Raw genomic sequence first — 139,000 nt, forward strand, 5'->3', positions numbered from 1 at the left:
AATCAGTGTTATTGGTAAGTTCAATGGTTACAGATCACCACTTCCATTTCATCCCATTATTTTGGGTTTAAGTATATGGGCTAGCAATGAGGGTCTCCCTTCATTTCCATGCAATTTCCCTTTTCTCTCCCTTTTCCAAGGAAACAAAAAGAGAAATGAATTACAGTAGATGGGGTAGAGAGAGAAGAAGGGAGGGGAGGGGAGGGAGGGTAGTACGGGATAGGAAAGGTAGCAGAATACAACAATTACTAATTGGGCATTATGTAAAATTGTGGATGTATAACCAATGTGATTCTGCAATCTGCATTTGGGGTAAAATTGGGAGTTCATAACCCACTTCAATCTAATATATGAAATATGATATGTCAAGAGCTTTGTAATGTTGTGAACAACCAATAAAAAAATAATTAAAAAAAGTATATGGGCTGCTGAATAGTGGCCTATGTACGTGGACATCTCAATACTAAATATAGTCCACCTGCTTTCTTTGTTTTGGAGCTTATCAAGCAGCATGAAATGTTGACGATCATATTTTGTCACATTTGAATCAAAGGTTTCTTTAGGAGACACTAGATAGACACTACAACTCCTCATTTAAAGTGCAATAAGTAAATACATCGATTTATGCATGCATTGATTCAAGGCCAAGGGGAGGTGTTGTACCAGGTAGAGTGTTCTGGCACACAGTCTCCTTACCCAGGAATAGCCTTAAGTGAGCAGAAGACACATAAATGGGCTCAGATAGAGCCATACCTCTGGTATTCCTGTGGAATGTCTGAAAAAAATGACACTCTGCAGAAAGGTGATTAAGGATAGATGTGGCAGAGATCTTTACAGGCAAGAAAAAGAACAGGAAAGAAAAGCTGGGAGACAATCACCAGGCATGATGGAATTTATAGTTCAGAAAATTCTTACACATGCCTGACTTCTCTCCTTGACTTTAATGGACTCTGTTTCATAGAATGAGGGTATTATCCCTGGTTCCCAGAGGTTGAAACTGAGGCTCAGTGACTGCAAATGGTTTCACAACAGCTGTGGATCACAACAAAGTAGGATAGATCAAGTTAATGTGAAGGAAGTTTGAAAAGTCTTCTGTTGCTTGTCATTTCTCAGTACTTTCCATTCCCTGACAGGGTGAACATCAGACATAGCCAGATCCATGACTGCAACAGCTAATCAATTGAGATTTAGTTTCTATTCCATAGTTATTCCCACAGCAGCTCCCCTGTGGCATTTTCAGAAGTAAGAACACCTCTCCCACCCTCCTCTCTCTCTCCCTCCCTCCCTCCCTTTCTCCCTCAGTGGGATAAAAAGGGAGACAAATCAGGGAGATACTGAAGGTATTGATGAGTAGGATCTCCCTGTATGATCCCCACCAGGGAGGTTCACAGAATGCATTCAAACAAGGTCAGAGTTTCATCTCATAACCACTGGCAACTTAACCCCAATGCCTACTTATTCTTTTTGGAAATAAATCACCTGTAGAAATTCATGTTTTCATTTTCCTCCAAAGCATATATTTACAAATACTGTGCCATTACCAAGTCCAATGTGACAGTTCCTCTGCCATTGTCATTTCAGGCCCTAAACAGGGTGCTTAGACTCCATAGCAAAAGCAATAGCTATCATTATATGGGATGAAATGTAGTCACAACTAATTCCCAACTGATGTGAATATTCTTACTCTACAGGGGATATAATAAGAGACATGTTCTTTGTGCCATTTGATTCCCCAGAAGCAATGTCTTCAAACACAAAAAGTTTGCAAACTGACAATTTATTTGAACATATACGGGAAGCACCCAAAACACCCCTTGTCTGCCATCTACTCTTTGCTGTACTGAAGCATCTCCATGTAGTTTTAGAGGTCTGCTCTAAGTTATGAGATTACAAAGATGACAAAGATTCAGATATTCTGGCCAAAAATAATGACAAATAAACATATAACTACAGCAACCATCCTAGTTTAATAAGTGTCTTTGTCAACATTGAATGTCTGAGTTTCTGTCACAGTGTTGTTCATATAATCAGTGTGGAGTCTCATATAATATTCACAAGGCATTCGGCTCAGATTCCATCACTGGATTAAGAGTATTGTAAAGATCTTCATGAATCTAATATTATCCTTTACATTCTAAGCCCAAGTCTCTCCTCCTATGGGAAACCTGTCCTGATTTCCACTGTTTAAGTGTGGGCTTTCATTGCAGGGAGGCAGTGTTGTGCTGAAATGATTTGAGTCTTAGATTCAATTTCACAATTTCTAAACTCGACTGTGCAAATAAAGAAAATAATTTTTTAAATGGAAACTAAATTTTTTTCTAATTTTGTTCTCAAGAGCCTATACTTCTCAGTAGGGGCAAATTGATTAGGCCTATTTGGGAAACCAGGTGATATCTAATTTGATTGCTGAAGGAGGGGAGCAACCAACTCTTGTAGGCCTCATGCTTGGATGTTGTAGGTAAAGTGGCAGGTCCCATGACATTTTCTCCTGGCATTAGAGGAGGTGTGTTCCTCACCTCAGTGTCACTGTGAATTGTCTCGGCTGCATGCCTGATGTGTTTGGGACATGCCCCAGCACTGCATATAAAGGTCAGAATTATTGCTCTCATGGAGTTTAACATGAAACAGGAAAAAGTTGCTAATCCTAAAAGCACAAACCAATATTGAATTAAAAATAGAACTATTATATATGATTCAGCATCCCACTTCTGGATATTTATCTAGATGAAATATAATGTGTCATAGAGGCATGTGTACTCCCATGTTTATTGCAATGTTATTCATGATAACCAAGAATAAAAAATCAACTTAAGTTTCCATGAAATAGTGAATGCATAAAATAAAAGGTGGAATGTATACAAGAGATAACACTATTCAGCCTTACAAATAATGAATTTCTATCATTTGGGACAGCATGGATATGACTGAATGGCGTCATTTCTTTACAAAATATTCTGCCTCAAATTATTCATTTTTGTAATAAAATACAGATTTATAGAGAAATTGGTAGTGAGGGTTATGGTTATTTCTGTAACTAAACTGAAAAAATGGAAGCATTTTTAGAACTGCAAAATGCCCATAGGTTGGGAGAGTTGGAAAACAGCCAGATCAAAACATACATGGAATTTCAAGAAAAAAAGAAGAGGAAATAGTAACAGTATTTAGGTGAAATAATTTTAGGAATCTAGATACCATAGACACAAATCTATCACTCACACACCTGACCATGGGAATACATCTATATTCTTTTAAGTCTAAACCTTTCAACTACTTGTTCTTAATAATAGAAAGTAAGAGGTGACTGAGATTGGCATACAGCTGGAAGATGTCACCATTCAAACAAAGTCTGCAAGGATGACATGTATCCAATAGCTTCTTACAACACTATCTCACTAGCAAAATTGAGGTTGAGTATTAAACAGCAAACTCAGGTAACCACAAAAACCTCAGAAAGTAAGTATATAAAAAACAATAAAAAATAAATATATGAACAACACTAAAATATTCTATAAAATAATTATTTTTGTTGGAATGTCTTTGCTCCTTTCTGTTATAGGTTATCATAGCTAAAGGGTAAAATAAAGATAAGTCATGTTAAGTGAAATAATCCAGTCCCAAAACATTAAAGTGCAAAAGTTCTCTCTGCTAGGGGTAAGGTAATCCAAAATAAGGCAAGTAAGGTGGAGATTAAAAAAAATACAAGAAGAAAAAGAGAGAGGGAACGAAAGAATGGAGAGAAAATTTCAATAAAAAATGGGAGTTCATAATCTGCTTGAATCAAATGTATAAAATATAATGTCAAGAGCTTTGTAATGTATTGAACAACTAATAAAAAATAGAGGAAAGTTCAGTAGAGTAGATGGAGGGGTTGAGGAGGAAGAAGAAGGGACATAAAAAGGGAAGAAGAGTGGAAAGAATCTCATTGAACATGGAATGTGCATGCATTGGTGTGGCACAGTGGGTCGCAGCATCACATGTTTCCACAGGATATTAATAAAAATGGATTTCTTATGGGATGATTTGACAATTCTGTCAGTCTGACTCAATTTTACTCAGACAATTCACCCTGAGCAGAATTGGCCCCCATTTATGCATGAGCCCATTCACACAGAATCTGAAATTGCCACCCTTACCAACTTGCTCCCTTACAACAATGTCCTTTACTATAGAACTAATGCAAGCTTGCTTCCTGACTATGCACAAAAAGGTGACAATTCTGAGAACCTGGTGCTTTCCACTGTATAAAATGAATGTACTAATGATTGTACTTGCCTCTTTTGCCTCCCTACTTTGTGCTTTTTTTGTATGTTTTTAACCTGCCACTAACCAGCACTTAATATCTTGGACTGCAGAACTGGCAGCTTTGTGCTCCCTTGGCCCTGTCCAGAATAAATGCTTTGCCTTTACTTCAAAAAGACACAGAGTTTTATTTGGGATTTAAAATAGTGCCTTAAAATTTGGAGGCCCCAGAGAGGTATTGACTGTAGTTCTAGGCCACCTGAGACCCCAATACCACAAATACAGAGAGATGATCTTCGAACAACATATACCAAGTTCTGACAAAAATTGGTGCCAATCAAAAATCTTGTATCTAGCAAAATTAAACTTTAGATTTGAAGATGAAATAAAAACCTTTCATGATAAACAAAAGTTAAAAGAATTTTTAGCTAGAAAATTGGCTCTACAAAACTTGGCAAAATATTCCATGAAAAGGAAATGAAAAACAACAATGAAAATCAGCAGAGGGAGGTATTACCCTAAAGGAAAAACTAATCAAAGAAGAAAATCAAGTCAAGTTAAATAACCAAAATAAACAAACATGGCTGGGAATACCATGTCTCAATAATAACTCTGAATTTTAATGGCCTGAACTCACCAATCAAAAGAAATAGGCTAGCACACTGTATTGAAAAAAAAGAACAATATGCTGCCTACAGGAAACTCATCTGATAGAAAAAGATATTCACCGACTGAAGGTGAAAGGTTGGGGAAAATCATACCACTCACATGGGCTAGAGAAGCAAGCAGGGGTGTCCATTCTCATGTTAAATAAAGTAGACGTCAAGCCAAAGTTAATCAAAAGGAATAAAGATGGACGTTACGTTCTGCTGAAGGGAACCATACACCAACAAGACATAACAATCATAAATATATATGCACCCAAACAATGGTGCAGCTATGTTCATCAAACAAACTCTTCTCAAGTTCAAATTGAACACAATGCAATAATTTTGGGTGACTCTATCACACCTCTCTCAGCACTGGATATATCTTCCAAACAAAAATTGAATAAGGAAACTCTAGAACTCAATAATACAATCAATAACTTAGACCTAACTGACATATATAGAATATTTTGACCTGCATCAAACAGATACACTTTCTTCACCAGTAGAACAATAAAACTTTCTTCTTTTCTCAAAACCATTCCTTATATTGAATTGACATCAGGGATAAGACTGAGCTTTCAGTAACACTATTGTTGCTTGAGGTACATTCTCTGTGTATATTGGGCACAGTGATGCACATCTGTAATCCCAGGGGCTCTGGAAGATAAGGCAGGAGGATCATTTGTTTGAAGGTTTGAAGGCAGATTCTTAGCAAGGCTGTAAGCAACATAGTGAGAGCTTGCCTCAAAATTAAAAAAAAATAAAATGTACTGAGGTTGTGACTGGATGTTTAAGCAACCTTAGGCTCAATCACTGCTACTAAAAAAAATGGTGTGTGTGTGTGTGTGTGTGTGTGTGTGTGTGTTAATGCATTTGCGTTTCTGGGCAAATATGTGTTTGTGTGCATGTGTATAATGCCCTTTACTCTGTACCTCTAGTTGAGAAACCACTTTAGAATTTCAAAGTTAGGACATCCTTGGAAGATGTCTTCTTCAAGGCCCAGTCTATTCTGCTGTCTTTGTGCTTCATCCTGCCTCAGGAGTTTTTGGTTGATGGCTGGACTTGAGCGTCTGGGGGACTCTCAGTGATATGCAAGATAAAGAGGATAATGTGGAGGTGGCATGTTTTTAAAAATACAAGAGAATCATAGAGGTAGAGAGAGGCAGGACATCCTTGGGGTCCTGTGATTTGAAGGGCATTTACTGACCCCCTTCTCCAGTCAGATGAGGAATTAGAGCTAAGCATACTCAAGTTCTCACACAACCAACCCCGCAAGTCCTGTGGATTGTGCTTTCATAATTACAAAGTAGGAGGGAGTTAAGGGATAAAGGACATATCATGATATGGTTTGGCATTGTAATGTTCCCAAAGGCTCAAGAGTTAACAGCTTGGTTGCCAATGCATCCATGTGCAGAGGTGATTTGGGGAAGGTGATGTGATCATGAGCTTCCTTAATCTCATCTGTGAATGATCCATAGATGGATTCACAATTGTATGGCATTATCAGAATGTGGTAGAGACGACAGGACCTAGGGCCTTGTTGAAGTTAGGTCACCAGGTACAGATCCTGGAAGAGCTAATCAAATACCTGGCCCCTAGCTTGCCCTCCTTATGCTTCCCAGTCAACACAAGGGGAGAAATTTTGCTCAATGGTTCACTTCTGCCATGGCAATTTGCCACACCACACCCAAGAATCAAAGGATCCAAGTGACTATGGACTGAAATATCTTAAACTATGAGTCTAAATATATCTTTTCTACTTTACTTAATATTTCACAGTTATTTTTTTCTTTTATGGTTTTTAAATTTTTATTTGTGCATTATAATTAGATAGATGAGTGATTTTTATCTTTTTATATTGATATATGCACATAGCATATATTGTCGATTTCATTCTCGTATTTCTCCCTTTGCTCCCCCTTTTCCATCCACCAATTTTATTTCTCTACTGGTCCCTTTTCTGTTTACCTGAGTTCCCTTTCTTTCCTTTTTTTTCTCTAGTTTCCACATATTATAAAAAACATATAATCCTTGACTTTCTGAATCTAGCTTATCTTACTTAGTATAATTTTCTCTGTTATGGTTTGGGAGTGTAGTGGTCCCCGAAGTTTGAGGTGTGAGAAAATGCAAGAATGTATGGAGGAGAAATGTTTGGGTTATATTGCATAGTCTTAACCTAATCAGTGAATTAGTTCCTGATTGGATTAATTGAATGGGGACTGTAGGCAAGTGGAGTGGGGCTGGAGGAAGTTAAAAAAAGACAGAGAGGAGATCATAATAGTCCTAGTTATTTCATCATAAGAGCCAAATACATTACTTGAAGGAAGATGAAATTATATTAATTCCATAGTGGTTTTATACACAGGAAATATAAAAAAGATTTTGGGTTGTGGTAAGATTATTACTGAGAGCCTAACCCTTGGAACTACCTTGATCCTAGCTGGCTGGATTTAGATGCTTGCCCACATAATAAATAGACAAAAGATGGTAAAATGAGTATTGAACTTGATGCAGTTCCATCAACTCGGGAGACAGAAGTTAGATTGCTTCTCCGTACCTATCCCACAGACACAATTATAATTTACAGAAACAAAAGCCATGTGATAGATATGTGTATATTTGGTTGATCTGAAGAGGAAGCAATCGGGAAAAAAAGGCGAGAAATGCACATATACAGATTTAGTTAGTCTGTGTTGTCCCAGAAAGAAGGAAATCCCCATTTCCATTTTCTTTGGTGCCTGTCAGGGTGGGAGGTAGAAGCCCCAAGGTCCTCCCGTCATTCCCAATTTCAGTGGGGTGCCTCCTAATTCAGTCTGTTTCAAGGCTGTTAATTGTCAACAGTTATTAAATGACACTCTAATCTCTTCTTGTTTGAATGCATGCCAGAGATGTGGGAAGCGTTGGTGAAGGGTGAGTATCAGTTGGTGCAGAGTAAGAAGAAAAAGAGAAGGAAGCACACAAGAGTTGAATGTCTTATTATTCTGTTATGTTTGAGAACTTGGAGATTTTGTTACCTAATCCTCCATTTCTCAGGCTAATCAGACAAAAAATTTGAATCAGAGTTGAGATAATGAGCTGATATAATTTTCAAACACTGAGACCTGGCATCACTCACATCAGGAATCTATTGAGAGTCTCACAAGTAACAATTGTTGTAAGACTTCTCCTAAATCAGCTCCCAAGGTCAGCTCTCCACCCACAATCACCCATTTACCAAAAAGCAGGAAGCCACCTTCTCAGACACCTCTTGGTCTAATGAAAAATCTAGGATCATCTTTTTGGAGTTCTGGTGCTGGATGTGCTCTCTGTGGTGATATTGGCAATGAGATGGATGGGTAGAGATTTGTGGTTCACCTGGCCATGCAGGATGCTGTTCTCTTTTTCCTTTCACACTCATTAATCATGGACATGCATTATTTTCAGAGACAGAGGCTATTTTTTTCTCTAAAATCTACTTACTGGCTACTGCAGCGATCTCTTACTGACTACACAGAAAGTAGCCTAATGTGCTGGGAAGGTGGCTGCGGCCCAAACAAGACAAATCATCTTTCTGTATTAATAAACAAGCAAGATGAAATGATCAGCAAAAACACACAGGGAAAGAACTTGCAGAGACTCAGCAGTCTCACCTGACTCAATGACCAAATGTCTCAGATACCAGCTCTTTGTAAAGAGCTCTGCTAGGACTATGGGCATAATAGTGGATAGTACAGAGATCCTGATCCAGAGAAGTTTACATTCTGGAAAGTTAAACAAAGGTGGAATCCAACAATGTTGTAGGTCAGTTAAGACAACAACCACAAGAGAAATGTGTTCCAGGGATACTAGATGTTGTCCAGGGGAGGAAGTGGCTCCATGTGAAGAGGTGGTGTTGAAAGCCTTTACCAGATGAAGTTTTTACTGAGCTGGGTTTTGAAGGATGATTAAGAGTCTTCTGGGCTGGGGCTGTGACTCAGTGGTAGAGGGGTTGCCTAGTATGTGTGAGGCCCTGGGTTTGATTCTCAGCACTGCATATAAATAAATAAATAAATAAATAAATGAATAAATAAATAAAATTTTCATCAACAACTAAAAAGTATTTTTAAAAAGTCTTTTATGGGACATGAGGGCATTGTAAGCAGAGGAAATTGCATGAGCAGTTATTTAGATATAACCTTTTTGGGTAGAATTCAAAGATTTTGTAATGAGAACAACCACGAAGAAAAAAAATGGAGTAGAGGACATTTAATTCTAATGTTTCACTTGAGTTTCTGATAAGAAGCAATAACCTTTGGGCATAATGATAACACTGATGAAAGTTTTTAAAAAAACATATTTATTTTTTAATTGTAGATAGGCATAATATCTTTATTTCATTTTTATGTGGTGCTGAAGTTTGAACGCAGTGCCTCATGAGCACTCCTTCACTGAGCCACATCCCCAGCACCATTGAAGTTTTTATAGATAATTTTTTATAAAATCTGAACTCAAAGATTAAACTAGGCATGTCCCCATGTCTCACTGCCAACTGCCAAGGTGGAGAGTGCATCTGGCTTCTTCAGTAGTGGCTGGAGCACCAATAGTTTTTTCTATTGGTTAAACACTCAGCCCCACCTCCTTTTCCAGCATATAAATATGCCAGTCTGACTTCATTGAACCACACGTGCTCACAGAAGGCAAGCTTGGCACTTCTAGATCACATATCTGGAAATAAAGTCGTGATGGACTTGATCCAAAACTTTTCTATGGAAACCTGGGTTCTCCTGGGAATCAGCCTGGTGCTCCTCTATCTGTGAGTAACTGTCCCAGTTTCTCTTCTCTTCAAACCACCCATTACTGTGACTAGGAGATTTAGTGATATGATTTGATTTGGAGGATGAACTTCGGAGTGAGTCTAAGTTTGAAGCCAGATTAATAAACCAGAAGAGTTCAGTAGATGAAGATTACAAACAACTGGACACCTTCTGAAAAGTGATGCACACTTTGCAAACTTTCAGAATTCTGGGGGTATAGAGGAGTCTTCACAAGTTTCTGTGTCATTGTTTATCTTTTGTGTTCTATGTGCACTACAAGAGATGTGTAGGAGCTTCTCTCCTGTGGAACAGGTGGTTCCTGCTCCTTTTCCCCATGTCCCAGCACCATTTGTAAAATACACCAAGTGCATCCCATTTGCTACCACAGGCTCAGATTCAGTTCTTCCGTCTGTTCTCTTCCCTTTCACTGGAACAGCCCTCGCTCTAAAAAAATCAAATCCTGCACTGTGCAATATGCAAGTACTTCTGAATGATAAAACTATTGAGCAAAGACCTGGGAGAAATTTGAAACTTTTATGCCATAAGTTAGCATCATTGTAGAGATTTGTTTCTCCCTTGATTTGAAATCTAATGACAGCTTCAAGAGACAGAAGTTTTCAAGCCCATTTTGTATTTTAAATATTTGCTTATGAAATTCCAGTACAGGAGCACGAATAAAACCATCTAGTAGAAGAATTCCTTTAAATAGTGGAAATCCTGGTTTGGCGTTGTGATTCACTGCTAGAGAGCTCATCTGGTATATGTGAGGCACTGGGTTCAATACTCAGCACCACAAAAATATAAAATAAAATAAATGTATTGTGTCCGCCTACAACTATAAAAATATTTTTTTAAAATAGTGGGATTCCTGGTTTCATAGAGCAGGGGAAGGGAGCAGTTATTTTTGACTGAGGTAGAAGACATTGCCCCAAGGAGACCTTTGACTTCTATTTTAAATCCACTTTTACAAGACTAGGTATTCATAATGATGTGAAAATAGAAAATATGAACCTGGTTGTAACAATTAAAGTAAAGGGTAGTATTCAGGCTTTTGTTGCATTTATTTTCCCTCCAGTGGCATTTTAAAATTAATAAAAATGTTTTAATTTTATTCTGCTCAATAGTACAATTTCTTTAAGGTAAGTTCCTCACATTCCTTCTGAAGGTCAAAATAGGACCCTTGGATTCTGTATTTGTGAAAACTAACCTGTTTAAAAATGAGCTCATCTTTTTTGAAAAATTGAAGGAATATTAATCTAATACATACATCCATGATATAGATTGCACATGTCTTTATACCTGCCCAGCTGGTTATTCTTACTCAACAGTTTCCCCATATGCCAGTGTTCTTAATCTCTTACAGCAGATGAGTAAGGAAAATGTGGACCAGGGATGCAATAAAATGCATGCAGATGGGAGTTATGAAAAAGTGGGAGAATACTCCTGTCTGCTCAGTTAAGAAGTCCCAGAGTGGGGATGGCCCCCACTGGAGGCCACTAGAGGGCCAACATGATGGCATCAAGTCAACTTCCTAAACTGACACTAGTGAGTGAAGTGACCTGGAATAAATCTAATCTGAATGACTCAGGAGTTTTCAAACTCATGTTTGGGGACTTATATCACATATTAACTGTAGCATTTGGAGCCTAATGATGGAACTTAACAATAATCAGCTGCTTTGAGCTAATTATTATGATTTTTGTGGTCTCTCAGGGAATGTGAGAGAGGAGATGATGAGCAGATGTAATTAGGGCAACTGGAGTTTTTGTTGTTATTTAGGGCCTACATGTTACCTGCCTGGCTTCACTGTTCCCATTCTTGAATCAGTGACCCACTATGTACACACAGTCACAACCCCTTGACATGGATTTCTCTTTCACTTTATAGATATGGGACGTATTCACATGGATATTTTTAGAAGCTGGGAATTCCAGGCCCAACACCTCTGCCTTTTTTGGCAACTCCTCTTAATTATCACCGGGTGAGTGTCATTTGAGCTCCTAGGTTTCACTTTTTTGGTTGCAAATACCTGCTTAGTTACATCAGTAGAAATTTAGCTCCATGAAAGAAGTTTTGAGATTTCAAGCTTCAGGAACTGTGTGAGGGCCCATCCAAAGCACAGTCAGGTTTACCCTGGGGCTCTGTTTACAATGCCTCATAGTGTCAGTTTCACTTCTGTTAATGAGCTCAGTACTCTGGCACATCAACAGTGTAAACTGTGGACTTTATGTTCAGACTATGAGCATCCTCACAGTGTTTTCTTTTTTTCCTCAGGGTCGATTCTAGGAAGATACACTCATATCTCTGGGATGCTTTATTTGCACAGTTAAAATATTACAAATGAAACTTAGCACGAGGAAGATTAATTGCTTAGTTTCTATGATGAAAACTCACAGCCAGTGTCTAACTATCTGTGTACTATGTGCAGAGAGGTAGCATCTCCCCTCGTCCAAGTTAAGCCCCAAAACAGGAAGGCAAATCCACTTTTATTTGCTCACTATGTCACTTACTTACTCAACAACATGATTGTAAAAACTGAAATCTCCTAGGCTAAAAGAGTTTACTGGCATCTTTACTTTCTAATTCTACCAGAATTCTACCAGAAAACATGAGATAAATTAAAATCATACTTGATGGGGAGATAAAAGATCATGCATCACCCTGGGATGCACTCATTTTTTCTCACCCTGGGATTCCTTATGTGCCTATGGAGGTGATAATTCAGAAGGTCCCAGTATTTATGAGACAACAAAAGCAGACAAGAAATAATGCAGAAAAGAAGCATGTTTAATTCATTGATAAGGGTAATTGGTAGATTATGAATAATACTTAGAGAAAATTCAAGTGACTTTACATGTTTCATTTCAAATATTGCATATTTCCTCTTTTCACTTCAGAAGCCTCTGAATAAGAGCTTGTCTCTAACCACCTATTAGGAACATCAAGCCTGATTTTATGGGATTTGGGTCATTTGATGCAATGTCAGTACATTTGCAACAATAATGTAATTTCATTTTGTTCTTATTCCTAGGGTTTGTCTAATTTTGACACAGAATGTTATACAAAGTATGGAAAAACATTGGGGTGATTATTCTGGAAATTTCTCTTTGGTAGACTTGTTATGATATGGTGCCCCAACACATGAGGACAACATCAGCCTAGAACTTTTGGGATGCAACCCTCTGTGCTGCAAAGTTCTTGGAGGACTGTACTGCCAGTGATCCTGCATGTCACCAGGAGTCTGGGTCTACAGTCTGACTTAGGTTGAGAATGTTGCATGTTTTGGCTTTTCTCCTAATTTTGATGACCCAGAGTCTCCAGCCTTACTTTGTGTCAAATGTCTGGCTATTTCTGTCTTCCCCATTTTCCTTTTTTTTTAATCCTTTAGATAAATAAAATGTATTATTTGAGAACTTTTCAAAAAAATCATGGGCTTATAAATCTATGGCATCATCTCTTTTGTTCACTGATTCCCTTTTAATTTAAAGACAAAATTCTCTTATTTAAATTTCAGATTCAATGTATGCTTTTGAACAAAAGGCTGGGAGGTACCCTAAAGCAGATGGGAAACCATTTCTGCTCAGCTTTTTTCATTTCCTTAACTTTCTTTTTTTTTAATTGTCATAATTATTGTTGCTCATATGCCATTTTTTAAGTTTTTAGTGTTGACATTTCAATGAAGCATTTCTTCCTCTCTTTCATCCATTTGATGTTAAGACCAGACATAGGATGTAGTTCCACCAGTGAGTTCCTTGGTGGATTGATGGGGTTTATATTGGAGGGTGGCCTTAGTTAACTATACCAACTATTCCCTTTTAGAGCTGGTGGGGGTTTGGTGGGAGCCATAGATGAGGTGAAATCATTTTGCTGTACACTAAAAATAGTGGTAGAAGACTTTGACTTTTCATCTCCATCTTCTCTCATCAATCCCCAGAAAGCCACAGGGCAGGCCAGAGTGTTCTGCTCAGTTGACATGGCCCATAGATACCATGTGATCCAAGGACACAACATGCCCCACTGGATCTCTAAAGGCCCCATTTCAGCTACCACTTGCAAAACTTAGTAATTGTGAGATTTTAGTCAATTATCTGCCTTCAATTTTTCACAAACCTATATTTTTTCATGTAAAAAGTTGTGGAGAGTATGGGCTGAGGCTGTAGCTCAGTGGCAGAGCACTTGCATAGAACAATGAGGCACTGGGTTTGATCCTTAGCACCACATAAAAATAGACAAATAAAGGCTTCTGTCCATCTTTAATTTAAAAAATAACTCAATAAGTAAATAAATAAACAGATAAATAAGTTATGGAAAGTACCATAGGCAATACTATTGTATTCACCATCTAGATTTAACCAGTATTCCAATGCTATTTCTAATTATGATCTCTTAGAAGGTGTATTTTGTCTCTAAGTTTATCTTCCTACCTATTTTACCTACATTTCCCTTTATGCTATTAAGAATCCAGTGGCTTATATGGTCAGAATCCCCAAACAGAACTTCATGTTGCTATGTATTGTAGGAGTAGGCAGGTAGAATAGGTAACATCAGGATCAAAGTCTAGATTCCTGCTGCAGAATCTGGCCTGTTAGATTTAATTTTAGGTTTGCTTTTCCAACACAGCCTGTTTAATGGTTCAAAACCTGTTTTGGCTACTACAGAGCCCAGCATTATTAAAACAGTGCTCATCAAAAAATGTTATTCTGTGTTCACCAAACGGCGGGTAAGCACGCACTTTTCAACATTATAACATTTATTTATATTTTTAAGTTTTTATTTGTTCTTTTTAGTTATACATGACTCTAGAATATATTTTGACATATTATACATACATGAAGTACAACATCCATCTTTGTGTTTGTGCATAATGTTGAGTTTCACTAGTCGTGTATTCACATATGAACATAGGAAAGTTGTGTCTGATTAATTCTACAGTCTTTTCTATTCCCATCCCCTCACCCTTCCCTTTGTTCCCCTGTGTCTAATTCAAAGTAACACTATTTATTTATTTATTTTATTAATTCAATTTTTATCCTGAGATATTTACAAATTCAGAGGGCGTTACTTGCCAAAAAAAATTACCAGGCAGTTTCATGTATAATTTATTGTATTTTACCTAATGAAAATTTATTACATGACTATAAATTTATTAAGTTCTTGTTCCTTTATTAACAGGAAATTGGTACAATCTAGGCTTTTTATTTTCATTTTTCCTGTTTTGTGTGCCTATATGAATGAGTGTGCAGCTCTGTCCAAATGTATAACATGCCTAAATTTGTGTAGATTTAGATTGTGTTTTTAATGTGTTTTCACTAATTTCTATTAACCTTAGAAATGTGCCTGATTTCTTGTTTGTTGACCACATTGGACAAAGATTGCACCTATAAATAGGAAAAATTCTATCTTTATTTCTTTTATTTATTTGTTTTTCTTTTCCTCTCACATCAGCTGGGAGTTACAGTGTGAGGTTGAATAATAGCCATGAGAGTGAACATTTCTTTTGAAGGATATAGACTTTCATCTTCCAAAGTTTACCCCAATTTTAGATGAGGCTAATGTGTATGTGTGGATTCCATACGATCTCTATCTTCACTTTTTAAAAACTTTGATGGCTAGGGATATAGCTCAGTTGGTAGAGTTCTTGCCTTGCAGGCACAAGACTTGGGGTTAAAACCAAAATTTAAAAACTTTGATTAATATATAAAAATTGTGCATGATAATTGGATTTGCTGCAATCTTCAATACATGCATATATTGCACATTACTCAAATCCAGCCTCTATTTACTTGCCTTCTACATACCCCTTCCCAACATGTATAAATAACTAATCTACACTCAGATGAACGTTTTTACTTGTCTTTCTGTGTATGACTGAGAAGACGTTGTTGAATTATTTCCTGATGCTTGAGAGAAAGCATTCAGTTTGCCACCAGTATGTACATTGTTAGCTGAAAATTGTTTTTTGTAGAATCTCTATAAAGTTGAAAAAGCTTCCCTCTGCTGCTAATCCCATAAATGTTAACAGTGAATGAGTGCTGGAAGCATACATTTTTTGGTAGTAGTGGGGTTCTGGGGATTGAACTCAGGGACACTAGACCACTGAGCCAAATTCCTGGTCCTATGTTGTACTTTATTTAGAGACAGGGTCTCACTGATTTGCTTAGCACCTAAACACTGCTGAGGCTGGCTTTGAACTTGTGATCTTCCAGTCTCAGATTCCTGAGCTGCTGGGAATACATAAATGCACCACTGTGCCTGGATGGAAACATACATTTTAACACAAAAATATATCTTAGATTACAGAACTAAATGTCAAGGGTTTTACTTTGGAAGTCTAGCACCCAGGTGAAAAATAGAATTATCTTCCTTTTCTCCTCTGTCCTTTTAGAAAATACTGAAACAACTTCCATTAAAAATTTGTGTTTTTTTTCCTGTATTACACTTATATTTCAAATCCTTTAAGTTTCAAATATTATTATTTTTAAAATTATCATACCTAGGCACCCTTTTATCAAGATGCTTATGCCTTAAATGCATGTAAAGACAGAACTGATCTTAGGTAACATACAGTTGACCAAGTACATCTGGTATCTGTCACCAACCCATTTCTGCTCTGCATAGCCCTGGAGTTTGTACTATGTCTTCTTAGGTCTTCTTCCTGTCTATTCCCCTGGAAAAAGTTTCCAACCAAGTGGAAATTTTGCATCTAAACAAAGGTTGGAATATAAAGTCCAAAAACGGTGTGAGGTACCTGGGTATCTCTTTCAAACTCTCAGGAGGTTATGTCACTTGGAATAAATATTCTTGAGTGTCTGACATAGGGCCAGCTACCTAGTAGGCAGTCACTAAACATTCTTTTTTTAATAAATGATATTATTTAACAACTTTTGAAACTGTGGAGACCTCAACATTTATGTAGGACAAAATCTCTTTTCCTTTGGGTGCTAGAATCTTGGTCTAAAGGGATTTATGAAAAAATCCATCTCTTTGTCTGAGGATGAAGAGTGGAAGAGAATAATATCACTGCTATCTCTAACCTTCACCAGTGGAAAACTCAAGGAGGTAAGGAGGGATTTTCATTGAAAACTTAGAAAATAAACCTGGGAATGGGTAGAAAATGAGATAGATAGTAGTCCCTTTTAAAGGAATAGTTCTCTGAATTTGAATCCTAAAAATGTTCTTTTGTCTTTATGTTTTATAAGAGAAATAGTAAGATTCATTATAAATGTCTCATACTTCTTATCCTGGGAAAACCATAACCTTGGGGACTGAGTCTCTCACTTAACTATGGGTGACTTTGTGTTTTGTGCGTAGATGTTCCCCATCATTAACCAGTATGGAGATTTGTTGGTGAAAAACATGAGACTGGAATCAGAGAAGGGCAAGTTTATCAACTTGAAAGGGTAAGTAGCAGGACAGCTCTGGCATTCCAAGCTCCACCAGGAGCCTCTCCAACTGCCTGCAACAGAACTGAATTCCAAATGTTGAGCTAGTGCAATGAGCAGACAAAGCAAGTGTTTGGAGTCACAACTCTAACTGTTCATCCAAGAAGGTGCTGCTCCCAGGAGGAGACAGGGCAGCTGGGGGACAAAGGATCTCTCTTGTATCCACCAAGGTTTGTTTGGCTGCAAATATTTGTGACATTGGATATACTAAAAGACAAAATACTGTCAAGGTCAAGATCATATTTTATGAATCCTCTAGAAAGACTTAGTTACTCCTCCATTGTCCTGATGAAGCTCAGTTTGTACACAACTATCATTATTTACATTCTATTTGTGCTACTGTAGTGTGTCTGATTATGGATCTTATCCCTGTGTGGGTGAGCTTCTTGAGTTCAGAGGTGAATCTTACTCACCTCACTGTCCCCGTCACTTCTGGAACAAGGGCAGTACCTCATTTAAAACTCATAAAGGCCTCATAGTAAGTGTGAAGGGATCATGGACTCATCTGATAGTTCAGCAGATAACTGTGAGTGTGTGGCTCTCTGCTTGTCTTGCCTGGGTATGTGAACTTACTCCTACTTATTGATGCATGTGTAGTGGAAGGATTGGGAAGAGGCACTGATTTTATCTTCCCATATCATATCTTTCTCTATTCAGTGATTTGGGGCCTACAGCATGGATGTGATCACAGCTACATTATTTGGAGTGAACATTGATTCCCTAAGCAACCCACAAGATCCCTTTGTGGAGAAAGTCAAGAAGCTCTTAAAATTTAATTTCTTTGACCCTTTGGTTTTCAATAAGTATGTGGAATACCATGTTATTTGTTCCCTTTCTTTATTTAAATAAGATCATTATTGATACGTAATTAATAATCTTTTAATTACCCCACTTAATTATACAATGAAATTGTTTTCAGTACAAAGATATACTCAGCCATCACTAGTGACTATTTGTCAACACAGAAGCAGGCTACCATTTCATTATCAACTCTCTATTCCCTAAGCCTAAGCAACCATGGATCTATTTTCTGACTATAGATTTGTTGATACTGTGAGTTTTCTTTTTTTCAAGAGATAGAGATAAGGAGAGAGAGAGAGAGAGAGAGAGAGAGAGAGAGAGAGAGAGAGAGAGAATTTTTAAATATTTATTTTTTAATTTTTGGTGGACAACATCTTTATTTTATATGGTACTAGAGATCAAATCAAGCACCCTGTGCATGCAAGGCGAGCACATTACCGCTTGAGCCACATCCCCAGTTCCTGTGAATTTTGTATTAATGAATCCTACAATATGTGGCTTTGCATTTCTGACTTCTTTCATTTATCATTGTATTTTCAAATTCTTCCATCCTGAAGCATGTGTGAGTACTTCATTTTTTAAAAAAATATTTATTTATTTATTCTAATGAATTATAGATGACAGCAGAATGCATTCCACTACATAAAACACAAAGGGAGCACAACTTTTTACTTCTGTACTTGTACATGAAGTAGATTCACACCACTTGTGTCATCATACATGTTCCTAGGGTAATGATTTCCATCTCATTCCACCATCAATTTTACACCCATCTCCCCTCCATTTCCCTTCCCCTATCCAAAGTTCCTCCATTCCTTGGATGACCCTCCACCCACCCTGACTGGTCAAGCTCGTCTTTGTATGTAGGCTTTTGATGGTGTCTTCTATTTACTTGCTTGAAATTGATTTGTTTAACTTGTGTATATTAGCTTGATTCAGTTTGGATAGATCATGACTCTAGAAATTTGTCGATGTCTTTGTTATTTTCTATTTAATTGGAGTATAAATTTTTTAAATAGTTTTTCATTCCATTATAATCTGATGGCATTCAGGGTAGTATCTCTATTTGTACTTGCTAAGAGTTGCTTTGTGGCATAATATATGGCCTATTTTAGAGAAGGATCTATGTGCTGCTGAGAAGAAAGTGTATTCACTCATTGATGGATGAAATATTTTCTGTATGTCTGTTCTTTTTATTTTAATCTTATAATTGTTGTATGTATGTTAAGTCTAAGTTATTGATTGTATTATTGAGTTCTATAGTTTCTTTGTTTAGCTTTTGTTTGGAAGGTCCATCCAGTGGTGAATGTGTTGTGTTAAAGTCACCCAGTATTATTGTATCGTGGTCTATTTTACTGTTGAAATTGAGAAGAGTTTGAAGAATGTAGATGGCCATTACATTTGTCCTTTTATTGTTAGCCCATAATTCATTGTTTGGTTCTTAAGTATTTATAATTGTTATTTCTTGTTTATTTCATTCAATCTTGTTTATAAATGGTTTTTTAAGCAGTATAAAATGTCCTTTTTTATTCCTTATAATTAACTTTGTCTTGATGTCTACTTTATTTGATATGAGGATGAAAACCTCTGCTTGTTTACACAGTCAACGTGAGTAGTATATTTATTCCCAACCTTTCACCTTCAGTTTGTGGTTGTCTTTTTCTATGAGATAAGTCTCTTGAAGCCAGCATGTTGTTGGTTTTTTAAAAAATCCAGTCTTCCAGTCTATGTCTTTTGATTGATGAGTTTAGGCCATTAACATTCAGGGTTATTATTGAAACATGGTTCATGTTTTCAGTCATTTTGCTTAATTTTGGTTTGTAACTTGCCTTGGTTTCTCCTTTGATTGTCTTTTCCTTTAGTGTACTTCCTCCCTTTGCTAATTTTCCTGCTTGTTTTTCATTTTTGCTTCATGGAATATTTTGCTAAGGATGTATTCTGTAGTCCAGGCTTTCTAGTTTTAAATTCTTTCAATTTTTGTTTATTATGGAGGGTTTTCACTTTATCATGAAATCTAAAGCTTAATTGTGCTGGATGTAATATTCTTGATTGCCATCCATTTTCTTTCAGAGTTTGGTATATATTGTTCCTGGACCCTCTAGTTTAGAAGATCTTGGTTTAGAAATCTGCAGAGATCCTAATTGATTTCCTCCTATATGCAATCTGATTCCTTTCTTTTGTGGCTTTTAAATTTCTTTCTTTATTCTGTATGTTAGGCATTTTCATTGTTATGTGCCTTGGTGTAGAATCTGTCGTGATTTTGAACACTTGGTGTCCTGTAAGCCTTTTGTATTTGATTGTTTAATTCATTATTCAGGTTTGGAAAAGTTAATGATATTATTTTAATTGAATAAACTGTTCATTTTTTTGTTTTGAAACTCTATGCCTTCTTCTATCTCAATAATTCTTACATTTGGCCTTTTCATAATTCATGAATGGTTTCTTACCATCTTCACTGTGTGGTCAACTTTACTTTCAAGATTATATATTTTGTCTTCATTGTCTGAGGTCCTATCTTTTAAGTGATCTAGTCTGTTGTTGATGATTTCTATGGAGTTTTTAATTTGCTTTCTTGTTTCCTTCATTTCAATGATTTCTTTTCCTTTTTTTTTTTTTTAGAATCTCTATCGCCTTATGAAGTAATCTTTTGCTTCCTGTATTTGACTGTGTAGCTCTTTATTGAAATGAACTTTTGTTGCTTTTTTCTGCTTTCTTATATCATCCTTTAATTCACAGAACATTTTAATTACATACTTCCTGAACTCCTTTTGGACATCTCTTCTGTTGTGCTGGCCATTGGTTCTAGTAATGTATCTTGGTTTCTTAGTGGCTCTTTCTTCTCTTGTTTTTTCACATTATTTTTGTGTCTTTCCCTTTAGAAGTGTATATCTAAGGTATTATGGTTTATATCAATAGACTATAGTGTCCCTGCAGAATTCCATGACCTCTCCTTTAAGGAGGAGATCAATATTAACATTTCCCAATGCAAAAAATATTCAGGCTTAATTAAACAAAAGAGCTTCTATTGAGATGTTTACAGTTTTGTCACAACAGACAGAAAGGGTGAGTTTGATTATTATTAACAATGTAAACAGTAGGTTGCAAAAGGACCTACAGTTCATAATGGTGGGCAAAGAGAGAATGGGGGGTGGGTTTAGGATGAGATGTTAAGAAAGTAGGAGGTGAGGATATAGAGTTATTAGATCTTAGGAAGCATAAAAAAGGAATAAAAAATGTTAGCTAGTAGAAGAAGAACAGACAGAAAGAGATTTGGGGGAGATAGATAAGTGGGGAGAGAGAGAGAGAGAGAGAGAGAGAGAGAGAGAGAGAGAGAGAGAGAGAGGAATAACAAATTATTTTGTTGAAATTTTTGCATCCATAATTATAAGATATATCAGTTTGTAGTTCTTCTGTGTTTTCTTTGTGTTAAGTCTTAGGATTAGGTTAACACTGGCATTTTAGGATCTTTTACAAGTTTTCACTATATTCTATACTTAAAAAATACTAGGTATTTCTATAAATGTTTGTAAAGAGGTAAAGAATTGGTATTAGTTCTTTTAATGTTTGGTAGAATTGTCCATGGAATATCTGGACCTGAGCTTCACTTTTTAAGTTTTTAATTTTTAATTTAGTCTCATCACATGATGTATGTCAATATATATTTTGTATTACTTTTTGTGTCAGTTTCTGTTGTTTGTATCTTTTTAGGAATTTGTCTATTTCATTTATGCAATTTGTATAATTGTTATAATAATCTGATTGTTACAACATCTTTATAATTTCTTCTATGTTTATAATGTCAGTATTTCCCCAGTTTTTATTTTGAATGCTACTAACTTTAGCCTTTCTATTTCTGGGTCAGTGTAGCTATTATTTTGTGAATTTTGTTGTTTTTTTTTTTTTCAAAGAATTGTATTTGTTTTTATTTATATATTTATTTATTTTTATTGGTTGTTCAAAACATTACATAACTCATAACATATCATTTTTTATACATTTGACTCAAGTGGGTTATGAACTCCCATTTTTACCCCAAATACAAGTTGCAGAATCACATGGGTTACATATCCACATTTTTCCATAATGCCCTATTAGTGACTGTCATATTTTTTTTCATGATTTATTATGTAAAGTTTGATCATTAATTTGTGATATTTGTTTTTATTTAATAGATAAGAATTTCCCTCTGAGCAATAGTGGCTTTTTCTCCATTTTATAACTTTGATATATTATGCCTCCTTTTTTTTTCAAAGCTATATCTATTTCACTCTATTTCTTCTTTTATCCAGTGTTAATTCAGGAATATATTGATCAATTTGCTCATACTATAAGTTTTCCAATTTTATTTCTAATAATGCCTTCTGGATTCCTCCTGTGGTACTCAAGGGACATATGTTCTGTTGGTCACATCCTGACTGCTCTTTCATGAAGAGCATGATTAACTGCAGTCTCAGAGTAAAGCCTAGTTTTATCCAAAGACACTCTATTCCAGTACATGAAGGGAAAAGTGGTCAGAGTTTTTATCTTGCTCCTTTGGTCACTCCACACCTGCACAAGGGGACACTTATCTCACTGGTTTGGTGGTGGCCGTGTATATAACATCCTCTTGCTCCGCCAGTGGCCTGGAGCCCAATCAGTGGTCCTAACAGAAAGAGTTCCTCTTTAGGAACCCTTGTGACTTCCACTTTTCTGATAGGTAAAAAAGATGTAATTGCTCCAGGTAAATTTTACATTTTTCAATGAAGTGTTCTTTGTTTTTTCTTTCCCCTACAGTAATATTTCCATTCCTTACTCCAATTTATGAGGCAATGAATATCTCTCTGTTTCCAAAGGATGTCACAAATGTTTTAAAAAAAGCTATAAAGAGAATGAAAGAATGTCGCCTTCAAGAGAAACAACAGGTAAAATCCAGTGGTGGTTACAGAGGAGGTTCATTTTTGATAATTTATTTGCCTATGGGTGTATGACTTCCATACTTCTTTGTATATTTTTAAAAGGTAGATGAAGAACTCTTGGTTGAGAATAGTAGAGGGTTCTCATTTGGGAGGAATAAAGAATTTAGCATCTGGTAATTGAGATACAAGAACGAATCAGAGAGGGAACTAAATTAGAGTAAGATGTATTCCATGCTTTTATAATTATGTCAAAATGGACTCTACTTTCATATAACTAAAAAGAACTAATAAAAAAGACTTAAATAAATACAATTATATATTCCAAATACTGAAAAAATAATGAATCAGAGAAAAAGCACTTACAATTAAATAATGGGCATGAAATTTAGTTTGTCAAGGCATAAATATTGCTGATAGAAGAAGCCCAAAATCTATAAAAAAAAAAGGAGTTTTTGCACATTGTTGACTAGAATGCAAATTAGGGAAGCCTTTATGGAAAACTGTGAGGAGGGCAATCAGAAATCAAATGCAGACCCACTGTATAATCCAGCAATCTTACTACTAGGTGTATAACCACAGGAAATGAAATCAGTATGTCAAAGAGACATCTTAACTCCCATGTTTATTGCAGCACTATGTTAAAATTGTTCTTATTAATTGAGCCTAATAGATTTTCAAAACATCCACCATCAGGAAATGATAAATGCAATTAAAGATGTTTCTAAACTGACATAAACATCAAATAGCATATACATATATCAAAGTAATCAGGTACCTTGTTAATGTGTGTATAGTTTAATGTTCTTATATATCAGTTGAAATAATTTTTTTAAATAGAGAAAAAATGTTTTATCATATTCCTTCTCTTCAATAGATAAAATTTCAACATAAACATTATTTTCCTGGTGCTGTAATTTCATCAGATTTTATATGGTCAAGAATCATTGCATTTCCAAACCTCTCACTTTACAAACTCTCCACAAATGGCATCCTCAGGGTAGCTGGCATTGTCTGCACCCTCATGGAGCATGCATGGGTTTTTTTTTAGGTTAAGGTTTTGCCTCATGTCCAAAGGCCAGCACAAGGATGTGTATAGGCCAGGGAGCCAGGATGGCCCCTCCAGGTTTCAGTACAAAGTTCATACCTTCAAGCATGGTGGGATCTTTCAAGATGCTTTCCCAAAATCTGATGATGAGCTCTAAAAATGTCAGGAGATTAATATATGGCATCGTTGATGAGGAATTAAGGTAGTAGAACAAAATATTGAAGTCCAGGACTTCTAACTAAGCAAAAAATGTAACAGGAGACAAAGCCAGCCACTCTCTGGCCAGGAGGCTATGTTCAGAATCTACAGGAGCTCACAAGTAGGGAGAGCAAAGACCAGTAGCTATTGGACACCACAGCCAGTTTTCACTCAGGGAAACATCCTACTCTTCAGTTTGTATATGGATGTTTTTCTTCACTGATGACTTAGGAAATTCCAGCTAGACTTCTGTACTTAAAGAAGACATAGTCTCAGAAGGGAAAATAATTTCTCTACTATTAACTTATTTCTGACTTCATAATTGATCTTCTATCTTTGAAATCTCTCTGTTTCTAGCATCAGGTGGATTTTCTTCAGCTTATGATAAATTTGCAGAATTCCAAAGATTTGGAGTTTCATAAAGGTAAACAAGGTTGTTACCTCATCTACTGATGGGGAAACTCAGAGAGAAGGATTGTTCAGGAAATGTGCAGGAGATTTTCCAGGAAGAAAAGAATTTCTACCTAGTTGCAGAAAGTGCATGCTTGGATATCATATACAGTAGCCTGAGGAACTTTCTAGAGAAGCACACCTAAAGCCATGTTCAAATGTTTAAGCTGATATAAACAAGTATTTCTTTCACTAGCATGGTATTTGTATTCAACTTATTTTTTTATTATTTTTATTTTGATGTTCAATTCCCCCATATTTGTCCACTTGAATCCCCTTAATGTAGGCTCCTGAGTCCTCTATTATTCTTGTCATCTTTTTAATAATTTTTTAAAGGTAGCTTCTGTTTATTTTGCCATAGCAATATTGAACTGAAAACATAGAGGTTCTCCATGTAGTCTCCAGAGAGTTATATTTATCACAGTTCAGGAAACGTCTACCATTCACAGTCCATAGATTTTCTTAGGTTTTGCTCTTGGTCTTGTACATTCTATGAAATGTATCCACATTATAGTAGCATACAGTGTATTCTGTGCCCTTTTCATTTATTTTCTAAGTATTTTCTTGCTTTCTGATTTAAGATATTCTAGATTTCCGCTCTGTTTATCGTGACAGCTTTATTTTTTATTTTTGTTTTCACAATTAATGGAATTTAGGAATCAAAATTTGTGATCATCTTGTGGATTTTTGCTTTTAGATACTCTCAGTAGACAACATTATTAACATGAAATACTTCTACATGCAACAAAGGAAAGAAATATTTCTGTATCTACTCACATCCAGTGATATAAACTATTTTTCTCTCTCATTCAAAATTTTTTTTTTCTAATTTATTGCTTATTTCTGTAATACTCAAATACTCCAATTGTATTTCTAATTTGAGGTACCTAGTGCCTTGACAACCATCTTAAGAAAGTCCTGAATGTTAAGCAATTAATTCTAGAGATGAGGACTGGACTAATACAGCCGGCCAGTATAGATATTTTTTAAAAGATATTTTTGTTTTTTAGTTGTAGGTGCACACAATAATTTTATTTTATTTTTATATGGTGCTGAGGACCAAACCCAGTGCCTCAACGTGTGCTAGGTGAGTGTTCTACCACTGAGCTACAACCCCAGACCCAGTGTACATATTTTTATGTTCACATTTACATATTATCTATCTATCTATCTATCTATCTATCTATCTATCTATCTATCTATCTATCTATTTACTTAACTATCTATCTATCCATCCATCCGTCCGTCTATCCTGTATGTATTTACACATTTCAATTCAGCTTTCTGTGATGAAGAAAACAGTCTGTAGTTTAACTCTTCAATAAAATAACCACCAAACACATGTGCCTTCTTAGCACTTGACATGTGGCTAGTGCCACTGAGGAACTGTTTAAAATTTAAATATTCACATGTGGCTAGTAGCTACGAATGTAAACAGCCAAAATCCAAATCTTAATTGTTTTTGGTGCAGGGGAGAGGGTTACCTGGAATTGAACTCAGGGGCACTCAACCACTGAGCCACATCCCAAGCCCTACTTTGTATTTTATTTAGAGACAGGATCTCACAGAGTTGCGTAGCGCCTCACTGTTGCTGATGTTGGCTTTGAACTCCTGATCCTCTTGCCTCAGACTCCCACTGGGATTACTGGTGTGTGCCACTGCACCTGGCCTGAACCTTGACTTTATAGACCTATTTTATGGGGTTCATACTCACTGGGATAAAAGATTTGATAATTAAATGTTCTCATGACATCATCATAGAAAACCATCACCAATAAATCTGAACTCTGCAGACCTTTCAAACACTTGTTTTATGTATTCTTTTTTTTATATTGAATTGCATGTTTGGCACAGGGACCATGTTTATTTCAGGGCCCAGGTATCTAAAACTCCATATTGATCATACTGTGTACCTTAGATAGAAATGGTATCTCTTGAAATTATCTATCTTTTGTGGTGCTGAGAATGGCACAGTTAGTAGCTAAGTCCAAGAGTGGTATAGTCCTCAGGAAAACTGGATTAAAAAAGTTTTCCTTTGTCTCCCATATCAGATAGACACGGAAGTGAAAAACCACTCTGAGAATGCCTCTGAATTGCTTTTCTATGGTCCTTCCTAGTGATCTGTGGGTTTTAATAGGATTTCTCTTCATCTAAACGTCTGTGTTGTGATTTGCTTGATTTACCTAAGTTGTGTTTCCTCTTCCATTAGCCCTGTCTGATCTGGAGCTTGTGGCTCAATCAATTATTTTCATTTTTGATGGCTATGAGACCAGTAGCAGTGCTCTTTCCTTTATTTTGTATGAACTGGCCACCCATCCTGATGTCCAGACCAAACTGCAGCAGGAGATTGATGCAGCTTTGCCCAATAAGGTGAGAAGATGGTACCTGGAGAGGGAGGAGAGAGGAAGAGGTGGAGCTTCAACAAGCCTCACTCCTCATCACTTCCTAGGAGGCTTTGACCAAATTATATACATTGATTCTTTTCACCAGCTCTATTTGGAAAGGATCTGAAGAGACAAATGAAGGAGAAAACAGTAGTTTTGGGAAAATTCTATTCTCAAAACTACAAGGAATTTTTAAAAGAGTGTAGTTCCAGTCGTATCCATTACCAGTTACCATGATGACACCTAGGAAGTGTAAGCATGTGTCACTCAAGTGTCCAGATCATTGGCTCTGCTGATCTGTGGCATGAGCTCCTGCCTGTCTTACTGCTGAGTGAGCCCGAGCTTGGTGGGCAGGCCAACTCTGCTCTGCTCCACACATCTTCACACTCTAGTCATGTATTAGAGAGAAGCATCCAGGGGATGAGTCAAGTTTTCTGGCTCCCGAGCCAAATTCTTTACTTCTACCTTGTATCCTCTCCAATGTCATAACAGGCATTAGCCACATGATGTGCCTGCTGTGCTCTGCCTAAACAGGAAGTCTATTGAGTCTATTGGATATGAAGACACCAGGTCTCTGGGCCTTACATGGCTGGTTTAGCAGTGAAATGGGCACAAAGCCTCTTCTTCAGAGCTCACAATGAAGCCGTGAAGAACAACCAGGAGACTGGTCTAGCAATAAGGGGTGGGGCTGAGAGTGCCTTTCTATCCTCCTTAGAGTGTCCTCTGAAACTGAAATTGTTTGACATGGTTCCATCAAATCTTAACCTTCCTTTGGTGGTACTGGGATAAAAGTTACCAGTTTCTCCCAACATTTTTTAAATGATGTAGTGTTATCTCTAAGTTATATATATATATATATATATATATATATATATATATATATATACATACACATATACACACACACATACACACACACACACACACACACACACATATATATATATATATATATATATATATATATATTCAAAGCAGGGTTATTCATGAAAAAACTGATATATAATGGGTTATTTTCTCTTATCTATTTCCTTGAAATAGGCATGTGACTTTTCTAGAGAAAGGTAACAGTGACTTTCACATATTTTGCCTGAGTGTAATTGTCATATTTTATTAGTTACTTTTCCTCACATGAGGAAAAATTGTACATGATGATGCTGAGGATATTATACAATGAATTTGGGATTGTTCCATAGGACTCTTATGTTCATAACTACTCTGCACTTCTCAATGGGCCATGGACATGGTTTTCAAATGGGCATGATTTTTATTACAATGCTTAGTCAATTGTAAGCACTACTCTCCTTCACCATTCTGTTATTCCTGGGACCTCCTAACACTTTAATAAAACTATGTAGATTGAGTTTAAAGTTAGTTCCAAACATGAATTTCCAAAAATCTATTTCTCTTCAGGCATCTGCTACCTATGATATCGTGTTACAGATGGAGTACTTGGACATGGTGGTGAATGAAACTCTCAGGTTGTACCAAATTGCTGGCAGACTTGAAAGGGTCTATAAGAAAGATGTTGAAATTAATGGAGTGCCCATTAGGAAGGGAACAGTGGTGATGATATCAAGCTTTGTTCTTCATCGAGACTCACAGCACTGGCCAGAGCCTGAGGAGTTCTGCCCTGAAAGGTACAGGGCCTCTGGGAAAGGGAAGCACCCTGGGCTAGGGTTGTCCAAGCATGTCTTTTTATTTTTTATCATAGATGACAAACAGGTGGCTATGTAATTATTTTTATATATGTCTTTGTATTTTAGTCAGTTTTTTCTTGTTATAAATATAACACTTTCTTGCAAAATGATATGAATTTGTGACAAGGAACAAAATGAATGCTATGTCCATTCACTATCCTAAATTCTTTTTAAAAATTTTTAAATTGCTTTTTATAAAATAAATGACAACAAAATGCATTACAATTCTTAGTACACATATGTAACACAATTTCTTATATCTCTGTTTGTATATAAAGTATTTTGCACCAATTTATGTTTGCATACCTGTACTGTGGATAATGATGTCAATCACATTCCACCATCCTTGCTAATTTCCTGCCTCCTCCCTTCCCCTCCAACCCCTCTGCCCTATCTAGAGTATTTCTATTCCTCCCATGCTACCCCTCCCTACCCCACTATGAGTCAGCCTCCTTATATCAGAGAAAACAGTCAGCATTTGTTTTTTGGAATTGGCTAACTTCACTTAGCATTATCTCCTCCAGCACTATTCATTTACCTGCAAATGCCTTGATTTTATTCTCTTTTAATGCTGAGTAAAATTCCATTGTGTATATATGCCACATTTTTATAATCCATTCATCTACTGAAGGGCATCTAGGTTGGCTCCACAATTTATCAATTGTGAATTGTACTGCTATAAACATTGATGTGGCTGTGTCCTTGTAGCATGTTTATACCTTTTAGGTATAAACCAAGGAGAGGGATATCTTGGTCAAATGGTGGTTCCATTCCCAGTTTTCCAAGGAATCTCTATTCTGCTTTCCATATTTGCTGCACCAATTTACAGTCCCACCAGCAATGTATGAGTGTACTTCCCCCCCCATCCTTACCAACACTTATAATGGCATCATAATAGCTGCTATTCTGACTGGAGTGAGATGATATCTTAGAGTAGTTTTGATTTGCATTTCTCTAATTGCTAGAGATGATGAGAATTTTTTCATATATTTGTTGATTAATTGTATATCCTCTTTTGAGAAGTGTTTGTTAAGGTTCTTGGCCCATATATTGATTGGGTTATTTGTTTTTATTGGTACTTCGCTTTTAGTTCTTTATATACCCTAGAGATTGATGTTCTATCTAATGTGTGAGGGGTAAAAATTTGTTCTCGAGCTGTAGGCTTTTTATTCACCTCACAAATTGTTTCATTTGCTGAGAAGAAAGTTTTTAGTTTGTTAAATTCTTTAAATAATTATGAATTAATAATATGATCATGTTCTCATAAACATATTTCTAGGCATATATAGATATTTTTGCTAAACTAGATTGTATCATATTTGATTTTTGCTAGAACCTGATAATATATACATTCAACCTCTGCATGTATGATTTTTTTTTTTTTGCGGGGTACCAGGAGTTGAACTCATGGGTGGTCCACCACTGAGCCACATCCGAAGCCCTATTTTGTATTTTATTACAGATAGGGTTTTGCTGAGTTTTTTAGGGCCTCACTAAATTGGTGAAGCTGGCTTTGAACTTGGGATACTGCTGTCTCCACCTCCCAAGTTGCTGGGATTACAGGTGTGTGCCATGCTCAGCATGTATGAGCATGGTTTTTGCATCTATAATTTCAACTAACTTATAAATGTTTTTTCTTGTTAGTTTTCCCTAAACAGTGTAATACAATAAGTATTTATGTAGTACTTAAATATTATTAGTTATTATAAGCAATCCAGAGATGATTTAAAATATATTTCAGGATGTGCATAGGTTATACAAGTATGTTCCCATTATTTCTATAAGAGACTTGATCACACAGGATTTTGTTTATTCCAATGCTGAAACTAATTCTCTTCAGATATGGCACCATGACTCTGTTTGTGTATATGCATGTGTGTGTGTGTGTGTGTGTGTGTGTGTGTGTGTATGTCTGTGTTTATGTGTTTTAAATTTTATAGCATGTGCCATAACTGACATAATCACTATCTTATTTCATTGTATGTATTCACTCTTATACTTCTTATATTTTATGTGTGTTTTGTTTTCTTTACTCTCTCAAATTACCATGATTTTCTTTGAAACAGCATTTATCTCATCTCAAAAGACTGAAAGTTTCTATAGGCTAAGGAGGAGAAAGGTGAAAAACTCCTATAGGCTAAAGAAGAGAAAGGTAGAAAAACTCCATAGCTTAACATTTCTCATAGCAAAACCACAGCTGGATTTCAATGACCAGCCCATGAAATCATTTTTTACACTATTGCTTGGGGGTGTCTAAGGCATAATCTGAAACAAGTAACTGTTGTTGTTTTAATATTTTTTTGACTTCTCATCTATTGTGGAACCAGGTTCAGTAAGAATAACAAGGACAGCATCAATCCTTACATGTACATGCCCCTTGGAAATGGACCTCGAAACTGCATGGGCATGAGGTTTACTCTCATGAACATAAAATTTGCTCTTGTCAAAGTAATGCAGACTTTTTCCTTCCAAACTTATAAGAAAACACAGGTCAGTAGCTTTTCATATACATAATGTTTTATTTGAAGATATTTTACCAAATAGAGGGGCTGAGTCACAGAAAAATATATGCTCATTCATCATTTAATTCTTAGATCTATAGTCTAGTTAGTCTCTTTTGCATCATCTTTGAGATTTAGAGTTCTTCACCATGGGGGCTCTAAATCTATGGCTTTATGAAGACCAAAGTGTAAAAAACATATGGACTCAATGCAGATTAGTGTGACATGTGTATGTATGGACTGTGAACTTGAACACAGTGTAGATTCAGCTCCATGTCTCCTAGAGAGACCCTGTGCATAGTCATGAGGTGTGGTGACCACAGGGTTCTCATGTTTGAGGGAAGTTCTCCTTACCAGAACTTACAAAACCTCTCTATCTCAGGCCTTGTACAGGATAAGTGTTTATGAAATAATTTTTCAGATAAGAGAATAATTTTACTATCCAATCGTGACACACCTTAGAAAATGAGTAGATCGAATTCAAACTACATGATACTAAAAATAGTTTTTCTTTTTTTGGAGCATCACTGGGCTTAATATATCCTCTCTACTTTTCTGCTTTGGTTCCTTGTGTTTCATTCATTGCTTCTCCATGTACTTGTCTATACATTACAGATTTCCCTGAAATTAACTGATCAAGGACTTCTTTAACCTGAAAATCCCATTTTAAAGGCTGTATGCAGAGATGGGTCAATAAGTGGAGCCTGAAGTTCCCTAAGGATTTGTTCATTGTTGTCCTCAGAGCCTGGAGACAAGAACATTAGAGAACAAAAATTTATTTTGTGAAGAAAACTTAAAATGAAGATAGACTCTGTATTTCTCAATTGATGAATGATAAGAGATGCTGGACCTTTGCTGAGTTTGCTAGGGTCTGTGCAAAGTGTTATGTATTTTCTGATGAAAAGGAGGTGCCCACTTCAGTTCCGGATGTGAAGACTCATCCTTTCTGGCTCTAATAGGCTCTCTCCTGTCACTGCCAGTTAGTCCTGGCAGCTCCTCCTGAGCTCTGATTAGAGAATCAACAATTATCACCAAATATTTCAATAATTTTTAATTATAATGAGGGTGATTGTGGTGGCTTTTGTAGTGACATTGATATATGATGTGTTCTTTGAAATATGTTGTCATAAATTTTATAATGAGAAAGTCAATAAATGTATCCTTATAGATGTTTATCTGAAGCATTAATGTCTATTTAAGGGAATATATAGTACTGAATCAGTGAGAGTCAAAATTCAATCTTTTGATCATCACAATCAGTGAATACATGGAGCTTTTTCAAAAATTCAAATTAAATAGTAAGATAGAGTTAATCCACTGTGAATTTACCCATTGCTGGAAAAGAATATTCATAGTGGCCTTGTGTCATTTTTGAAGCACAAAATTTGTAACGCTCTACTGAGGTAGGTATTACTATATCTCTAGCTTAGATTTCATACTCCCATCCTATCTCCCTTGTTGATTCTGGAAAGCAAGAAACAAATGTGTAGTCCATCTTCAACTCCTATGTTGATAACAAGCAGAAGGAGCATTGAATCAGAAAGTGGTTTATAGTCAATTGTTTCTATAGCACTGCTCCTCAGATTCAATTGGTATCAGGAGCTACACAGGATTTTTCCATCTTATGTCTTGTTCCTTCTCTTCCTTCTTTTTACTTCTCCTTACTTTCTTGAATAATTCACTCCTAATGCTATTAGATGTGGTTTACCAATGTGAGAGCACACTTTGTGGTGGAGGAGTGAATAATGGTTGCTTCAAGTCATATATGAGATACAATTGGGAAGGTGTCCTCAGAAAGAACAGCCTGGCCTGGATATGGAAGCCCAAGGAACCTGAGATGGGCTCCACAGAGAGAGGTAGCCTGTTATAAACACTCATTGACAAAACAGGGTAAAAAACACCAAGGTTAGCTAAGAAGGGCATGTGGAGTTAGAATAGGATAAATAGAATTTAGTTGTATAAAAGAGAAATTGTTTAAATAAGTAAATACATCAAGGACAATGAAATCCAGTTTTCATAGGAAATGTTGGTGAAGTGACTCTCTGGTTCAGGAAAGAAAATTGGGATGCGACCTTTTAAGTAGGACTGAAATGGAATGTATCACTGTGAATTCATGCTATTCCAGATAGAAAAATAGAGAAACAAGTGTTTGTGTGTGTGTGTGTTTGAGTGTTTGAATGTAGGAAATTAATTTCATACTTGTCTGCACTAATGGGATTGGGTAACAGTGACATTTTAATAGCAAGACCAGTGTATCAGTCTTGGTGACCAGATCATGGAACAAAAATACCATATTTCACTATAGGAAGCAGGGCTGGTTAGACAAAAGGCTGATTCCAGGTTAAAATTTGTGAAAGTCCAAGGTGAGCCTTTTTGTGCAAAATGCAAAAAAAACATTCAAAAAAGAGTGAAAGATATCCCCGGTCCACCCAGACGACTAGCAGACTTACAACAGAACTTAGGCTTAACCCCACCTTCATATTGGGCCTCTATAAGCATCACCATAACCTTTCTCATGCAGTAGTCGCCACCTTGGGAAAACAGGTAGGGCTTAGAGGCAGCTGCATCTCAGAACAGGCAGCTCAAAGCCACTGTAAGGCCCACTTTTTAGCCCTAGCTCTGAAAGTAGTTGCATCCATCTTAAGACACTATTGCCGCCATCATATTTAGTTGCAGTAGCATTATCACGAGACATTGGCTGGGGGCCAGAAGTCCAAAACCAAGGTGAGGTAAAAGTATTCATCAGGGAAACTATAAGATTATAGGGTAGAAACTGTAATAACACAGATTTGCACTGCAAAAAAGAAAGACACATACACAACATGAAAAAAGCAAGGGAGAAAATTGCCCCAAACACACCAAGATACTATAATAATAGAATCCATGGACAGTACAGTTGATAAAATATCAGAGAAGTAATTAAGAATATACATAATTAAAATGACCTACAAAGTAAAGAATGACCTAATTGAGAAAATACAGGCAACCATTGATCACACCAACAAAAAAATAAGGGGGCAAATATAGGTAGAAAAAGAGTACTTCAAGAAAGAGAGATTCTGAAAATAAAATCAGAAATCAAGGAAACAATAAACAAACAAGTAAAATCTTAACAGAAAGCATAAACATCAGATTGGATCACTTGAAAGACAGAATGTTAGATAATGAAAAAAAAATACAATCTTGAAAGTAAATCTGAGCACAGTGAAGACGTAAAGAAAGCATAAACAGAACACCCAATAATTTTGGGATAACATCAAAAGACCAAATCTAAAATTTATTGAGATAGAGGAAGGGACAAAGATTCACACCAAAGGAATGCACAATCTCTTCAATGAAATAATATCAAAAAATTTGCCAAATATAAATAATAAATTAAAAAATCAAATACAAGAGGCCTATAGGAAACCAAAATCACAACAAATCTACATTAAGATGCATTATAATGAAAAGATCTAGCATACAGAGTAAGGATAAAAATTTAAAAGCCACAGAAAAAGGAATGAGATCACATATAGAGAAAACAAATTAGAATCTCTGCAGATTTTTCAATCCAGACCCTGAAAGCTAGAAGATCCTGCAAAAATATATACCAAGCTATGAAAGAAAATGTATGCCAACCAAGAATCATATTCAGCAAAATTAAGCTTTAGATTTGATGATGAAATAAAAATCTTCCATCACAAACATAAGTTAAAAGAATTTACAAGTAGAAAGTCTGCACTACAGAACATCCTTGGCAAAATAGTCCATGAGAAGAATATGAAAAACAGCAATGAAAATCAGCAAAGGGAGTTATTACACTAAAGGAAAAGTTAGCCAAAAGACAAACCAAATCAATTTAAATACCAAAAATAAGCATAAATGACTATTTATATTTATTTTTGGTATTTTAAAATACAAATCATGTCTAAATAGTAACCCTCAATATTAATGCCCTTAACTCATCAATCAAGAGACATAGAGTGGCAGGTTGAATTTTTTTAAAAAGACCCAACATTATGCTGCATTCAAGAGGCTCATCTCATAGAAAAAACCATCCACAGACCAAAGGTGAAAGGTTGCAAAAAACACATGCACATGGACTGCGGAAACAAGTAGAGGTTTCCACCCTCATATCAAATAGACTTCAAGCCAAAGTTAATCAAAAGGGATAAAGAAGAACATTTTATACTACTTAAGGAAACCATACATCAACAAGACATAAAAATTATAAATATGTATGCCCCAAGAAGTAGAGCATCTATGTTCACCAATCAAACTCTTCTCAAATTTCAGAGTCAAATAGACCACAATACAGTAATTCTGCCTGACTTTAACATGCCTCTTTCACCACTGGATAGATCTTCCAAACAAAAGATAAACAAAGAAATTATAGAATTCAATAATACAATCAATAACTTAGACTTAACAGACATGTAGAGATGATTTCATTCACCAAAGAGTGAATACACTTTATTCTCAGCAGCACATAGATCCTTCTCTGAATTAGACCATATATTATGCAACAAAGCAACTCTTAGAAAATACAAAGAAGTAGAGACACTACCCTGCATTCTATCAGATTATAATGAAATAAAATTAGAAATCAATAACAAAATAAAAAATAGAAGATACTCCAAAACCTAGAGAGTAAATATTATGCTATTGAATGAACAATGGGTTGTAAAAGACATCAAAGAGGAGATTAAAAATTATTAGAGGTTGTGGCTCAATGACCGAGTGCTTGCCTAGCATGATCCTTAGAACTGCTTAGGAAAATAAGTAAAGTAGAGACATAATGTCCATGTACAACTACACAAAAAATCTAAAATAATTTTAAAAATTCTTAGAGGTAAATGAGAACACTGACACAACATATGAAAATCTCTGGGACCCTATGAAGGCCATACAAAGAGGAAAGTTCATTGCATGGAGTTCATTCCTTAAAAGAATAAAAAGTTCACAAATAAATGCCCTAAAATTACATCTGAAAGCCCCCCCAAAGAACAACAAATCAAGACCAAAAGCAGTAGAACACAGGAAATATTTAAAATCAGATATGAAATCAATGAAAATGAAACTAAAGAAACAATTTAAAAAATTGACAAAATAAAAAGTTGGTTCTTTGAAAAAAAATAAATAAAAGCAATAAACCGTTAGCCATGCTTACAAGGAAGAGAGAGTAAACTCAAATTACTAACATATGTGATGAAAAAGGTAATATCATGATGAACACGATAGAAATACACAAGATAATTAGAAACTATTTTGAAAATTTGTAGTCCAGTAAAATAGAAAATATCGAAGGTATTGACAAATTTCTAGGGTCATATGATTTGCTCAAAGTGAATCAGGATAATATTCACAAGTTCAATAGATAAATTTTAAGGAATGAAATAGAAGATGGCATCAGAATCCTCCCAACCAAGAAAAGCCCAGGACCAGACAGATACATAGCTGAATTCCACAAGACCTTCAAAGAACTAATACAAATACTTCTGAAACAAAACCTTACATCCCAGGGATGTAAGGCTAGTTCAACATAAATATAAATGTAATTCATTATATCAATACAATTCATTCATTATAAAATGTAATTCATTACATTAATAGACTTAAAGATAAGAATCATATCATCATCTCAATAGATGTAGAAAAGACAAAATACAACACTCCTTTATGTTCAAAACATTAGAAAAACTAGGGATAACAGGAACATTTTCAATACTGTAAAAGTTATCTATGCTAAGCCACAGGCTAACATCATTCTAAATGGAGAAAAATTGAAAGCATTCCCTCTAAAAACTGGAAGAAGACAGGGATGCCTTCTTTTGCCACTTCTATTTAACATAGTTCTTGAAAATATAGCCAGAGCAATTAGACAGGTTAAAGAAATTAAATGAATATAGATTAGAAAATAAGAAGTCAAACTATCACTGTTTTTCAACAACATGATTGTATGCCTAGAAGATGCAAAAAATTCAACCAGAAAAATTCTAGAACTAATAAATGAATTCAGCAATGTAGCAGGATGTAAAATCAACACCCAGAAATCAAAGGCATTTCTTTACATTGGTGACAAATCCTCTGAAAAAGAAACTAGGAAAATCATCACAATTACAAAAACCTCAAAGTAAATAAACAAATAAAATATTTGGGAATCAACTTAATGAAAGAGGTAAAAGACCTCTAAAATAAAACTACAGAACACTAAAAAAAGAAATTGAAGAAGCCTCAGAAGATGGAAGATCCTCGCATGCTCCTGGAGAGACAGAATTAATATTTTCAAAATGATTATACTGCCAAAAGCACTATACAAATTTCATGGAATCCCAATCAAAATCCCAATGACATTCCTCATAGAAATGTAAAAAGCAATCATGAAACTCATCTGGAAAAACAAAAGACCCAGAATACATAAAGAAAACTTTACCAAGAAGAGTGAAGCAGGTGGCATCATTATACCAGAACTTAAACTACAGAGAAATAGTAACAAAAACAGCATGGTATTGGCACCAATGGTACAAAATAGAGGACACAGAGACAATCCTACATAAATACAGTTATATCATACTAGACAAAGGAGCCAAAAACTTATATTGGAGAAAAAAGAGCCTTTTCAATAAATGGGTCAGGGGAAACTGGAAATCCACATGCAACCAAATGTAATTAAACCCCTATCTTTCACCGTGTACAAAACTCAACTCAAAGTGGATCAAGGACCTAGGAATTAAACCAGAGACACTGAACCTAATAGACAAAAAAGTAGGTCTAAATCATCATGTTGGATCAGGCCCTGAATTCCTTAATAAGACTTTTATAGCACAAGAATCAAAATCAAGAATCAATAAATGGGATGAATTTAAACTGAAAATCTTCTTATCAATGAGATGAATAGAGAGACTATAGAATCATAGCAAATTTTTTACCACATACACATTGATAGAGCATTAATATCTAGGATATATAAAGAACTGAAAAGAATTTAACACCAAAAAACACATAATCCTATCAATGAATGGGCCAATGCATTGATTAAGACCTGGTACATATTATATTTCAGTCCTAAGCACAGATTAGCCTATTGATATTGATGTCAGTTTTTTAATGATTCTATTTGTGTGTTATATATAATATTGGGGTTTGTTTTGATGTAATCATACAAGCATAAAATATAACTTTGGTCCCCAGGGCATCCACTTTTTCTTCTCTCCTCCTTCCCCCATTCCACTTCATTTAATCTATTGGTATTCTATTTATTTATAACTTTTTAAATTAGTGTTTGTAGATGTACATAAAGGTGAAATTCAATGTATGTAATACATTCATTTATGGACATAGCATAATTGGTAAATTTAATTTTATTTTTTCTCTTTTTCCCATTGCTCCTCCCTTCCCCTCAATCCCCTTTCTCTGCCACACTGGTCTCCCTTTCACTTTCATGGGATTTCACTCCCCTTTTTATTTCTTAGTTTTGTATAGCTTCTGTGTATTACAGAAAACATTCAACACTTGACTGTCTGAATCTGGTTTATTTCACTTATTCTGATGTTATGTGGTTCCACACATTTCCTATCAGATGGCATAATTTCTTTATTCTTTATGGCTAAGTATAACTCCATTATGTCTATTTTAACATGTGTGAGCTCTTCCTCATGTAAACAGAGCAGGTGGATAGTCGAATTAGATTTAGTCATAACATCATCTCAGAAAAACACATGTTTTTATAACATAGAAACATATAGTTTCCAAAGAAATGTGTCTCCAAAAGAAAATAAAAATGATTAGGGTTTGGGTGGACTAATTAAATTGTTTATAGTTATGAAATGATATTCCAAACTTTCCTTGGTGAACGAATGTTTTTTCACATGCATTAAAACCTTATCATATTTTGCCAGTGAGAAGTCCACATTTTCAGGCTAGTGTCAGGAATCCCTGGGGATTTACAGACCAGAGGGATGGGAAGAGTTGCCTGGGGTGGTTATAAGTTTATACAGAAGGTTGACACTGAGAACAGATAAAAGAACGATGACCTGCTTGTGCTGCTTAAATTTCTACTCTTTCTGTTGATTATTAAGAACTTCGAAGATTTATCACCTTATCTTTAATTCCTCAGACCATGTAGACACAGAATATTAGATAATGTTCCAATTAGATAGATAGTCCATCATATGGTGACCCTAGATAAACAACTGGTGTTATTTCCAGACAATCACGGATGTCTTTCATCACTAAAGTGATGGGGGCTCACAGGTAGTAATGACACCCATTACCCAGCTGGTCCTCTCTTAGCTTCCCAGACTTGATGCCCACCCATTTAATTAATTCTCCATTTACCAAAAATCAGGAGGCCATATATTCTGACTTATCATCCCAGAGGAGAAGCTCAAATCATATTTTGGTGTTCCTAGATCTTATCTGATGGCTGAGGGACTTAAAATTTTTAGATTCTATGATAAGAGCTACAGTTCCCAAAGCAGTATAGTGATCCAGCTATTCCCATACCAGCCAGGAGGGGAAGTAAAATAGGGGCAGCCTGTCTATGTTGATAAATCAGTGGGCCCTGGCCTTTTAATAAGCCCAGGTTCTTTTTCTTTTTTCTCCATCAAAATAGTAGGTTACATAGTTAAGAAATCTTGACAGTTTTGAGATTTAGGCAAGGAGTTTGAAGTGGGACTCAGGAAGCACAATTTTAGGCGAACAAGTAGTTGTCCCACTTATAATTTTTTTTTAAATTTTTTTCCTATATTTCTTATTGGCATATTATAGTTGTACATAAGGGTGGGATTTATTGTTACATATTAGTATATGTACACAGCCATCCTGAACTGGATGAAACTCAAAAAGAATGTTATCCAGGCTGAGGATATAGTTCAGTTGATACAGTGTGTGCCTCATATGCACAAGGACCAGGGTCTAATCTCCAGGAATACAGAAAAAAAAATAATAATAAAAGAATATTACTCCAAATTCCATAATCCTTTATATTAACAGAAATAGCTCAGAGTCAAGAAAGAACAGTTGAAAAAACTTATCATTCTTAGACTATGACTCTCCTTTCCATTTGTTTCTCAAAACAACAAAGCAAACCAGAAATCAAGAAGCAAAAACATAACTCAGATGCTGCAGCCAACTGTCTATTATTTCACAATCTGCCCACACCTTAAATAAACAGGAAAGGTTATAACTAGCTACAGGCAGACACTATAGAAAACAGACCATAAGAAACCCTCAAACATTCAGCCTCCATCTTTCTTCTACAGGATATTACTTCTTTTCATGACCACAAATGTCTCTCACAATAAGTTAAAGTCAGGCATGATGTCATAGGATGACCAAATACCTTTTTCAGGATTAGTACTTTTCTGATGAACATGTGGAAAAAATATCAGAAAAAAATATCTGTTATTAGGGGGAACAAATATTAAAATTTCCATTTGAATATTAGAAATTATATTGACATTTAAGCAACAAGACATATTTGGAGCTGAATGAGAGTATACATTTCTTTGGATCTTTTAAAAAAATCTGTAGGTGATAATAATTATGGTAAAGTTGTATCACAGTAACATCTCTCTCGTCCAAAGCAAAAACATCAGAATAACAAGAGAATCCTGATAAGCAGAACATCAGAAGCAGAGATTATACTTTTTCTCTTGTGTATTCATAAGCAGGTAATTGGAGGCTTTGACTTAGCATCAACTAACCCAGTGCTTAAAATAGGAGCTTGGGCAAACTCAAGAATTTGTTGTCAATTAATCTGTTTGGGGGGGGCTATAAATGTTAAAAAGATTTTCATTCTGTTTTGAAACAAAATAAAAAGACCTTGAACTACAGAGAGTATGCCCTGACACTGTACAGGGAAAACCTGTGAATTACGATGGGAGAGGATAGGAAATGTACAGGTATACGTGTAGGATTGCAGTTTTATTTTTATTTTTTTAATTTTTAATTTTTTTATTGTTGGTTGTTCAAAACATTACATAGTTCTTGATATATCATATTTCACATTTTGATTCAAGTGGGTTATGAACTCCCATTTTACACCGTATGCAGCTTGCAGAATCACATCAGTTACACTTCCATTGATTTACATATTGATATACTCATGTCTGTTGTATTCTGCTGCCTTTCCTATCCTCTACTATCCCCCCTCCCCTCCCCTACCCTCCCCTCTTCTCTCTCTCCCCCCACTACTGTAATTCATTCCTCCCCCTTGTATTATTTTTCCCTTTCCCCTCACTTCCTCTTGTATGTAATTTTGTATAACCCTGAGTGTCTCCTATCATTTCCAGGCAATTTCCCTTCTCTCTCCCTTTCCCTCCCACCTCTCCTCCTTGTTTAATGATGGTCTTCTTCTCGTGCTCTTCTTCCCTAGTCTGTTCTTAGTTACTCTCCTTATATCAAAGAAGACATTTGGCATTTGTTTTTTAGGGCTTGGCTAGCTTCGCTTAGCATAATCTGCTCTAATGCCATCCATTTCCCTCCAAATTCTATGATTTTGTCATTTCTTAATGCAGAGTAATACTCCATTGTGTATAAATGCCACATTTTTTTATCCACTCATCTATTGAAGGGCATCTAGGTTGGTTCCACAGTCTTGCTATTGTGAATTGTGCTGCTATGAACATCGATGTAAAAGTTTCCCTGTAGCATGCTCTTTTTAGGTATTTAGGGAATAGACCGAGAAGGGGGATAGCTGGGTGAAATGGTGGTTCCATTCCCAGATTTCCCAGGAATCTCCTGGGAAAGAAAATTGCTTTCTAAATTGCTTTCTAAAGAAACTGCTTTCTAAATTGGCTGCACCAATTTGCAGTCCCACCAACAATGTACAAGTGTACCCTTTTCCCCACATCCTCGCCAGCACTTATTGTTGTTTGACTTCGTAATGGCTGCCAATTTTACTGGAGTGAGATGGTATCTTAGGGTGGTTTTGATTTGCATTTCTCTGACTACTAGAGATGGTGAGCATTTTTTCATGTACTTGTTGATTGATTGTATGTCCTCCTCTGAGAAGTGTCTGTTCAAGTCCTTGGCCCATTTGTTGATGAGGTTATTTGTTATCTTATTGTCTAATTTTCTGAGTTCTTTATATATTCTGGATATTAGGGCTCTATCTGAAGTGTGAGGAGTAAAGATTTGTTCCCAGGATGTAGGCTCTCTATTTACCTCTCTTATTGTTTCTTTTGCTGAGATAAAACTTTTTAGTTTGAGTAAGTTCCATTTGTTGATTCTAGATGTTAACTCTTGTGCTATGGGTGTCCTATTGAGGAATTTGGAGCCCGACCCCACAGCATGTAGGTCGTAGCCAACTTTCTCTTCCATCAGATGCCATGTCTCTGATTTGATATCAACCTCCTTGATTTATTTTGAGTTAACTTTTGTGCATGGCGAGAGAAAGGGATTCAGTTTCATTTTGTTGCATATGGATTTCCAGCTTTCCCCACACCATTTGTTGAAGATGCTATCCTTCCTCCATTGCATGCTTTTAGCCCCTTTATCAAATATAAAAAAGTTGTAGTTTTGTGGGTTGGTTTCTGTGTCCTCTATTCTGTACCATTGGTCCACCCACCTGTTTTGGTACCAGTACCATGCTGTTTTTGTTACTATTGCTCTGTAGTATAGTTTGAAATCTGGAATTGCTATACCATCTGATTCACACTTCCTGCTTAGTATTGTTTTTGCTATTCTGGGTCTTTTATTCTTTCATATGAATTTCATGATTGCTTTCTCTATTTCTACAAGAAATGCCGTTGGGATTTTTATTGGCATTGCATTAAACCTATAGAGAACTTTTGGTAATATCGCCATTTCGATGATGCTAGTTCTGCCTATCCATGAACAGGGTATATTTTTCCATCTTCTAAGGTCTTCTTCAATTTCTCTTTTTAGGGTTCTGTAGTTTTCATTGTATAAGTCTTTCACCTCTTTTGTTAGGTTGATTCCCAAGTATTTTATTCTTTTTGAGGATATTGTGAATGGAGTGGTTGTCCTCGTTTCCATTTCAGAGGATTTGTCCCTGATATACAGGAATGCCTTTGATTTATGCGTGTTGATTTTATAACCTGCCACTTTGCTGAATTTATTTATTAGCTCTAATAGTTTCTTTGTAGACCCTTTTGGGTCTGCTAGGTATAGAATCATGTCATCTGCAAATAGTAATAATTTAAGTTCTTCTTTTCCTATTTTTATGCCTTTAATTTCTTTTGTCTGTCTAATTGCTCTGGCCAGTGTTTAGAGAACTATGTTGAACAGACGTGGTGAGAGAGGGCATCCCTTTCTTGTTCCAGATTTTAGAGGGAATGCCTTCAATTTTTCTCCATTGAGAATGATGCTAGCCTGAGGCTTAGCATAAATTGCTTTTCCAGTGTTGAGGTATGTTCCTGTTATCCCTAGTTTTTTGAGAGTTTTAAACATAAAGGGATGCTGTACTTTGTCGAATGCTTTTTCCGCATCTATCGAGATGATCATATGGTTCTTATTTTTAAGTCTATTGATGTGGTGAATAACATTTATTGATTTCCATATATTGAACCAGCCTTGCATACCAGGGATGAATCCGACTTGATCATGGTGCACAATTTTTTTGATATGTTTTTGTATCCGATTCGCCAGAATTTTATTGAGGATTTTTGCATCTAGGTTTATTAGAGATATTGGACTGTAGTTTTCTTTCTTTGAAGTGTCTTTGTGTGGTTTCAGAATCAGGGTGATTTTGGCCTCGTAGAATAAATTTGGAAGTTCTTTCTGTTTTTCTATTTCCTGAAATAGCTTGAAAAGTATTGGTATTAGTTCCTCTTTAAAGGTTTTGTAAAACTCTGCTGTATACCCATCCGGTCCTGGGCTTTTCTTAGATGGTAATCTTTTGATGGTTTCTTCTATTTCCTCAATTGATATTGGTCTGTTTAGGTTGTCTATATCCTCCTGACTTAATCTGGGCAGATTATATGACTTAAGAAATTTATCGGTGCCTTCACTATCTTCTATTTTATTGGAGTATAAAGATTCAAAATAATTTCTGATTATCTTCTGTATTTCTGAAGTGTCTGTCGTGATCTTGCCTTTTTAATCCTGTATGCTAGTAATTTGAGTTCTCTCTCTTCTTCTCTTCGGTAGCATGGCTAAGGGTCTGTCAATTTTATTTATCTTTTCAAAGAACCAACTTTTAGTTTTGTCAATTTTTTCAATTGTTTCTTTTGTTTCGATTTCATTAATTTCAGCTCTGATCTTAATTATTTTTTGCCTTCTAGTTTTTTTGCTGTAGTTTTGCTCTTCTTTTTCTAGGATTTTGAGATGAAGTATGAGATTATTTATTTGTTGGTTTTTTCTTCTTTTAAGGAATGAACTACAAGCAATGAATTTTCCTCTAAGAACTGATTTCAATGTGTTCCATAGATTCCGATATGTTGTGTCTGTGTTTTCATTAAACTCTAAGAATTTTTTAATTTCCTCCTTGATGTCTTCTAAAACCCATTGATCATTCAGTAACCTATTGTTCATTCTCCAAGTGATGCATGATTTTTCCTTGCTTCTTTTATCGTTGATATTTAGTTTCATTCCATTATGATCAGATAAGATGCATGGTATTATCTCTGCTCCTTTATATTGTCTAAGAGTTGCCCTGTGACATAATATATGATCTATTTTTTAGAAGGATCTATGTGCTGCTGAGAAAAATGTGTAGCTTCTTGATGTTGGGTGGTATATTCTATATATGTCAATTAAGTCTAGGTTGTTAATTGTGTTATTGAGTTTTATAGTTTCCTTATTCAACTTTTGTTTGAAAGATCTGTCCAGTGGTGAGAGAGGTGTGTTGAAGTCTCCCATGATTATTGTATGTTGGTCTATTAGACTCTTGAACTTGAGAAGAGTTTGCTTGATGAACATAGCAGCACTGTTGTTTGGGGCATATATATTTATGATTGTTATGTCTTGTTGGTGTATGGTTCCCTTGAGCAGTATGTAGTATACCTCTTTATCCCTTTTGATTAACTTTAGTTTGAAATCTATTTTATTTGATATGAGTATGAACACTCCTGCTTGTTTCCGCAGTCCATATGAGTGAACTCTGAAGTGGGACTCAGGAAGCACAATTTTAGGCGAACGGGTAGTTGTCCCACTTATAATTTGGATTTTGAAAGTAAGTGTCTCATTCTGGGAGATCAATAGGGCGATCATGGGGGTAGTTCCCCAGGTACATCTTCCTGAGCCTGACATATTGGCAAACATCTATACATCTATACTGACCATAATTTTTTCTCTAATATTAGGCACCTTTTATTGCTGTATGGGAAAAGTGCAATGACTGTTCTAACTGCTTCAAGCTGAGAGGGTGCAATGTGCAGTGGGCAAGCAGTTTGTAGTCCCTTTGGAGAAACTGAGAGGGTCAAGGAGTCCATGTTAAAAATCTGGTTCAGGAAGAACAGATTTTAAATTCACCTGGGGGTGGGCACTTCTATGAGAGAAACAAAAAGACATGAGTACTGAAATAAGATTAATGCAAAATAGCAGTTGTAGCATCTGAAATCTTTTCATGAATATTATGAAAATGATAGAAATTAATAATTGTTTACCAAGAGGCATAAGACCTGAGAAATTGTTTTCATAACAAGGCGTAACAAAGCCTAATAAGGCCCATATCTTAGAGACATAGATCTTTAACATTGTCAGAATTATCAGGAATGTAGACACAACATTTAGTTAAGTTAGTTAATGTCATCTTAGTTTTGTAAAATATCTTTATTGGCATGACCTCTACATTCAGTAGAGATTTCTTTGTTACTTAGGGCTAGATAATTATACTAGAAAACACTGATTAAGTCTACTTGTGTATGAGGTTAGGAAAATATGTAGGCCTTAAACTGACTAAAAGCTTCTGACTCTGGTAATTTTTATCATCAGGCATTCTTGCCTAAGAATTTTTCTTTTGTTGCCTCCAGTCTTACTTATTTTGGGGGGTGGTAACACAAGCGTACATTTTATGTTACATTAAAATAACTGTAGTTTATTTTAAATGCCCAGGAATGGCTGTGCTTTGGTTTTTAACAGTTTTTGCTAGGTGTTTAAGACCAAGGTGGTCAAACTGATCTTTTTCCTATCTATTAGTAAGAGTCAGCTGAGTTTCCTTGGAGGACATTCTTGGGGAACTTGTGAGCAGCATTTCAGCTCTGCTAGTGCCATCTGCATTAGGATGGGTCAAGGTCTTGCTGACAATGTGGCTTCCGTTGGAAGCATCAGACATGTCTCCCCTTTTTAATGATCCTCCTCTTTTGCAGCATGTACACTCATTAGCTTTTTGTTCTTCAGTGGTCTCATTAATCTCCCTTATCTGAAAGTTATGTGGCCCAGAGTTGCAAATCTCTTCCTCCTGTCCTGGATTCAGGCTGACTCTAAGGGCAAGAGCCAAATATTGGTTCTCTTGGCCCCTTTATTTTAACATTAATTTTTAAGTTTGAACTTTAACATCTAGTAAGTCAGTTTTATCAGTCTTAAACTGAGAATATTCTGTTTTAACTTTAATGTTTATAACTTTAGAGTTAATTTTTTACATAACACAATACCTTTTTTCTATTTATTAACTTATTTAATGATGTTGATTGAACCCAGTGACTCACTCATGCAAGGCAAACACTCTACTGCTGAGCCATAACTTTAGCCCCTTTACAGTTAGTTTAATTCCTTTTAATTATTATCTGTCTACATATGATGGCTTATTATCTCAAACTAACTTAGGTTTTGTGTTCATGAAGTTTTACTTCTATAGAACATTAACAGGCATCTGTTATTGTTAGTTGCAGAGCAGGCTGAACAAATGTTAGCTTGGCTTGTTTGCCTCAAGTCTGAACACTTAACCCCACTCAAGTTTGAATACTCGACTTTCACCTATCTGGTATAATGGAAACCCACATCTGAGCCCTGCCTATTCTGCCTGAAGGCAGTAGATGACACCCTTAGCAACTACAGTGATACAATCACTGTATGCCAACAAGGCAGCTTGTAGACCCAGAGAGCCCATTAGATTTTGGTTTTAAAATCTCTCTCTTTCCAGGTCCCCCTCTCTTGTTCTCTGTTTCTTATCTCACTTTTGCTCTCTCTCATTCTCCCTCTAATTCTCTTTCTCTTTTCTTCCCTCTCTCATACCCTTTGTTTTCCCCTCTCTCTCTCTCTCTCTCTCTCTCTCTCTCTCTCTCTCTCTCTCTCTCTCTCTTACACTTTTCTTTCTGTCTCTCTCTCTCTCTCTTTTTTAACCCTATTAATCAGACACTTCCACAATAAAGGTTTCTTGGTTGTTCTGAGTGTCATGGTCACTTTTTTTTAGTTATAATGAAAATACAAAGTGAAATTAACAATAGTAAAAACATATCCAGGTTGTATATAATTTTAAACTTTGGCTGAGTTATATATTATATTTTTATTTAAAATTATAGTAAACATTTAAATAAAATCAATCTTTTAATATAACTCTAAATGAACTGAAATCTGGCCTACTTTGAAGTTATTTTGACATGCTGTAAGGTGGGAGGCAGAGCCTTATCTCAAGTAAAGCAGGGCTCTTCACAAATCTTAGTTGAAGTGTTTTAGTTCTAAAGCTGATCTTTGTCTCTCCTTTTAGATATTATTTTATAAAGTTTACATATATTGTTTCCTGACACTGTATGAATGTTAGCTAGCACAATATGACATACATCTGAATCATTAATTCAGAAAAGGCTGAGCACTCTTTTTTAATGTGGAATTGTGGCAAAAATCTTTTATAATATTAACTTTTAAACTATCAGGCTCTCATTATCTTTTATAATACCTTTAAATTTTTATATCCCAGTGTAAAAGGTAACATAAGGTTTGGTTACAAACATCAAATAATATAAATAAATCCCCAGTAAAATCTATTATCCTTATAAGTTTAAATTTCCATTACACTCAATTTTAGTTTGGAGAATACCAACTTGATAAAATGTTCCTTTAAACCTTTTACCTGACAGACTTGCATACTGAAAGATATGAACCAATTCAATCTGTAAAGAAGAGTAATGTACCACACTTTTTCAATGTTTTATATTAACCAAGGTTAGCTTTTAAAGAAAAATCTTGACAGTGGAATGTAGAACAATACTTTAAAATAAACATTGCTTTTTAACCAAGGTTATTTGTTGTAGGGGATAAAATTCACAGAGACCATGTAATTAATATTTTAGAAGTTTTTGTCATTTTAGCATATAAATATATCAGTACATTAATATTTGTCTGTAGGGAATGATCTTGAATAATCTTAAATATTTGTGTTACATATATAACCAACTTATTTACATATAAACCTTTTAATATTTATTTTTATTTTTAGACCTTTATATTACTTAATTAGACCCTTTTGTTGTTAACTTAGATGTATTAAAATTATACTTTACCACATAAAGACTTTTTACGTAGAACCATTTTTTAAATATTTCTAAACCTGACTTTTTTCTCTCTTTTAAGATATTATTTTATAAAGTTTACATATATTGTTTTCTGACTCTGTATGAATGTTAGCTAGCAAAATATGACATACCTCTGAAACATTAGCTTATTTTTTAAAACCTATTAGATTTTTACTAAATATATTTTTATATAGAACCTTTTAATAATTTTTAATCCATTGATCCTTCTTTCTGTTTATACCATGAAATAATCCTTTTACATTCCTGAATGTAGAAAAATTACTCTAATTTAATAAGATGAAATATTTGTTATTTATGGTACTTTAATTGAAATGTAGTTGAAACCTTTTCACTCCTTGTATGTAGAATTATACCTATTGGGACTTTTAATTTATTGTAACCTTGATCTTATGATAACACAAAATCTTTTTTTAAGAGAGGGAGTGTGAGAGAGAGAGAGAGAGAGAGAGAGAGAGAGAGAGAGAGAGAGAGAGAGAGAATTTTTAAATATTTATTTTGAGGATTTTGTTGGAGACAACATCATTATTTTATTTTTATGTGGTGCTGAGGATCTAACCCAGTGCCCCAGTATTCCAGGCAAGCACATTACTACTTGAGCCATATTCCCTGTCTGACACAAATAATTTTTTTAAAAAAATTAAATTTACCACCTTATGAAAACACCAACATTGTTAAGGTATTTTGCCTTATGAAATTTAAGGAGTTAAGAGTACTTGATATTATATTTAACAGTTAGCATTTTAAGTTTGTAAAACAATTAAATATTTATAACAAACACATCCATGATTACTTTTATATATGTTTAGGTGTAATTTGTGTTTTTTTTAAAAAAAAAACAAGGTATCAGACAAGTGCATTCAATAGTGTTAGTAATAATTTTTTCCTGTTGAAGAAAAATCCTATGGGCTGGGAATGTGGCTCAGGCGGTAGTGTGCTCATCTGGCATGCGTGCACCCCTGGTTCGATCCTCAGCACCACATACCAACAAAGGTGTTGTGTCCACAGAGAACTAAAAAATAAATATTAAAAATTCTCTCTCTTTCTCTCTCTCCTCTCTCACTCTCTCCTAAAAAAAGAAAAATCCTAGAGACAATGGATATCATACACTTTATAAATATTAACATTTTAATAGCTGTTTAACCATCTAGAAAAAAACTGTGCATTAGTAACTTTAAAGCCATTTGTACTTTTATTTATTTTTCCAATTTAAATTGAACCTTTTAAATCATATTAACCAAAGGTATTTGAATCTATACTTAAATTTTAATTTATGACCTCAGATGTCAATTTTTCTTGATATCAAATATATGTAGACATGGCAATACATGTAGATGGACAGTATACTGGTGAACCCACACAAAGCAAACAAACAAAAGCCTTGTAGCTTATTTTTTAAAACCTATTAGATTGAGAGTTACCCCTTGTAAATTGGCCTTAGAATAAAGTAGAGTGTTATCAGAAAAACATATTAATCAAGGCATATTGGATCAAAATGATCAATTTAACAAATATAGAATTTTAAAAGTTTTCTGACCTTTTCCTTGAGGAGGTCCTGTTCATCAAAGCTAAAAAAGTTAAGGTAATATAGACAAATGAAAGGGTCTTATTTTTTTTCCTGAAGGAACTTCCCGAAGATGCAGCTCCATTTGTCTCTTTGGAAGAGTCCCCCAGGTTGGGGTTCCATTCTAAACTTGTTTTTCTGGTTTCTTGGATTGTGGCTACCAAATTTTAGCCTAATATTGAAAAATCTTTGGACCACTTTCTTAATAGTTGGGAGTTATTCATGCTTGCAAATACTGAGAGACAAAATCCAAATTTCCTAGACTAAATTTTGCTTTATATTATACAACTTAGGAATAATAATTTTATACAACACTTTAGTTTTAATCTTTCCTCTCTAGGAACTGACATGATTTACCCAGTTGGCCACCTGGCCTAGTTCCTAAGTGAATGAAATCTCCAGAATATATTTTTTGTTACCTTTAGGTTTTACTTTTGACAATTCTTTTAGTCCTGTTAACAGCACTTTACATTTTAATGAAAGATGTAGTGAGCACAGGTAAAACCATTTTAACCATTTTTTTCCTCATTAGAAATAAAGTGAGGTAGAAATTAAAACAGAACATAAAGGGAAGAAACAAAAACAAACGAAGAAACGAAAGTTCTGAAAATTGTTAAGAAAATAAGTTAAAGGGGTACCAGCAGAGATCTCTATAGAGCATCCTTGTCTCATGATGATGGTGAAGGGAAGGAGTCCTGATGAGAGAAGAGCAGTTTTGAGAACAAAAAAAGGGCCAATGCACAACAGATGGACAGATAAGCAAAAGAAAGATGGCTGGAAAACTGACAATGGACAAATGACAAACAGAAAGGCAGAAGGGATAGCAAGGATAAACAGCAGAACAGATGCAGGACAAGCAACAATCAGTAAGGTCACACAGGGAGACCCCTAATGGGGCAGAGACCATATCTCATTCTGCCTTCAGGAATAGATGAGGCCCCACAGGGAGGCTTCCAGTGGGACAGAGACAATGTCTCCTCATGTGCCCAGATACAGACAGATAAGGTCACACAGGGAGTCCTCCACTGGGGCAGAGACATGACTCATCCTGCCCCCAGGCACAGGTAAGAGCTCCCTGGGAGGCCGCCAGGGAGACAGTGACAACATCTTCTCCTGTCCCAGGAAAGGTGTAAGCAACTGAATCCAATCTGGCCTTTTCCCCAGAGGAGTCCAGTCACCATATCTGACAGGCCAGCACGAGGAGCATCTCCTAGGATGCTATAGCCCCCAGATGTTATAGTTAAAGCTTCATCCAGGGGTGTCATGAACTGACTTCCAGACCACTCTTGTATAATCGAATCAAGCCTTTATTGAAGCACACTAGGTGCTACTGAACAAAATATAAAGCTGTTCCCCTGATCAGCCCTAAACAATTGATAGGGTGCTACCTATAACCATGAAAACTACAAAAGGTATGTTTGGGGGTCCAGCCAATGCAAGCAAGCCAGGTTGCAGAAGGAGAAGAGTGCAGTCAAGTGGCAGGAAGCCTAACCAATCACAGTTGGCTCAGTCACCCCAGTTACAGAAACAGAGCCCCGTTACCCTAGTTATAGAAACCATGCCCCATTAGGTAGTTCCATGTCCTTAAAGGTTTTGATAGCAAAAGGAAAAGAACATCTTGACCCAGTCATGACCCTTCTACTTGGCATGGTCGTTTTATAAAATAAAGGCACAAAACAAAATGGAGTCACATTTGCTTTTACTATCACAGTATTTAATGACAGGATTTGTACAGAATATCTGAAAACTACACTGCCTTAAACATTCTCCTCTAAATAAAGCAGAAAGTTCTTATTGCAACTGTCTGGAACACATTATGGGTTCTTATTTTAGATTGCATATTTTCTTCTCAGTCAACAGGATAGTTCCTGAACTTTGGAGGGTCCCCCTCCATGTTAATGAGACGAATTACAGAGCATGCTGGGCCATTTATCTATGCCACAGTTTTCTCCTCTGCCACTATGAGGCCACTTTTGCAGAACTAGCTGTTTCATAGTTAAAATAGCTGCCAGGACTCTCTTGTACATCATTTCTTTTTTTCCGTGTTTCTCTCATCTTTTGGGATGGTGGGGGTAGAGATTGTATGACATAGTACACTCTGGCATGGGGCTGTGAGTATGAACCATCTGAGTTGCTGGCCAGCCAGGCCAAAGGAGCACCAGCCTTTGTGGGTTTTCATACAAAGGGAGTTGATGCACGGAGGGTAATAAACAAACTGTGTTGTGACTGGCCACCTTGGTGGACATGAGCATGCCTGGCTCTGCACTGCCATCTGAGCAACACAGTTGGAGGAACAGACTCAATGAGAGAGAGAATGGTCTGGAGATGATTCCTCAGTCATTCATTCCTCGCTGTAGCACTCAGAGGACATAGGGAACTCAGCCTTCTCTCTGGCTCAAGGCAACCAAATTGTCTAACAGACTTGGGTGACACTCAACATGGCTCAAATTTGTGTGAGGTAGAGAGAAGTCTCATCGTTTCAAAATGGTACATTCGCCATTCAACAGAAGGATATTATTACTGCTTTCAAGGATCCATATGAAGTCAATTTTAAAGAAGGGCTGGATGCTGAACTTGGAGCATGGCAAGTAAAGAAGGGAAAGCCCAAAGTTTTATTACCAAGTTGAAAGAAAAAATGTCACCAGAGGCTCTCAGTGGGCCCTCTGTGATTGAATCGACTGTGTTAAGCAAAATCTCTTCATCAAAATAACTTGAAAACATCACCCATTTTTAGACTGGGAAATACTACATTAAGGAAGGGCAAACATACCAAAGAGACATGCAAATGAAATGCCCTGGCAGAATGCCAGGCTGCACCTTGCAGGAGCACTCAAGTCTGCAAATGTGTATTGAGTATAAACCTCAGAATTCGGGCATGAAGACTCAACTTCTCTTAGCTCATTTCTGACTGCCCTGACTTCTCCAATAAAACGGTAACCCCTTCTGTCTTCTCCTTTCTCACATGGAGCACGAACAAATGGGAAAGAAATTGCATAATAAATGATCAGTCCCTAGAAATAAGCCATATAGAACCTTTCTCTTTGTGACTCAATGAAAAGTGTATTCTTCACAGGAGAGATTCCACATAGTTCCATAAATGTAACACATTATTATTCTTAAATTTCAAATAGTTTACAAATATTTTCTGCATAGAGGGAAACACAAACATTAGATTAGGTTGACATTAGATTAGAAGAGAGAGAGAGAGAGAGAGAGAGAGAGAGAGAGAGAGAGAGAGAGATTGAAATTTTATTTGTTAAATTTTAAAATTAAAAAAGCAAAAAATTGACAGCCAAGTACTCTAAATTAATGATAAGTCTCTCCTTAAATATTTCCTGAATCTTTCCATGAACAAGTTTCCCTCTAAGTCACCATTGAGAGTTCATGAAGGGCAAAAATGGGTTTGAGGTGATGTAGTTAATTGGTAATGATGTAGTTAATATATAAAAGAAATGGGCCTCCAGATGGGATGCTTTTGGAACAAAATGTTAACTTCAATGATCATAAAAGTTTGGAGTAACCAATATCAGAAGAGAGGAATGAATGGGTCTACATTGATGGAAGGACTTATTAGAAGAGTATGGGGATTGAACTAGAAGTTGAAAGATGAGAATAGAATGAGGAAAATGGAGAAATAAGATTCAAGGAGTTACTATTGAAATGTAAAAATAGTTTTTCTGCAACAGGACTCCAAAAAGTTTGAATCAATTAGGAAAACGCTGAACTGCATAAATCCTTCCTGTCTTTAAGAAATGATTGATGTCAATGTTTCTCAACTTTGGCTGAGAATGAGACCAACAGGAAATTTTTAGAGTCAAACTCTAGGCAAATGATTTTAGAATTTTGGAGATTACCCAAATATCTTGTATTTTTAAAATTCTATGTTGATTTCAATGTTTAAAAAATAGTTGAGAAAAAATGTCACAAAATTTTTATAAGTTCTGTTGAGGAAAACAGCCCGTGACATCATCCAAACATGATTTTCACAATTTCAGGATTGATTATGTAAAGCAGCCTCATTCTCATTTGAATTATAATCGAGTTTATACTTTGATAAAGTTCAAAAACACTACACATAAGCATGTCAACCTAATCTCAATGGACTCTCCTGATCTTTAAAATCTTGTTTTTTTATAAAGCCACAGATATAGAGCTCCAAAACTAAAGAAGCCTAACATCGCATAAGTGTCTCAAAAGAGATTCTTTGAATGAGCAGATACTTTTCTTTAAGTAGGTTCCTCAACTAAAAGTAACTACCCACAAGTCCTTACTTTTTCATAAAGTGTCCTGACCTGTGTATCTTTGCAAGGATGGAAGGAGAAGTTCTCCAGTAATCTGATGAGAGCAAGTTTCATGCTCATGAGAGCAAACCTAATGCCAATGCAGTTTCTGAGTCCATTTCCAAAGAACATGTATACCTAAAGATTGATGCTGTCTTTGTTCTTCTTACTGAACCTGATTCCACAAAGTAGATGAAAACAATTTATTGAGACATAAATCTATGAAACCTACATAATTGGGGTTGTCTCCCAAACATTCATAACCAGCAAAACACAGGATTCTTTTGTGAAATGATCATTGAAATTCTGCTGTGACTTTGATTATAAGAATTGAAACCTACAGAACCTTTTCATTCTCCTTACACTAGAGGAGCTATCTCTGTCTTGTTAAGATGTGATGAATGCTATTTTAAAAAAATATGTCTTTAAGTACTGAAATTATATTTAGGATTGTGATCCATACACACTCTGAAAAAATACAAAATGAGCATATAAATGAAGAAAAGTATGTTCCTGCCTTAACTACCACTCCTGCATTTCATATTTTTATTGATGAAGGAAGAGAAAATGCTCCCGCTATAATTACCTCTTTTATCTATACTCCTTTTTTTTTTCTGGATCTTCTTGTCTCCCTTCCTTCTTCTCTCCCTTCTTTTTCCCAATTTCTTTCTTCCTCTACCTCCTCCTCATTCATCTTTTTTCTCCTTCTCTTTCTGTCTCTGCCTCTCTTCCCATAGAATATTATCATTGTCTTCTGAGTCTGTCTCATCAGGTTACAAATAATTCCTGGAATTTTGAACCCAGGTTTTGTTCAAATTGAGCCCTAGTTATTTGATTACTTTAAGGAGAAAGTGTTGATTTGGAGGAAGTGATAATGACATTGTGATTGTTTTTAAACGTATTCTTATATATTTGAGAACATTTTTGCAAATTTATAGGTGATTGTGATTTAAGGTAACATGGAATCTCTTGGAGGGTGTCTGGTGTGTGGAGGGTCTGATGAGGTTGGTTGATAGTTGTTTCGGCAATTGATGAGCAGATGCAGAAGCATTGAAAGCGTTTTCCAAACTACTGTCTGTAGATTATGCTTGCGTGTATGTCAAGAGTCCTCCATACCATACATCTTTGTAATTTTCCTCATCCTGGTCTAGTCCCTGATGCACCTTGATAACTTAGTATCTTATCATGCCTCAGTGAATCAAAGAGATGTGTAATCTCTGATTTTGTATCTGTGAAGTTCAAAAGTTGGAAGGGCTGAAATTGGAGGAAACTGGCATTGAGTAACTCATAACCAACAAGACAAGGTCATTCTAATCAAGAAGTGTAAAGTTAGGGGCCAAGAGAAGTCTTGATCCCATGCCACTTAAACCCCCAGACACTACCCTTAAAACTTTCTCTATTTTGTTCTTCAGTACAACAACAGGAAAACAGTAACTCTTTCCAGAGAGCAAACTGTGAGGTTGGATCCAAATTTTCAGAAGACCAAGGTCAAGACATATTTAAGGATGACTATCTCAGGTGTCTTGGGCACAGGTTACTTGGCTTTGAAAGAGTCATCAACTGTGGAGAGTATGAGAAGCTGGCCCAGAACACTCCAGAGACAAGACTCAGAGGATCTGAGCTCTCTCCATCCTCAGTGAGGCTGCTTAAAACATCTGGGTGGTGGTGGGGTTCTGAGGGCTTAACTTGTATTTAACAATTGTGCTGGAGGAACCAGGAAGCAATGTTTAATCAAGTGGAAGATAAAAGTGCTTCCTAAAGCTGGTAGAAAATTCAAGGAGCTAAAGTGAACAGGACAAAACCCTAAAATGATTAAAAAATATTAGCACCTTAAATAAGAGAGTGGTCAAGTGGAAGAAAGGTTTATAGGTTACTTTTTTTTTTTCAGGGTGAAATAATTGAGTATTACAAGGGAAGGAAGTGCCAGGATAAAAATAGGGAATTGTGCAGTCAACATTTCAGTGAGTCTGAGGAGAAACTGGTGTGTTATATGGAGGGTTCTGGGGGCAAAAGGGGGCAGGAGTCACCACATGCACAGGGGATAGTCCTCTTGTATGTCTTCTACAATAGGCAGAAATCCAAGAAGATAAAGAGACAAATTTCAAGTAAACTGGGTGTTCACAGAATTCCCTAAGTTTCAAAGGGTGTGAGGTTCCCACTGCATATGATAATAGTTATTAATTATCTGTATATGCTAAAATATGGTTTATTCCTCTAGGTGCAAACGCAGAGTCAATCAGACAACCCCCAGAAACAAATCTCAACACTAATTGCTCTATCCACAGGAACCCACCATTTTTCTTCAGCAGTTCTGTCTTCTGAATTATTTTTCTACTATGTGGGATTTTTTGCCAAAATGTGTCAAGTTGTAATTCAGTGAGGCAAATTTATGTGCTAGAAAAGGAGATGGGGCTAGGCATGCTCAATAGAAACATTTTAAGTGTTTATAGAAATTTCAATTCCATCATCTCTTTTGATATTTCAAATAGACAAGGGAAAGAGGAACATGATTAGGTCCCCACCTCCAGGGTTACAGAGGAGGGGAGGCTGGACAGCTACTCACAGATATAGGTGCACCAGACAGATAGCCAGGACCCAGGTCTGTATGAAAGAATTAGGAATTAGGTACATCACCACTTTTCTTCAGCAGATCTGTCTTCTGAATTGTTTTTTTTTCTGCTATGTGGGCTTTTTTGCCAAAATGTGTCAAGCTGTAATTCAGAGAGTCCAATTTATGTTTTAGGAAAGGAGGTGGGGCAAGGAATGTAGCCAGTGGAAAGGCCACCTATGCATCTCCTGGAATTGGAGGGGTCAGGTGTCCTCCTTGCAATTGGCAAAGAATCATGCACTCTCCTTCTTTGATCTTTTAAGCCATTGACTTAAACAAACTTTCTTTGGTAATTTCATTAACTTTGAGGCCAGCAGCTGTCCAATGGGTAACCAAGAATAAATCTTGGTATTCTTCCATCATTAGGTATCCTTTACTAACCTAATATTTGTGACTACACAGCTTTGCACATGACATGTTAATCATTTAAGGAGTGTTTATCTAAAAACTAGCAAAATAAGAATGTTTAGTCTCAAATACACCTAATCTGATACCACCTTGGGGATTGAGGCAAGATTGAAGGGACATTTTATTGTCAGCTTTGGGGGTTTTGTTTTGTTTTGTTTTTTGTTTGGTGCTGAGGATGGAACCCAGGGCCTTGTACATGCAAGACAAGCACTCTACCGACTGAACTGTAGCCCCTGCCCTGATCCTCAGCTTTTACAATAGCTTTTCTTCAGAGCCCCAGAGTGGTGTCTAGAATTTCTCATTCATTTTTCAATTTCTTCCAGGAATGGCAGAGCCTTGTAGACAGATCACTATGAGGAGAGTGTTCCCTCAACAAAATAAATCATATCATGACATCTACATTGTCTTTCTAGTATCCAAGGTCTGGTAGATGAACATCCTGAGCAGTAAGTAAAAATTTACCCCTTTCAAGTGATTAGGACTTCTCAGAAGCTACCTCACAGTTCTAGAACTGAGATAGTGATCCATGAGACTAAAGTTTGGGCAATATTGCTTAACAATGCATACTTCTTCCCCACTGCTCTAATTCTTGTATCAAAACCTGCAGGTCAAGTCCACACCCTAAAGATATGCCTAAAAATATGTCTTCCTGGATGGCTACACAGATGAAAATTCTTGCTTTTTGCAATTACCCTTTGAGTTTGATTTTTGGGGTGAGTGGCCAGACCTAGATTTTGTATCTGGCCACACCAAGTGATATTGAATAGTTTTTTCATATATTTTTAAGTGACTTTTTTTTTGAGAAATAACTATTTGGAGCATTTTCTTATTTTTAAACTTGATTGATTGGGGGTTTGGTCATTAAGTTTTTTAAAATTTGTTATGTTAATTTGTTATGTTATATATCATCTATAAATGTAATACTCTATAGATATTTAAAACATATTTTATATTAATCTATTTTTCATCTAAATGATTGGAACATCTGTACATCCAGATTTATTTCTATATTATTCTGAATACCTGAGATTTGCATTAAATCTAGATATTCATCAATGCTATATGTATATATATATATATATATACATATAATCTATTATAATATAAAATTTATATATTTATAATATATTTTATAATAATATATATACCCACACATACATTTATGCCCAATGGAACATTCATCCATAAGGAAGAATCAAATCCCGTATTTGGTCGCTAAAAGTGGATGGAATTAGGGGACATTCAGCTTATGAACTAAACTGCACACATCAGTACAAGTACCAAATGTTCTTTCTCATATGTGGAATGTAAAAATATTTGACCTGAATGTATAATAGTGATTATTAAAGGTTGGAAAGGGCTATGGCAGAAGGTGGATAATGAAAGGCTCTATTTTATTTCTGTATGCTGTGTATATGTGTTGAGACATCACATGGAACCCATTTATTTGCACAACTCATACATGTTAATTAAAAAATAAAATAAATATTAAGAAGTAATTAAACAGCAAGAAAAATGAAAGGAGAATTTATTACTAACATTGAAAAGGGATTATGAAAAAATTCTAACAATTTGATTATTCACATATATTTGTGCAGAAAATCCTAAAAGACACAAACTACAGAAATTGATTGAGAAGTAAATACACAACCTTAATAAACTTGTAATCTGTAACATGATTGCATTAGTAATAGAAAATTATTCAAAAATACAAGCCCAGATCTGAATTGTTTTAATAGTAGATTCTACAAAATAAAAAACTAATACCAATTATTCATAAACACTTCCAAAATTAAGAGCATTCTGAATATAGTCTAAAAGGCCAATATTACCCTAATACTAACACCAAGCAAAGACAACACAGGAAATGGTTGTGTAATACACCAAATCAATGGAATAAAAAGTCAACAAAGAGGATTGTTTCAATTGATGCAGAAGAAAACATTTGATAAAAATCAAAACCTACCTTCCTGCCAGAAAAATAATCCTCAAAATCATTCTTTTGTGATAAAGACCTCAGCAAATTAGAACTAGAATAAAATTTTATAAACCTGATAAAGGATATCTATGAAAACTTATAGCTTAATAATTTAATAGTTTCATCCCAAATCAAGAACATGACAAGCATCCCTCTCTCACCACTTCTCTTGGACTACTGTAAGTAATAACAAGTTCACCAGCATTTCATGATACAAGATCAGTACACAAAAATAAACTGCATTTCTCTACACTGTGATAAGCAACCCCCCCAAAAAAACTAAAAAATTAAAAAAATTCTATATTCAATGACATTAAAAAGAATAAAATACATAGGAATTAATTTAACAAAGGTGCAAGACAAGCACAATAATAACTACAAAATATTATTGAAATAAAAAAAAGAGGATCTACATGACTAGGAAAAACATCTCAGGTTTGTGGATCAGAAAACTTAATATTGTCCAAATGGCAATAGTATCAAAATTGATTTGCAGATCCTAATGAACTTTGTAACAGAATCTTAGCTGGCTTCTTTGAGAAATTGGCAAGTTGATTTAAAATTCACATAGAATTCAAAGGGACACAGAGTAGCTAAAATGATGTTGAAAAATGAGATTAAGGAAGAACATGGCTGCCAGCGAAGAGGCAGCACATACAATGCCTCCGTGGTAAGGGGATCAGAGAGACTCATTAATACACCCACATGCGTCCTGCTGGGAAACTTCAAGCAAATTTCCTCTGATAGGAGACCTTCGTGGAACTAGTAAGTTTAATAGGAGGTGTCAGATTGTCTCAAAAAACTGAATCTCGGCAACCAAGAGCAGGGGCACAGTCCCGCCAGGGGCCGCCGAATGGCTGCTGCCTACACATTGCAGTGAGCATAGGAGCGGACACTAACTGCCTGGACCCCCGCGGGCGGGCTCTGTGAACCCAAGCCGACCGCTGCCCACACGCTGCAGCATTCGTGGGAACGGTCGTTGCCTGCCCGAGTCCCCGCGAGCTGGCTCTGTGAATCCCAGCCGGCGCAGGCCACACGCTGCATTGTTCTTGGGAACCATTGCTCCCTGCCTGGACCCCGGCGGGCGGGCCCTGTGAACCCAAAATGACCGCCGCCCACACGCGGCAGCGAGTTTAGGAGCAGGAGCGACCTGCCCGGGTCCCCGCAAGCTGGCTTTGTGAATCGCAGCCGGCGCAGGCCACACGCTGCATAGTTCTTGGGAACCATTGCTGCCTGCCTGGACCCCCGCGTGTGGGCCCTGTGAACCCAAGCCGACCACCGCCCACACGTTGCAGCGAGTTTAGGAGCAGGAGCAGCCTGCCTGGGACCCCGCAGCCCAGCTTTGTGATCCGCACACAAGTAACATTGAACTTGGGAGCAGTTGCTGGCTGTCTGCCTCCCCCCCCCTCCCCCGGGCTGGCTTGGTGAACCTCAACCAGCCGCTGCTCACACGGCGCAGTGAACTTGGGAGCCGGCGCTGCCTGCTTGGCTGCTTGGGCCACCGCAGACCAGCTCTGTGAACCGCCGCTGGCTACCGCCAAGCGGCCGCTGCCTACACCCTTGCAGTGAGTGGGAAAGCAGGCGCTGCCTGCCCGGCCCCAAGGGCCTGACTCTGTGAACCTCCTCTGGCGGTTTGGAGCTGCAGACGACCACCCTCCACCTGCCAACCCAGTGCTGCAAACGACCCCTAACCAGCTCTGCAAAAGACCCCGCCCACACAGCAAACAGCAGGAATGGAGACCCGCCCAATCCGGGAGGAAGTACCACTGCACAGTGATTGACTCCCGCCTACTGAGAGGAGAAACTTGACCCGGTGGGCATAGCTCCACCCACTGGAAGAGCAGTTAATCGAACTCTAGGACTGCATTTATATTTTTTTTTTACTGTCTTTTTAAATGTTTTTTAATCCATCTTATTTTATTTTATTCTATTTTTTAAATCTCATTTTCCATCTCTACTATTATTATTTTTCTTTAAATCCCTTTTAATCTTCTATTTTTTTCTATCCTTCTTTTCTCCTGTCTTTACATCTCTTTTTAATTTTCTTATTCCCCTTTCCTTGAATTCTACCTGCTTACTCTTATTCTCTTTAGTGACTTCTACCCATCCCTTTTAATATCTTTCCTCCCAAGCTTCAAATATATTTATAGGAGTAAACAGTAACTCAGCAGTCAAACAGAACAAGAAACAATATGAACAGCATGAAAAAGCAAGGAAGAAAAGGAGTGCAAACAATGCAGGGCAGCCTAAATATTCAGGAGGATATAGAACCACCAGAAAAATGGTCATATAAAGAACTCATGGAACACCTGAGACAGATGGAACGGAACCTTAAAGAGGATACAAGACAGAAAATTCAAGCAGCGAAAGAACACATTGAGAATGTATTACACAAACAGATAAAGGAAGAAGTTAAGCATCTTTATCAGGAGATAGAGACTATAAAAAAGAATCAAACCATAATCTTAGAAATGAAGGAAACTATAAACCAAATTAAAAACTCAAATGAGAGTATCATTAATAGAGTGGAGCAAGTAGAAGCTAGAACATCAGATAATGAAGACAAAATATATCATCTGGAAAAGAGGCTAGCCATTTCAGATAGGCTGGTTAAAAATCATGAGAGAAGCATACAAGAGATATGTGATAATATAAAAAAACCAAATTTAAGAGTCATTGGGATAGAGGAAGTGATAGAGATTCAAACAAGGGGAATGAGTAATCTACTAGATGAAATAATCACAGAAAACTTTCCAGAATTAAAAAAGGAAACAGATATTCAAATTGTAGATGCATACAGGACACCGAACATACAAAATCACAGTAGACCAACGCCAAGACACATTGTTATGAAGATATCCAATATACAGAACAAAGAGAAAATATTAAAAGCTACAAGAGAAAAGACAAAGATTACATTCAGGGGTAAACCAATAAGGTTAACAACGGACTTCTCAACTCAGACGCTGAAAGCGAGAAGATCCTGGAAAACGTATTTCAAACACTGAAAGACAATGGATGTCAACCAAGAATTCTGTACCCAGCAAAATTAAGCTTCAGATACGACAACAAAATAAAAATCTTTCACGATAAACAAAAACTAAAAGAATTTGCAGCCAGAAAATCAGCGTTGCAAAGCATCTTGAGCAAAACATTTCACGAGGAAGAAACGGAAAACAATAACCAAAGCCAACAGTGGGAAGTACCTCAGTAAAGACAGACGGAGGGGGAAAAACTAATCATGGTGAAACAAACGAAATTAAAAAAAAAACGAGATAAATAATCAAATATGGCTGGAAGTACAAACCATATATCAATAGTAACTCTAAACATTAATGGTTTAAACACTCCAATAAAGCGACATAGGCTGGTAACATGGATCAAAAAAACAAATCCAACAATATGCTGTCTCCAGGAGACTCACCTGACTGGAAAAGACATACACAGGCTGAAGGTGAAAGGTTGGGAAAAAATATACCACGCACACGCTCCTCGCAAGCAAGCAGGGGTGGCCATCCTCATATCGAATAAAATCGACTTCAAGACTAAGTTAATCCAAAGGGATAAGGAAGGACATTATATACTGTTAAAAGGAACCATTAAACAACAAGACATAACAATTATCAATATTTATGCACCAAATAATGGCGCTTCGAAATTTATAAAACAAATTCTCCTCAAGTTCAAGAATCAAATAGACCACAACACAATAATTATGGGTGACTTCAACACACCTTTCTCACCATTGGACAGATCCTCCAAGCAAAAGTTGAATAAAGAAACTATAGACCTCAATACCACAATCAATAACCTAGACTTAACTGACATATATAGAATATACCAACCATCATCAAATGGATATACTTTTTTCGCAGCAGCACATGGATCCTTCTCAACAATAGACCATATATTATGCCATAGGGCAACCCTCAATAAATATAAAGGGGTAGAGATTATACCATGCATTTTATCTGATCATAATGGATTGAAACTGGAAATTAATGATAAAAGAAGGAAGGGAAAATCCAATATCACATGGAAAATGAACAATATGTTACTGAATGATCAAAGGGTTACAGAAGACATAAAGGAGAAAATCAAAAATTCTTAGAGATAAATGAAAATGCAGACACAACCTATCGGAATCTATGGGACACAATGAAAGCAGTTTTAAGAGGGAAATTAATGGCCTGGAGGTCATTCCTCAAAAAAAGAAAAAAACAACAAATAAATGAGCTCACACATCATCTCAAAGCCCTAGAAAAGGAAGAGCAAAACAATAGCAAATGCAGCAGAAAGCAAGAAATAATTAAAATCAGAGCGGAAATCAATGAAATTGAAACAAAAGAAACTATCGAAAAAATTAACAAAACTAAAAGTTGGTTCTTTGAAAAAATAAACAAGATTGACAAACCTTTAGCCATGCTAACGAAGAGAAGAAGAGAGAGAACTCAAATTATTAACATAAGGGATGAAAAAGGCAATATCACAACAGACGCCACAGAAATACAGAAGACAATTAGAAACTATTTTGAAAACCTATATTCCAATAAAATAGAAGATAGTGAAGACATCAATACATTTCTTAAGACATATGATTTGCCCAGACTGAGTCAGGAGGACACACACGATTTGAACAGACCAATATCAATGGATGAAATTGAAGAAGTAATCAAAAGACTACCAACCAAGAAAAGCCCAGGACCGGATTGGTATACAGCAGAGTTTTACAAAACCTTTAAAGAAGAATTAATACCAATACTTTTCAAGTTATTCCAGGAAATAGAAAAAGAGGGAGTCCTTCCAAATTCATTATATGAGGCCAACATCACATTGATTCTGAAACCAGACAAAGACACAGCAAAGAAAGAAAACTACAGACCAATATCTCTGATGAACCTAGATGCAAAAATCCTCAATAAAATTCTGGCGAATCGGATACAAAGACACATCAAAAAAATTGTGCACCATGATCAAGTAGGATTCATCCCTGGGATGCAGGGATGGTTCAATATACAGAAATCAATAAATGTAATTCACCATATCAATAGACTTAAAGAACCATATGATCATCTCGATAGATGCAGAAAAAGCATTCGACAAAGTACAGCATCCCTTTATGTTCAAAACATTAGAAAAACTAGGGATAACAGGAACTTACCTTGATATTGTAAAAGCTATTTACGCTAAGCCCCAGGCTAGCGTCATTCTGAATGGAAAAAAATTATAGGCATTCCCCTTAAAATCAGGAACAAGACAGGGATGCCCTCTATCACCACTTCTATTCAATATAGTTCTCGAAACACTGGCCAGAGCAATTAGACAAACGAAAGAAATTAAAGGCATAAAAATTGGAAAGGAAGAACTTAAATTATCACTATTTGCAGATGACATGATTCTATACCTAGAAGACCCAAAATGGTTTACAAAAAAACTACTAGAACTAATAAACGAATTCAGCAAAGTGGCAGGATATAAAATCAACACGCACAAATCAAAGGCATTTCTGTATATCAGCAACAAAACCTCTGAAATGGAAATAAGGAAAACCACTCTATTCTCAATATCCTCACCAAAAAAATAAAATACTTGGGAATCAACCTAACAAAAGAGGTGAAAGATTTATACAATGAAAACTACAGATCCCTAAAAAGAGAAGTAGAAGAAGATCTTAGAAGGTGGAAAGATATACCCTGTTCATGGATAGGCAGAACTAACATCATCAAAATGGCGATATTACCAAAAGTCCTCTATAGGTTTAATGCAATGCCAATCAAAATTCCAATGGCATTGCTTGTAGAAATAGATAAAGCAATCATGAAATTCATATGGAAAAATAAAAGACCCAGAATAGCAAAAGCAATTCTAAGAAGGAAGTGTGAATCAGGTGGTATAGCAATACCAGATTTCAAACTATACTACAGAGCAATAGTAACAAAAACAGCATGGTACTGGTACCAAAACAGGCGGGTAGACCAATGGTACAGAATAGAGGATACAGAGACTAATCCACAAAGTTACAACTATCTTATATTCGATAAAGGGGATAAAAGCATGCAATGGAGGAAGGATAGCATTTTTAACAAATGGTGTTGGGAAAACTGGAAATCTATATGCAACAAAATGAAACTGAATCCCCTCCTCTCACCATGCACAAAAATTAGCTCAAAATGGATCAAGGACCTTGATATCAAATCAGAGACTCTGCGTATGATAGAAGAAAAAGTTGGCTACGATCTACATATTGTGGGATCAGGCTCCAAATTTCTTAACAGGACACCCATAGCACAAGAGTTAATAGCAAGAATCTACAAATGGGACTTACTTAAACTAAAAAGTTTTTTCACAGCAAGAGAAACAATAAGAGAAGTAAATCGGGAGCCTACATCATGGGAACAAATTTTTACCCCCCACACTTCAGATAGAGCCTTAATATCCAGAGTTTACAAAGAACTCAAAAAATTAGACAATAAGACAACAAATAACCCAATCAACAAATGGGCCAAGGACCTGAACAGACACTTCTCAGAGGAGGACATACAATCAATCAACAGATACATGAAAAAATGCTCACCATCTCTAGCAGTCAGAGAAATGCAAATCAAAACTACCCTAAGATACCATCTCACTCCAGTAAGATTGGCAGCCATTATGAAGTCAAATAATAACAAGTGCTGGCGAGGATGTGGGGAAAAGGGTACTCTTATACATTGCTGGTGGGACTGCAAATTGGTTCGGCCAATTTGGAAAGCAGTATGGAGATTCCTGGGAAAGCTAGGAATGGAACCACCATTTGACCCAGTTATTGCCCTTCTTGGTCTATTCCCTGAAGACCTTAAAAGAGCGTACTACAGGGATACTGCCACATCGATGTTCACAGCAGCACAATTCACAATAGCTAGACTGTGGAACCAACCCAAATGCCCTTCAATCGATGAATGGATTAAAAAAATGTGGCATTTATACACTATGGAGTATTACACAGCACTAAAAAATGACAAAATCATGGAATTTGCAGGGAAATGGATGGCATTAGAGAAGATTATGCTCAGTGAAGCTAGCAAATCCCTAAAAAACAAATACCAAATGTCTTCTTTGATATAATGAGAGCAACTAAGAATAGAGTAGGGAGGAAGAGCAGGAAGAAAAGATTGACATTAAACAGAGGCACTAGATGGGAGGGAAAGAGAGAGAAAAGTGGAATTGCATGGAAATGGAAAGAGACCCTCATTGTTATAAAAAACTACATAAAAGAGGTTGTGAGGGGAATTGGAAGAAAAATAAGGAGAGAAATGAATTACAGTAGATGGGATAGAAAGAGAAGATGGGGGGAGGGGGATAGTAGAGGATAGGAAAGGTAGCAGAATACATCAGTCACTAGTATGGCATTATGTAAAAATGTGAATGTGTAACCTATGTGATTCTGCAATCTGTATTTGGGGTAAAAATGGGAGTTCATAACTCACTTGAAACTATTGTTCGAAGTATGATATGTCAAGAGCTTTGTAATGTTGTGAACAATCAATAAAAAAAATGTAAAAAAAAAAAGAATCTGTTTGAAAAAAAAAGTACAAAAAAAATGAGATTAAATTTGTAGAAACTCACATTTCTTGATTACAAATCCTACTCCAAAGCAAAAATTAAATGTGGTCCTACAAGATGGGTAAACATATAGATAAATGGAATAGGATTTAGAGTCCAGAAGTTAACCCACATGTTAATGGCCCATTAAATTTGGAGAAAGGTGCCCTGGCCATTAAATGGGGCCGACACTCTTCAAAAAATGGTGCTGGAACAACCACATAGCCACATGCAAAAGAATAACATGTTGTCCTTACCTGGCCCTGAATGTAAAACTTAAATTAAAATGGTTGGGGAATATTAATATTAGAGCTAAACTACAACTTTTTAGTAGTAAACCATAAAAAGCATGAAAGTCTATATGGTTTCAATCAATTCTTATATTTGATACTTAAAGTATAAACAATAAAAGGAAATGACATAAATCATATATCATTTAAATGTTGTTTGCAAGATCTGTTGAGTTTCTAACATTAAATAAATGACATCAAATTGCATGCATCTACTGTCAATTGCTTTTCTTTTGTGAACACTACAGCTTTGAGATTAATACATTATAAGATTTTGAAATCCAGCTTATTTATTTTAATGGTTGGGATACATAGTACCTCCCATGATAGGAATAAACTGCAAAAAACTAAAAACTTTCTGCTTTAAAGAACACTATCAAGAAAGTAAAAAGATATCTATAGAATAGGAAAAACATGTTGCAAATCATAATCTGATAAGAAACTGTGTAAGGAATATATGAAGATGTATTTTTTCAATTAAATTATTTAAAAATTCTTTTTATTTTTAATTTTTTCCACTTAGTTATACATGACAGTAGAATGCATTTTGACACATTGTACACAAATGGAGCACAATATTTCCTTCCTCTGCTTGTACATGGTACAGACTCACACCAGTAAAATTCTTAAGCCTCAAAACAAGAAGACAAATACTTCAGGTAATTGTGGGTAAAAGATATGGATAAACATTCTTTAAAATAATGACTTTGAATTATCTTTTCTATGTACATAGATGAACACCTCATAGTGAATCTCCACATCATGTATCTCCACAAGCCTGGCATCCTAATTAGAATAAGATATACTTTATGTTTTTATAAATATGTCATGTATATCTAAAAAGAACAAATATATAAGTGATTAACATTGCTTGTTATCAGTAACCAACAGGAAAATGCAAATCAAAACCACATAAGTTGCCATCTCACATCCACCACATTGTCTAAAAAAGACATGGAAACAGGAAGTGTTAGAAAATAAGTGAAGTAATTGGAACCCTCATACACTTTGGGAAAGAATATTAAATGGTACAGCTATTATGGAAAACACTGACAGAAGTACTTTGTAAGGCAGCAATTTCACTCCTGAGTATACACTCAGATGAAATTGAAAACTAGAGTTCACAAACAAGTTTCACAATAATGTTCATAATGGCACAATTCATAATAGCCAAAAGGTTGAAATAACATAAATGTCTATAAACTGATGAAAGGATAACTAAATTGTAGTATATCTATACAATGATATATTATTTGGCCATAAACATGAAATACTGATATATATTTTACTTGGAAACAAAATGCTAAATGATATCACTTTACATCACAAAAGACCACATATTCTATGTCACCATTTTTATAATGTATACATCATATGCAAAGCTAAAGAAATATAAAATTCAGTAGTGTTTGTTTAGGGTAAATGATTTTGAAAGCTGACAGTTAAAAGATAATGAGTTTTCTGAGTTTTGACAATGGTGAAAGCTGCACATATCATTTACCATGTTAAAAATTATGGAGTTTTACATTTTAAGGAATCATATAGTATGTAAATAATATCTAAATGAAGTTGTTATTTTAAAAGAAAAAAAAACGTTGATCCACATACTAATTATAAGAAAAATTGGATGGAAGACATCTGAACCAAGAACCTTCTTGGCTTTTTTCACAAATGGATCTTGTGGATTGTTGAGGGAATTGACATTAACTCCAAAAGATGTTCTAAAGATCACGTCCATGATGTAGCTTCCCAAAATTCTGAGTAGAGAAAGAAATGTAAAATTTTAATCTGTACTGCTTTACTCTCCTACTACACATGCTGGAAAAAGTGAAATGAGCACATTCATACACTGTCAGAAATATCTGTTCATCAAATGGACTAGTCTATGCTTCCATCAAATGCCATGAGGCAGCTACCCCTGTGCCAGGGGAGTTAGGGACACTAAGGCAGTGAGCTCAAGGAATTCAGTCACAGAGAAACAGACACCCAAAATAAGATAAATTACACCAGTGAGTGTAGTGACTCAAAGTCTCTTTCACTCTTCATCCCTTGCTGCAAAGAGAGCTTTTCGCATGAATCCCAATGGAAAACCTACCTGAAGTTCACAAAGAAAACGACATTTTGTATGAGGTATGTTTTGGAAGTCTCCACATTGTAGAGAACTTCTTAAACAGGCATCAGTTTTTTAAATAAGTTATTTACTGAGTGTCTACTAGGGGGCTGGCCCTGTGCTAGATCCTCCATAAACTTTTATCTCATATTCCTCTTCTCTTGTGAGGGTAGAGGGGGTACCCAGCCACCAGATATGTGTTCAGTATTTATATTCCAGCTGCTGTGTAAATACAAAAGCCCCTCATGGTAGGTAAACTGTTCTCCCAGGGGACAGAGAGCATTATGTCCTAGGGCATCCTATAGAGGCAGCACAGGAAAAAACTGATTGATGACAGTCATCCAGATAACCTTGGAAAACTAGGTTGCCCAGAGCAGTTATGCTTTTCCATATATGTACAGCATGAATATCTTGCAAGGGATGCCAGAATATAGACTTTTAAAAATAGTAGCTAATAACTTAAAAGTTTGGGAACTTCTCAATTCTGAAAAAATAATGCAATTATATGGAAGTATTTTTTTGAATTATCCCCCACTACACACACATGGAGGAACAGAAGGAAAAGGAAAGATAATTATGGTTCCCAGCTTGAGACTGGCCTGTCATTCCAACCTGTTCGAAGCTGTCATTCAGCTTCCAACACTGTGTTTTATTTATAAAGGTATAAATCCTGTGGTCATTCATGATGAAAGCTCAAAACACTAGGAAAAAAATACCTTCTTCAATCTGAAAGAGACTCTATATACTAAAAAACCCAACACCAACAAGAAAGTCCTTCAGCTAACATAACATTTACTCATGAAATGGTGAATCTATTCTCCTAAGGTCAGTAACAATTTAAAGTTTTCTACTTTTATTATTCTTATCCAATATTACCATACTGTAAATCCTTACTGGAGCAATGGGACAATGTTTTTTAAAAGGCATGAAAATTGTAAATGAAAGAAACTGAATTGACCCTGTCTTCAGGGGACAAAATTATCAATGTGGAAAATCTCAAAGAATATTTTAAAACTTCTAGAACTAATAAATAGGTTCATCAAGGTTGTAAGATACAGTATTACCATGCAAAAACAAGCTGCATTTTTATATAACAACAAGGGAAATGTTAAAAAAAAAACAGTAAAAACACAATACTGTTCACTGTCACTCCAAAAAAAAAAAAAATGAAACACATTAGGAACAGATGTAAAAACAAGTACAGGATTGCTATGCTGAAAACTATAAAATGTTGATCAAAGATATTAAAGAAAATCTCAAGAAATGGAGAAGCATAACATGGATTTAAAGATTCAACCCAGAAAAGACACAGATTTTTTCCAAATTAATCTACAGATGTGATTGAATTATCAAAATCTCACCAAGTAGGTTTTTGCAGACAAGCTTAATCTGAATTCGTATGAAAAATTAAAGGACAAACATAAATAAAGTAGGAGGGCTGGGGATGTGGCTCAAGCGGTAGTGCACTCGCCTGGCATTTATGTGGCCCAGATTGGATCCCCAGCACCACATGCAAACAAAGATGTTGTGTCTGCCGAAAACTAAAAAAAATAAATATTAAAAATCTCTCTCTCTTTCTCTCTCTCTCTCTCTCAAAAAATAAATAAATAAATAAAGTAGGAGTGAAAAAGACAAACTGAGTCAGTATTAGCAGGTAAACAAACATAACAGAAAATTAGGAGTTAAACAATATGATAGTCTCTAATGCTAACTTAACACACCAGAAGACAGGAGTTTGAGAAGTCAGCTCAGCATTCTGAGGCTATGAAGTCATCAGTAAAACCAACAAGCCAGAGGCAAAGACCAGGTCATTACAATAAAACCCACTGAGAGAGGCCACTAGTCTGCCCTGTTCTGATAATAATACTAGGGACTCCCCCAGATGAGGTGTCACATCTTTTTGAACTAAGGGTCAAATGCATGCATAGAAAAGTTAAGATGGTAACTTCTTCTTTAATATATATATATATATATATATATATATATATATATATATTTAAAATGTATATATATATTTGTAGATGGACACAATATCTTTATTTTATTATTATTTTTTATGTGCTGCAGGGGACTGAACCCAGAACTTTAAACATATTAGGAAAACACTCTTCCACTGAGCCACAAAACCCTGGCCCCAGGATGAAAACATATTTTTTCCTTTGCTTTATTAATATAGTCACCATCCTCCAAGGTAGGTACTTAAAATGGTAATGAGACTCATTGCAAGAAAAATCACATGGAGAGAAGAACACAGGCACAACTAAAATAAAACAGAGTGAGAAATAGACACAACCTATCAGCCCAAATGGACACTTGACAATGGTGAAAACAGAATAATCAGAGGGAGGACAGTCTTTCTAAAGATGATACTGAAACAACTGGACAGCCACAGGCCAACAAAACAAGACAACAACAACAAATGAACCCTCACCTTGTTTTAAAGTGAGCATGACATAGATCATAGGTTTTTATGTAAATTGTAAAGTCTATAACTTTTTGAAGAGAAACAAGAACAACATAGAAGTTAGAGGCAAAGCTTTTCATATATTAGCCTCCCCAATAAAAGACAATACTTGCTCTTATGGAGACCCTGTTAAGAGAAAAAGACAAGTGACCCATCAGGACTTGAAAAGACTAGCAAGAGGGAGCCTTGGAGATCACTATATCTCAAGAAAGCTGATGATTATATTAATTTATCCACAGCAGCAATTTTGCCCAAATTTACATAGGCACACATGTACACGGGCACATAAAACTGGTGAAATCTAAATAATTTCTGTGGATTGTATCGATGTCAATTTCTGGTTACTCTAGTAACAGGAATAGACTACATTCAGAGATAAGTAATATGATATTCAAAGCATGTCTATTGGGAAAAAACAGAAGAAAAGTTATATGATACCTCCCTGAATAGTTTTGGAGCAAATTTCTGTGAAGCTGTGATTACTCCAAGACACAAATTTAATCAATAAATATTTTTATTTTTTAAAATAATCTGAGCATACACTTCACAGAAAATGATATACACTCAATAAACAAATATATGAAAAACTATTCATCATCTCTAGCAATTAGAGAAATGCAAATCACAACCACTATCAAGTCACTCCAGTCAGAACGGCTATTATTATGAAGATAAACAACAATGAATGTTGGAGAGCATGGGGAGAAAAAGGCACAGTCATTCATTGTTTGTGGGATTGCAAATTTGTGTAGCCAATATGGAAAGTAGTAAGGAGATTCCTTGGAGATCTGGAAATGGAACCATCATTTGACCCAGCTATCTCTCTTTTTGGTCTATACCCAAAAGACTTAAAATCAGCATGCTACAGAGACACAGCTGCATCAGTGTTTATAGCAGCAAAATTCATAATAGCTAAACTGTAGAACCAACCTAGATGATCTTCAGTGGATGAATGGATAAAAAGGGGGTGGAATGTATACACAATGTAATTTTATTCCACAATAAAAGAGAATTAAATCATGGCACTTGTAGGTAAATGGATAGCATCGGAGAAGATAATGCTAAGTGAAGTTAACCAATCCCCAAAAAAACAAATGCTCGAATGTTTTCTCTGATATAAGGAAGCTGATTCATAGTGGGTTAGGGAAGGTGAGCATGGGAGAAATGGATGAACTCTAGATAGGGCAGAGGGTTGCAGGGAAAAGAAAGGGGCAGGTTAGCAAAGATGATGAAATGTGATACACATCGTTATCCAAAGTACATGTATGATGACATGAATTTGTGTCAACATACTTTATATACAACCATAGATAAGAAAAATTGTGTTACATATGTATAATAAGAATTGTACTGCATTTTGCTGTCATTTATTTTTTTAAAAAATCAATTAAAAGACGAAAAAAGAAATTTAAAAAACTGAATGCTTACCAGCCGATTTGTAAAAACAGAATAACATTCTTTCACCAGCACTGTTTTGATCATTTCTGGATCCGTAATCACTAACACAGGCTATTGACCATGATACAATCTGTGTTTGGAAAGAAGAGCTCATTAAACCTACTAAGCCATATTTTTCATTTAGAGCAACACCCAGGAATCCAAACTGATATTCCATAATCCATATGCCTGACTGTAGAATGCACAGTGACACTAGATACAAGTTCAAGGTAGGTGATGACACACAAGAAGATTCTGGCCATATAAAATGAAGGTCATGTAACTGAAGCAGGGAAGAGATATTCAAAAATGAAAAAATTCTTTATAAGAAGAGCCTGGTTGGACCTGTCTAAATGGTGCATACATGTTTTCTATCTCATTCTCCAATAATTTTTGTATCTTAAAATATTTCATAATCAGTGCAGTTTTAATCTGCACTTCTCTAATTGCTAGATATGTTCAATGTTTTTTATATATTAATTGATCGTTTGTATTTCTTCTTTTGAGAAGGGCCTGCTCAGTTCTTTTGCCCATTTATTGAATGGGTTATTTGATTTTTTGGTGTTAAGCTTATTGGGTTGTTTGTATAGTGTGAATATTAACACCATAAATGAAGTGCAGGAGGCAAAGATTTTATCCATTTCTGAAGGTTCTCTTTTTATGCTTTAATTGTTTCTTCTGATGTGAAAGGATATTAAATTAGAGAAAAATAGACAAGTAAATTATTAAGTTCTTACAAGTGCTTAAGATGCAAGAGACAGCTGGGGTTGTATCAGCGGGGACTCAGTCCTGTATGCTCTTTTCACTCAAAAAATGGCCTTTATGAGCCATGCCAGTTAGGCAGGATGATGTGGCCAGCTCTGCAGTTTTGAAGATTTAATGAGAAAAGATAAAGAGGGAGGAAGAGGCAAAGCCATCTCCCACTTGCTTATAGAACACAAGAACTACAATAATACCTCTGGAGCTGCTTTCACCAAGCATTATTAAGAAAATGGCTGCTGAAATTATCTGATGTCACCCTAGCAGATTATGAAGTACACAAGGTCATGGGGACATAGTGGTTTAAAATGTACTAGCCATCTATTCTTCAAAGTCAATAGAATGAGGTAGGCAGAGAAATCCCTGTGTACACTTCTATTGAAAACTCCAAATTGACAGGTAAAAACAAATGAAATCCCCAAGACTTTACATTTGCAGAGAAAGTTAAAATAAAAGAAAGCAGAGGTCAAATCATTTCCCAATCTGTTCATCTCTGTCTCCTCTTTTCTTTCAAATGTACGTAATAACCCCCAAATATATATAAAGGTCACTTTTATTAAACGTGGCAATCTTGAAAGGAGATAAAGCCATGCACATTTTAGAAAGGTCTGACTTAATGCCTCCTATGCAGTATTAAAGGCTCCTAATGAAGAAAAAATGGAAAAGGGGTAGAGGCTGGGCACTGGAGAGAAGGTGAGGCCAAGAGTTTTTGGGTCATCAGAGACTGAGAAAAGTCCAAAGTATGACATTCTTGGCCATGAACCTTGACACCTGGTGAAATATGGAAACCTTGGCAGAAGGAGGAGCCTCTAAAAGCTTTATGATAATTAATTCCTAGTAATAGCTCTAGACAGGCATTGTCTTCTTGCCCTGGAGTGCCTCATCCAACAAGTCTACCCAAGGGAAGTTTCCAAAATACTCACCCCCACATTTTCCCATACTTATCATAACATTGGACATCATACTGCCAAAAACCCTGGGTGAAGAAACAAGAGAATTTATATTGTTATTTTGAAAATATTGTACCCTGCTTCCAATTCAGGAACCAATGATTCCAGTCCCTTGAAATCAGAATGGAATATTGTCCATCACTGGCAGTTAGAGGGAAGCTCTTATTCTTAGACATCCAAATGCACAGAAGAGAAAATAAATGGGATATTAGTGTTGACAGCCACAGTTTAGCGGAATGATGCCTCCATTTTGCTAGAGGGAATGGTTGAAAGGTGACCCTTCTCTGGGGTTAGGGAAGCTCCAGGATTAGGCGGATCCTGCTGGGATTAGGGCAGATCCTGTTGCCTCAGGCACTGTTTTTTTTGGAGTTCAGGCCTGTAGAGAAAGTGTGTTCCTGGGAAGTGTGTGTAGAGTGCCCCTGAGAGTTCACGAATAAAGAGTTGCTGTTTGAACCTACAAGGCTTTGTGGCGGCTTGGTTAATTTGTGCCCAACCAGACTGGAGCATAGTAGAAAAGGGAATTTAGAGTCCATCTTGAATTTTTTTTTTAAGTATTGTACATATTGACAAAATTATCTTTTTTTTTTCAGACAAGGTATTGCCATGTTTTCTATAATGACCTTGAATTTGTGATTCTCCTGCCTCAGCCTCCAGATTGGTTTGGACTACAGGTGTGTGCCACAGTTTTACTAGTTGTCCTTGAGTATGAATATGAAGCAAGTCTAGTTTTCTGTATCATTTTCTCATGTGCATGGACTGTTTTGAAATTCTGCCAACTTTGAATCATTCCCTCCACCTGGATATGAAAAAATCAAAGCTGAGAGAAAGTGAGTGAGTTTCCCAGGGACATTCTCAAGGCCACTTCACTCATTTTTTCCCAGATCTTTTTTTATTTCTCTCATGAATCTCCCTAGAATACTGGGGAAATGAGGAAGTTCAAGGCACCAGTCACCTCTAAGTTGACCATGTTAATGTGAGTAGTTTAGCTGGCTATTTCACTACTGTGATCCTAACAAGTACCATGTAGAAAACTAAGATTTACTGGGCTCACATTTTCAGATGTCTCAGTTCATACATCACTTCCTCTGTTTCTGTGGTCCGTGGTGAGGAAGAATAACATGGCAGAAGAGTGTGAACAAATAAAGCAGCTCAGGACTGAAAGGATAAAGTTTCTCAGCCGCAAAGCCTTAGTTAAAATGTAAAGGATCAGGCATTGTAAACCTGCTTCTAAACTGCAAAGCCTGGGTTAAATTCCTGAGGCAGTTAAGACAATGCCTTACTGTCCATTTGGTTGTTTAATAACTTAGGACTCTGAGTAGCCCGGCACGTAGTCATCCAGGCCCCAAAACCAATCAGTTTGAATGTGTACACCGCTTAGAAGTGACCAATCCCCCCTGCCCAGACTGTTACTGCCAATGAATGTACTAATCATGTCTAAGAGTTGTTGCTTGATTTTCCCGCGCCTCATGATGATTTGCCCTGATATATGCAAAGCTTCCGCCCACCCCAAAAATGTGTACTTAAGCATTGCTCAACCACTGCTCTAATCTCTGGACTGCTCTTCTTTCTTGAGTGGGCACGGAGCCCCAGCATGCTGGTTCAATAAATCCCTTTCTGCCAACTGCATGAGTGGTCTCTTGGTGGTCTCTTTCTCCGATGCTTCACCGGACCCTTACAAAGACGTGGCATTAGGAAGCAGACAGAAACTCCACTAACCAGGGACAAAATGTATGCCCTGAAGCTAGGCCCCCAGTGACCTACCTCTTCCACAAACACCCTACCTGCTTACAGTTGCCGCCAGTTAATCGTTTCTGAGGAAATAGTGTAGAGTAGATTAAGGATTTCACAATTCAATCACTTTATTTCTGAACTTTCTTACATTGCCTCACACATAAGCTTCTGAGGGATACTACGACTATAACAGTGATTCTCATGCATGTTGTGGAGTGAGAAAGCATAAGTAAGGATTGTCAAAATGAGTCACTTTCTGTTTTTCCAGCTCAACGTAGAAAAGATGGAGAGATGCCACTCCTACCCATGGGAGTCAACAAATTAAGTACTAGCTCTAAGTATTTTCTGCTAACATTTAAAAAGAAATCTTCCTATTGCTATGTTTCACGGATGATGTTTTCATGATGCACAGGGAGACCCCAATTATGTGGATCTTACAATCTGTCTAGTATACTGTTGATCTGTAAAGCGTGAATAGGAAATAATGCTTTTTCAGCAGGAATAGCCGAATGGAATTCTCAGGGGGTCAGGGGGTCTATAATTCTCAGGAGGGTCTACAATTCTGCTCAGAATTATAGAATTAGAGTATGATAAACAAGCCTCAGTGTTTGAAAGTGATAATCTGAGCAGAGTGTAGCCTTTTTTTCTGGCCTCTGGTTTTGAACTCATGAATTTCTGTCAATAGTCAGACCCCGAGTCAGATATCTAAATGGGTTAATGACAAAGGCTTGATAAAAATTCACATTTCTTGTGGAACATATTACTTTCCATTCAGTTTAAAAATTTAAATTTTTTTAAATCATGTGATTACTGCTAATTTCATATGTGATACTGCCTTTGTTAAAAAACAATACAATCTTGTGTTTAATTATGTGAAATCCATAGACAAGGGCTACCTTATCTAATTCATACTTATTCATTGCTAAGATTCACTGCTAGGGTGCTATCTTTGAATGATAAGAAGAAATGCAGAATGCTGTCAATTTATCTGTTAAAACCTCCAAATATGTCACAGGAAGTAGAACTTGGGTGAAGCCATGGAAATAACCACAGGGTATTTACACATTCAAAAATTAAGTATGTGCAAATTGTCAACTTATGAATGCTTGGAGTACTTCAGAAACTGTAGTTTCATTTTTTATTTACAAAGGGACTCATGAGACCTTGCAAAGAATAGGAATGTTTGAAGGTGTTTACCATGCCCTCTTTCACAGACTTTTTGCTCAAATACTAAACACAATATAATCATCATGGAAATGAGCACCCAGCAAGTTAAACATCTTTTTTATAATGAATTCAAAGTCTGAACAACATCATGAAGATCAAATGCAGATGTACAAGAGATCCAAGCTGTGCCACTGAGGCTCTTGAAGAGTTGACATCAGAGCTCCAGGGAAAACCTGGCCATGCTTCAGGAGGGGCCTGAACATAGTTTCTCAAACAATAAAAACTACTAAATTTCTCCTGAAGATGGACATTTTTACTGATGGCACTAAACTGGCATTTGTACTCAGGAGAAAAAATAGAGGGAGCTCAAGCAAACTCATTTTGCAGTAGTCCAGAAGAGTTCTAAATAAAGGCAGAGGTGTTGGCCCAGGTATTCCCAGCTTCTTAAATAGCCCATGAGAACAGGTTCCATATCTATAAAGTGAAATAGAAAGCCAGGTCACCCTTATTGTCATTCTATAGATAAGGGCCTGACCATTCTGTGACTCAGAAACTGGACCAGGCAGTGAGATAGGTAACATGTAGGTGATACATAAAAACAAAAACTCCAACTGGCACATCCTGTTTTCCAACACTGCTTAGAGATACCTTCCTGCCAAAAGAGGCACAATGATTAGGTAAAACAACTTGAGTCTTCATGGCCCCAATAATTGGGTTTGTTCTTAATAAACATTTCCAGCCTTGAATATATCTGAGAAGTTCAGGCTGGCATTCTGCAAGGGCATCACAGTTGCTATGTGTATTTGGTATGTTAACCTTTCCTTAACGTAGAGACTCCTAGTAAGAAAAGTCCAATGCTTTGACATGACTTTCAGTATGAGATTTTGGGTAACCAAATCCATTCAAGCACAGAGTGTCCACTGAGAACCATTGGTAACATTATTTCTTGCAATTTGGACATAAACCTTTCATACTTTTCCTTCTTTCTATGCCATGTCTCTGGTTCAGCATTCAGCCCTTCTTTAAATTTGACTTCACATGGATATTTGGAAGCAGTCATAGTATTCTTATTTCTGTTGAATGACAAATGTGACATTTAAGAAAACTGGGACTTCCATTGGCTTCATACCAATGTGAGCTAAATTGATTGTCACCCAAGTCCATTTTCAGAAAATCTAAGTGACTTGAGCAAGAAGGAAGGCTGAGTTCCCTCATTCTCTGAGTGCTATGGTGAGGAATAAATGACTGAGGAATCATTTCCAGGCCATTCCTTCTCTCATTGATTCTGATCTTCCAACTGGTGATTCTCAGATGGCAGCACAGAGTAAGGCATGCTCATGTTTACCAAGGCAGTCAATGACAAAATAGTTTTGTTTATTTCCTTTATGCATCAACTCTCCTTGTATGAAAACCCACGAAGGCTGGTGTTTCCTTGGGCTGGCCAACCTGCAACACAGATGTGTCATGTTCACAGCCCCATGCCTGAGGGTTCTGGATCCTAAAATCTTCACCCCTATCAGCATTGATAATAGATGAAAGACTAGGTAAAACAAAAATGGTGAACAAGAGATTCCTGGCAGCTACTTCAATAATGAAACAACCAGTTTTGCAAAGATTGCCCCATAGTAGCACAGAAAAGTCTGGCATGTTTAAATAGCTCAACATGTGCACCAATTTCATTTAACTACATAGAAGGTGACCTTTCAAATTTCAGTTACAATCCTGGAGACAGAGCAGACAATATGCAACATAAAATAAGAACTTATAATGTGTTCCAGACAGTTGAATAAGAACTTGCTGCTTCTTTGGAGGAGAATGTTTAAGGCAGTATAGTTTTTACATTCTCTGTACAAATGCTGTCATTACATACAGTAAAATTAAATTACATTGATTCAGTAAAAAAAGTTCTGCAGAGGCAGGATTATGTTGCCAGAACACCCTGAATTAGTACCTTTTCTTTCAGAGAATAAAAGCCAGATGTATATTTACATTTTTTATACTATTTTGATTCTTTATTTTTAAGAGTGAAATTGAGACAAATGTCAGATGTGACCTGTGTGGAATCTCTCCTACCCACAATCAAAATAATCTTTTTCCCTCTGCTTCATGATGTCAGGATCCCATTAGTAAAAGCAATTTCCTTACTAGATGATATTCATTCATGCGTTCATGTTGGAGTGTAGAGTGAAAAAAGTAAAGCCAAATTGGCTTTGTGATGTTGTTCAGGCTGCTAGAAGATTTCATATTGAGGGGAAATAAATCTCTTTATGAGGCTAATATCTCAGAGAGAACAAAAAAATACAAAAGGAAAGAATAAAACTTCTTAAAATTTCTGTCAGGTATTCTCTGCTCTAGACACTTATCATTTAGAAGGAAACAGTTCTGTGAATTTCAGGGTGAAATAATTGAGTTTTACAAGGGAGGGAAGTGCCAGGATAAAAAGAGGGAATTGTGCAGTCAACCTTCCATGGAGTCTGGGGGAAATTGGTGTGTTATATAGAGGGTGCTTGGGGCAAGAGGGGGCAGGAGTCACCACATGCACAGGGGATAGTCCTCTTGCATGTCTTCTGCAATAGGCAGAAATCTAAGAAGATAAAGAGACAAAATCCAAGTAAACTGGGTGTCCCCAGAATTCCCTAAGCTTCAGAGGGAGTGAGGTTCCCACTGCATGTGATAATAGTTATTAATTATCTGTATATGCTGAATTCTGGTTTATTCCTCTAGGTGCAAACACAGAGCCAATTAGATAACCCCCCAAAACAAATCTCAACACCAATTGCTCTATCCACAGGAACTCACCATTTTTCTTCAGCAGTTCTGTGTTCTGAATTTTCTTTCTACTATGTGGGCTTTTTTGCCAAAATGTGTCAAGTTGTAATTCAGTGAGGCCAATTTATGTGCTAGGAAAGGAGATGGGGCCAGGCATGCTCAATAGGAACTTTTTAAGTGTTTATAGAAATTTCAATTCCATCATCTCTTTTGATCTTTCAAATAGACAAAAGAAAGAGGAAGATGATTAGGTCCCCACCTCCAGGGTTACAGAGTAGAGGAGACTTGACAACTACTCACAGATATAGGAGCACAAGGAAGATAGCCAGGAAGACCCAAGTCTCTATGGAAGAATTAGGGATTATGTCCATCACCACTTTTCTTCAGCAGTTCTGTCTTCTGAATTTTTTTTCTGCTATGTGGGCTTTTTTGCCAAAATGTGTCAAGCTGTAATATAGTGAAGGCAATTTATGTGCTAGGAAAGGAGGTGGGGCCAGGCATGCAGCCAGTTGAAAGGCCACCTATGCATCTCCTGGAATTGGAAGGGTCAGGTGTCCTCTTTGCAGTTGGCAAAAAATCATGCACTCTCCTCCTTTGATCATTTAAGCCATTGACTTAAACAAACTTTCTTTGGTAATTTCATTAACTTTGAGGCCAGCAGCTGTCCAATGGGTAACTAAAAGAAGAATAAATCTTGGTATTCTGCCTTCATTAGGTATCATTTACTAACCTAATATTTGTCACTACACAGCTTTGCACATGACATGTTAATCATTTAAGGAGTGTTTATATAAAAACTAGCAAAATAAAAATGTTTAGTCCCAAATACACCTAATCTGATACCACCTTGGAGATTGAGGCAAGATTGAAGAGACATTTTATTGTCAGCTTTGGGGGTTTTGTTTTGTTTTGTTTTGTTTGTTTGGTGCTGAGGATGGAACCCAGGGCCTTGTGCATAGAAGACAAGCACTCTACCAACTGAGCTGTAGCCCCAACCCTGATCCTCAGTTTTTACAGTAGCTTTTCTTCAGAGCCCCAGAGTGGTGGCTAGAGTTTCTCATTCATTTTTCAATTTCTTCCAGGAATGGCAGAGCCTTGTAGACAGATCACTATGAGGAGAGTGTTCCCTCAACAAAATAAATCATATCATGACATCTACATTACCTTTCTAGTATCCAAGGTTTGGTAGATGAACATCCTGATAAGTAAGTAAAAATTTACCCCTTTCAAGATATTAGGACTTTTCAGGAGGTACCTCACAGTGCTAGAACTGAGATAGTGATCCATTAGACTATAGTTTGGGCAAGATTGCTTAACAATGCATACTTCTTTCTCACTGCTCTAATTTTTCTATCAAAGCATTCAGGTAAAGTCAATACCCTGAAGACATGCCTAAAAATATGTCTTCCTGGGGTGGCTACACAGATTAAAGTTCTTTACTTGCTTTTTACAATTACCCTTTGGGTTTGATTTTTGGGGTGAGTGGCCAGACCTAGATTTTGTATCTGGCCTGGAACTTCTGTAGTATGCTTAGTTCATATTTTGTGGAAAAATCAATATATCACGGTGTAATCGATAATATCAATGTTATTTCATATTTGATATTTGAACTCAAGCAAAGCCATTAGCATTCAATGTTCTTATGTGTTCATGGCACCATAGCTGCTGACATGAGAATACATGAGACCTTCATCAAATCAAGCTACATCCATAAATATTTGGCTATACAGGTTCCTGCACCTAGAATGTTTTTTTTTTGCCTCACAAAAGCCTTCAGCTTACCCTTCAAAACCCAGGTCCCACAGCACCTATTTTGGTATAGTCTTTCGTAATTTATATTAGCAGTAGGACAACTTATTCTTTGCTGTGATCTCCAAGACTCTGGAAGCTGAGAAATAAGGATTGCAAAACCAGTCTCAGAAATTCATTGAGGCCCTATCACACTTAGATAGACCCTCTCTCAAAATAAAATATTAAAGGGAAGGATAATAGAATGAATCAGACAGTATTACTTTATGTGCATATATGATTACACAATCCAGTGAATCTACATCATGTACAACCAAGAGATTCATTCTACTGTACTTCCTTGTCATTAACCCCCTTTTTTCCCTTCACATACTTCTACTTAATCTTGTCTGCACCCCCCTTTATTCTGAATTAGCATCAAGATATCATACAAAACATTTAACATTTGGTTTCGGGGATTGTCTTATTTTGCTTAACATAATATTCTCCAGATCCATCTATTTACCAGTAAATGCCATTTTATTCTTGTTTAAGACTGAGTCATATTTCATTGAGTGTGTATATATATATATATATATATATATATATATATATATATATATAAAATTACATTTTTTTATATATTCATCTGTTGAAGGACACCTACGTTTGTTCCATAGTTTAAGTATAAAGCTCTGCAAAAGTGCTTGGTTATATAGAGACTCAGTCCCAGATACCATGATGATTTCAGAGGGGCACACTTGAACAGGCAATTGTAGGATGCCAAATAAAGTAATCATAGAGGTATGAGAAAAATCATTCTTATCAATTTTAAAGGTGAAGCTTCTTTCTTGGCATGGAACTGTCCATTCTCTTGTGCATCATCAGCCCACATAATATCTCTTTTTAGAAGCCTGTTATTACTTCCACTGGCAAATAAATTATTCATGGTGTTGGCTTTTGTTTTACATTCAAAACTGACAGGTCATAATCTTAAGTATGCAAAAAGAAAAAAATGGAATGAAAGAAAAAAAATAAAGATGATTTTTTTAACTCAGCTCTCAAATGCTCTTTTTTTAAAATAAAGACTATTTTCATCTGGACAACTTTGGGAGGCAGACAGTATCTAAGCTTTGTGGTGGGGAGTGGGAATAGCCAAGTATTCTGAGCCTTGCGTTTGGAGTGATGTAAAGAATATCAGATCCAGGAACACATCCTCTTGGACTGAAGGAGGAATGTTCCTCACCCCATAGTCACTGCAGGTAGAATGAGATGTATGCCCACTGTGTTCAGAACCTGTGTCAAGCATTACACATGAACTATCCAGAAACTTAGCTTTCATGAATTTTATCCTTTGTTGGGGGAATGAAACATTAAACAGCAAGAAGAAAAAAACCCGACACATATATATTCTGAATTATAAATTTGAATGAGTTCTGTGAAGTGAAAGAATACTTTACTGAAACTTGTAGCAGGAATTGACTCACTCATTCTTTCCTTTCTTAAATTCACTCCTTTTTCAAAAAATAAAAATAAAAACACCAGAATCAACAGAACTGAAGAGAAGGGAAGAACACACGTTGGATGTGCCTAGACTTCTTTCCTCATGTAGGTGATGGATATTGCCTAGAATTGACTTAAGATGTCCATGGGTCTTGTTATCTGAATCACAGGTCTTGCTCAGGACTGCCTGCCTCTCTCAGGATTGATATGAAACACACCCCTTCCTCATTATCCTACTTATTTTTTATATTAAAGTCCACAAGTTTCTGCAGTCCAGTCAGGAACCAAGAGATCCTATGATCATGATGCACAAAGGTAGAATAGGCAGGATCTCAAAGAACACACACCTGCTATGGAAGCTATGAGCCCTAAAGTCTACAGAGGTTTCTCAACTGTGAGTGCAGAGAGAGAGGTACATCACACCTCCACACACCCCTTACCTCACGAAAAACTAGCTAGCGTTTATTTTTTTACTCTTTAAAGTTTTTTCGGGGATTTTTCGATATATATGACAGAAGAGTGTAATTTGACATTATACATACGTGGAGTATATTCTATTCAAATTAGGATACCATTTTTGGGGTTTACATGATGTGAAATTTTACTGGTCATGCATTCATATATGAACATAGGAAAGTGACGTCCAATTCCTTCTACTTTCTTTTCTAATATTTAGTTGTTGTTGTTGTTGTTTTTTTTTGTTGTTGTTGTTGTTGTAAGGACTTCTCCTTAATTAACTGGCACAACCCATGCAACAATTCTATGAGATATGCATGGCTATAATTATCATTTTATGACAGAGAAACTAAGCCTCAGAATTTTAACTCATCATATACAGTTACATAGCTAATTATTACCATCAAAAAGCAAGGCCCTGGAGCAAAATCTTGTGATTCCATTTTCCACTGAAACATCAAGAGACCTTCTAAAAAACCTGGTTGATGTTTCAACCTCACATGGGTTACATATTTCTTTCCACATCTCCCAGAACACTCTCAACACAGTTACAAAATGCTGCAGAACTGCTTGTAAACACAAATCCACAGACGACCTTTTGTTTATTTATTACTAAAGGTGAAGTCACTTAATTCTATGAGTCAGCAGACAGTCAGAGGTAAAAGAAGTTCAGCCATTTTGTAATCAGGATCATTCCAATAGTCAGGAAAACAAGAAGGAAAAGAGGTCAAAACCAATAAATCAAATAGAACTGAGAGAATTAATCAGTGAGGACAAAATGTGCATCATGGGGTTATGTAGAAAAAGCCTGAAAAGCCTGCACACTGCTCCTCTATGTGGGCCAGTGACTTTCTAACTTGCCTGGTGGGACTGCAGGCTGGCCTTATCCAGGGAATGACCTGCTCACCACAATGCAGATCACTGTAAAATGGATCTTTTAACATTTCTTACTGATTTTGTTACCCAGTCCTTTTAATTTTTGATTTTAAAAGAGAGTCTTGCTAATTGCTTAGGACCTCAGATTAAAACTGATTATTCACTGGCTTATGTAAGCTCTTCTTTTCAACAATTTCACCAAGAGTTTTGGATTGACCATAAAACAGTTATTCCTTATAACCCTCAAGGTCAAGCCATTGTAAAATGAGCTCATTTATATATTAAGCTACAATTACAAAACCTAAAAGGGGGATATAGACTATTACTCCCCAACATAACCTCAATAATTCTATATTTGTTTTAAATTTTCTAAATTATGACTCAGAAGGTCACACTGCACTGAGTGACACATTTCTTCCACAGGAACAGGCCCTTTAAGACTTACAAACTGATCGAGGGAAAGAACAAGACCCAGTGATTATGTGGGGCAGAGGTCATGCTTGTATTTTTCAAGAAGGTGATTTTTTGTTCTATTTGGGTACCTAAACACACCATCAGGCATGGAGGAGTTTGAACCTAGATTCAAATGACTGAAGATCGACCCAGAGAAGCCTTCACTCAAAAGTTCAAAAACACAATATTGTGTCCATCTATAACTAAAAACAAATGAAAAAAATCGAAAGAAGTGAAGAAGAGGGACCCTGAGAAACCAAACAAGGAAGCTAATCTCATTGAAGGACTTGAATAAATAGACACTATGGGCTACAATAATGATTTAACAGCAAGGGAAAGCTAAAACTGCAATGATGAGGCTTGCTGCAGTAACAGCTCTATTGAGCTTTTGGGTAAAATGGAGTCAGAGAGAAACTTATTGTACATATTTTCCAAACCCACCTCTAGTACACGCAGCTGGGTGGACTAGATAATTCATCTCAGTATTTACTAATGACTCACATATGATGGGAGGACTTACAGACACTCATATTACTCTCAATGATGTGACAGGATTTAATTATTCTGGCTATGTTATGTTGGTTTCATGATAAACGTGCAGGCTGTCTAAAAGTGTTATTTGAGGGAAAGACAGCAATTAGAAGAATTAGACCAACTAATTGTACTGTTAATGGAGACTTAAAATCTTATATTAGATGAGTCATTAAAATGGGACTTTCCCATAACAAACCAGTCATCTCAGCAGAACATCCATGAATAATACCTCATTTTCCTAACCTTTCTGCAATTGAAATTGGCACTCTTCCTAAGTGGATAGAATGTATAAATACTTTTCCACTACAACATAAAGTGTCTAAAAATAGTGGGTATATATTGTAGTGGTCTCCTAAAATTGACAAAAGGCAGTTATACAAGAGTACTGCCAACTCCTGGAGGATTTGTTAGCAACATCTTGACTTTCAGGGAAGGTGTCCTTCAGAAAGATGTGTGGTACTTAATTGCTGCCTCAGAATTTTTACATTTTACTTGCAAGCCTTTACCAGACTTTGTAAGCAAGAACTGTAAGGAAGGTTCTTGCTATGGCTTATGAGCCTGTGTTCAATCTCCTTATGTCTTAATTACTGGAATGTAAAAATTAAATGCAAAGATTATAGATATCTTGTAACATGTAGTAAATGTAATTTAACTGTATCACCAGATATAATAGAGGAAAACGAATGCTGATACTCCATCAGCGCACTTTGGTCTTATTACCAGCTAATATTTCAGAGCCATGGTACACTAAAGCTTGTTTTCAATTCTTACAACAAATACATGCCCAGCTAGTGAGATCTAAATGTGCTTATAATAGTGGGAGTAGTTGCCTTGGTTTCTTTTATTGCTTCAATAGTCACAGCTTCAGTGGCCATATCTCAAAATATTCAACATGCAAATTGTCTTAATAATTTGGCTAAGAATACTTCCAAGGCTCTTCATAATCAAATAAATATTGATGAAAGAATTGAGACTAAGCTAAATGCTTTAGAGGGTACTGTCATAAATATGAATGAATTTAATGAATAATAGCAACAGCTTGGATCTTTTGGAGCTCCATCATTATATTGAAGATGTAAAAAAAAAGTAAAGTTGATTTTTCAGATCCTACTTTTTAGCTGATCAAATAACCCTGGAATCATTCTTAAACATTCTGTATGTTATATTTTTGTATTGTTCTCTTTGCTAGTATTTCTCTCTACTAATTCTCTGTTGTAATAGTAGGATGGTGATCCTTCAAAATAAAGATTCAGGGATTCAAAAAAGTGACCCATCACCTGCTTTTTCAAAAAAAAGTAGGAATATGAGGTGGACTGTTGGGCTTAATGACTGGTATTCTCCTTCTTGTGATTGGAAGAGTTTCTGTCGGTTAATTTTGTAACGATCTAGATATTGCCTGAATCTTTGAAGTAGCCAAATGTGTCTTCATGCATAGGTGTTCCTTCCCACAGCCTCAAGAGTTGAATTTCTCACCTGTATCCCTGCCCCTCTTGACCTTTATTTTATGAAACTTTTTAAAGAATTAGGGTCCTCAACCTAATAAAAACTCACTTCTGAATATGATAACTCTCTCTCTCTTGCCAGTCTCTGGTGACTTTCCTCACTCTCCCATTTGGAAAGCTTGAGGCCGAGAGAAGAGGAGACATCCTGAAGCTTGATTCAAAGGTACAGTGTGAGTCTGTGTTTTATTTGGTATCCCAGGAAATACCCATGAGTAACCTTAAGTTTAGCTGCCCACACTGGTTGTGGGCGACATATGTGACCAACATTCTGTAACATAATCCAGAATGCATGCGTGCACACACACACACACACAGACACACACACACACACACACACACACACACACACATTAGATGCTAAGCTCCTGTTCTTAAACTCTGACTCATAAAATGAGCAACAAACCCAAGCAAACCATAAAAAGCACACACATGCTCACACACATAACAACCCCATATATACAGACTCACACACACACACACACACACACACACATAATATACACACTTATACATACACATACATACACATTTTTTTTACTGAGGGGAGACATAAATTTTGGTCCTTAATAAAGTCTAGAAATTTTGGAATTTCAGAGTGATCATGATCATGAAGGCAGATTTTAGATTTCTTTTGTTTTGAAAAAAAGTGTATTTCGATAATTTTAGCTGCGATATCATTAGAGACAGAAAAAATGTTTTTTCTACAATTTGTTTTCTTGGATCAAAAGTTTCTTATCACTATGAACACATTATCCCCTATTTCTGGCATCAAATTTGGTCTCCACTCCTTATTTCCCCAGGGACTCAGGATAAATAAGATATCATTCTGTTTTCTACATCCTATGGCTTCATCCTGCACAGTGTAAGAGAAATTCCTTTGCTACTTGCAGCTCCCACCTCACTGTGGCCTCTCTCTTGTTTGGTGCCTGCATCTTCTCATACGTGAAGTCCAGGTCCCAGTGCACGCCACTGGAAGACAAAGTTGGTTTATTACTCCCACTCTGAATCGTCTGTTTTATATATTTTCATTTTAACTTGTTATATATGACAGAAGAATGAGTTGCAATTGAAGTAATTATACTCTTTTATCTTTGAGATAAGATTTTGCTATGTTCTCTATGTTGGGTATAGACTGAGGAGTGGGATATCTGAGACAAATGGTAGATATATCTTATTAAAGGTCCTCAGAATGACTCCTGGATTTGCAATTCTCCTGCCTCAGCCTCCAGAGTGGTTGGGACTACAGTTGTGTGCCACAGTTTCACTAGCTGTCCTTGAGTATGAATATGAAGCAAGTCTAGTTTTCTGTATAATTTTCTAATGTGCATGGACTATTTCTGAAATCCTGCCAACTTTGAATCATTCCCTCCACCTGGATGAAAAAAAATCAAACCTGAGAGAAAGTGAGTGAGTTTCCAAGGGACATTCAAATTGACACTTCACTCATTTTTCCCCAGATCTTTTTCATTTCGTTCATGAATCCTTCTAGAATAATGGGGAAATTAGGAAGTTAAAGGCACAAATCACTTCTTTAGTTAACCATTTTGATGTTATCAGTTTAGTTGGCTTTTCACTACTGTGACCCTGACAAGAACCACTGGACTCACAGTTTCAGAGGTCTCACTTCATACATGGCTTACTCTGATGCTGTGGTCTGCAGTGAGGCAGAATAACATGGCAGAAGAGTGTAAAGTAATAAAGAAGTTTAGGACATGGCACTAGGAAGCAGACAGAAACTCCACTAACCAGGGACAAAATGTATGCCCTGAAGCCAGGCACTCAGACAACCACATCTTCCACCAATATCCTACCTGCCTTCAGTTGCATCCAGTTAATCCTTACTGAGGAAACAGTGTACTGAGTAGATTAATACTTTCACAATTCAATCACTTTATTTCTGAACTTTCTTGCATTGCCTCACACATGAGCTTCTGAGGGACACCAACACCATAACAGTGATTCTCATGCATGTTGTGGAGTGAGAAAGAATGAGTAAAAATTGACAAAATGGGGTCACTTTCCAGTTTTCCAGCTCAATGTGAAAAAGATGGAGAGATGCCACTCCTACCCATGGGAGTCAGCAAATTAAGTACTTGCTCTAAATTTTTGCTTCTAACACTTAAAAATAAATCTTCCTGTTGCTATGTTACAGGGATGATGTTTTCATGATGCAATGGGAGACCTCAATTATGTGGATCTTACAGCCTGTCTAGTATACTGTTGAATTAAAAATCATAAATAGGAAATAATGCCTTTTCAGCAGGAAAAGCAGTATAGAATTCTCAGATGGTCATTAGATCTCAGAATTTTAGAATTAGAATATGATAAACAAGCCTCAGTGTTTGGGAGAGATAATCTGAGCAGAGTGTAGCCTTTTTTTCTGGCCTCTGGTTTTGAGCTCATGAATATCTGTCTAGTAGTCAGGACCTGAGTCAAATACTTAACCAGGTTACTCTCAAATGCAAGCCACAAATTCACATTTTTCTGGAACATTTTATTGAGTTGACTTAAATTTTAATAATTTATAAATCACCCAATTTTTGCTCATTTGACATCACTAAATGTGCCTTTGTTGAAAAAAATACTCATCTTGTGTTTAATTATGTGAAGGCAATAGATAAGAACTGTCTTATCTCATTCATAATTTTTTTCTCTTAGATTTACAGGCAGGGTATTATCTTTGGAGGATAATAAAAATATGCAGAATGCTTTTGTTTCATCTCTCAAGTCCTCTAAATGTACCTTCAGTAGTAAAACTTGAGTAGTTCCATGGAAATAAATAGAAATTTAGACATTAAGAAATTATGTATGTGAAAATTATCAAACTATGAATACTTGCATGGCTCAAGAAATTTTAGTTTCAAATCTATCCATGAACATTTTTTAAATGTTAGCTACTCATGAGATCTAGTTATGAATAGGAGTGTTTGAATGTGCTTGATGTCTTCTCTTTCACAGATTTTTGATCAAATATTAAATACAATATAACTTTCCTGGAAATATGCAAAGGCAAAAATTAAACATCCTCTTTATGATATGTGCAAGCCTAAACAACATCATGATTATCCAATGCAGATGATCTAGAGATCTAAGCTCTTCCACTGAGGCTCTTGAAAAGTTTACAGGAGATCCCCAGGCAAAACCTGGCCATGTTCAGGTTGAGCTTGCACACTGTTTCAAAAAGGATAAGAGCTGAGAACTTCCTCCAAATGAAGTGCAGTTTTACCAATAACCTTGAACTGGTATTTTTTTTGCCAAAGAAAAAATAAGGAACTCAACCATACTCACTTTGCAGTAGTGCAGAAACATTTCAAGGAAAGGCAAAGGGGCTAGCTCAGAAATTCCCAGCTTCGCAAAAAGCACATGTGAATAGGTTCACCATCTATAAAGTAATAGACAAAGCCAGGTCACCATAACCGGCATTCTATAGATAAGAACCTGACCAGTCTCTGACTCAGAAACTGGACCAGACAATGAGGGAGGTAACATGTAGGTGATATAACAACAACTCCAACTCACAGTGAGAGAAAGTGAGAACATTTGCTCCTTCCTAACTCCATTTAGAGAGCCCCATTACTCAAAGTCATAATAATGAGCTAAGAGATATTGAGACTTCATGCCCGAATTCTTAGATTTATACTCCATACACATTCCCAGACTTGAGTGCTCCTGCAAAATGCAACCTGGCATTCTGCCAGGGCATTTCATTTGCATGTCTCTTTGGTATGTTGTCCCTTCCTTAATGTAGTATTTCCCAGTCTAAAAAGGAGTAATATTTTCAAGTTACTTTGATGAAGAGATTTTGCTTAACGCAGTCTATTCAATCACAGAGGGCCCACTGAGAGCCTCTGTGGACATTTTTTCTTACAACTTGGTAATAAAACTTTTGAACTTTCCCTTTCATCTACATGGAGGGGGACCCTCCAAAGTTCAGAAACTATCCTGTTGACTGAGAAGAAAATATGCAATATAAAATAAGAACCCATAATGTGTTTCAGACAGTTGCAATAAGAACTTGCTGCTGCTTTTTAGAGGAGAATGTTTAAGGCAGTGTAGGTTTCAGATATTCTGTACAAATCCTGCCATTAAATACTGTGATAGTAAAAGCAAATGTGACTCCATTTTGTTTTGTGTCTTTATTTTATAAAACGACCCTGCCAAGTAGAAGGGTCATGACTGGGTCAAGATGTTCTTTTCCTTTTGCTATCAAAACCTTTAAAGACATGGAATTACCTAATGGGGCATTGTTTTTATAACTAGGGTAACGGGGCTCTGTTTCTGTAACTGGGGTGACTGAGCCAACTGTGATTGGTTAGGCTTCCTGCAGCTTGACTGCACTCTTCTTCTTCTTTAACCTGGCTTACTTGCATTGGCTGGACCCTTAAACATCCCTTGTGTGGTTTTCAGGCTTATAAGAAGCACCCTTGCAATTGTTCAGGGCTGATCAGGGGAACAGCTTTATATTCTGTTCAGTGGCCACTAGTGTGCTTTAATAAACGCTTGATTCGATTATACAAGAGTGGTCTGCAAGTCAGTTTATGAAACCCCAGTATGAAGCGTTAACTATACCATCTGGGGGCTATAGCATCCTAGGATGCTCCTCGTGCTGGCCTGTCAGATATGGTGACTGGACTCCTCTGGGGAAAAGGCCAGATTGGATGCAGTTGCTTACATCTTTCCCGGGACAGGATGAGATGTTGTCACTGTCTCCCTGAAGGCCTCCCAGTGGGCTCTTACCTGTGCCTTGGGGCAGGATGTGTAATTTCTCTGCCCCAGTGAAGGACTCCCGGTGTGACCTCATCTGTCTGTATCTGGGAGCATGAAGAGACATTGTCTCTGTCCTACTGGAGGCCTCCCTGTGGGGCCTCATCTGTTCCTGAGGGCAGAATGAGATGTGGTCTCTGCCCCATTAGAGGTCTCGCTGTGTTACTTACTGATTGTTGCTTGTCCTGCATCTGTTCTGCTGTTTTTCATTGCTATCGCTTCTGCCTTTCTGTTTGTCATTTGTCCAGTGCCTTTTGCCAGCCATGTGTCTTGTGCTTATCTGTTCCTGTGTTGTACATGGGCCCTTTTTTTTGATCTCACAACTGCTCTTCTCCCATCAGGACTCTTTCCCTTCACCATCATAATGGGACAAGGAAGCTCTATAGAGATCTCTGCTTGTACCCCTTTGACTTATTTTCTTAACAATTTTCAGAAATTTTGTTTGTTGGTTAGTTTTGGTTTGTTCCCTTTGTGTTCTATGTTAATTTCTACCTAAATTTGTTTCTAATGAGGAAAAAAATGGTTAAAATGGTTTTAACGTTGCTCACTACAGTTTTTATTAAAATGTAATGTGCTGCCAACAGGACTAAAAAAATTGTCAAAAGTAAAACCTAAAAGTAAAAAAAAAGCATTCTGAAGACTGCATTCACTTACAAACTAGGTCAAGTGGCCAACTAGGTAAATCATGTCAGTTCTTACAGAGGACAGATTAAAACTAAAGTGTTGTATAAAATTATTATTCATAAGTTGTATAATAAAAAGCAAAATTTGGTCTAGGAAATTTGGATTTTGTCTCTCAGTATTTGCAAGCATGAATAACTCCCAACTATTAAAAAAAGTGGTCCAAAGATTTTTCAATATCAGGCTAAAATTTGGTGGCCACAATCCAAGAAACCAGAAAAACAAGTTTAGAATGGAACCCCAACCTGGGGGACTCTTCCAAAGAGACAAATGAAGCTGCATCTTCGGGAAGTTCCTTCAGGAAAAAAATAAGACCCTTTCATTTGTCTATATTACCTTAACTTTTTTAGCTTTGATGAACAGGACCTCCTCAAAAAAAAAGGTCAGAAAACTTTTAAAATTCTATATTTGTTAAATTGATCATTTTGATCCAATATGCCTTGATTAATATGTTTTTCTGATTACACTCTACTTATTCTAAGGCCAATTTACAAGGGTTAACTCTCAATTTAATAGGTTTTTAAAAATAAGCTACAAGGCTTTTGTTTATTTGCTTTGTGTGGGTTCACCAGTATACTGTCCATCTACATGTATTGCCATGTCTACATATATTTGATACCAAGAAAAATTGACATCTGAGGTCATAAATTAAAATTTAACTATAGATTCAAATACCTTTGGTTAATATGATTTAAAAGGTTCAATTTAAATTGGAAAAATAAATAAAAGTACAAATGGCTTTAACGTTACTAATGCACAGTTTTTTTTCTAGATGGTTAAACAGCAGTTAAAACGTTAATATTTATAAAGTGTCTGATATCCATTGTCTCTATGATTTTTTTAAGAGAGAGTGAGATAGGAGAGAGAGAAAGAGAGAGAATTTCTAATATTTATTTTTTAGTTCTCCGTGGACACAACATCTTTGTTGGTATGTGGTGCTGAGGATCGAACCAGGGCCTCACGCATGCCAGACGAGCGCGCTACCGCCTGAGCCACATTCCCAGCCCATAGGATTTTTCTTCAACAGGAAAAAATGATTACTAAAACTATTTAATGCACTTGTCTGATACCTTGTTTTCTTAAAAAAACCATAAATTATACCTAAACATATATAAAAGTAATCATGGATGTGTTTGTTATAAATATTTAATTGTTTTACAAACTTAAAATGCTAACTGTTAAATATAATATCAAGTACTCTTAACTTTTTAAATTCCATAAGGCAAAATAGCTAAACAATGTTGGTGTTTTCATAAGGTGGTAAATTTAATTTTTTTAAAAAAAATATTTGTGTTGGACAGGGGATATGGCTCAAGTAGTAATGTGCCTGGAATACTGGGGCACTGGGTTAGATCCTCAGCCCCACATAAAAATAAAATAATGATGTTGTCTCCACCAAAATCCTCAAAATAAATATTTAAAAATTTGCGCTCGCTCTCTCTCTCTCTCTCTCTCTCTCTCTCTCTCTCTCTCTCTCTCTCTTTCTCTCTCTCACTCTCCCTCTCTTAAAAAAAGATTTTGTGTTATCATAAGATCAAGGTTACAATAAATTAAAAGTCCCAATAGGTATAATTCTACATACAAGGAGTCAAGAGCTTTCAACTACATTTCAATTAAAGTACCATAAATAACAAATATTTCATCTTATTAAAATAGATTAATTTTTCTTCATTCAGGAATGTATAAGGATTATTTCAAGGTATAAATAGAAACAAGGATCAATGGATTAAATTTATTAAAAGGTTCTATATAAAAATATATTTAGTAAAAATCTAATAGGTTTTAAAAAATAAGCTAATGTTTCAGAGATATGTCATATTGTACTAGCTAACATTCATACAGAGTCAGAAAACAATATATGTAAACTTTATAAAATAATATCTTAAAAGAGAGAAAAAAGTCAGGTTTAGAAATATTTTAAAAATAGTTCTAGGTAAAAAGTCTTTATGTGGTAAAGTATAATTTTAATACATCTAAGTTAACAACAAAAGGGTCTAATTAAGTAATATAAAGGTCTAAAAATAAAAATAAATATTAAAAGGTTTATATGTAAATAAGTTGGTTATATATGTAACACAAATATTTAAGACTATTCAAGATCATTCCCTACAGACAAATATTAATGTACTGATATATTTATATGCTAAAATGACAAAACCTTCTAAAAATATTAATTACATGGTCTCTGTGAATTTTATCCCCTACAACAAATAACCTTGGTTAAACAGCAATGTTTATTTTAAAGTATTGTTCTACATTCCACTGTCAAGATTTTTCTTTAAAAGCTAACCTTGGTTAATATAAAACATTGAAAAAGTGTGGTACATTACTCTTCTTTACAGATTTAATGGGTTCATATCTTTCGGTATGCAAGTCTGTCAGGTAAAAGGTTTAAAGGAACATTTTATCAAGTTGGTATTCTTCAAACTAAAATTTACTATAATGGTAATTTAAAGTTATAAGGATAATAGATTTTACTGGGGATTTATTTATATTATTTGATGTTTTGTAACCAAACCTTATGTTACCTTTTACACTGGGATATAAAAATTTAAAGGTATTTGCCAAGGCCAATGTCTCGGCTTGGCACCAGAATCACGAGGCACTCACAGCTTTGTAGGTTCAAACAGCAATTCTTTATTCCAGCTCTCACACCGCCTCCACACAGGTAAAGGGGCAAACGTGTTCTGCAGTCTCCCGCACCATTCACCTACTGCACAAGGCTATCTCCCAATCCCATTTTAATCTCACGAGAACTCAACGGGAACAAGCAGCAGGAACACCCTAATCCCAGCAATAATCTTCAACTTCCAACTTCCCTAAAACCCATTATCTTAAACTGGCAATGCCTTAAACTCAAGGAGCCGGTTACTTCCTCAAACCTGATCAGCTCTAAACCCGGATCTGCCTTGGTCCTTGAGCAAGGTCACCTTATTAATGCATGCATGCAATGTCCCATCGAATGTCCTCTAAGCAGCATGGGGTATGCTTGGCAAGGAAATTTCGATGCGTCATTCCTACTTGGTAATGGCCCTCAGCAGGTATTATAAAAGATAATGAGAGCCTGATAGTTGAAAAGTTAATATTATAAAAGATTTTTTCCACAATTCCACATTAAAGAAGAGCGCTCAGCCTTTTCTGAATTAATGTTTCAGATGTATGTCATATTGTGCTAGCTAACATTCATACAGAGTCAGAAAACAATATATGTAAACTTTATAAAATAATATCTAAAAAGAGAGACAAAGATCAGCTTTAGAACTAAAACACTTCACCTAAGATTTGTGAAGAGCCCTGCCTTACTTGAAATAAGGCTCTGCCTTCCACCTTACAGCATGTCAAAGTAACTTCAAATTAGGCCAGATTTCAGTTAATTTAGAGTTATATTCAAAGATTGATTTTATTTAAAAGATTACTATGATTTCAAATAAAAATATAATATATAATTCAGCCAAGGTTCAAAATTATATACAAGCAAGGTATGTTTTTAATATTGTTAATTTCACTTTGTATTTTCATTATAAGTAAAAAAAAAATTGACCATGACACTCAGAACAGCCAAGACACCTTTATTGTAGAAGTGTCTGATTAATAGGGAGAAAAAAAGAGACAGTAAGAAAAGTGCTAGAGAGAAATAGAGAGAGAGAGAGAGAAAGAGAGAGAGAGAGAGAGAGAGAGAGAGAGAGAGAGAGAGAGAGAGAGAGAGAGAAGGGGAAAACAAAGGCTATGAGAGAGGGAAAGAAAAAGAAAGAGAATGAGAGGGAGAATGAGAGAGAACAAAAGTGAGATAAGAAATAGAGAACAAGAGAGGGGGACCTAGAAAGAGAGAGATTTTATAACCAAAATCTAATGGGCCCTCTGGGTCTACAAGCTGCCTTGTAGGCATACAGTGATTGTATCACTGTAGTTGCTAGGGGTGTCATCTTGTGCCTTCAGGCAGAATAGACAGGGCTCAGATGTGGGTTTTCATTATACCAGATGGGTGAAAGTCTAGTATTCAACCTTGAGTAGGGTTAAGTTTTCAGACTTGAGGCAAACAAGCCAAGCTAACATTTGTTCAGCCTTCTCTGCAACTAACAATAACAGATGCCTGTTAATATTCTATAGAAGTAAAACTTCATGAACACACAACCTAAGTTAGTTTGAGATATTAAGCCATCATCTGTAGACAGATAATAATTAAAAGAGATAAAACTAACTGTAAAGGAGCTAAAGTTATGGCTCAGCAGTAGAGTGTTTGCCTTGCATGAGTGAGTCACTGGGTTCAATCCTCATCATTCAATAAGTTAATGAATAAAATTAAGATATTGTGTTATGTGAAAAAACTCTAAAGTTATAAACATTAAAGTTAAAACAGAATATTCTCAGTTTAAGACTGATAAAACTGACTTCCTAGATGTTAAAGTTCAAACTTAAAAATTAATGTTAAAATAAAGGGGCCAAGAAAACCAATATTTGGCTCTTGCACTCTGAGTAACCCTCAACCCAGGACAGGGGAAAGAGCTTTGCGACTCTGGGCCACATCACCTCCTGCTAAGGAAGATTAATGAGACAACTGAAGAATAGAAAGTCAATGAGTGTACATGCTGCAAAAGAGGAGGATCATTAATAAGGGGAGACACGCCTGATGTTTCCAAGGGAAGCCACATGGTCAGCAAGACCTTGACCCATCCTAATGCAGATGGCACTAGCAGAGCTGAAATGCTGCTCACAAGTTCCTCAAGAGTGTCCTCCTAGGAAACTCAGCTGACTCTTACCAATAGATAGGAAAAAGGTCAGTTTGACCAGCTTGGTCTTAAACACAGAACAAAAACAGTTGAAAACCAAAGCACAGCCATTCCTGGGCTTTTAAAATAAACTACAGTTATTTTAATGTAACATAAAATGTACGCTTGTGTTAAAACCCCCCAAAATAAGTAAGACTGGAGGCAACAAAAGTAAAATTCTTAGGCAAGAATGCCTGATGATAAAAATTGCCAGTCAGCAGTTTTTAGTCAGTTTAAGGCCTACATATTTTCCTAACCTCATACACAAATAGATTTAATCAATGTTTGCTAGTATAATTATCAAGCCCTAAGTAACAAATAAATCTCAAATGTAGAGGTCATGCCAATAAAGATATTTTACAAAAATTAAGATGACATTAACTAACTTAACAAAATGTTGTGTCTACATTCCTGATAATTCTGACAATGTTAAAGATTTATGTCCCTAAAAAAGGGCCTTATTAGGCTTTGTTAGGCCTTGTTATGGGAACAATTTCTCAGGTCTTCTGCCTCCTGGTAAACAATTATTAATTTCTATTATTTTCATAGTATTCATGAAAAGATTTCAGATGCTACAACTGCTATTTTGCATTAATCTTATTTCAGTACTCATGTCTTTTTGTTTCTCTCATAGAAGTGCTTACCCCCAGGTAAATTTACAATCTGTTCTTCCTGAACCAGATTTTTACCATGGACTACTTGACCCTCTCAGTTTCTACAAAGGGACTCCAAACTGCTTGCCCACTGCACATTGCTCCCTCTCAGCTTGAAGCGGTTAGAACAGTCATCGCCCTTTTCCCATACAGCAGTAAAAGGTGCCTAATATTAGAGAAAAAATCATGGTCACTATAAATGTTTGCCAGTATGTCTAGCTCAGGAAGTTGTACCTGGGGAACTACACCCAAGATCACCCTGGGTGATCTCCCAGAAAGAGACACTTGCTTCCACAACCCAAATTATAAGTGCTACAACTCCCTGTTCGCCTAAAATTGTGCTTCCTGAGTCCCACTTCAAACTTCTTGCCTAAATCTCAAAACTGTCAATAATTCTGAACTATGTAACCTACTATTTTGATGGAGAAAAAGGAAAATAATCTGTGCTTATTAAAAGGCCAGGGCCCACTGATTTATCAACATAGAAGGCTGCCCCCATTTTAGTTCCCCTCCTGGCTGGTATTTGAATAGCTGGATCAGTATACTGCTTTGGGAACTGCAGCTCTTATCAGAGACTCTAAATATTTTAAGTCCCTCAGTCATCAAAAAGATATGGATTTAAGAGAACTAAAAATGTCAGTCTCAAAACTAGAATTTTCACTCGATTCTCTGACAGAAATAGTATTACAAACAGATGTGGTCTAGATCATCTCTTTCTAAAACAAAGAGGACTTTGTGTGGCCCTAGGAAAAATGTGTTGTTTTTATGCAAACCATTCTGGGAAAATAAAAAACAGTTTGGTGCTAGTGAGAAAGAAACACAAAACATATGAAACTTAAGGTAATTAGTTCCAAAACTATTTCTCATTGTCTCCTTGGCTGACTACCATCATCTCAGCCATAGTTGAGCCCCTAGTCCTTCTCCTGATTGGGACTACTGCCGAAGTCTGGCTTGGCACAAATCAGGAGCCACTTGTCAAAAAGAAACTAACTTTATTTTTAGAACTACAAACGCCAAACATAACAGCTCCAGGGAAAAACCCTCAGAGCCCAACTGCCACCACCGGCTTCCACAAGCCTCTCCCCCCCACACCAGCCTCTCCACCTCCCACAATCCTCCTGCTCTTGAGGCCGATTGGCTGGGTTGCGTGGGCAGAGCCAAAGAAGTCACCCAATGAGCAGCTCCGTGGAGGAGCCAATCAGCTAGATGTTGCTGGGGCCGCTGTGAGCCAATCATCAGCTGGCAGTCTGAAGGGCAGGGAAACAGCCCAATGAACATCACCGCAGAGGAGCCAATCAGCTAGATGTTGCTGGGGCCACTGTGAGCCAATCATCAGCCGGCAACTGGAAGTTTGCTGGCAGCTGGATCATCAGCCGGCAGCTGGAAGTTTGCTGGGGCCCCTTTGGCTGTGGCTCTCAACATCTCCCCTTCTCTGTTTAAACAACAAGCATGTGACTTATGGACCGTGCCTGCCTTAGGTTGTCCAATACTACATATGGTCCTTACCCGTCTTCGGATGAGCTGACCTCAGGGCGTCAGCCTCCTGTCTTAGGTTGGTACCATTGTAATTGGATCTTACCCGTCATTGACTACCGGTCCAGTATACAGCCACACCTGTGGAGAGGTCTCAGCGGGGGGGGGGGTGAGGTTCTTTGCCTCACCTCTGTTGACCCCCAAATTTTAGCTGAATGATCATGACAAGCAGAAGGGAGGAAGATATACCAAGTCAATTGACGGCTCCTTTTGGGAAAATTGTACCACCGATGATATCATCAGCAAAAATACCCCAACACTACCACAAGTCGCTGCACCAACAGATAGTTCACAATGCATACAAGTGACACATAGTTCTGTAAGCAGTTCAGTGCAAGTTCTGTAATCAGTTCAGTGATGGCTATTGCAGAAACTGTAGATTAGTTTTATCTTTGTCTTCACCGGCACAGGGATGAAGATAGGAATTCTGGCAATAATGACTAAAAAAAAAATTAGGTAACATTCCAGAAGACACTAAAAGAAAACAATTTTCTTAACAATTTATATTATCTTTATCGGCACTGGGATGAAGATAGAAATTCTGGCAATAATAGCTAAAGAAAAAATTGTGTAACATTCCAGAAGGCACTAAAAGAAAACAATTTTCTTAACAATTTACATTATAGTGAAGAGAATTATTAAATATAATGAAAACGAAAGGTGAGAGTAAACAAACAGATCTGTTAACCTCCTTTTTTGTTTACATATTAAAACAATTCTTAACAGTTATTTACCCAATTTAAATTAAACCATTTAAATCACGTGAATAAAAAAAAAATATTTGGATCCATCTTTTCATGAGCACTCATCATATATGATATGACATACGTACATTCAAACATATAACACAAAACACAAGTGTGCACACATAATATAATACATACAACACATAACATAATAGTAAAGGCCTTATAACTTTTTACAGGTAAAATCTCTATTGCAATGTTTAAAAACTCTATAGTCAAAAAAAATAGAACTTATCAGCAAAACATTAACCTAGGTCTGTATGAGCTCATAAAATAAAAATAGAACTTCATGATATGGGAAAGGGCAATAATAAAATAGATATTGAAAAAAGCATCCTGGTTCTGTCGCAGATGTAAGGATAGCCAAATTGGAGTTTTGGAAATCAGCTATTATGGATTTGAGCTAAATCATCTTCTTTTTGGTCTGTAGAAATCGCTTTAGTTAATCTCTCTGGAATCCAAATCGGCTGCTGTTCTCCCTGTGGAAACACAAAAACAGACCCCCGACTCCAGACAATCACTGGGTCAGGATTTTAGTTAATCTCTCCGGAATCCAAATCAGCTGCTGTTCTCCCTGTGGAAACACACAAACAGGCCCCCGACTCCAGACAATCACTGGGTCAGAACCTTGGTTAACCTCTCTGGAATCCAAATCGGCTGCTGTTCTTCCTGTGGAAACACACAAACAGACCCCCGACTCCAGACAATCACTGGGTCAGAACCTTGGTTAATCTCTCTGGAATCCAAATCGGCTGCTGTTCTTCCTGTGGAAACACACAAACAGACCCCCGATTCCAGACAATTACTGGGTCAGGACCTTTCCATTGTCCTATTAGAATATCTTTCCAAAGTACCTTGGGCTTATGTACATTTTTTGGACACATATGCCTTTCTGCAGCACTAAGTGCTGATGAATCCAAATTTAAAAAGCTTAGAGTAAAAAGGGTTATTTTAAGTTTATCTTTGGGGAATATATACCCCTTCCCAATTCCATCTTTTTGCTTTAATAAGTACATTTTAATAGTTTGATGAGCTCTTTCAACTATGCCTTGTCCCTGTGGATTGTATGGGATTCCTGTTATATGAGTAATGCCAAATGATGAGCAAAATTGTTTAAAAGAAGTAGACGTATAACCAGGGGCATTATCTGTTTTTAACTGTTTTGGAATGCCCACAGTGGCAAAATTTTGTAAGCAATGAGCTATAACATCTTTAGTTTTTTCGCCGGCATGAAGGGAGCCCATCAAAAATCCAGAAGAAGTATCAACTGTAACATGCAAATATTTTAATTTTCCAAATTCTGGCAAGTGTGTGACGTCCATCTGCCAAATATGGTTAGGCATCAATCCTCTAGGATTGACTCCAAGATTAACTTGTGGTAAAAAGGTCACACAATTTTGACATTGTTTTATTATTTGTCTAGCTTGTTCCTTAGTTATTTTAAAACGCTTTTGTAAAGTATTAGCATTGACATGGAATCTTTCATGAAAATTTATAGCTTCTTCTAGTATAGAGAAAATATGTATGTCACGTGTAGTTTTATCTGCTAAATCATTGCCCAAACTAAGGGCTCCAGGCAATCCTGTATGTGCCCTGATATGTCCTATAAAGAATGGATCTTTTCTGTCCCAGATTAAACTTTGTATAGTGGAAAACAAAGAGAAAACAGTAGAAGAAGGGGAAATCCTACCAGCATCTTCAAGGGATACTATAGCATTAACTATATACTGGCTATCAGAAAATAAATTAAATAGAGAATCTTTAAACATCACAAAAGTTTGTAATACTGCATTAAGCTCTACCTTTTGAGCTGATTGTTTGGGTACTAAAAATGTAAAAGTTTGATCAGGTGTAACTATTGCTGCTGTACCATTATTTGACCCATCAGTGAATATATTTGGAGCATTCATGATAGGTGTTTTTCTTGTCATTTTTGGAAAAATTACAGGATGCAATGACCAAAAAGACAATAAAGGATTAGATGGTAAGTGGTTATCAAATGAAACATTAGATTTGCACATTATTATTGCCCAAGTATTTAACTCATTAGCTAATTCATCAATTTGATTCATAGTATATGGAGTAATAATTTTATGGGGAGAAATTCCAAACACTGCCTTTGCTGTTTTTATTCCTTTGAGTATTAATTGTCCTACAGCCTCAGGATATCTAGTAAGAATAGTGTTAGGAGAATAAGATAAATGTATCCATAATAATGGACCTTCTTGCCAAAATACTCCTGTAGGAATATTTTTTGTTGGTAGTACAATAAATAATAAAGGCAAACTTATATCAATTCTATCCAAATGCATATTTTCCATATATGTTTCAAAGATTTTTAATGCCTTTCTTGCTTCAGGCGTTAACATTCGGGGTTAATTTGGATCTGATGGACCTTTTAGGATATCAAATAAAGGTCCCAATTCTCCTGTTGGAATACCTAGATAAGGCCTTATCCAATTTATGTCTCCTAATAACTTTTGAAAGTCATTAAGTGATTTGAGTTGATCTACTCGTATTTGAATTTTTGGTGGACGGACCATGGTTGAGGATAATAGAACTCCTAAATAATTAATTGGAAAATTTAATTGTACTTTATCTATTGCTATCTCTAGATTATAATTTTTTAATAAGTTTGTAAGTGTGGCATAACGTTCTAGCAATGTGTTTTTAGCTTTGTGTGCTAATAATACATCATCCATATAATGAAATATTTGTAGTTCAGGATTTTGATTTCTAAGTGGCTGGATTACTTTGTTAACATAAATTTGACACATAGTTGGGCTGTTAGCCATCCCTTGAGGGAGTACTTTCCATTCATATCTCTGATCAGGACCTTCATGATTTAGTGCAGGGATAGTAAATGCAAAACGTGGACTATCCTCAGGATGAATTGGAATTGAAAAAAAACAATCTTTAATATCTATAACTAAAACATACCAAGTTTTTGGCAAAGCAGACAATTGAGGAATCCCCGATTGAGCAGGTCCCATAATGACCATTTCATTGTTAATGGCTCTTAAATCTTGCAGTAATCTCCATTTACCAGATTTCTTTTTGATGACAAAAATGGGAGTATTATGGGGAGATACAGAAGGTTGTATATGTCCTTCCGCTAATTGTTGTTTGACCAGATCATGGGCTACTTGTGTCTTTTCTTTAGTCAAGGGCCACTGAGAAACCCATACTGGTGTTTCTGATTTCCATGTAATTTTTATTGTCTCAGTGGCCCTTTGTGAAAATCCAACCCATGTCTGTCTGTTCCTTGATCTATTTGTATTGGTGCTGCTATACATTGTTCTTATCTTTCTAATCTTTTTCCTTTCCTAAAACCTTGTCTAGCCATAATAGTGGGTGCATTTTGATTGATATTATTTGTTAATGTCAAACCTAATTGATCTAAGACATCTTGTCCCCATAAATTTACGGGAAAATGATCCAATACATATGGCTGTATAGTTCCTTCACATCCTTCAGGATCCTTCCAAACTAATAGCATTGCACTTCTATCGGGATTAGTCGCCACTCCTAGGCCTCGAAGCGATTGAGTGGCTTGTTGTAATGGCCAATGTTTTGGCCATTCTTGATGAGAGATGATGCTAAGGTCTGCACCTGTATCCAGTAGCCCATTAAATTCATGTCCTTGAATATTTAGTTTTAGCATGGGGCGAGAATCTAAATTTAAAGAAAGCATAGCCCAATCTACACCTGTGGAGCCTAATCCCTTGGAACCTCTTTCTACAGCATGATTGGAAAATTTATCATGTAGGCTTGGTATTATTAGTAACTGTGCTATTCTATCTCCTGGTGAAATTACTGATATACTCTTTGGAGAACTGGCTATAATTTTTATTTCACCTTCATAATCGGAATCAATTACCCCAGGACTTATCAAAAGTCCTTTTAGAGTAGAAGAGATGCGTCCCAATAATAAGCCTACTGTTCCTTTGGGAAGAGGTCTTTTTACCCCTGTGGGAATGATTTGAACTCCCATCTCTGGAGTTAGTACTGATTTGGTGGAGGCACAGATGTCCAACCCTGCGCTCCCTCTGGTTTGTCTGATGAGGGATCTGATGTGCTGGGCACTACCTTGATGGGGTTGCTGGGTTCCTCCAGTGCTCCGTATATTTGTGGTTTGGGGCCCCGGAGCATTGGGGCCCCCTGTCCATTTTTTGGCAACGAAGCCCGATGCCTTTGTTCACGATATTGTGGATAAACACCTTGTCCTTGTTCGTTTTTTGATAATGGAGTACCCTCTATGGTGGTTTGAGGATGGCATTCATTAGCCCAATATAATGGAGTACCCTCTATGGTGGTTTGAGAATGGCATTCATTAGCCCAATGTCTCCCTTTACGGCATCGTGGGCAAATACCCGGTATTCTACTTGTTTGATACCTAGTTTTGTTAAATCCTCCTCCTATGGGGCAATTCCTTTTAAAATGTCCTGTTTGTTGACAATTGTAGCATGTTTTTGGCCTGGCATCTAAAGCCTGTTTTACTGCAGCTGCCACAATTTGCCCTTGTTCATTAATGTCTCTGGCATCTAAAACCTTTTTTACTGCAGCTGCCACAATTTGCCCTTGTTCATTAATGTCTCTGGCATCTAAAGCCTGTTTTACTGCAGCTGCCACAATTTGCCCTTGTTCATTAATGTCTCTGACATCTAAAACCTGTTTTACTGCAGCTGCCACAATTTGCCCTTGTTCATTAATGTCTCTGGCATCTAAAGCCTGTTTTACTGCAGCTGCCACAATTTGCCCTTGTTCATTAATGTCTCTGGCATCTAAAGCTTGTTTTACTGCAGCTGCCACAATTTGCCCTTGTTCATTAATGTCTCTACATAATTTAATATATGTGTTTAAATCTTCCTATTTCCATGGTCTAATGATATCTCTACACCAACGATTTGCTTGGTCATAAGCCAGTTGTTTTATTAATGGCATTGCTTGTTCTGTATTCCCAAAAACTCTGGTAGCTGTTTGAATAAGCCTATCTACAAATTCAGCGTAAGGTTCATTAGCTCCTTGTATTATCTTAGATAATTGACCTTGTAAACCTCCATGTTCTTGTAAAGTCTTCCATGCCCTGACTGCATCTACAGCAATTTGTGAATATACACCAGGATCATATGCATTTTGTTGCTGCCAATCCTCATAAGGTCCCTTTCCTAACAACATATCTAGATTTCTCTGAGGATAACCAGCTGCTGCATTTCGACTAGCCATCTCCTTGCAAAATTCCTCATTGGCAACCTTCCATAACAGGTATTGTCCTCCATTTAGCACAGCTTTACACATACTAGCCCAATCTGCTGGCGTCATGCTTAAGTTGGTAATGGATTCGACCAAGCTTACAGTGAAGGGTGCTTGAGGACCATAGGTTGTTACAGCCTCTTTTAGCTCCTTCACTGATTTGAAATTTAAACCCTGGTAAGTTCGCTGCCCTCCTACCTCAAATACAGGGCATACTTGAGATCCTGTCTCAGGATCCCAACTATCAACTGCGGGGGTTGGGAGTCTCTTAGCATATGGAGGTGGTGCTGTTGATTGGACACTTATGCCCTCTGGTGATAGAATGCTGTTAGTAGCAGTCTCCTGTAGAGGTGGCACTATTGGTTGAACACTTACGCCCTCTGGTGATAGAATGCTGTTAGTAGCAGTCTCCTGTAGAGGTGGTGCTGTTGGTTGGACACTTACGCTCTCTAATAAAAAGGTCTTATTAGCAGTCTCCTGTTTTAACTTTTCCCCTGATAGATTTTTCTGCTCTAAACTTCCTTCCTCTGTCTCACTATCTCGAAAGACCTTCTCTTTTACTTGAATCTTTTCCTCTTTCTGACTAACTTGAGAGACTTCCTCTTCTACTTGAATCAATATGTCTTCTTCTTCCTCTACCTCTGTCTGAACTGAAGGCTTTGGACTAAGCAAACCAGATACCAACGTCCACAATGACAATGTGCCAACTGGCAGAGTCCCTGGGTTGTTCTTTTCTATTCTTTTTAAATCTTCACCATGATGGTTCCATTGTGATATATCTAACAGCTCCTCCTTAAAAAGCCATGGGCTATATTTTTGTATTATATCAACGTATGCCCTGACTGCTCTTGATTTTACTGGGAAGCTTCCTTCCTCTAACAATTTAGTTAACACTCTTTCGGTTTGTTTTTTACTAATTGCTGATCCCGTATTTCTACTATAATACAACCCAACAAGATGACGCCAAACAAAACTGAGACAGAATCCAATAAAAAGGGAACCACACAAAATCATTATAACAGCCTTTCTATCCTCCTGACATATGCATCCGTCCTTTCTCCCTATCTGTTCCTCAGACGCAAATAGTTTTTCCTCAGATGTGAGTGGTTTTTCTTCCCTCTCACTCATCTCCAGGGACAGGCAACTTAAAACAAAAATGAAGCAAAACAAAAGAGGAATCTTAGAATGGCTCCCCATCCTCTCGCCCTGCCCTCAGGGGCGAGCAGTTTACTTACCCTCAGTTGCTCCCCGTGCGAGCCACCAAATGCCGAAGTCTGGCTTGGCACAAATCAGGAGCCACTTGTCAAAAAGAAACTAACTTTATTTTTAGAACTACAAACGCCAAACAAAACAGCTCCAGGGAAAAACCCTCAGAGCCCAACTGCCACCACCGGCTTCCACAAGCCTCTCCCCCCCACACCAGCCTCTCCACCTCCCACAATCCTCCTGCTCTTGAGGCCGATTGGCTGGGTTGCGTGGGCAGAGCCAAAGAAGTCACCCAATGAGCAGCTCCGTGGAGGAGCCAATCAGCTAGATGTTGCTGGGGCCGCTGTGAGCCAATCATCAGCTGGCAGTCTGAAGGGCAGGGAAACAGCCCAATGAACATCACCGCAGAGGAGCCAATCAGCTAGATGTTGCTGGGGCCACTGTGAGCCAATCATAAGCCGGCAACTGGAAGTTTGCTGGCAGCTGGATCATCAGCCGGCAGCTGGAAGTTTGCTGGGGCCCCTTTGGCTGTGGCTCTCAACAGACTACTATAGGGCTCTGCCTATTACACAAGAGTGTAGATGAGGTTCGACTTATGGTCCTGCGAGCCTATTATGGTCCCTTAGACACAGAAGGATGAAAAAGAAACTAAATCCTAATGATGTGCAAGATTGATATCAAACCTACTAAAACCAGTAGGAACGTGATAGTAAAAGCAAATGTGACTCCATTTTGGTTTGTGACTACATTCTGTAAAACAATCATGCCAAGTAAAAGACTCATGACTGGGTCAAGTTGTTCTTTTCCTTTTGCTATCGAAACCTTTAAGAACATGGAGCTACCTAGTGGGGCATTGTTTCTGTAACTAGGGTAACAGGGCTCTTTTCTGTATCTGGGGTTACTAGACTTACTGTTATTAGTGAGGCTTCCCATCACTTGACTTCACTCTCCTGCTTCTATAACCTGGCTTGCTTGCATTGGCTAGACCCCAAAACATCCCAAAACATTGTGGTTTTCAGGCTTGTAAGGAGCACCCTTGCAATTCTTCAGGGCTGATGGGGGGGAACAGCTTTAAGTTCTGGTCAGTGGCCTCTAGTGCACTTCAATAAAGGCTTTATTCAATTATATGTTACTGTTATGAAAGTTACTTTATTAAAACCCTGGGACAAAGCTGAATTTTGTACCTAGCATGGGACTCCCATAATTCTTTCAATTCTTATTTTGTGAAAAATCAATAAATCACTGTATAATCAATAATGCCATTGGTTATGTGATATTATGAGAAACTCAAGTGAAGCCACTGGGATTAATCTTATATGTTCCTGGAACCTAGCTGCTTTTCTTTTTGCTGTTGTTGTTATTGTTGTTATTGTTATAAGTGGAAACAATAACATTATTTTTATTTTCCTGTGATGCTGAGGATCAAACCCAGTGTCTCACACATGGTAGATGAGAGTTCTACCTCTGAGCAGAGCCCCAGTCCTATACCTGCTGTATGTACAAATTATGAGACCTTTGTCAACACAAGCTCCATCCATATATCTTTGCCCACACAGGTTCCTCTGCCTAGAATATTTTTGTGCCTCATAAAAGACTCCTGCTGAGCCTCCAAAACCCAGCTCTTATAGAACCTATTTTGGTAGAGTGTTTCCTTACTAATCTCAAAGAGTAGGGCAACTTATTCCTTGTCTGTTCTCCTCAGGACTCTATAGGTTGAGGCAGGAGGATCATGAGTTCAAAACCAGCTTCAGAAATGCAGTGAACCCCTAAACATCATATATATATAAATGATAGTAGAAAGAACTGTTCATTACCCTGTGTGCATATATTGTTATATGACTGGTGTATGTCTGTGTCATGTACAACCAGAAGAAAAAGTAGTTATACTCCATTATTGTATAATGCCTCAAAATGCATTCTACTGTCATGTATAACTAATTAGAACAAATAGTGAATTGTTGGGGATATGGCTCAGTGATTAAGCACACTTAGATTCAATCCGCAGTACCAAAATAAATAAGCAAATAAATAAAAATAAATGAATAAAGGCTGCACCTCAATGGAGAATCACCTCTGGTTTCAATTCCCAGTTCAAAACAAAAGAAAAAAGTTCTCACAAACCAAGAAATGAACAAACCACCACCATCACCACCATCAACAGCACTTATTCCTCTGAAGCAATTTCTGTGCTCTGCACACACTTCCATTGTTGTCTTCTCTACTCTTCTAGCATATTGCTTGTTTCTACCAGTGTTTCCTTGAACCAGACATTGAGCGTCTCAAGGGCCCAGTCTGGGTATTATTCACTATTGTAGCCTGATATCCAGCAGAAGGTTTTACTCCTGGCATCAAGAAAAGTTGGATGAGTTGAACTAGGTGAGATTGCTGTGGTTCTGCATGATCCTCTCTGGGGAGTCTTTGGTAACCACTTCATCTTCCTGCCTTGTTAATATACCAAGAAAAGTTGTCTCTGTGTCAGTCAACTTCACTGTACTTTAAGGCCGAACTGTACTAATTCTGTTGGGAAGATGGCCTCTCAAGGAGAGATGGAACATAGACAAGATGGAGCTGATGGTCTCACCAGTGTGTATTCATGTTGCTGTGCAGTCCCTACAAGAATATTGCAGTAGACAGAAGTTACCCAAATTCTTGACAAAAGAGAGGTTCATGCTTTCTAGAAAGTCTGCTTTCCCAAACCAATGGATGTGAAAGGAAAAGAAAACATTGGCCTGCATGGACACATAGACTTTCAAATCCCTTGGTGCAATGCCAGAGAAGATTCAAGGTCTAGGAACACCAAAATATGATTTGAGCTTTTCCTTTTGGATGATAAGTCAGAATATATGGCCTCCTGATTTTTGGTGAATAGAGGAATAAATGGGTGGACATCAAGTTTGGGTAGCTAAGAGAGGAACAGTTCTATAACAGGTGACACTACTACCTGTGAGTCCCCATCACTTTAGTGATGAAACACATCCCCTGATTGTTTGGAAATAACACCAGTTTTTTTCATCTGATGTCACCATAAGATGACCTATCCATCTAATTGGAATATTATCTAATATTCTGTATCTACTTGGTCTGAGGATTTAAGTATTAGGTGATAAATCTTCAAAGTTCTTAAAAATCAACAGAAAGAGTAGGAATTTAAGCAGCACAAGCAGGTCATTCTTCTTTTATCTGTTCTCAGTGTCAACCTTCTGTATAAACTTATAACCACCGCAAGCAACTCTTCTCATCCCTCTGGTCTGTACATCCCCAGGGATTCCTGACACTAGCCTGAAAATGTGGACTTCTCACTGGCAAAATATGATAAGGTTTGAATGCATGTGAAACAACATTCATTCAACAAGGAAAGTTTGGAATATCATTTCATAAGTATAAAGAACTTAATTAGTCCACCCAAACCCTAATCATTTTTATTTTCTTTTGGAAACACATTCCTATGGAAAATATATGTTTCTATGTTATAAAAACATGTGTTTTTCTGAGATAATGTTATGACTAAATCTAATTTGACTTTCCACCTGCTCTGCTTACATGAGGAATAGCTCACACATGTTAAAATAGACAAAATGGAGTTTTACTCAGCCATAAAAAATAATGAAATTATGTCATCTGATAGGAAATGTATGGAACCACAGAATATCAGGATAAGTGAAATAAACCAGATTCAGACAGACAAGTATTAAATGTTTTCTGTCATATGCAGAAGCTATACTGAACTAAGAAATAAAAAGGAGAGTGGAATCCCATTAAAGTGAAAGGGAGACCAGTGTTGCAGAGTAAGGGGATTGAGGGGAAGGGAGGAGAATGGGAAAAAGAGAGAAAAAAATAAAATTAAATTTAGCAAATTATGCTATGTCCAAAAATGAATGTATTGCATACATTGAATTTCACCTTTTTGTACATCTACAAACACTAATTTAAAAGCTATAAATAAATAGAACACAAATAGATCAAATGAAGTGGAATGGGGGAAGGAGGAGAGGAGAAAAAGTCAATGCAATAGGGACCAAAGTGAAGCAAATTATATTTTATGCTTGTAAAATCAAAACAAACCCCAATAGTATATACAACACACAAATAGAATCATTAAAAAACTGACATCAATATCAATAGGCTAATCTGTGCTTAGGACTGAAATGTAATATGTACCAGGTCTTAAACAATGCATTGGCCCATTCATTTATAGGATTATGTGGTTTTTTTGGTGTTAAATTTTTTTCAGTTCTTTATATATCCTACAGATTAATGCTCTATCTAATGTGTATGTGGTTAAAAATTTGCTCCGATTCTATAGGCGCTCTATTCACATCATTTATAAGAAGCTTTTCAGTTTGAATTCATGACATTTATTGCTTCTTGATTTTGATTCTTGCTCTATAAAAGTCTTATTAAGGAATTCAGGGCCTGATCCAACATGATGAAGATTTGGACCTACTTTTTTGTCTATTAGGTGCAGAGTCTCTGCTTTAATTCCTAGGTCCTTGATCCACTTTGAGTTGAGTTTTGTACATAGTGAGAGATAGGGGTTTAATTTCATTTTGTTGCATGTGGATTTCCAGTTTCCCCTTCCCCATTTTTTGAAAAAGGCTATCTTTTCTCCAATACAATTTTGGCTCCTTTGTCTAGTTTGAGATAACTGTATTTATGTAGGATTGTCTCTGTGTCCTCTACTTTGTACCATTGGTGCCAATACCATGCTGTTTTTGTTACTATTTCTCTGTAGTTTAAGTTCTGCTATAATGATGCCACCTGCTTCACTCTTCTTGGTAAAGTTTGCTTTATGTATTCTGGTTCTCTTATTTTTACAGATGAGTTTCATGATTGCCTTTTCTATTTCTATCAGGAATGTCATTGGAATTTTGATTGGGATTGCATGAAATATTTATAGTGCTTTTGGCCATATAATCATTTTTGAAAATATTAATTCTGTTTATCCAGGACCATGGGAGGATCTTCCATCTTCTGAGGTTTCTTCAATTTTTTTTTAGTGTTCTGTAGTTTTATTTTAGAGGTCTTTCACCTCTTTCATTAAGTTGATTCCCAAGTATTTTATTTATTTATTTATTCATTCATTTATTTATTTGTTTGTTTATTTATTTGTTTATTTATTTTGAGGCCATTATAAACGGCATGATTCTCCTAGTTTCTATTTCAGAGGATTTGTCACCAATGTAAAGAAAGGCCTTTGATTTATGGGTGTTGATTTTACATCCTGCTACGTTGCTGAATTCATTTATTGGTTCTAAAATTTTTCTGGTGGAATTTTTTGGATCTTCTAGGCATACAATCATGTTGTTGGAAAACAGTGATACTTTGAGTTCTTCTTTTCTAATCCATATCTATTTAATTTCTTTAATATGTCTAATTGCTCTGGCTACATTTTCAAGAACTATGTTAAATAGAAGTGGCAAAAAAGGCATCCCTGTCATCTTCCAGTTTTTAGAGGGAATGCTTTCAATTTTTATCCATTTAGAATGATGTTAGCCTGTGGCTTAGCATAGATAACTTTTACAGTATTGAAAATGTTCCTGTTATCCCTAGTTTTTCTAGTGTTTTGAGCACAAAGGAGTGTTGTATTTTGTCTTTTCTGCATTTATTGAGATGATCATATGATTCTTATCTTTAAGTCTATTAATGTAATGAATTACATTTTATAATGAATGAATTGTATTGATGTGATGAATTACATTTATATTTATGGTGAACCCACCTTACATCCCTGGGATTAACCCTATTTGATCATAGTTCACTATCATTCTAATATGTTTTTGTATTTTATTTGCCAGAATTTGATTGAGAATTTTTGCATCTATGTTAATTAGAGATAGTGATCTGAAGCTTTCTTTCTTTGATGTGTCTTTGTCTGATTTTGGATACAGGGTAATATTGGCATAATAGAATGAGTTTTCAAGTGCTCTCTCTTTTTCTCTTTTATGAAATAGTTAGAGGAGTATTTGTATTAGTTCTTTGAATGTCTTGTAGAACTCAGCTATTTGTCTGTCTGGTCCTGGGCTATTTTGGGTTGGGAGGATTCTGATTCTATCTTCTATTTCATTCCTTAAAATTTATCTATTTAACTCATGAATATTATCCTGATTCACTTTGAGCAAATCATATGACCCTAGAAATTTGTCAATACCTTCGATATTTTCTATTTTACTGGAGTACAAATTTTCAAAATAGTTTCTAATTATCTTGTGTATCTCTATCGTGTTCATCATGATATTACCTTTTTCATCACAGATGTTAGTAATTTCAGTTTGCTCTCTCTTCCTTGTAAGCATGGCTAACGGTTTATTGATTTTATTTATTTTTTCGAAAAACCAACTTTTTATTTTGTCAATTTTTTTAATTGTTACTTTTGTTTCACTTTCATTGATTTCATATTTGATTTTAATTATTTCCTATTTTATACTGATTTTGAGCTTGATTTGTTGTTCTTTTATGGGGGATTTCAGTTTTAATTTTAGGACATTTATTTGTAGATTTTTTTCTTCTTTTAAGGAGTGAACTCCATGCAATGAACTTTCCTCTTAGTATTGCCTTCATAGTGTCCCAGAGATTTCAATATGTTATGTCAGTGTTCTCATTTACCTCTAAGAATTTTTAAAATTATTTTAGATTTTTTTGTGTAGTTGTACATGGACATTATGTCTTTATTTTACTTATTTTCAAAAGCAGTTCTAAAGATCAAGCTCAGAGACTCACACATGCTAGGCAAGCACTCTGTCACTGAGCCACAACCTCTAATAATTTTAAATCTCCTCTTTGATTTCTTTCACAACCCATTGTTCATTTAGTAGCATAACATTTACTCTCCAGGTTTTGAAGTATTGTCTATTTTTTTATTTTATTATTGATTTCTAATTTTATTTCATTATAATCTGATAGAATGCAGGGTAGTGTCTCTACTTCTTTGTATTTGCTAAGAGTTGCTTTGTGGCATAATATATGGTCTATTTCAGAGAAGGATCTATGTGCCCCTGAGAAGAAAGTGTATTCACTCATTGGTGGATGAACTATTCTCTATATGTCTGTTAAGTCTAAGTTACTGATTGCATTATTGTGTTCTATAATTTATTTGTTTAGCTTTTTTTTGGAAGATCTATCCAGTGATGAAAGAGGCATGCTAAAATCATCCAGAATTACTGTATTGTGGTCTATTTGACTCTGGAATTTGAGAAGAGTTTGATTGGTGAGCATAGATGCTCTACTGCTTGGGGCATACATATTTATAATTTTTATGTCTTGTTGATGTATGGTTTCCTTAATTAGTATGAAATGTTCTTCTTTATCCCTTTTGATTAACTTTGGCTTGAAGTCTATTTGATATGAGGATGGAAACCCCTACTTGTTTCCACAGTCCATGTGCATGTGTTTTTTTTCAACCTTTCACCTTTGGTCTGTGGATGCTTTTTCCTATGAGATGAGCCTCTTGAATGCAGCATATTGTTGGGTCTTTTTTAAAAATTCAACCTGCCACTCCATGTCTTTTGATTGGTGAGTTAAGGACATTAATATTGAGGGTTACTATTCAGACATGATTTGTATTCCCAGTCATTCATATTTATTTTTGGTATTTAAATTGACTTGGTTTCTCTTTTGGCTGATTTTTTCTTTAGTGTAATAACTCCCTTTCCTGATATTCATTTCTGTTTTTCATTTTCTTCTCAAGGACTATTTTGCCAAGGATGTTCCGTAGTGCACTCTTTCTAGTTGTAAATTCTTTTAACTTATATTACTCATGGAAGGTTTTTATTTCATCGTCAAATGTAAAGCTTAATTTTCCTGAATATGATTCTTGGTTGGCATTCATTTTCTTTTATAGCTTGGTATATATTTTTGCAGGATATTCTAGCTTTCAGGGTCTGGATTGAAAAATCTGCAGAGATCCTAATTTGTTTTTCCTATATGTGATCTCATTCCTTCCTCTATGGCTTTGAAATTTTTATCCTTACTCTGTTTGCCAGACCTTTTCATTATAATGCATCTTGGTGTAGATTTGTTATAATTTTGTACATTTGGTTTTCTATAGGCCTCTTGTATTTGATTTTCCAATTTCTTCTTTATACTTGGGAAATTTTTTGATATTATTTCATTGAAGAGATTGTGCATTCCTTTGGGGTGAATCTTTGTCCCTTCTTCTATCCCAATAAATCTTATATTTTGTCTTTTGATGTTATCCCATAATTATTGGGTTTCTGTTTATGGATTTTTACTATCCTCACTGTGCTCAGATTTACTTTCAAGATTGTATATTTTTTTCTTTATTATCTCACATTCTGTCTTCCAAGTGATCCAATCTGATGTTTATGCTTTCTGTTAAGTTTTTGTTTGTTTGTTGATTGTTTCCTTGATTTCTGATTTTATTTTCAGAATCTCTCTATTTTGAAGTACTCTTTTGCTACCTGTATTTCCCTCCCTTATCTCTTTGTTGGTTTGATCAATGGTTGCCTATATTTTCTCAATTAGGTAATTCTTTACATTGTAGGTTATTTTAATTATGTATATTCTTAATTCCTTCTCTGACATTTAATCAACTTTACTGTCCATGGATTCTATTATTATAGTATCTTGGTGTGTTTGGGGCAATTTTCTCCCTTGTTTTTTTCATGTTGTGTATGTGTCTTCCTTTCTTGCAGTGCAAATCTGAGTTATTACAGTTTCTACCCTATAATATTATATTGTCCCTGAAGATTACTTGTACCTCGCCTTTGATATGGACTTCTGGGCCCCAGCCAATGTCCCGTGATAATGCTAATGCAACTAAATGTGATGGTGGCAATATTGGAGATAACTCAAGATAGCTTTGGGGTTGTCTCAAGATGGATGCAACTACTTTCAAAGATGGGGATAAAAAGTGGGCCTAACAGTGGCTTTGGGCTCCCTGTTCTGAAATGCAGCTGCTTCCAAGCCCTACCTGTTCTTCCAAGGTGGGAGACTACTGCATGAGTAAGGTTATGGTGGTGCTTATAGAGGCCCAAGATGAAGGTGGGATAGGTCTGAGTTCTGTTATATGTCTGCCAGTCGGCTGGGTGGGCCTGGGATTTCTTCCACCCTTTTTTGAATGTTTTCTTGCTTTTTACACAAAAAGGTGTTAAAGGCTCACCTTGGACTTTTGCAATTTTTAACCTGGAATCAGTATTTTTTCTAACCAGCCCTGCTTCCTATAGTGAAATATGGTATTTTTGTTCCAGGATCTGATCACCAAGACTGATACACTGGTCTGGCTATTAAAATGTCACAGTTACTGAGTCCCATTAGTGCAGACAAGTATGAATTTAATTTTCTACATTCAAACACTCAAACACCCACCCCCACACACATACACACACACAAACACATACACAAACACACACACACACACATTTCTCTATTTTTCTATCTGGAAAAGCATGAATTCAAAGTGATACATTCCATTTCAGTCCTACTTCACAGGTTGCATCCCAAGTTTCTTTCCTGAACCAGAGAGTCACTTCACCAACATTTTCTATAAAAACTGGATTTCATTATCCTTGATATATTTACTTATTAAAACAATCTCTCTTTATACAACTAAATTCCATTCATCTTATTCTAAAACCACATGCCCTCCTTAGCTCACCTAGGTGTTTTTTATCCTATTTTTCAATGAGTATTTATGACAGAAAACCTCTGTCTGTGGAGCCCATATCAAGTTGCTTGGGCTTCATACTGAGCAGGGTGTCCCTTCTGAGTACACCTTCTCAGTTGTAAATCATATCTGACTTGAAGCCACCATTATTCCCTCCTCCACCACAAAGTGTGCCCCCACATTGCTGGACTGCATCTAATTGAATTAGGAGTGAAGTGTCAAGAAGGGAAGGGGAAGGAAAGGGAAGGAAAAGAAGGGACAGGACAGAAGATGGAAAAATCTTGTTTAGCTCCTGATACCAGCTGAATCTGAGGAGCACTGCTATAGAAACAATTGACTATCAACCACTTTCTAATTCAATGCTCCTTGTGCTTGTTATCAAATTAGGAGTTGAAGATGGACTACAAATTTGTTTCTTGCTTTCCAGAAACAACAACGGAGATAGAATGGAAGTATGAAATCTAAGAAATATAGTAATAACTACCTCATAGAGTGTTACAAGTTTTGTTATTCAAAAATGACACAAGGCCACTATGAATATTTTTTTCCAGCAGTGGGGAAACTCACAGTGGATTAACTCTATCTTACCATTTAATTTGAATTTCTGAAAAAGCTCCATGTATTCACTGATTGTGATAATCAAGATTGAATTTTGACTCTCACTGATTCAGCACTATATATACCCTTAAATGGGCATAAAGGCCTCAGATAAACTTCTATAATGATATGTTTATTGACTTTCTCATTATAAAATTTATCACAACATATTTCAAAGAACACATCATATATCAATGTCACTACAAAAGCCACCGCAACCACCATTATTTTCATTAAAAATTATTGATAAATTTGGTGATAATTGTTGATTCTCTAATCAGAGCTAAGGAGGAGCTGCCAGGACTAACTGGAAGTGAGAGAAGAGAGCCCATTAGAACCAAAAGGGTGAGTCTTCATATCTGGAACTGAAGTGGGTACCTCCTTTCCATCAGAAAATACATAATACTTTGCACAGACCCTGAGCAAGCTCAGCAAAGGTCCAGCATCTCTTATCATTCATCAGTTGAGGAATATAGAGTCTATATTCATTTTGAGTTTTCTTCACAAAATAAATTTTTGTTCTCTGATGTTCTGGTTCCCAGGCTCTGAGGACAACAATGCACAAATCCTTAGGGAAGTTCAGGCTCCACTTACTGTCCCATTTCTGCACACAGCCTTCAGAATAATGGGCTTTTCAGGTGGAAGAAGTCTTTGATTAGTTAAAATAATAATAATCAGATTATCATAACAATTATACAAATTACACAGACACAACATATTGGAATCTATGGGACACAGTTAAAGCAGTTCTAAGAGGAAAATTCATTGCACGGAGTTCATTACTTACAAAAAGAAAAAAACAACAAATAAATCTCACACTTCATCTCAAAATCTTAGAAAAAGAAGAGCAAAACAACAGCAAAAGAAGTAGAAGCCAAGAAATAATTAAAATCAGAGCCGAAATTAATGAAATCAAAACAAAAGAAACAATTGAAAAAAATTAAAAAAACAAAAATTTGGTTCTACAAAAACATAAATAAGATTGAAAGACCCTTAGCCATGCTAACGAAGGGAAGAGAGAGAATTCAAATTATTAACATAGGGGATGAAAAAGGCAATATCACAACAGACACTTCAGAAATACAGAACATAATTAGAAATTATGGTGAAACCGTATACTCCAATAAAATAGAAGATAGTGAAGGCATCGATAAATTTCTTAAGTCATATGATCTGCCCAGATTGAGTCAGGAGGATATAGACAACCTAAACAGACCAATATCAATTGAGGAAATAGAAGAAGCAATCAAAAGACTACCAACTAAGAAAAGCCCAGGACCGGATGGGTATACAGCAGAGTTTTACAAAACCTTTAAAGAAGAACTAATACCAATACTTTTCAAGTTATTTCAGGAAATAGAAAAAGAGGGAAAACTTCCAAATTCATTCTATGAGGCCAACATCACCCTGATTCATAAACCAGACAAAGACACTTCAAAAAAAGAAAATTAAAGACCAATATCTCTAATGAACCTAGATGCAAAAATCCTCAATAAAATTCTGGTGAATCGGATACAAAAACACATCAAAAAAATTGTGCACCATGATCAACTAGGATTCATCCCTGGGATGCAAGAATAATTCAACATACGGAAATCAATAAATGTTATTCACCACATCAATAGACTCAAAGATAAGAAACATATGATCATCTCGATAGATGCAGAAAAAGCATTCGACAAAGTACAGCATCCCTGTATGTTCAAAACATTAGAAAAACTAGGGATAACAGGAACATACCTCAATATTGTAAAAGCTATCTATGCTAAGCCTCAGGCTAGTATCATTATGAACGGAGAAAAATTGAAGGCATTCCCTCTACAATCTGGAACAAGACAGGGATGCCCTCTCTCACCACTTCTGTTAAACATAGTTCTCGAAACACTGGCCAGAGGAATTAGACAGTCGAAAGAAATTAAAGGCATAAAAATTGAAAAAGAAGAACTTAAATTATCACTACTTGCAGGTGACATGATTGTATACCTAGCAGACCCAAAAGGGTCTACAAAGAAACTATTAGAGCTAATAAATGAATTCAGCAAAGTGGCAGGATATAAAATCAACATGCATAAATCAAAGGCATTCCTGTATATCAGTGACAAATCTTCTGAAATGGAAATGAGGGCAACCCCTCCATTCACAATATCCTAAAAAAAATAAAATATTTGGGAATTAACCTAACAAAAGAGGTGAAAGACTTATACAATGAAAACTACAGAATCCTAAAGAGAGAAATAGAAGAAGATCTTAGAACATGGAAAAATATGCCCTGTTCATGGATAGGCAGAACTAACATCATCAAAATGGCTATATTTCCAAACGTTCTCTATAGGTTTAATGCAATGCTAATCAAAATCCCAATGGCATTTCTTGTAGAAATAGAGAAAGCAATCATTAAATTCATATGGAAACATAAAAGACCCAGAATAGCAAAAGCAGTTCTAAGCAGGAACTGTGAATCAGGCGGTATAGTAATACCAGACTTCAAACTTTACTACAGAGCAATAGTAACAAAAAAAGCATGTTACTGGTACCAAAACAGGCGCGTGGACCAATGGTACAGAATAGAAGATACAGAAACCAATCCACAAAACGACAACTATCTTATATTTGATAAAGGGGCTAAAAGCATGAAATGGAGGAAGGATAGCATCTTCAACAAATGGTGCTGGGAAAACTAGAAATCCATATGCAACAAAATGAAACTGAACCCCTTTCTCTCGCCATGCACAAAAGTTAACACAAAATGGATCAAATAGCTTGATATCAAATCAGAGACATGGCGTCTGATACAAGAAAAAGTTGGCTATGATATACATATTGTGGGGTAAGGCTCCAAATTTTTTAATAGGACACCCATAGCACAAGAGTTAATAAGAAGAATCAACAAATAGGACTTACTCAAAGTAAAAAGTTTTATCTCAGCAAAAGAAACAATAATAGAGGTAAATAGGGGCCTACATCCTGGGAACCAATCTTTACTCCTCACACTTCAAATAGAGCCCTAATATCCAGAGTACATCAAGAACTCAAAAAATTAAACAATAAGAAAACAAATAACCCAATCAACAAATGAGCCAAGGTCCTGAACAGTGGAGGACATACAATCAATCAACAAATACATGAAAAAATGCTCACCATCTCTAGTAGTCAGAGAAATGCAAATCAAAACCACCCTAAGATACCATCTCACTCCAGTAAGATTGGCAGCAATTATGAAGTCAAACAACAACAAGTGCTGGCGAGGATGTGGGGAAAAGGGTACATTTGTACATTGCTGGTGGGACTGCAAATTGGTGCGGCCAATTTGGAAAGCAGTATGGAGATTTCTGGAAATCTGGGAATAAAACCACCATTTGACCCAGCTATTGCCCTTCTCGGTCTATTCCCTAAAGACTTAAAAAGAGCATACTACAGGGACACTGCTACATCGATGTTCATAGCACCACAATTCACAATAGCAAGACTGTGGAACCAACCTAGATGCCCTTCAATACACAAATGGATAAAAAAATGTGGCATTTATACACAATGGAGTATTACTCTGCATTAAAAAATGACAAAATCATAGAATTTGCAGGAAAATGGATGGCATTAGAGCAGATTATGCTAAGTAAAGCTAGTTAATCCCTAAAAGACAAATACCAAATGTCTTCTTTGATATAAGGAGAGTAACTAAGAACAGAGTAGGGAGAAAGAGCATGAGAAGATGATTAACATGAAACAGGAATGAGAGGTGGGAGGGAAAGGGAGAGAGAAGGGAAATTGCATTGAAATGGAAGGAGACCCTCATGGTTATACAAAATTACATACAAGAGGAAGTGAGGGAAAAGGGGAAAAAAACAAGGGGGAGAAATGAATTACTGTAGATGTGGTAGGGAGAGAAGATGGGAGAAGAGGAGAGGGGGGATAGTAGAGCATAGGAAAGGCTGCAGAATACAACAGACACTAGTATGGCAATATGTAAATCAGTGGATTTGTAACCGATATAATTCTGCAATCTGTATATGGGTTAAAAATGGGAGTTCACAACCCACTTCAATCAAAGTGTGAAATATGATAGTCAAGAACTATGTAATGTTTTTGAACAACCAACAATAAAATTTTTTTAAAAAGAAATTTAGTTGGATTTTGGTTGTAGCTCACTGGTAGAGCACTTGCCTAGCATGCCTGAAGCAAGGGTTCAATTCTCAGCACCACATACAAATAAATCAAAAGATCCATTCACAACTAAAATAAAATTTTAAAAAAAGTAATTTATTGATGTCTTTAATGTCTTCTATTTTATTGGAGTATAAGTTTTCAAAATAATTTCTAATTATCCTCTGAATTTCTGTAGTTTCTGTTGTGATATTACCTTTTTCATCGTGTATGTTGGTAATTTGAGTTTTCTCTCTACTTCTCTTCATTAGCATAGCTAAGGGCCTGTCAATTTTATTTATTTTTCAAAGAACCAACTCATTCTTTTGTCATTTTTAAATTTTTTTTTGTTTTGATTTCATTGGATTCAGCTCTAATTTTAATTACTTCTTGCCTTCTACTGCTTTTGCTGCTGATTTGTTCCTCTTTTTCTAGGATTAGAGATGTAATATGAGGTCATTTATTTATTAGCTTTTTCTTCTTTTAAGGAATGAACTCCATGCAGTGAGCCTTCCTCTTAGTACTGCATTCATAGTGTCCCAGATTTCAATATGTTTTGTCTATGTTCTCATTTACTGCTAAGAATTTTTTTATCTCCTTCTTTATGTATTCTGCAACCCAGTGTTCATTCAGTAGCATATTGTTCAGTCTCATGGTGATGGAGAAAATTTTATTTTTTTACTTTGTTGTTGAATTCCAATTTCATTTCATTATGATCTGATAAAATGCATGATTGTATCTCTCTACTTTTTTGTATTTGCTAAGAGTTGCTTTGTGACATATTATATGGTCTATTTTGGAGAAGAATCCATGTGTTCCTGAGAAGAAAGTGTACCTGTTTGATGTAGGTTGAAATATTCTATATATGTCCATTAAGTCTAAGTTATTGATTGTATTATTGAGTTCTAGAGTTTCCTTATTCAATTTTTGTTTGGAAGATATATCTAGTGGTAAGAAAGGTGTGTTAAAGTCACCCAAAATTAATGTGTTGTGTTCAATTTGAACTTGAGAAAAGTTTGTTTGATGATCATAGCTGCACCATTGTTTAGGGCATATATATTTATGATTGTTATGTCATACTGGTATATGCTTCCCTTCAGCAGTAGATAATGTCCACCTTTATCCCTTTTGATTAACTTTGGCTTCAAGTCTACTTTATTTAATATGAGAACAGACACCCCTGCTTGCTTCTGCAGCCCATGTGAGTGGTATGATTTTTCCCAACCTTTCACCTTCAGTCTCTTTATGTCTTTTCCTATCAGATGATTCTCCTGGAAGCAGCATATTGCTTTTTTTTTTAATCCACTGTGCTAGCCTATGTCTTTTGATTGGTGAGTTTAAGCCATTAAAATTCAGGGTTACTATTGAGACATGGTATTTCCAGCCATGTTTGTTTCTTTTGGTTATTTAACTTGACTTGATTTTCTACTTTGACTAGTTTTTCTTTCAGAGTACTACCTCCCTCTGCTGATTTTCATTGTTGTTTTTCATTTCCTTTTCATGGAATATTTTGCCAAGGATGTTTTGTAAAGCCAATTTTCTGGCTATAAATTCTTTTATCTTTTGTTTATCATGGAAGGTTATTATTTCATCTTCAAATTTTAATTTTGCTGAATACAAGTTTCTTGACTTGCACCCATTTTTTATTTGTAATTTTTTTTATTATTTGCTCAATCCAATACAATGATCTTGAAATATCATACATTTGATTCAAATAGGGTATGAATTCTCATTTTTCCACATGTACAGATTACAGAATCACATTGGTTATAAATCCATGTGTATACATACAGCAATCTTAGTGTCATCTAAGATGACACTAAGATTGCGCTCTCTTCTCATTCTATTGTGACACTTATCTCTCTCTTTTTTTCTTCTCTTCCCCCTCACACCTCATATATATATTTTGTGAAACCATGAGGGTCTCCTTCCATCTTCTATGCAATTCCCCTTTTCCCTCCAATTCTTTCCTACCTCTTTTTCTTGTTTCATGGTAATCTTCTTCTCATACTCTTCCTTCCTACTCTGTTTTGAGTCACCTCCCTTATATCAGAAAAGACATTCGGCATTTGTTTTTAACGGAATAGCTAACTTCATTTAGCATAATCTGTTCTAGTGCCATCCATTTCCCTGCAAATGGCACCCATTTTTTCAGAGCTTGATATATGTGGTTCCAGGATCTTCTCTCTGTCTTTGTGTCATTGGGGACTCAGGTAGCTGAGAGCCACAGCCTAGACTCCAGAGAATATCTCTCTGGGGCTCCCAAATATTAAGGCACTATTCCAAAATCACAAATAAAATTCTGTGTCTTTTTGAAGTAAAGATAAAGAATTTATTCTGGCTAGGGCCAAGGGAACACAAAGCTGCCAGTCCTTCAGACCAAGAATTAAATGCTGATGGAGGGCAGATTAAAAACACAAAAAATTACAAAGAAGAGAGGCAGGAGAGGCAAGTACAATCATAAGACATTTCACAAAGTGGAAAGCACCAAGTTCTCAGAATTGGCACATTTTTGTGCATAGTCAGGAAGCAAGCTTGCATTATTTCTACAGTTAAGGACATTGTTCTCAGGGATCAAGTTGGTAAGGGTGGCTCATGCAGAAATGAGGGCCAATTCTGCCCAGGGTGAATTGTCTGAACAAAATTAGGTCAGACTGACTTAATTTTTAAATCATACCATAACAAATCCATCTACAATTTTTTTTATTAATGTCCTGTGGAAACATGTGATGCTGGGACCCACTGTGACACACCCATGCATGCACATTCCATGTTCAGTGAGATTCATTCCACTCTTATTTCCTTTTTCTCTCCATTCTTTCTCCTCAACCCCTCCATCTACTCTACTGAGCTTTCCTCTATTTTGATGAAATTACCTCTCTCTTATTTTGTTCCCTGTCTCTTTTTCTTCTTGTACTTTTTTATCTCCACCATACTTGCCATACATTGGATTAGCTTCCCCTTAGTAGGGAAAAACCTTTGAAGTTTAATGTTTTGGGACTGGATTATTTCACTTAACAAGATGTATCTTCATTTTAACCTTTAGCTTTGATAACCTATAACAGAAAGGAGCAAAGTTCTACCAACAAAAATAACTATTTTATAGATTTTTTAGTGTTGTTCATATACTTACTTTTACCAAAATTCTGGATATTTTCCTATGATTTCATGTTAATATTTTGCAAAAAAAGTAGTATCTGTTTTATTATAGTAGTCACAGAAGGCTATGCAGCCCTTCTCTCTTTCTGGTAAAGTATCTGAAACTTTCTGACTTTGTTGTTGCTAAAATAATTAATCACCATTGGGTATTATTGATTAAATACCCTAGAAAATTTATTGAGTGTGAAGCATTTATAATTCTGCAGGATTACAGGGCCTTCTCCGATGCAAATAAGATTTGAGTTCCAACTGTTCCATATGATAAGTCGAATCTGGGTCCAAACTGGTGTCTTGTAAGGTTACCAGTTAATCAGTATGCTGATTTCACAATCTCAGTGGGCCTGATTAGGGTGATTAAAATATGAAATTACTAAGTTTTACATGTAAGTTTAAGTTGTTAGATAATAGTCAACCAGGATTATATCTACAAGTGAGAAAAATATTAGATACATGTCATGATTGGTGGCAGTCAAGGTCTGTCTTTTAGGACTCACTTTGATATATATCATCTGTGACAAATTGTTAATGAAATCTTGACTTTTAGTGACAGGTTCTAAAGCAATGCCTAACAGCTTGTTTCTGGGTTACACAAATTCCCATTCTTATCCTACTTGAACTGGTTATTGTCTACACTTTCTAAGGTTTTTGTGGTCACCTGAGGTTGGTGTTTAATATTCAACCAGAATTTTGCTAGTGAGTTATTGTTGTAAAAAGCTATTGGATACATGTCATCCTTGCTGACTTTGTTGGAATTGTGACATCTTCCAGCTGGCTGCCAGTCTCAGCCACCTCACTTTCTTTCTCTAAGAACATGTAGTTGAAAGATGTAATTTTCCTCATTTCAGTTTCAGAAGTTTTGTCGCTGATATACAGAAATGCCTTTGATTTATGCATGTTGATTTTATATCCTGCCACTTTGCTGAAATCATTTATTAGTTCTAGTAAGTTTTCTTGTAGACCCTTTTGGGTCTTCTAGGTATAGAATCATATCATCTGCAAATAGTGATAATTTAAGTTCTTTTTTTCCAAATTTTATGCCTTTAATTTCTTTCATTTGTCTAATTGCTCTGGCCAGTGTTTTGAGAACTATATTAAATAGAAGTGGTTCCAGATTTTAGAGGGAATTCCTTCAATTTTTCTCCATTCAGAATGATGCTAGCCTGAGGCTTAGCATAGATAGCTTTTACAATGTAAAGGTAAGTTCCTGTTAACCCTAGTTTTTCTAATGTTTTGAACATAAATGGATGCTGTACTTTGTCGAATGCTTTTTCTGCATCTATCAAGATGATCATATGGTTCTTATCTTTAAGTCTATTGATGTGGTGAATAACATTTATTGATTTTCGTATATTGAACCATCCTTGAATCCCAGGGATGAATCCTAGTTGATCATAGTGCACAATTTTTTTAATGTGCCTTTATATTCGATTCGCCAAAATTTTATTGAGGATTTTTGCATCTAGGTTCATCAGCGATATTGGTCTGTTGTTTTCTTTCTTTGAGGTGTCTTTGTCTGGTTTTGGATTCAATGTGATGTTGGCCTCATAGAATGAATTTGGAAGAGTTACCTCTTTTGCTATTTTTTGGAATAACTTGTAAAGTATTGGTATTAATTCTTCTTTAAAGGTTTTGTAAAATTCCGCTGTATACCCATCTGGTCCTGGGCTTTTCTTGGTTGGTAGTTTTTTTGATTGCTTTTTCAATTTCATCCATTGATATTGGTCTGTTCAAATTGTGTGTATCCTCCTGACTCAGTCTAGGCAAATTATATGTTTTAAGAAATTTATCGATGTCTTCACTATCTTCTATTTTATTGGAATATATGTTTTCAAAATAATTTCTAATTGTCTTCTGTATTTCTGTAGCATCTGTTGTGATATTGCTTTTTTCATCTTTTATGTTAGTAATTTGAGTTCTCTCTCCTCTTCTGTTCGTTAGCATGTCTAAGGGTCTGTCAATCTTGTTTATTTTTTCAAAGAATCAACTTTTAGTTTTGTTATTTTTTCAATAATTTCATTTGTTTCAATTTCATTGATTTCTGCTCTGATTTTAATTATTTCTTATCTTCTGCTGCATTTGCTGTTGTTTTGCTCTTCCTTTTCTAGGGCTTTGAGATGAAGTGTGAGCTCATTTATTTGTTGGTTTTTTCTTTTTTTGACGAATGACCTCCAGGTGATGAATTTCCCTCTTAAAACTGCTTTCATTGTGTCCCATAGATTCTGATATGTTGTGTCTGTATTTTCATTTATCTCTAAGAATTTTTCTATTTCCTCCTTTATGTCTTCCGTAATTCCTTGATCATTCAGTAACATATTGTTCATTTTCCATGTGATTGGATTTTCCCTTCCTTCTTTTATCATTGAATTTCCAGTTTTATTCCATTATGATCAGATAAAATGCATGGTATTATCTCCACCCCTCTATATTTACTGACGGTGGCCCTATGGCATAATATATGGTCTATTTTTGAGAACAATCCATGTGCTGCTGAGAACAAAGTATATCCACTTGATGATGGTTGATATATTCTATATATGTTAGTTAAGTCTAGGTTATTGATTGTGATATTGAGTTCTATAGTTTCTTTATTCAACTTTTGTTTGGAGGATCATTCCAATGGTGAGAAAGGTGTGTTGAAGTCACCCATAATTATTGTGTTGTGGTCTATTTCATTCTTGAACTTGATAAGAATTTGTTTTATGAACTTCGCAGCACCATTTTTTGGTGCATAAATATTGATAATTGTTATATCTTGTTGTTTAATGGTTCCTTTTAACAGTATATAATGTCCTTCCTTATCGTTTCTGATTAACTTAGTCTTGAAGTGGATTTTAGTCGATATAAGGATGTCCATCCCTGCTTGCTTGCGAGGACCGTTTGCGTGGTATATTTTTTTCCCAACCTTTCACCTTCTGGCTGTGTATGTCTTTTCCAGTCAGGTGTGTCTCCTGTAGGCAGCATATTGTTGGATTTGTTTTTTTAATCCATGTTACCAGCCTATGTCACTTTATTGGAGTGTTTAAATCATTAACGTTTAGAGTTACTATTGATATATGGTTTGTACTTCCAGCCATGTTTGATTATTTATCTCTTTTTTTTTTAATTTAGTTTGTTTCTCCATGATTAGCTTTCCCTTCTCCATCTGTCTTTACTGAGGTACTTCCCACTGTTTGCTTTGGTTACTGTTTTTCATTTCTTCCTCATGTAGTGTTTTGCTCAAGATGCTTTGCAATGCTGGTTTTCTGGCTGCAAATTTTTTTAGCTTTTGTTTATCGTGAAAGATTTTTATTTCATTGTCATACCTGAAGCTTAATTTTCCTGGATACAGAATTCTTGGTTGGCATCCATTGTCTTTCAGTGTTTGAAATACATTGTTCCAGGATCTTCTCACTTTCAGCGTCTGTGATAAAAAATCCGTTGTTAACCTTATTGGTTTACCCCTGAATGTAATCTACCTCCTTTCTCTTGTAGCTTTTAATATTTCCTCTTTGTCCTGTATATTGGATATCTTCATAACAATGTGTCTTGGTGTTGGTCTACTGTGATTTTGAATGTTTTGTGTCCTGTATGCATCTTCAATTTGTATATCTGTTTTTTTTTATTTCTGGAAAGTTTTCTGTAATTATTTCATTTAGTAGGTTACTTATTCCCCTGGTTTGAATCTCTATCCCTTCCTCTATCCTGATGACTCTTAAATTTGTTTTTTTTTTATATTATCACATATCTCTTGTATTTTTCTCTCGTGATTTTTAACCAGCCTATCTGATTTGGCTAGACTCTTTTCAAGATGATATATTTTGTCTTTATTATCTGACGTTCTGACTTCTACTTGCTCCACTCTATTAGTGATACTCTCATTTGAGATTTTAATTTAGTTTATAATTTCCTTCATTTCTAAGATTATTGTTTGATTCTTTTTTATAATCTCTATCTCCTGATAAAGATGCTTAACTTCTTCTTTTATCTGTTTATATAATTCATTCTCAATGTGTTCTTTCGCTGCTTGTATTTGCTGTCTCGTATCCTCTTTAAGGTTCCTTTCCATCTGTCTAAGGTATTCCTTGAGTTCTTTATATGACCGTTTTTCTGATGTCTCTATATCCTCCTGAATATTTAGGCTGTCCTGCATTGTTTGTAGTCCGTTTCTTCCTTGGTTTTTCATGCTACCCATTTTGCTTTTTGTTCTGTTTGACTGCTGAGTTACTGTTTACTCCTATAAATTTATTTCATGCTTGGGAGGAAAGGTATTAGCAGGTAAGGAAAGAAGTCACCAAAGAGAATGAGAGTAAGCAGGTAGAATTCAAGGAAGGGGGAATAAGAGAATTAAAAAGAAATGAAAAGACAGAAGCAGACAGAGAAAAAAAGAAAAAAAAAGAATTTAAAAAAAATAATAATAGTAATTATAAAAATGAGGATTAAAATTAAAAAATAAAATAAAATAAAATGAATTAAAATATTTTTTTAAAGAAAACAACAAAAAAAATTTAATAAATGCAGTCTGAGAGTTTGATTCACTATTATTCCATTAGGTGGAGCTGTGCCCACCGGGCTAAACTTCTCTCAGTAGGCAAGAGCCTGTCACTGTGCAGCAGCTCTTCCTAACGGACTGTGTGGGTCTCCAATCCTGAGTGCCTAGGGCCTTTTCTTGTATCTAGTCACTTCCCCACTTTTCCTAAAGCTAGGCGCCGCTTACAGGTGACGCTCACCACAATGCTGGCTACACGCCAGGTCTGCTGCTCCTGTGAGCCCAGTTTTCATGGACGGCTGGGCACACTCTCCCTGTTTGCCATTCCCTCGGACCCTACATTTGGAGAGGTTAGGGCTGAGAACCCCTCGATAATTTGCTTGCCCTCTGGTAGCAACGCCCCCGGAAGCGGGTGCAAGAGACCTCAGTTGTCAGCACTGGTGGGAGCGGTAACCTGGAGTTCCACACTACTAATCCTGCGCCACTCCTGATTCCCCCATGCGGGCAGGGCTGTTCGAAGAGCCGGGCGGGCGGGACCCGTTCACCGTGTGGGCGGGGTCTTTTGCAGAGCCCAGCAGGCGGGAGTCGTTCACACAAGGGGGGAGGGGTAGTCGTTTGCAATGCCGGTTTGTCGGGGGTGGGGGGGATTGTTTGCAGCGCCCAACCAGCAAAGGCAGTTCACAGAGCCAGGCCGGCGGGGGCCTAGTCAGGAAGTGGCCGTTCGTATGTTCGCTGTGATGCATGGGCAGCGGCAGTTCAGCAGCAGCCAGCGGGGTTGTGCCCCTGGTTCGCGTTGCCGAGATTCACTTGTCTGAGACAAACTGACCCCTCCAATAGACTTACTTTCAGCGGAATTTTGCTAGAAGTTCCTCAGCAGGTCGCATGTAGGTGTATTTATGGATCTCCCTGATCCCGTTACTGCGGAGGTATTGAAAGTGCAGCCTCCTCGCCGGCTGCCATGTTGCATTCCTGATCGTTAACATTTCATGCTGCTTGATAAGCTCCAAAGCAAAGAAAGGAGGTGGCCAATATTTAGTATTGAGATGTCTACCTTCACAGGCAACTGTTCAGCAGCCCATATACTTAAACCCAGAATAATGGGATGAAATGGAAATGGTGATCTGTAACCATTGAACTTAACAATAACACTGGTAGAGGTGTTTATTGACTTCCCACAGAATAAACACTAAAAGGAGGTCAGACTGAATGTTTACATTTCTTTTCCAATTACCAATGTGGGGAGGGAACTTGAGTTCTCTAAGTATAGGTCATGCATAACCTATAGTTTTCTGTGGAAATTCTGACAATGATTAGAAAAGATAAAGAGGAAGAGACACGCTAAGTGCAGCTCAAGTATCTTCAATTTTGTTATGTATTAAGAACTATGAAGGGTTTTTTTCCTTGTCATGAATTGTGCTTTTTTTCAGAATAAACTTATTCAGGACATAAGTCAGAATGATAATAATGAGCTTGTGTGATTTCCAAACACTCACTTGTTGGGTCACTATCATTGTAGATGTGGTAGAAGCTCACAAATGACAGAGATATCAATTACACAACGTCCCCTGACTAGTTTCCCAGGTCTCTTCATCACCCATTGTGTAATCACCATTCATCAAAAACTGGAACCCACTGTTTCTGACCCATGGACCTCCCACCAAAGCTAGAATCATTTTTGGATTACAAGGTGCTGTATAGGCTGCCTGTAATGACATCTTCCACACCATTGGTAGCTAAGGTGTTTGGGGTCCAAATGGCCACACAGATCGTTCTTCTTTTCTGTCCATTTTCTCATGATGCCAGAGAGATAGGGTCATTCTTTGTTCCAAAATCACTCTTAATTCTTTTCTGTGGCAGACACCTTTGAGAGACTTCCCAAAGAGCACCATGAATTGATGGTGCTCACTCAGCTGTCAACTCCATCTCAACGATGTCCAGTCCCTTCTTCAAGGGCCCATTGTCAACAGAATTCTGCTGGATCCACCTGAACTTACAGGGACAAAGAATGAAGCATAGATGATACCTTCTGTTAGGTAGGTAGAGTGGATGCCACAGGCTTACAGGGGAAGACATGCAGGGGCCCAGCCATCAAATTAAATTCAACTCAACCAAACTTTCTGGATGCCAACTCTGTATAAAGCATTCTGCTAGGGACTAGAGATGTAACAGTGAATGATACCCATTTTACTTGATAATGTGGTTAGGGAAATATTCATAGAAGTCCCCAAGGGAGGCAGAGTACAGAGAGGCCAATAATAGAAATGGAGGTGGGAGAGACAGGTAGAAATTATTCAGAGGAAGACATGATTTTATTTGTTGGAGGCAATTGCTGAGGAAACTTTCTACTAGAATGGTTTTGTGCCTGAGTTGTGTTTGAAGTGTGATTTGGAGCCTTCTGTGAGGCACAGTGTCACTTTAGGCTGAAGAAACTACTTGGTTAATGATCTGTAGATGTGACTTCTTGGATTGAATTCAAGTATTTTCGAATGAGGGGAGCAATGGAGAGAAGAGCAAGTCAGGAAATTTAATGCCAGTGGGCTCACGTAAATATCTAATATGAGTAAATGATGTTTGGCATTAGGAAAACAGTAAGAGTATTAGAATTGCATATTGTTTTTACATAGAACATGCATTCACAGGAAGTCAGTGTAGGGGTGTTTATGACCCTTTTCCAACTGCCAATGTGCAGAGGGCATTAAACCCATCTAACTTCAGGTGGGGCACAGGTGGCCCTACTCCTGGCCAACATACTATCTCCATCTCCTCTTCTGTAATGTAAAAATGCAGGCTGGCCTCACCAAATACATCTGGACATAGAAGGGAAGCTCTGAAAAGACAGCCTTGCATAGGGCATCCCTAGAGGTTTTCATGTTCAGCTAACCGGAAACCTCAGAGTAGAGAATTGTCCACGGAAAGATGTGATAGACCTGATCCCCCACTTTTCTATGGAGACCTGGATCCTCTTCACAATCAGCCTGGTGTTACTCTGTCTGTGAGTAGCTGCCCAGGTTCTTCTCTTCTGTAACCCTGGAATTGAGGTGGTTATCAGGGCCTTATTATTTTTTAAAGTGTTTGGAAGTTCAAAACAGAAAATACTAGAAATGCATAACTTTCTATTAATCTTTACTAGATCCTTAATATCTGCTTGAGTTCCTACCCCTTCCCCCAACTTCCTATTCCTGTGTCTATGGGGGTTATTGACAAAAGTATTTCCTAGGATGATCTGATTAACTGAATTTTAGACCAAGATCAATGATCCAAAATACAATGGAGGCAAATTATACAAAACAAAAAAATTTAAAAAAACTGACTGCCATGTGAAGTAGGAACATCTCCCCTTTCTCTATTCCCTTTGGGAATTCTGGAGGCATCTGGGTTATTTGAAGATTTTTCTTATTATCTTTACCTTCTTCATTATGTATGCTGGAGGAGATGTGTGGCTGTCTTGTGGATATCAGGGTTTCTTTTTTCTCCTCCCTTCCACTCTCCAGCATCATTTACAAAATGCTCCACAGTGCACCCCATACCTAGTGAGAGGGTCACACTCCACCTTCCCTCTTTTCTGTGAACTTCCCCTCAAACCTCCATTCCCTCCTAGAACTCAATTTCTACACCATGCAATATGCAGAACTATTTACCTCTCAATGTTGAAATTTTAGAGCAGAGACAGCTGTTGGAAATACAGAGGAGGAATTCCAGAACCCAGCTGGGTCTTGCTGAGGAATGCCTGTGGATGCTTCAAAAACAAGATTTTCCTGAAATAAATTTTATGATATTTTACAAGAGTTACTGGATTGTAACAGAATATTTTACACACTATCTGCTTTAAAGGCTCATCCCTGGAGAAGAAGATGTTAATTAACCATCTGGAAAACATCACAGATTCTCGTTTGATATTGCACAGTGCAATCTCGTTTGATATTGCACAGAGGTTTGCAGGATCCAGAACCCACAGCTGTGGGTTTCAGGACATGACATATCAAAGATGAGTTGCAGGCAGGCCTGCCCTAAGGAGCATCAGCCCTAAAGGGTTTCATACAGAGGTAGTTGATGGACAGAGGCAGCAAATGAATGGCTTTGTAACTGACCCTAATGATAAGTGTGAGAATGGCTGGCACTCTGCTGACCATGCAAACATCACTGGTTGTAGATTTCATGAGGAGAGGAATGGCCTCAATATTGGTTCCTTGGTAAATCATTTTTGTGCCCAGTGCCACTCAGGTGAAATGTAGAAAATCAGCCTTCCCTACATGTCAAATCATATGGACTGTCTGACGACAGCAATTTGGGTATCTCTGAAGGTGTTCAGATATCTCTGATGTCATGGGAAGCCTTGGACCCAGTTTCCATTCTATATAAATAAGAGCACTGTGAGCACTCCCAGATCTTTCTGGAAAGACAGATCTAAATGCCAGATCCTAAAATAGGAGCATGCTTTAGAGAAAAGGAAAATTATAAAATTCTCAGAACAAATTGCAAGAACGATGTTACCACAGGTGCTTCATGAATTTGTGATGTTGAGAAGATGCACTTAAGCAAAATCTTATCATTCGAGGAAAAGAAAAAAAATCTTTCTATTTCTACTGCATTTATTATTCCATGAATGAGAATCATAATTTCATAGAATAATCAATTTCATCAATAGACATAGGCAAATCAAATGTTCTGGCAGAATTTCAGTCTGAAATTCTCAGGAACACTCCAGTTTGGAGATGCTTATCAACTATTCATTTTAAGATGGGAGCATAAATAATTCAGGTTATTTTAGTTAATAATGAGTTTTAGGAGGTCTCTCACTGGAAGTGGGGGGGGGAGAAAGTGAGTGAATGCAATTATTGCTTTGGGGATTTGGCTGTCATTTTATCACCTACATGTCACCTCCCTGGGTTGACTGCTCTGGTTCCTGAGTCTGTGACAGGCAAGCCACACATACTTTCACAATTCCTATGACCTGGCTTTCTCTTATATAGTATAGCTATGGGACCTCTTTATGTGGACTTTTGAAGGAGCTGGGGATTCTGGGACCAAACATCTGTTGTTTGGGGAAACTATTCTGGCTTGCTGCAAGGTAAGTCTTGCTTGAGTTCCCTGTTTTGCTTTTCCTGGTTGCAAAGATCCACTTAGTTCCACTTAGATGCTGCTCCTTGGGAAGAAGTGCTGAGGTTTCAGAAACTGTGTGTGGGATCCACAGAGTACACCCAGAATTTCCCTGGGGCTCTGACCTCATTTCTTTGGAGCTTAGTGTTTGCCTCAGGTGCAAGCCCAAATCACTGGCACATCAAGAGGATTTTGTTTGTTCCAGTGAAGGACTCCATGCATTTTCTCTTTGAGAAAGCAATAATCTCCTCTCCATATCTCCTAAATGAACTTTTCAGTATATGTATCCCAAAATCCACAATTCTGTGACCTACTTTTATATAGTTAAAATTAACAATTGCATTTAAACAATAGAAAGATTTATTCTTAACTTTCAGAAGGGATAACTCAGGACAAGTGTTTCTTGCCCTGTCCTTGTGTAGAAGTTGAAATTCCCTATCTCTTCATGCTGAGTGGGAACTCAGGAGGCAAGTTTTCTGATATTTGCACAGTTACTCACTTTCTACTCCACACTATGCATGGGATGTACATAAGTCTGTTGGTCTAAGCAGACCACGGGTGACTTCAGGTTCCTAACTCTATGAGAACTCGAGGAGCGAGCTCATGAGGTAAGAAGAAAGGATGCCAACGGAGGAGATGAGCATATTGTTGGGTCCTGCTTTTTAATCCAATCTGCCAGTCTAGGTCTTTTGATTGATAAGTTTAGGACATTAACATTCAAGGTTATTATTGAGATATGATTTGTATTCCCTATCATTTTACTTCTGGTTTTATTTGAATTAGTTTCTCCTTTGGTTGAATATTACTTTAGTGTAGTCCCTCCCTTTGCTGATTTTCACTTTTTTAAACTTCATCCTCATGGAATATTTTGTTAAGAATGCTCTGTAGCTCAGGCTTTCTAGTCGTGAATTCTTTCAATATTTGTTATCATGGAAGGTTTTAATTTCATCTTCAAATCTGAAACTTAATTTTGCTGCATGTAAAATTCTTTGTTGGCATTCATTTTCTTTTACATCTTGAAATATTTTATTTCAGGAACTCCTACCTCTGAGAAACTGGGTTGAGAACCAGTTGAGATCCAAATTGGTTTTCCCCCATATGTAATTTGATTTTTTTTCTCAAAGCCTTTAAGATTTTAACTTTATTCTCTGTGTTAGTCATTCTCATTTTAATGTATCCTGGTGTGGGTCTGCAGTAATTTTGTACATCTGGGGTCCTGTAAGCCACTTGTATTTGATTTTCCATTCCAATATTTAGGTTTGGTAAATTTTCTGATATTGTATCATTAAATTATTGTGCATTCCTTTGGTTTGTATCTCTGTTTCTTCATCTATTCTTATAACTCTTAAATTTTATCTTTTCATGTTATCTCATAAATCTTCAGTGTTCTATTTATGGTTTCTGTCTATCTTCTCTGCAGAGTCAACTCTATCTTCAAGATTATATGTTTCATCTTCATTACCTTTGGTTCTGTTTTCCAAGTGGTCTAGTCTGTTGGTGATGCTTTCTATTGAATTTATAAATTGGTTTATTGATTACTTTATTTTGAGGATTCTGTTTGTTTGGGAGTTTTTCCAAGAGTCTCTAAGTGTTTCTTGAAGTAATCTTTTGCTACCTGTATTTTTTCTTTTATTTATTTCTTGTAGGGATCTATTGTCTCCAGTGTTTGCTGTCTTACATTATTCTGTGCCTTGAAGATCACTTTAATTACGTATGTTTTGACGTCCTTCTCTGACATTTCTTCTATTGTGATGTTAATGTATTCTACTATTGTACTGTCTTGGTTTGTTTCCGGTCACTTTCTTCTCTTGTTTTTTAATATTGATTATGATCTTCCTCTATAGCAGTACAGATCTGAGGTATTACAGTTTCTACTCTATAATCTTGTAATATCCCTGCAGGTTACCAATATCTCGACATTAAGGAGGATATTAATATTTACAGCATCCAAAACAAACAATATGCAGCCTTAAACTATACTATCCCTATTTAGACAATTACAGTTTTGTCACAATAAAGAGAAATAATGCATTCAATTAGTATCCACATTAAAAATAGTAGGTTTGCATAAGGATCTACAGTTTTGAATAATAAACAAACAGGAGGGTATAGGATGTGGGATATGTGAGGTAGAAGTGAGAATATAGAGGTATTAGGTCATAGGGAGAGTGAAAGATATATCAAGAGACGTAGCTAGCAAGGATACATCTGGAGTAACCAGGCTAGGACCTTGGTGATGGTCTTCCAGGTCTTGGCTATTTTCTCTAGATTTGGTCTGGTCTTTTTCTCCACATGTGCATGGTTTGTCTCCTCTTTCAAACACAAGCAGCTGTGATAGATCTCCTTCTGCTCCTCCATGTTCTTGCTGAGGTCAGTCTTCTTTTCCTCCTCCTCCCCTCATTGGGCTCGGGTCAGTTTTCTCCTCCTCTGTGTGTCTGGCTGGGGTCAGTCTGCTCTTCCTCTGCTCATGGGCCTGAGATCTGTCTGGTCCACCTCCTTCATGTGTGGGGCCAGGTCAATCTGCTCTACCTCCTCCATATGTTGTCCCAGGAAATCTCTCTTATATCTCTTTACTTTCACCAAGACATTTTCTGATTATTAACACTGTTTACTAAATGTATAATAAATTTAATGATATCCTTTAATTTTTATTAACCCATTCAGATCTATGATTATTGTTACTATACTCTGGATTCTAAATTGTACTGTAAAAGTGAAAATTAGTAAAAATATAAATCTTAAGAGAGTAGTTTGCCATGTTGATGTTCTCCAAGCTAAAAGTATCTGTAACAAAAGTCTTAGATGTGTATAGAAATAACAAATTGGGTTGATGCTGAGAGCCGTTGCCAAGTAGGAATGACGCATCATAATCCTCGCCAGCGTACCCCATGTTAAATGGACTTGCCTTAGAAATTTGCTGTGACCTTGCTTGTGTGTTTTAGAAAGGTGACCCTGCTCAATGACCAGGGTGGATCCAGGATTAAGGTGTATCCTGCAGGAAGTATCCCCGTACTTGAGTTTAGGGCGTGACAATAAGAGTTTTAGGGAAGTTGGAGGTTGAAGATTATTCCTGCTGGGAGTAGGGCGTGCCTGCTGCCTGACTTCCTGCTGAGTTCTCCTGGAGAGAAAGTATTTAGGACGTGAATTGTGCGGGAGATGGGCATTGCCCATGAACCTGTGTGAAGCGGTGTGAGATCGGGAATAAAGAATTGCTGTTTGAACCTACAAAGCTGTGTGGTGACTCGTGATTCTGTGCCAAGCCGAGACATTGGCATTTGGCAGGTTGATATTTATTTATGTCATTTAATGTTTTATAACTGAATAAAGTAACCTGTTGTCAACAATATATATATATATATATATATATATATATATATATATATATATATATATATAATTTTGTGTTACTCTTTACATTACTTTTGAAATTTTAATGCACTTTTTAAAATAATAAGGAGAGCCTGATCTGTTTAAAGGTTATATTGTAGAACATAAAACATTTTGCCACTTACCCACACAAAAGGAAAGCTAACATCCCCCTTAGCCTTTCTCTGATCCATGTTTGAAATGTAATGTTATATTGTGTTAACTAATGTTCATATAGACTCAGAAAATAATATATGCAAACTTTATAAAATGACATTTAAGAAAGAGGCAAAATCAGCCTCAGACCTAAAACACTTTACCTAAAATTTGTCAAGTCCCACCTTACCTGGAATAAAACTCTGCCTTCCACCTACTACATGTTAGAATGGCTCCAAAATGGGCTGGACTTCAGCTCATTTAAAGTTATGTTTAGAAGAGTGATATTTGTTTCAAAGATTACTATGATCTAAAAGAGGTATATAATGTATAAGATAGCAAAAATTCAAGATAGCTATTACACAAACTAAGCACGTTTTTAGTCTTGTTAATTTGATTATTAAAGAAAAAAAAGACTATGACTTTGTCTATGCCAAGTGCTTTTACAAAGGATTAACATCTAGTTGGATGAGACCTTATTAATTCATCCTGACTACCCTAATGGCCATGAAAGTAAATGAACTCACAGGGTGGATTTATCTCACCTGAGTAAAGACAACAAAAATATCTCCTGCAAAAGAATGGACATACTAAGAGACCCCAACCACCCTCTAAAGATTAAAAAAGAAAAAAAAAGAAGAAAGAAAGAGAAAGAAAACGTTACTTATGTTTTCTTTTCTCTTGCTCAGACTGTGTTTTAAGGCCAGAACTACTAAAACAACATATTTTTGAATCAAGATTATATGTGTGTGTATATATATATATATATATATATATATATATATCTCCCCACTACAACCCCCTACCTCATTCAAAAGGGGGAAATGTTATAGGCCAGGATATTTGTGCTTTAACCAGACAAACTCCATTTTACTCTGAGACTACATTTCGTATAATAAATGCTTTTGCCAGGAGAAAACCCTGTCACTGTCATCCTGATCCTGCTTAGCACACCCTGCTTAGAGATACAAATGTTGCTCTTCTTCTTATACAATGTAAAATCATTCTCTTTTTGGTTCCCATTTTTCTTGGCAATGTACCCTAACTACGTGGAATGATTGTCTAGATGTTAGTAACCACTCTTTCAATTGTACTCATTTAGGATTGTTTTGATCCATTTCCCCTGTCTGCTTATAATTTTAGAGCTTATGATT

General features: G+C 36.4%; 1 protein-coding gene across 1 annotated transcript; it reads left to right on the forward strand.

The window, feature by feature from the left end:
• The first annotated feature begins 23,863 nt into the window (after nt 1-23,863).
• LOC144367627 (cytochrome P450 3A19-like) lies at nt 23,864-116,060 on the forward strand. The gene is made up of 5 exons (XM_078024715.1): nt 23,864-23,954; nt 26,702-26,862; nt 28,290-28,516; nt 30,904-31,066; nt 115,896-116,060. The coding sequence occupies exons 1-5, from the start codon at nt 23,864-23,866 to the stop codon at nt 116,058-116,060; spliced, it is 807 nt and encodes a 268-aa protein (XP_077880841.1).
• The last annotated feature ends 22,940 nt before the right edge of the window (nt 116,061-139,000 follow it).

Source organism: Ictidomys tridecemlineatus, chromosome 10 (genome assembly GCF_052094955.1).
Source record: "Ictidomys tridecemlineatus isolate mIctTri1 chromosome 10, mIctTri1.hap1, whole genome shotgun sequence".
In the NCBI taxonomy this organism is placed as follows: domain Eukaryota; kingdom Metazoa; phylum Chordata; class Mammalia; order Rodentia; family Sciuridae; genus Ictidomys; species Ictidomys tridecemlineatus.

Excerpts from the sequence above, each read along its gene's own strand:
- LOC144367627 (XM_078024715.1), top strand. The coding sequence starts at position 23,864 with ATGTCCAAAGGCCAGCACAAGGATGTGTATAGGCCAGGGAGCCAGGAT. Across the intron at positions 26,863-28,289 it reads ATGCAGCTTTGCCCAATAAG|GCATCTGCTACCTATGATAT; the intron begins GTGAGAAGATGG and ends ATTTCTCTTCAG. Across the intron at positions 31,067-115,895 it reads AAACTTATAAGAAAACACAG|TGCAAATCTGAGTTATTACA; the intron begins GTCAGTAGCTTT and ends CCTTTCTTGCAG.